Consider the following 140,350-nt stretch of genomic DNA (forward strand, 5'->3'; position numbering starts at 1 on the left):
GTGAACATTTTTGTGTTTCACTCCGTGGCAAAATTTGTTTAACCCTCGTGCTTTGAAACCCTCGAAAGTCTCGCAACGCTCAAGATTCCACTTTTCGAACCACTGGTTACGCTCGTGGTTCAATTTTGGAATCTTTCGCTTGCTTGCTTTCGAGCGGTTAAACAACAATGTTGTCCCCTTGTAAAAGAAATAGCTACATATTAAATAACCAGCTTCACCTATTCACTCGAATCGCAAGATTTTAATCTTAAAATTATCCACGGTACAAACTAAAAGTACATAAATGCTAAAAATGCATGTGCTTTGAAGTGCGCAGTCTTATTTAACAAGAGGTATTGCGGTTCACAACGTTCATAAAATACGCCTTTTTGATATTGACACAGCCATCATTTGCTATATTTCGCTATATAATATCGCCACATAAAACAGGTTTAGTTCAGTATGCAGCCTAATGATGAATTATAAACGTCTGTTACGTAGTTACAGCGAGCTGCAAAATTGCACGGACACATTATCAACATTATGAATGGAATTCATTTCATTTGGCCATGCGATTTTGCAGCTAGGGTACATATGACAAGAAATACCTAGATAATGAAGAATTACCAACGAAATTACCATAGAGAAATAAGTATGTTTAACAAAATAAATGAAACTGAAACTGAAACTAAGCATAGAGTGCTCACTCCATACGTTACCAAAACGACTATTATTATCGTATTCGACAAGTAGCGGAATTTATTATCAGAATGCCCGAAAGGAGGAGTTTCGCACCCCTCATACAACACTCGAATAGTGTACGTTAACGACGCATGACATAATTAGCATACTCAGTGCCTTATACCTAGGTACGTTCGTTTCCTATCGCTATCGACACATGGAGTGACATCAGAAACCACAACGATTTTACTGATTAAAATTTAATAACAATTTTTTATTGAGTATATGTTTCTCCAATATCTCCAGTGAACCTAACCTGACTATTGTCAGAATAAAGGTACTGAGTTAATGCCTTTTATCTCTTTCATGCAATACAAGCTGCTTGTATTGTAAGTACCTATATTTGCCAAAACGCATAAACTTGCTAACACGACATCGGCGCTTATTATAAAGCAGACCTTTGTTCGTATTTCCACTAATACTAAACCGTATAATTAATAAGAATAGTAAGATTTAATACATTCATGATAAAACAAAATTGTATAGGAATCACAAGCAGGAATGTGTATGGTTAAGTTAATTATAAATAAACATTTCTGTCAGCCTGCCATAAACAATTAACAGATTAAATCAAATCTTAAAAAATCAAGTTTCTAATCTCATATTGAACTGTCATGGCAACGAGCTTCAATCATACATTAAAGTTAGTTCACTTTACTCACACGAGAATAATGCGTTATATTGGCAAAGACCAACCTATACGTATATACCTAAATAAGTCTGATGTTTGTAATCCCATTTTAAACATTATTTCATGTACATTACACGAGGAAGTACTTAATTAATTCATATACGGGATCAAACAATAAAATCGACGATATAAACATTTATACAATACATTTTTATATTGGCAGCCCGCAACATATTTATCCTTAGATTGCTATCGGACACTGAGATACTAAAGGTTTAAATAACTAGGTCGCCGGGTACAAAGGATTATTATAAACAGTATATTGCCCTCCAAGCGACAGAAACTGTATAAAGCAAAACAAAGTGGCACACAAATACATACAATACAATAGGCATCTACTTACTACAATGGGTAGGTACACACCTAGTAAGTAATATGTAAAGTAAATCACAGATTCTCTTTTTCAAGAAGATCGTCAATGTACTGCAGAGATGCATTAAGTAGGTAGATTGTCAGGTAAACGCTGGCCTACCACTCCACAAGGCGCAGGGACACCTGTGCCTTTGGGGCCAGTAGGAAGTCAAACTGCACGTCCAGTTCTCCGTCGAACTCCACTCGCCATCGCTGAAGAATCTGCCAACCAAGAGATATCATAGTTCAGTTCAAGTTCAAGCCCCGCAATGAACCTACTGTAGATACAGGAAGTAGAATGCATACTTTCATTCTATTGATCTGCTGGTATACTGAACTTAAATTATATTCCAGCTGCGTGAAGAAAACGCATCTACACCAATTACAACGACAAAGTCCAGAAATATTCACCTACTTATGGGAATGAAGACGAATTCACTCAGTAGGTAACCAATTTTAGTTTTAGCAGTTTTGATCTTGCTTGACTTTGTGAAAGTCTTTGAACGCTAATTACGTAAACTTCAATTTTTACCTTATCTCAGCTCAAGCGAAACTCTTCACAGAGCATATCCCATAGCCACAGCCGAAAAGCGCAACAATCGCGCCAGCTTGAGTTTTTTACGTATGAATATTCAGCCACCGCTCAAGGATGTACCTACCTACTCGACAGAAGAGTACACCTAAATGTATGGAGAAGGTACCTACTTTGCCTGAACAAGTATGTATTTACCTTCGCTAGAAGCAAGTTGATCTCGAGTTCGACGAATCTCTTCCCGGGGCACATTCGGCGGCCACGGCCGAACGGCGCCACGAGCGCGGCGGCGTGCGGCTCGCGCACGGTTAACCACCGCTCGGGGAGGTACTCGGTTGCTCGCCAGAAGTTCTCTTCTCGACGGCAGGCCGCGCCAGTGTGTGCTAGCACGAATGTCTGGAAAATATAGTAGGTATTCCTTATCATTATGAGTAAAGTATTTCCGGCGAGCAGCATTGATAACTCCCCGCAGTGAAACGAGGCTGGTGCGAGAGCCAGTCCGGACAACAACCAACAGATTACTTCTACTCATCTCGTCACCAAAAAGACTTATCTGTTAATAACTCTGTATATATGTAAAACCTCACCCCAGCAGGTAACGTATGTCCATCTATGGTCATAGGCGCGTCAAGAAGCCTGGCCAGGAAAGGCGCGGTTGGCAGCAGCCTGAAGCTCTCGTTGACGGCCGCTCTCACGGAGGGCGCCGCCGACAACTGCTCCACGTGGAGGTCTCCGCAAGCTGGCAGCTCCGACCGGATCTTTTGCTGCCAGTCCGGACGGCTACTTAGCAGGTACAACAGGAAGACTAGACTGTTTGCCAACTGTAAATAATTAGATAAAAATATGAAATACCAAATCGCATGACGGCGCCCGGCGCATGGCAATATGAAATTGCAAAGATTTATAATATTGCTTGTATGAAAACAAGATGGAATAAATACATATATAATTGTAGGTATAAGAAGCAAGACATTGAGAGTTAGTTACGTGTAACTGTAAAGGGAAATCGTACGACGAACACTAAAATGAAAACAAACTTGAAATTCATAGAAGTGACTCCTTGTACCAAACTTGATTATGTTACTTAATAGTTTGTCTGGGTTACATAAATCCCTACTAATATTTTATTATACATATGAAAGTAATTCTGTCTGTTCGTTATGTTCCTTCACGCGTAGAAACCGCTAAACCTATATAGATGAAATTTGGTACGGAGATACTTTGAGACCCGGGAAGGACATAAGGACAGTTTTTATTGAATTGAAAGATCTGCATGCCGTTGCCGTTGTTAATGGCGAAGACGCGCCTGTGCTGCTTTGCTTCTTCCATCAGCTCTAACAATATCCGGCCAGATCAGAGTTCACTTTATACCGGAATGACTTACGGTCTCAATCCCGGCGGTGATGAAATCTATGACGGCGGCCTTCTTGTCGCGCATGTCAAGCGCGGGGTTGGACAGTATCTTGAGGAAGATCTCCTGCATGCCGTTGTCCTGCGCGGAGGCGCGCGTGCGCTGCTTCGCCTCCTCCATCAGGTCTGACACTATCCTGCCGGATCAAAGTTCACTGTTTATTAAATCTAATGATAACTAGTCAATGGTATCCACGTCATCATGGCCTCCGTTAAGCTAATACGCCATAGTTTCCATACTTTTTGATGGTTTAAAGTATGGACGTGCGCACTTTAATTTTCGTCCCCCATTTCGTTTCTTGGTATCCCCGAGTAACAGAGACATTCTGTCCTAATCAATCGACGACTTTTTATATGCTTTTTATCTATATTATATACGAAGGTTAAAGGTCAACATATATTAATTCGTTTGAAAGAGATCGCTTTAGAGCGATAAGACCGTGTTGTCTGCCTCTATCAGTTGTTTTTTCTAGAACTTCTATTTGAGGTGTGCAATAAAGCGTATTCCGTATATTCTATTATTTAAACATTTGTCATTTCAAATACAACAGTGACTCACGTGTGTATGGTTTCCTCGCTCCTAACGAATGTCCTGTAGAGACTGGTTGGTGCGAACTTCCATAACGGCGCCCCGTAGTACGAGTCCCGCTGAGCGCGGAAGTGAGCTTTCACCGCGGCAGCCAACGCGGACGCGCGGCCACACATCCAGCGCTCCAAGAAACCGAGCCGGGCACCAAGCATGAGACCGCAAACGGCTGGAAAATATTATATATGTCGCAGTCGGATCGTATAATCCGCCATATTACATTACGGCTAGCCGTTTTACAAAACAGGGGCGTTTTGAAATGCGGCGGTTCGACGATTAGCCGGATTGAATGCGGCTGAATGAAAATCCGCCGGAATGTATTCGGCGCCATACGTTCTTCAACACGGCTAGCCGTAATGTAATACAGCGAGTCATTAGCCGCCGCATTGACGGTTTTTAGTTCCCATTTTTAACACTCGTGGCGCTGCCTGACATAACAACAACAAACTATGAAAAACACTGGGGTGTCCATCAAATCTGGAGTTCGTCGGACTGTTTCTTTTCAAAAAATATTTCCTTCGCAACTTCGCGGGGCTCCTATTTCTGACCGGTTTGCCCTTCGGGCATCTGAAGCTACCTAACGAACCTAACCTACCTACCGCTTGCGGGGCTCCGTCTATTTAAGTTGTGAAGGAAATGTTTTGGAAAAGAAACACATGTAGTGCGGTGGGACCATGGTAAAAATAAATTAAATTGCAAACATTGTCAAACTCCGAAACGACCGAAAGAACTGGGGCCTTATTCGACATGCCAATTTTGACGTCGCATGTTGAAGTTCATTTGAATCTGAACTATCGTGGGTTGTCGAATAGGTAAAGATCATTATCTGTCAGTGAATCTCATGTAAACAAATCATTTCATCGCTAGACTTGATTGTCTATTGGTATGGCCGCCATGTTTGGATTTATGACATTTAAAAGGGGATTCTATGGCATAGAGTAAACTGCATTTCTATTTTCTATAGTTTTTTGATTCCTCTACTCGACGCAAGATGGAGTTAACAGTAAAATTTTGATCTTGGCGTTATAAAAATAAACCGCAAGAACATGACATGCAGTTGCGTTGGTGTAGATCTATCATGAAAACGAATATATGACAATTGTCCAGAATTAAAAAAAACTTGACAATAAACATACAGCAATACATATACCACTAAATGTCAAAAAGAAAACAGATTTATTATAATTACTAGGTAACAAATTATATATAAAGTTTAAATTTTAAACCAATCGTCGTGGTTCTTAGCAATGAACTTCTTGTAACTTGTGTGAAAAATATCATTTGATATTACACCAATTACTTTATGGTGAAGTAAAATATCATGAGTCATGAGGAAGACGGAGTAGCCAGTAGCCACAATAAGCTATATTTTTGTCCTCTGGGTTAGATGGCAGTGAAATAGGGAGAGATAGTGAAGAATGCGGCAAAATAAGCATTTATTGTGTTGTTAGTAGTTAGTAGACTAGTTTTTTTTTCTAAAAATGAAAATTGACGCAACAGCAAGCTCATAGCCCCCTATGAGCCAGTCTATTAGGTGCAGGCTTAAGGGCTAATCCCGGGGGAAGCGGAGCGTCGGCGACTAGCTGGTGCATCTGCTTATTAACCTCTTCTCACTTTTACCTCAGGTCCTTTGATTAATAAATTAAGGTAAAATTCGTAAGAACTAGTGCCTGTATCATATTCTAAATTGGACGCTATGCCTAATTAGTTGTTATAAATTAAATAAAATAATTATTTATTTAATTAAATTTATAACAACGCAACGTGGGGTTATTCATGATGAATTTTAATGGCTTATATAAGACAGCGGTCGGCCTTAGAAATTTGGATTTTGTCAGTTTGAATGAACAGCAAACTGGAGACATTGAGATTAATTTTAAACTTATTATTTTAGGTGTTCGTAAGAAATAAGGTATTGACAGACATTGACGGAAAATCGCGAAAACCCGGCCAGGTGCGTCGGACCACGCAAAACGGAGGAGGATTCCATACTTACTTCTTCTACCATGTATCCATATGCCAAAAAAGCCGAACAAAAATACCGTTTCTTCGCAGCACTAGATTTCAGTCCTTTTTTTAGAAAAGTAATATGTTTAGGTACATAATATATATATGTAAGTAATTTTGTTATGTGAAACTTATATGTTGTGTTACGAGACTTACGAGTAGGTAACTTTAAACTTTAACAGCCTAACAGATCCCAATAAGGCCTAGTTTACCCTCTGGGTTGGAAGGTCAGATGGCAGTTGCTTTCGGAAAAACTAGTGCCTACGTCAATCCTTGGGATTAATTGTCAAGAGAACAATAGGTTCTCATGATCCGTGGCAAAATCGAGATAACGCGAGGAAGAATAACTTTGTCACAAGAATATTTGGCCAAATATAAATCCTTATTTTAATACTCTCGTGTATTTGACCTACCTACTCGTATTGAGTCGTATTTTGCCACCTAGTAGCCTCGAATTGGTTGTTATATGTGGCTTTCCATAAATTAAGGGTCCTTATGCTTCAATAAGGACGTTTTCATGGGGTCCCGTTGTTTCCCATAAAGTTTTAAGTCATAATGTATTGTTTGTCATATTATCATTACTCATAAAACTGAAACCGTTAACATTTCAAGATTTTAGTTAGGTTATCCTATAGATAGGTTAGGTTAGGTTAGATTTGTTTTATGGCAATCCTGAAAAGTGACGCGTTTCTGAACTAAATGAATTATGACTAACGAAAATTCGAGCAAACAATACATTATGGCTTAAAACTATTTGGGAAACAATAGAGACCCCGTTTTCATCTGAAGTTGCAATAGAAATTGAAAAAGCCACATTTTTTCAAGCTTTTACTTAGTTTTATCTGTCCCGTTGGTTGTCTGTCTGTTCCAATGTGGTTCCAATCAAATCATGCAAATTAAATCCCAACAAAAACATAAATGTGAAATGAGAGCCAAGTTCAATATTGAGAATACGTGTCGTTGTTGACTCGCCGACAAAAGAATTGAGATCTATATGGGTGCCAAGTTCTGTGCTGTGTAGAAAATCCTGAAATTATAAAGGATTTGTCTTGGCTAGTTTCACCTAATATTCTACCTTGATGCAAAATATCAAGTTTCTAAGTCATCTAGAAGTGGGTTAGGTTTTTGGTCTATAAGTATTAATTATTTTTTTTCCATCGAAATATCAATAATTTCCAGTTTTCACATTTTTCCTTCTATATGCACCTAATAGTCTACCTTGCCAAATATCAAGTTTCTAAGTAATCTAGAAGTGGGTTAGGTTTTTGGTCTATAAGTATTAATTATTTTTTTTCCATCAAAATATCAATCATTTCCAATTTTCACATTTTTCCTTCTATGTACACCTAATAGTCTACCTTGATGCCAAATTTCAAGTTTCTAGGTCACCTGGAAGTGGGTTAGGTTTTTGATCTATATGTCAGTCAGTCACAAAAATGCCGGTTTTTAAACGTTAATTTATCAATTGTTTGAGCTATGTTTATGAAATAGTGTATTTTGAACAAGCTAAGGGACTTGAATACATGTGCCAAATTTCATGTGTGTAGGTTAAGTAGGTTTCAAGTTGTGAAGGGGTCAAAAGTAGCTCGAAATGGTTCGTGTAATATTACACACGGTTGCTGCGTCGCCAGTTCCTTTTTCTTTGAACTTGGCTGGACACGCTACCGCGTGTCTAGATTTGACCCACTTCTCGGGTGTTCAATGAAGCTGAAAATTTACATAAGTACATAATATGTAATATGGGTGACAATACAATATTTTTATGGTTACCATCGAGTTGATCTGATGGTGATGATACAGACAGTGGTCTTTTAAGTCTTTTTAACTTTGTGATAAAACAACGCCACTTAATTATATTTGAAAATATTTAAAGAAAAATACAGTCAGAAATTAGAAATATTGTTATCTAACCTCTCTATCACTCTTGCATATTCGAGCGATAAAGAGGCAAATAGCTGAGTTTCGATTTTAGCACTTCCCGATAGGGCCCTTTGTAAACAAACCGCCTTGATGTGTCTATATCAAATTATTAATTGTCTGTGAAAACTTGTTAAAAAAAGTTTAAAGCAAAGGCGTAGGCAAAGAGTAGTATAATATGTATATAGCTGGTCAACCAAATCTTGTCAGTAAAAAAAGGCACGAAATTCAAATCTTCCATGGGACGATATCCCTTCGCGCCTACATTTTTCAAAATTGCCGACTTTTTCTACTGTCAAGATCTGGTTGACCAAGTATACCTATATAGCGCTGGCGGTACACCGAGAAATTCAGTAAAATGCTGCAAATGATGTTAAAGGTATGAAAATCGGTACGATTGATCTTTAGAACATTTGAAACAATTTGACCCGAAGCACCAACATATAAAAAAAAAAACGAGAGGAGTTATGACGTCATCTTTTTTTGTAAGGAATAAAAAAATATTGTTTAAAAACCTATCGTGTTTGGTATTAAACGAAAGGGCTTTCTGAGCCGATTCCAAACATATATCACATCATTACATTTCAGTATTTTTTTTAAATTATAATATAAATAATTTTCAAAACATACCAATTAAGTTTGGGATTCTCCAGATACAATACGGTAAATTTTTTTTTGTAAAATATACCTCTAATCTTATACCTAATATCCTCATATCTAACCCTAATAAAGCAATTTTGAAATTATATACATTTAGGTTTTTTTTTATTTTTCAATTTTACATAGTGTGATCTATGAATCTCTCAATTAAATATTTAAAAAGAAAGCATAAAATTAATATATAACGGTTTTTTTCAGAAAGTCGCTTATATCTCGGAATCTATAAGTCGTAGTAAAAATTGTCTATGTAATAATTAAGAAAGAATTAACCGAAAAAACTCACCTTTAACGTCCCCCCTTTCCCGAGTTCTCCACCCCCCACTCATCTGAACTTTTTCTTACTTAAAGCTTAGATATTACCAAAGGAACATGTAATAGTATTTTATGCAACTGTTGTTTAAGAGAGGTCAAAAAAGGCGAGTGGCGTGAGTAACAATAACAACAAACAACAACCGAAAATTGTTAATAAAGACGCCACTAGTATTTTTTGACTCGGTTAAACAACGTTGCATACAATACTTTTTCTACGACCAAGCACTTACTTTGAAATGCAATGAAATAATAATAAAAATGGATGATGATGATTGTTTCATGTCCTAATGTGATAGGTTGTTCAGTGCGTGGGTTTCTTAAGGGGAACGAAAATTTCATTATTTTTGCGCTACGACGCACGGTTTAGGAGATACAGCCCTATAAATATTTTTCTTCCTCTTTTTCTTTTTTTTTCTTTTTTTGTGTTTTTTAAATCTTACTTAGGGGTTTCTTAAAGGGGAACGAAAATTTGATTATTTTTGCGCTACGACGCACGGTTTAGGAGATACAGCATTATAAAGTTTTTTTTGTTTTTTTAATCTCTTTTTTGTGTTTTTTTTTAAATATTAATTAGGGTTTCTTACAGAGGAATGAATATTTTAATATTTTTGCGCTACGACGCACGGTTTAGGAGATAAAACCCTATAAAAAAAAATTCTTTTTTTTTTTTTGTTTTTCGTGTTTTCTAAATATTACTTAGGGGTTTCAAAGGGGAACGAAAATTTGATTATTTTTGTGCTACGACGCACGGTTTAGGAGATACAGCCCTATAAAGATGAAAATAATCGTACCATTAACCAAAACATGTCTATGGTTTACTCATCTGTCAGAAATGACAATTAAAATTAGGTTGGAAACAATGTATTCCATACAATATTTTTTAAATGGTGATTACACGAAGTATCGTAAAAGTGCCAAAAAGATACTGCGTGTATGCACAAATATTTTTTTGGGGAATAGACTAAAGACTTGTGTTGATAACTATAAGTTAGGGGTTTAAAGGTGTGTGCACGACCCTTTAAATGACAAATAAAAGTACGGGAGTAGAAAAAGCAAGTTTCAATACTCTTATTTTACCCGAATGACATTATTACTCGTATTGAGTAATTCGGCAGGGCTATTATTACACTTTGTAAAATTGAAAAATTAAAAAAAAAAACCTAAATGTAAATAATTTCAAAATTGCTTTATTAGGGTTAGATATGAGGATATTAGGGATAATTTGAGGTATATTTTACAAAAAAAAAATTATGGTATTGTATCTGGAGAAGCCCAAACTTGGTATGTTTTGAAAACTATTTTTATTATAATTTAAACAAAATGACTGAAATGTAACTATGTGATATATTTTTAGCATTGGCTCAGAAAGCCCTTTCGTTTAATACCATACACGATAGGTTTCTAAACATTTTTTTTTATTTCATACAAAAAAACATGACGTCATAACTCCTCTCGTTTTTTTTTATTTGTTGGCGCTTCGGGTCAAATTGTTTCAAATGTCCTAAAGATCAATCGTACCGATTTTCAGACCTTTAACACCATTTGCAGCATTTTACTGATTTTCGCGGTGTACCGTCAGCGCTAGAAGTGGGCAGCAAAGAGTAGTATAATATATATATATATATATATATATATACTCTCCCGGCCGATTTCGACCACGGCGACTGTTTCAACTCCGCTGCTGAAGACAGGACAGTCGGCAGTCAACGTTTGTTCCTAATAAATATAACATTGATGAATCAAGGCGGTTTGTTTAAAGAGGGCCTGCCGCGAAACCAATTTCGTTATCTGCCACCATTAAATTTCGCTCGTATATGCAAGAGTGATAGAGAGGCAGATAACGAAATTTCCCCCACCCCCCTTTGGATGGTTCTTGTTTGAGTTATAATGTCACTGTATTGAGGACTCAACCTTTCCATTTTTAAAGTGTTTTTATATCGACATGACACTGGCTACTGTAGTAAATGCCAAAAAAGAAAAAAAAAACGCTGTCATAGTAACGAAAATAATAAACACGTCAATCGAAATAAACAACGTAATATCCAAGAAAAATTTGCAAAATAGTATATGATAAATATGTAAAACATCATTAATTATCGAATTAAGATTACATACAACTTTGTGTAAAAAAAATTGAGGCAATTATACAGCCCGATTATACGGGTTACATTTTGAAAAAGATGATTATCTTGGAAAGAAGAGTAAATATACATAGGTGAACATAATGGTGAACAAAGGTATAGTAAAATAGGTAGGGACATAATTCAGGGTTTGCTTGTCTGGTCCACGCATGCTGTACCTATCACGACCACGGCACGGCCGTCTCCTGCTAACTTTTCGCTATAATAGTAAAATCATAGGTCTAATACCTATGATTTTAATATTATAGCGAACAATATTTCATGTTCATGATCTCGAATTTAAGACTTTAGCTTAGATTTATGGCGTGCGGCCTAGCGCGCGTTGCCTCTATGAGGAGCTGTCAAAGCGCTTTATATCTGTATGCTTTTGATGATGCGGATCAGCATTCTTATCCAGCGGGGCAAGCGGCCAGCCTGCAGAAGGGCACCCTACCGCACTTGGTAGGTCACTACACTCACTACCAGGATTTAGGGCTAATAATTTATTTATAAGTTTTTAATACCTTTAAACGAGCAATTCTTGTATATTTATTTATTTATTTATATGTATAATATATTTCGGGGATCTCGGGAACGGCTCTAAACGGATTTAGATGAAATTTGCTATATGGAGGTTTACGGGGGCGCAAAATTGATCTAGCTAGGTTTTATCTCTGGGAAAACGCGCATTTTTGGGTTATTATATGTTTCATATATTTCATATTTCATATTTCTTTATTCATAAAATTACAAACTTTCCAGAGCAAAACTCGGTCTCCCAGACATTAAGTTTTTAATTTAAGTGTTTTTATCATGTTTCATATTTAAACTTACAGATGTGAATCACCAGCAGAGTTTTTGGAGAGGTGTGGTTTTCTTATTTCCTGTTACCAACCTGAAACACCATACCTACCTAAATATCAGAAAATAATAAAGTGAAGAAAATTAAATAAAGTTGAATGCTTAAAAACTTTAATGTTTTATTAAAATTAAACGAAAAAAAATGTGTAAACTGAAATAGATCAATTTTTTTATTTGTAGTTGAATAACATATATGTATTTAATCTCCTTTAATTAAAAATCATCTCTGAGTAGATACATATTAAACAATAGGTACTATTAGGTCTTGGTAGTAATGTTAGGTCTTATGACCTACTGTATTTGACTATATTACTTACCAAGACCGGAGCCTGACCTGTCAGTCGCCAACTATTTTGATGCTCTTTGTAGGTAGCATCAAAATAGTTGGTGACTGACAAAGTTACCAAGTTACTAAGGTAGTAGGTACCTATATAGTAGGTAGCAGTAGCGCAATATTTAGTCAAAATATTTTGACTAATTTAGATTATTTTTATGCCAAAAAAGTAATACAAGCTATTCATGTTCCACTTAGTAATAAAATACGGACTTTTCTGAATATGTGGTTTACGAAATGTGTTAAGGTACAACTTGTGGTTTATTAACGTGGTTTAGAAATAGGCAGCTTGAGTTGAGAGAGGTGATGAGTAAATTGTTTCATTTTTTTACAATTTTGAGCGTTTATAGGAGAATGTGTGGAGCAAGCATTATTTGACGTGTAGGTGTGGGTTCAACAAAAAGATCGCTTGTCAATAAGGCATTCTTGCTGTTAAAATTCAATTATTAATAGCCTTTATCGACCATCAGCAATGTAGTCCCTTTTTGATTGATGGAAATTGTCACGTAAGTTCCACTACTCGCCGCCGCATCGCCTACAGCGCATTCGTTGGTCTATCGCTCACAAGATGTCATTAATTCATGTAAACTTACGTACTGAAAAAAAAAAAGTTTTACTCTTTGCTATAAATTACCCTTTCGCACGTCAAAAACTCCAAGATGGTGCCGAAGGTCATAGAGAACCAAGTCTACCTTTGGAATCATTACTTGTCAAAATTTGACATTAGCAATCCACAGTTAGGTGACAACCAAACCAAACCATTATAAACCTTAAAGTAATAATAAAACAAAGTTGTTTTTTGTTAAATTATTGTTTGTACCAAATGAACTTCAGCACTTGATGAACTTCAAATGAACTTCAACAGTTGAATTTCAAATGACGCGAAATTTGACAGTTGCACATGTCGAATAGGGGCCCTGGTCACTCTACAATCTAAATAGTAGATACGATGCGGCTAAACGTAGGCCGCCTTATTGAAGAACGTATCGCAATGACAATCCGGCTAATCGTCGAACCGCCGCATTTCAAATCGCCCCTGTTTTGTAAAACGGCTAGCCGTAATGTAATACGGCGGATTATACAATCTGACTACGACATATACATATTGGTAATTATGCAGGCAGGATTATGGCATTCCGAAATAACTTGCTGCAAATAATACGAGGCTTACCAAGAAGAGTTTGTATGGTAGCCCCGTGTATTAATACGCACTCGGCACTGGATGACTCGTGGCCTCTCGTATGTCCCGCCCCTGTTCGGCCTATCTGAATTTAAATGTTGCCAAACTTAGAACTAGGTATGTATGTACCAATAGAATGATTTGTACGATTAATAATTCCAACTATAGGCGTCTTTATATATTTTCTAAAAGAAACAAGTACCTACCCACAGTTTGAAAGATGTTCTTTGCAATACACTTATTGACTCATCATCTTCCTCGCGTTGTCCCGGCATTTTGCCACGGCTCATGGGAGCCTGGGGTCCGCTTGGCAACAAATCCCAGTAAACTAAGCCCACGCCGCACTAGTTTTTACGAAAGCGACTGCCATCTGACCTTCCAACCCAGAGGGTAAACTAGGCCCGTTTTGGGATTAGTCCGGTTTCCTTGCAATGTTTTCCTTCACCGAAAAGCGACTGGTAAATATCAAATGATATTTTGTACATAAGTTCCGAAACACTCATTGACTACGAGCCAGGGTTCGAACCCGCGACCTCCGGATTGCAAGTCGCACGCTCTTACCGCTATGCCACCAGCAGCGCTTCAACTTCAATACACTTATTGACTAAACTTACATAAATTTCTATGGCTACGAGTACATCGCACTCCTAGTCTACCGCAAATGCAATATACAACTATACGGGCGCACGTTAAACTAATGCCATTCCTGTGCTATCTGACCCACTTTGCGGTCTTATCTTGAGAAACGTCATATTATGCTCGTCATTACAATGCAGCGGCTTTTCTACGCTGGGCCATTAGGTCTGGACTGACAACGTCATTGTCCGATAAAGCAAATGGGTTTCACTTTACTACGAAAGAAAATTGGAACGGAAGATTGCATCATTCATGCTGAAAGCCCGGAAGTTTCAGTGAATAATTCAGATTAAATATTATCCCAGTTAAATGTGCATAAATGCATTGAGAAGAGGGGGCTAACGCAAAATCGTAGGTTTATATTAAAACCTAACTAGTTTAACTACCTACCTAGAAAAGAAAACACGAAAACAAGTCTAATTTTAATTTATTTTCAGTTCTGTTAACTTGCGATGGTATGCATAGCAGTATAGCAGTAGGTATAATTTTAGTATAGAATAAAGTCTGTTCGGTTCGGAAAGAGAAGAGTCGTGGAATGTATGGGGCCCAATCCCAATAAATTCCACAACTCTTCCCTTTCCAAACAGACGCTAAAATAGCTAGTGATATTGCAGACTACATATCTGCCAGGTAAACTTTTAAACAGAAGTATACGTTCAGGGTTATTGAGGTAAAATAAAACAAATTTTCCGCCGTAAGTTTTGCGTGCCATATCATTCGTTCCTTTCTAATTTCCTGTGTCTTTACGCCCCCTCTTAACCCTTAAATGCATACCTAGTGTTGCCAAATGTCTACAAAGCATTAGACAGCTCACAGATTAAGGGTTAAACAAATTCTATTTGTTCCTGTATATTATTTCAATAGTAAAACTAATAAATTTTCCGAATTATTACATAAATTTACGCAGTATTTTAATGTATAAAAATTACATTTGTTTATAGACGAAATGTCGGAAAACTTGGAAAAACCTGGAAGTTGATGGTTTTTAGTATGTGATTTTGGGCAGATTTTTCGGGGTTTGTAATTATTTTATATTTACAAACTTTATCATAGGAACATCACAAATAGTGTACCTTTCTGATGGCAGTTAAGATTTTTCCTATACCCCTTACTAATAGCTTATATATATTTCCAAAAATATGATTTAGCCTATGCAACTTTAAACACTGATTTCGCAGTGAAAATCGATGATATATTTTTTTTTACTATTTTTCCTAGAAACGGCAAACAGTTATGTGATACATATATTAATTTCGGGCAAAAAGAAGAAATCATGCATTTAAGGGTTAAATCAACCGTAGGTTCTCTTATCGTAAGGGGCACAACGCACAGACATACACACCAATAATTAATTCAGTACAAGTATACAGTTTTGTTCAGATTTTCCGATATTTATATAACTGTAAACAGACATTCTTCACTTTTACGCAATAGTATTTTATGCAACCGTTGTTTAAGAGAGGTCAAAAAAGGCGAGTGGCGTGAGTATTTTCGGCTTCGTCTCAAATTGTTAATAAAGACGCCACGAGTATGTTTTGACTCAGTTAAACAACGTTGCATACAATACTTTTTCTACGACCAATAACTTTGAAATAAAATTGTAAATTTAAGAAATCTTTTTAATTCAAGAAGTAGCAAAAATGAAGTCTACGGGCGGGAAAAGAATGAATGAATGAATGAAATTTAAAAAAACATGTCTATGGTTCACTTATTTGTCAGAGATGACATTTAAAATAAAGTTGGCAACACTGTATTTCATTCAATATTTTTAAAGTGACCATTACACGAAGTATCGTAAAATCGCCAAAAAGATACTGCGTGTATGCACAAATTCTTTTTTGGGGAATAGACTAAAGACTTGTCTTGACAACTATAGCTGGTCAACCAAATCTTGTCAGTAAAAAAAGGCGCGAAATTCAAATTTTCTATGGGACGATATCCCTTCGCGCCTACATTTTTCAAATTTGCCGCCTTTTTCTACTGTCAAGATCTGGTTAACCAGGTATATAAGGTAGGGTTTTAAAGGTGTGTGCACGACCCTTTAAATGATAAATAAAAGTACGGGAGTAGAAAATAGTAGTTTATGCAACAGTGATATAATAAGGGTTCTTAAAATTCAAGGGTCGAAGTTACAAAACGAGACGTAGTCGAGTTTTGTAAAAAAAGACCCGAGAATTTTAAGAACCAATTATGAGCTGTTGCATACATTACTTTTTCTATGACAGCTGCAGCAAAAAAAAAAAAAAAAAAAAAAAAAAAAAAAAAAAAAAAAAGTTATTATTAAAAAAAAGAGTTATTATTAAAAAAAAAGAGTTATTATTTAAAAAAAAGAGTTATTATTAAAAAAAAAGAGTTTTTTATTTAAAAAAAATTGAGTTATTATTTAAAAAAAAAAAGAGTTATTATTTCAAAAAAATTGAGTTATTATTTAAAAAAAAAAAAGAGTTATTATTGTAAATGAAAACATACCTCTTTCAATCAAGATGATCGGAACTTGTATCTTTAAAAAAAATAAAGCAGTTGTATTATACTCATAAGATGACTGCTAGCAGTCATCTTATGAGCCTATAGACAAATCATTCAAATGACATTGCTTTAGATATCACTGTCAGTCATTTAATTGACACATTTAAGTGCTGGAGTAGAAAAAAAATATAAAGATACTTAAGTGTAATTGTGTTTAGAAAACATCGTTATTTTGTTTTAAAAAAATGTTAAGTAATTGGCAAATTCCTTATCTTAAAATTTCAAGCGGTAACTCATTACTAAATCTCGTTTGTCTGCATTTGTAGACTGTAATTAAAATCTCATAACAGTCATAACGTATTTGTAACCGAACTAGTGTGATAATGATAACGAACGCGGCCACGACCGACATGAAGATATCTAAATTGATCCTAAATCACCACAAAATACTGAAAGTAACTTCAATTCGGGAGTTTGGGATTTTGGGAAAACGTCAATTATTTAGTCCCTTTCTCCCGTCTACGTTAACCTTTTGTAATTGGCTTATGTTACGATTTATAATAGCGATAATTTATCCATAAATCAATTTTAATATTTATTGAAGCGCTTGTGGCCTAGCGTTAAGAGTGTGCAACTTGCAAACCGGAGGTCCCGGGTTCAAACCCCGGCTAGTACTTCGTACTCGTACCAATGAGTTTTTCGGAACTTATGTACGAAATATCGTTTGATATTCGAGTCGCTTTTCGGTGAAGGAAAACATCGTGAGTAAACCGAACTAATCCCATTAAGGCCTAGTTTACCATCTGGGTTGTAACGGTAGTCGCTTTCGTAAAAAGCTTTGCCAAGCTGACTTCAGGCTCCCAATGAGCTGTGGCAAAATGCCGGGACAAGGCGAGGAAGGTGAAGATGTATGAAAGTAGGCAGCATTTATAGCATGTATATTTTTATTGCTGTACTTATATTTTTTTATTAACCCAGGATGTTTTTTTTTCGAGATTAACAGTATATGAGATGTGCCTAATTTTTTACTGATTCTGGGAAAAATGGTAAATTGCATTCAGTATGATATCCTGAACACAAATACAGGATAGACCACAAAGGTGTTGGCAATTTGAAAATTGAATTAAAATAAACTACAAAACCTACAACATTTTTAAAATTCAAGTGAGTGAAACCATTGTCGTCTAAACAAACTAAACAGTTTAAAATATGTCTCACGAAAGTTTAATATCGAACATTTTTAATACTGCATACTTTTAAAAACAACATGTTATAAAATTTTATGACTTAAAATAATGTATTATTGCCCCCCCCCTGAGTTTCTTGGCACTCTTGAAGGCAAAGTCGCAAATTCTGTTTTTTTTTTTTTTTCGAAATATTCGCCTCGGGGATATTGACGATTTTCCGAAAAAAAATCCTCCAATCCAAATTTCAGGTAATCCTACAAAAAAAATCACACGGACGGAGATCGGGGCTGCGTGGTGGCAATATGTTATTATTCCTTTTGGAAATGAGATTAGATTAGTGATTAGAGCATCTGATTGACAAAATGAAGTAGGTTATTCGCATCATTTGGTTTTAATTCATAAACAAACTGAATCTTTTAAACCTTAAGATGTCGCAATGTTGAATTTTTTATTGTCCAAAGCCCAAGCTCTCTTTACGCGTTGATTGTTGCGGATTTTGCCGAACTGAACGTCGAACTTGCTCCACAATGTCGGCCATTCTCTCAAAGACTACAGTCTTTCGCTTGCATTATTGCTATTATGGCCGAGCCGGTTGTTTCAACCATTATGATCAATTTGCATATCACATTAGCACTTAGAACCTCACGCTAATCTCGTAAATGGTATTCCTGTCGATACACCCACCGTGCAGTGTAGTAATCACCGATTTAGGGTTTTGGTAAAAAGCTCATACACAAAATACAGGCTCCGCTCCTGTGTAAGTACTGCTCTATGCCGATTAAATTTCCACGAAACGCAACATAGACGTCCAGGAATCAGGGCTATAACCGCAAAAATCAAAGTTCGCAAATTGCGAGCATTTTTCTCTGTCACTCTAATTACGCCTTCATTGGAGTAAAAGAGAAAGATCCCCGCAATTTGCGAAAAACGGTTTTCGCGGTTAGCCCCTCAGTTTACTTCGTCGTCCCATAGAAATGTACCTACATCTATCTACCTCAGAAACTCCCATTTAGAGTACCTAGTATTATTAACACAGCGGTGGGTCCTGTCCTGATTAAGTGTATTCACAACCTAGACCTTGAATTCTGAATCAGGTAATCAGAACTTGTAGGTTATTATTATAAAGTCCTAATTCGGCGCCGGCGTTGCGACCAAGGTCGCTACGTGAGACCTTGTAAGGACGCAAGTAGAATCGCAAAACGAGGTATATAATATTTCTAATCCCTAAATAAAATAAAATAATCAACTCTCTGCCCATATGAACCACGCCAATACTGATTCTAACCTAACCGGTTGCCCAAACACATGGATAGTGAATCGTTCACTACTAAGTACTAGGTAATGCATAGTCCTCTCTTAGTCAACCATGCGTGTGCAGCTAGAAATCTACACAATAACGTATCGCTCGCGTCCGAGAAGACCGAAGTGAACCTTCCGAAAGAGTGTAAAATACACTGGTAAGTAGATACTCACATTCCAAGCCCATCCTGTTGGTGAGCTGGTCAAAGCCATTGACCGTGCCATCGACGTGCCTGCAAGCCTGCAGTAGCTCGAGGAAGTCGTCGCAGATGTGGTTCAGTTCCGGGATGAACCCCTGCATGGTGTGCGGGCTCGTCAGCTCCGCGGTCAGGTGGCGCCGCAGGTGGTACCACTTCTCTCCTTGCCTGAAATACGGTCATTTCGCTATCAAAGGTATACTTTTAATGTTTACTACTATCGAGAAGTTCTAAAGCCATGCTGCGCGACAGTAAATTATTATTGTAATGAAGGTTTAATATTTTTGTAAGTAAGTAAGTACCTAAAGGGGCCCACTGATTACCAGGGCCCTTATTCGACATGTACAACTGTCAGATTTCGCGTCATTTGAAATTCAACTGCTGAAGTTCATTTGAAGTTCATCAAGTGCTGAAGTTCATTTGGTACAAACAATAATTTAACAAAAAACAACTTTGTTTTATTATTACTTTAAGGTTTATAATGGTTTGGTTTGGTTGTCACCTAACTGTGGATTGCTAATGTCAAATTTTGACAAGTAATGATTCCAAAGGTAGACTTGGTTCTCTATGACCTTCGGCACCATCTTGGAGTTTTTGACGTGCGAAAGGGTAATTTATAGCAAAGAGTAAAACTTTTTTTTTTCAGTACGTAAGTTTACATGAATTAATGACATCTTGTGAGCGATAGACCAACGAATGCGCTGTAGGCGATGCGGCGGCGAGTAGTGGAACTTACGTGACAATTTCCATCAATCAAAAAGGGACTACATTGCTGATGGTCGATAAAGGCTATTAATAATTGAATTTTAACAGCAAGAATGCCTTATTGACAAGCGATCTTTTTGTTGAACCCACACCTACACGTCAAATAATGCTTGCTCCACACATTCTCCTACAAACGCTCAAAATTGTAAAAAAATGAAACTATTTACTCATCACCTCTCTCAACTCAAGCCGCCTATTTCTAAACCACGTTAATAAACCACAAGTTGTACCTTAAGAGCCAACAGGAGCTGAGATTTAAATATTTTAGGTAAATATACCCGTCTCGCTAACGGAAGCGGCACCTAAAACGAATGCGATAAGGACAAGGTGAAAAATCCTGCGTAAAAATCTCAAATATCGAGGTTTCGTACTCGACTGTTTCCTCCTCCAAAACTTAACCAATCGTAACCAAATTTGGAAATCATGATTATGAAATTATCTGTGTCGGACCGTTTTGCTTTTTTGGCTAATTGATATCAGTTTTGAATACCACGCCTCTCATTGCGGCATAGTCAATTAGGCCATTTTGGCCATTTTTGAAGGGCTCTAGCGCCTTAAAAAACAAAAATATCAAAAAAAGCAACACGGTCCGACACAGATATTGACAATATTAATCTGTGTTAAAAAAATCATTGCTCTAGCTTCAAAACCCACGAAGGAAACAGTCGAGTACGTTTGTATGGAGAAATGACCACTCCTGTTGGCTCTTAACACATTTCGTAAACCACATATTCAGAAAAGTCCGTATTTTATTACTAAGTGGAACATGAATAGCTTGTATTACTTTTTTGGCATAAAAATAATCTAAATTAGTCAAAATATTTTGACTAAATATTGCGCTACTGCTACCTACAAAGAGCATCAAAATAGTTGGTGACTGACAGGTCAGGCTCCGGTCTTGGTAAGTAATATAGTCAAATACAGTAGGTCATAAGACCTAACATTACTACCAAGACCTAAAAGTACCTATTGTTTAATATGTATCTACTCAGAGATGATTTTTAATTAAAGGAGATTAAATACATATATGTTATTCAACTACAAATAAAAAAATTAGATCTATTTCAGTTTACACATTTTTTTTCGTTTAATTTTAATAAAACATTAAAGTTTTTAAGCATTCAACTTTATTTAATTTTCTTCACTTTATTATTTTCTGATATTTAAGTAGGTATGGTGTTTCAGGTTGGTAACAGGAAATAAGAAAACCACACCTCTCCAAAAACTCTGCTGGTGATTCACATCTGTAAGTTTAAATATGAAACATGATAAAAACACTTAAATTAAAAACTTAATGTCTGGGAGACCGAGTTTTGCTCTGGAAACATATAATAACCCAAAAATGCGCGTTTTCCCAGAGATAAAACCTAGCTAGATCGATTTTGCGCCCCCGTAAACCTCCATATAGCAAATTTCATCTAAATCCGTTTAGAGCCGTTCCCGAGATCCCCGAAATATATATACATATAAATAAATAAATAAATATACAAGAATTGCTCGTTTAAAGGTATTAAAAACTTATAAATAAATTATTAGCCCTAAATCCTGGTAGTGAGTGTAGTGACCTACCAAGTGCGGTAGGGTGCCCTTCTGCAGGCTGGCCGCTTGCCCCGCTGGATAAGAATGCTGATCCGCATCATCAAAAGCATACAGATATAAAGCGCTTTGACAGCTCCTCATAGAGGCAACGCGCGCTAGGCCGCACGCCATAAATCTAAGCTAAAGTCTTAAATTCGAGATCATGAACATGAAATATTGTTCGCTATAATATTAAAATCATAGGTATTAGACCTATGATTTTACTATTATACCGAAAAGTTAGCAGGCGGCCGTGCCGTGGTCGTGATAGGTACAGCATGCGTGGACCAGACAAGCAAACCCTGAATTATGTCCCTACCTATTTTACTATACCTTTGTTCACCATTATGTTCACCTATGTATATTTACTCTTCTTTCCAAGATAATCATCTTTTTCAAGATGTAACCCGTATAATCGGGCTGTATAATTGCCTCAATTTTTTTACACAAAGTTGTATATAATCTTAATTCGATAATTAATGATGTTTTACATATTTATCATATACTATTTTGCAATTTTTTCTTGGATATTTGTACGTTGTTTATTTCGATTGACGATTACTATGACAGCGTTTTTTTTTCTTTTTTGGCATTTACTACAGTAGCCAGTGTCATGTCGATATAAAAACACTTTAAAATGGAAAGGTTGAGTCCTCAATACAGTGACATTATAACTCAAACAAGAACCATCCAAAGGGGGGTGGGGGGAAATTTCGTTATCTGCCTCTCTATCACTCTTGCATATACGAGCGAAATTTAATGGTGGCAGATAACGAAATTGGTATCGCGGCCAAACCGCCTTGATTCATCAATGTTATATTTATTAGGAACAAACGTTGACTGCCGACTGTCCTATATATTATACTACTCTTTGCTGCCCACTTCTAGCGCTGGCGGTACACCGCGAAAATCAGTAAAATGCTGCAAATGGTGTTAAAGGTCTGAAAATCGGTACGATTGATCTTTAGGACATTTGAAACAATTTGACCCGAAGCGCCAACAAATAAAAAAAACGAGAGGAGTTATGACGTCATGTTTTTTTGTATGAAATAAAAAAAAAATGTTTAGAAACCTATCGTGTATGGTATTAAACGAAAGGGCTTTCTGAGCCAATGCTAAAAATATATCACATAGTTACATTTCAGTCATTTTGTTTAAATTATAATAAAAATAGTTTTCAAAACATACCAAGTTTGGGCTTCTCCAGATACAATACCATAATTTTTTTTTGTAAAATATACCTCAAATTATCCCTAATATCCTCATATCTAACCCTAATAAAGCAATTTTGAAATTATTTACATTTGGGTTTTTTTTTTTAATTTTTCAATTTTACAAAGTGTAATAATAGCCCTGCCGAATTACTCAATACGAGTAATAATGTCATTCGGGTAAAATAAGAGTATTGAAACTTGCTTTTTTTACTCCCGTACTGTTATTTGTCATTTAAAGGGTCGTGCACACACCTTTAAACCCCTAACTTATAGTTATCAACACAAGTCTTTAGTCTATTCCCCAAAAAAATATTTGTGCATACACGCAGTATCTTTTTGGCACTTTTACGATACTTCGTGTAATCACCACTTAAAAAATATTGTATGGAATACATTGTTTCCAATCTAATTTTAATTGTCATTTCTGACAGATGAGTAAACCATATACATGTTTTGGTTAATGGTACGATTATGTTCATCTTTATAGGGCTGTATCTCCTAAACCGTGCGTCGTAGCACAAAAATAATCAAATTTTCGTTCCCCTTTGAAACTCCTAAGTAATATTTAGAAAACACGAAAAACAAAAAAAAATAAAGATTTTTTTTTATAGGGTTGTATCTTCTAAACCGTGCGTCGTAGCGCAAAAATATTAAAATGTTCATTCCTCTGTAAGAAACCCTAATTAATATTTAAAAACAAAACACAAAAAGAGATTAAAAAACACAAAAAAAAAACTTTATAATGCTGTATCTCCTAAACCGTGCGTCGTAGCGCAAAAATAATCAAATTTTCGTTCCCCTTTAAGAAACCCCTAAGTAAGATTTAAAAAACACAAAAAAAAGAAAAAAAAAAGAAAAGAGGAAGAAAAATATTTATAGGGCTGTATCTCCTAAACCGTGCGTCGTAGCGCAAAAATAATAAAATTTTCGTTCCCCTTAAGAATCCCACGCACTGAACAACCTATCACATTAGGACATGAAACAATCATCATCATCCATTTTTATTATTATTTCATTGCATTTCAAAGTAAGTGCTTGGTCGTAGAAAAAGTATTGTATGCAACGTTGTTTAACTGAGTCAAAAAATACTAGTGGCGTCTTTATTAACAATTTTCGGTTGTTGTTTGTTGTTATTGTTGCTCACGCCACTCGCCTTTTTTGACCTCTCTTAAACAACAGTTGCATAAAATACTATTACATGTTCCTTTGGTAATATCTAAGCTTTAAGTAAGAAAAAGTTCTGATGAGTGGGGGGTGGAGAACTCGGGAAAGGGGGGACGTTAAAGGTGAGTTTTTTCGGTTAATTCTTTCTTAATTATTACATAGACAATTTTTACTACGACTTATAGATTCCGAGATATAAGCGACTTTCTGAAAAAAACCGTTATATATTAATTTTATGCTTTCTTTTTAAATATTTAATTGAGAGATTCATAGATCACACTATGTAAAATTGAAAAATAAAAAAAAACCTAAATGTATATAATTTCAAAATTGCTTTATTAGGGTTAGATATGAGGATATTAGGTATAAGATTAGAGGTATATTTTACAAAAAAAAAATTACCGTATTGTATCTGGAGAAACCCAAACTTAATTGGTATGTTTTGAAAATTATTTATATTATAATTTAAAAAAAAATACTGAAATGTAATGATGTGATATATGTTTGGAATCGGCTCAGAAAGCCCTTTCGTTTAATACCAAACACGATAGGTTTTTAAACAATATTTTTTTATTCCTTACAAAAAAAGATGACGTCATAACTCCTCTCGTTTTTTTTTATTTGTTGGTGCTTCGGGTCAAATTGTTTCAAATGTTCTACAGATCAATCGTACCGATTTTCATACCTTTAACATCATTTGCAGCATTTTACTGAATTTCTCGGTGTACCGCCAGCGCTATATAGGTATACTTGGTCAACCAGATCTTGACAGTAGAAAAAGGCGGCAATTTTGAAAAATGTAGGCGCGAAGGGATATCGTCCCATGAAAGATTTGAATTTCGTGCCTTTTTTTACTGACATGATTTGGTTGACCAGCTATATACATATTATACTACTCTTTGCCTACGCCTTTGTTTTAAACTTTTTTTTAACAAGTTTTCACAGACAATTAATAATTTGACATAGACACATCAAGGCGGTTTGTTTACAAAGGGGCCTATCGGGAAGTGCGAAAATCGAAACTCAGCTATTTGCCTCTTTATCGCTCGAATATGCAAGAGTGATAGAGGTTAGATAACAAAATTTCTAATTTCTGACTGTATTTTTCTTTAAATATTTTCAAATATAGCGGGTCAACCAAATCTTGTCAGTAAATAGGAACCAAAAAAACTATACTCATCCTTTTCTTTTGGGTGCTAGTACTAGTGTAAGACAAAGATAGTATGAATCTCTCTGTCTATGTTTGAAATGGAACAGTCCTTTGACACACTATATAATTAAGTTGCGTTGTTTTATCACAAAGTTAAAAAGACTTAAAAGACCACTTGTCTGTATCATCACCATCAGATCAGCTCGATGGTAACCATAAAAATATTGTATTGTCACCCATATTACATATTATGTACTTATGTAAATTTTCAGCTTCATTGAACACCCGAGAAGTGGGTCAAATCTAGACACGCGGTAGCGTGTCCAGCCAAGTTCAAAGAAAAAGGAACTGGCGACGCAGCAACCGTGTGTAATATTACACGAACCATTTCGAGCTACTTTTGACCCCTTCACAACTTGAAACCTACTTAACCTACACACATGAAATTTGGCACATGTATTCAAGTCCCTTAGCTTGTTCAAAATACACTATTTCATAAACATAGCTCAAACTGTTATTGATAAATTAACCTTTAAAAACCGGCATTTTTGTGACTGACTGACATATAGATCAAAAACCTAACCCACTTCCAGGTGACCTAGAAACTTGAAATTTGGCATCAAGGTAGACTATTAGGTGTATATAGAAGGAAAAATGTGAAAATTGGAAATGATTGATATTTTGATGGAAAAAAAATAATAATTAATACTTATAGACCAAAAACCTAACCCACTTCTAGATCACTTAGAAACTTGATATTTGGCATCAAAGTAGACTATTAGGTGCATATAGAAGGAAAAATGTGAAAACTGGAAATTATTGATATTTCGATGGAAAAATAATAATTAATACTTATAGACCAAAAACCTAACCCACTTCTAGATGACTTAGAAACTTGATATTTGGCATCAAGGTAGACTATTAGGTGCATATAGAGGGAAAAATCTGAAAACTGGAAATTATTGATATATCGATGAAAAAAAAATACTTATAGACCAAAAACCTAACCCACTTCTAGATTACTTAGAAACTTGATATTTGGAATGAAAGTAGACTATAAGGCGTATACAAAAGAAAAAATGTGAAACTGAAACTTTTTGACAATTAACCGCGCGTTAGCGAGGGTCTCCTTTTCAGCTTAGGCAAACTGCTTTCATGATGAATACTATAGTAATTTCTGTACAAAAAGTAATGATATCCCAACAAAAACATAAATGTGAAATGAGAGCCAAGTTCAATATTGAGAATATGTGTCGTTGTTAACTCGCCGACAAAAGAATTGAGATCTATATGGGTGCCAAGTTCTGTGCTGTGTAGAAAATCCTGAAATTATAAAGGATTTGTCTTGGCTAGTTTTTACGTATAGACATATAGGTAATATATATTTTTCTGTTAGTTTTTCAAAAACTTGGTTTGTTGTTAAAAACTAGCCAAGACAAATCCTTTATAATTTCAGGATTTTCTACACATTTATGTTTTTGTTGGGATTTAATTTGCATGATTTGATTGGAACCACATTGGAACAGACAGACAACCAACGGGACAGATGAAACTAAGTAAAAGCTTGAAAAAATGTGGCTTTTTCAATTTCTATTGCAACTTCAGATGAAAACGGGGTTTCTATTGTTTCCCAGATAGTTTTAAGCCATAATGTATTGTTTGCTCGAATTTTCGTTAGTCATAATTCATTTGGTTCAGAAACGCGTCACTTTTCACGATTGCCATAAAACAAATCTAACCTAACCTAACCTATCTATAGGATAACCTAACTAAAATCTTGAAATGTTAACGGTTTCAGTTTTATGAGTAATGATAATATGACAAACAATACATTATGACTTAAAACTTTATGGGAAACAACGGGACCCCATGAAAACGTCCTTATTGAAGCATAAGGACCCTTAATTTATGGAAAGCCACATATAACAACCAATTCGAGGCTACTAGGTGGCAAAATACGACTCAATACGAGTAGGTAGGTCAAATACACGAGAGTAAGGATTTATATTTGGCCAAATATTCTTGTGACAAAGTTATTCTTCCTCGCGTTATCTCGATTTTGCCACGGATCATGAGAACCTATTGTTCGCTTGACAATTAATCTCAAGGATTGGCGTAGGCACTAGTTTTTCCGAAAGCAACTGCCATCTGACCTTCCAACCCAGAGGGTAAACTAGGCCTTATTGGGATCTGTTAGGCTGTTAAAGTTTAAAGTTACCTACTCGTAAGTCTCGTAACACAACATATAAGTTTCACATAACAGAATTACTTACATATATATATATATATATTATGTACCTAAACATATTACTTTTCTAAAAAAAGGACTGAAATCTAGTGCTGCGAAGAAACGGTATTTTTGTTCGGCTTTTTTGTTGCTATTTGGCATATCCATACATGGTAGAAGAAGTAAGTATGGAATCCTCCTCCGTTTTGCGTGGTCCGACGCACCTGGCTGGGTTTTCGCGATTTTCCGTCAATGTCTGTCAATACCTTATTTCTTACGAACACCTAAAATAATAAGTTTAAAATTAATCTCAATGTCTCCAGTTTGCTGTTCATTCAAACTGACAAAATCCAAATTTCTGAGGCAATATACGACCGCTGTCTTATATAAGCCATTAAAATTCGTCATGAATAACCCCACGTTGCGTTGTTATAAATTTAATTAAATAAATAATTATTGTATTTAATTTATAACAACTAATTAGGCATAGCGTCCAATTTAGAATATGACACAGGCACTAGTTCTTACGAATTTTACCTTAATTTATTAATCAAAGGACCTGAGGTAAAAGTGAGAAGAGGTTAATAAGCAGATGCACCAGCTAGTCGCCGACGCTCCGCTTCCCCCGGGATTAGCCCTTAAGCCTGCACCTAACAGACTGGCTCATAGGGGGCTATGAGCTTGCTGTTGCGTCAATTTTCATTTTTAGAAAAAAAACTAGTCTACTAACTACTAACAACACAATAAATGCTTATTTTGCCGCATTCTTCACTATCTCTCCCTATTTCACTGCCATCTAACCCAGAGGACAAAAATATAGCTTATTGTGGCTACTGGCTACTCCGTCTTCCTCATGACTCATGATATTTTACTTCACCATAAAGTAATTGGTGTAATATCAAATGATATTTTTCACACAAGTTACAAGAAGTTCATTGCTAAGAGCCGGGGTTAGGACCCACGACGATTGGTTTAAAATTTAAACTTTATATATAATTTGTTACCTTTATTATACTAAATCTGTTTTCTTTTTGACATTTAGTGGTATATGTATTGCTGTATGTTTATTGTCAAGTTTTTTTTAATTCTGGACATTTGTCATATATTCGTTTTCATGATAGATCTACACCAACGCAACTGCATGTCATGTTCTTGCGGTTTATTTTTATAACGCCAAGATCGAAATTTGACTGTTAACTCCATCTTGCGTCGAGTAGAGGAATCAAAAAACTATAGAAAATAGAAATGCAGTTTACTCTATGCCATAGAATCCCCTTTTAAATGTCATAAATCCAAACATGGCGGCCATACCAATAGACAACCAAGTCTAGCGATGAAATGATTTGTTTACATGAGATTCACTGACAGGTGACACACTTTACCTATTCGACAACCCATGATTGTTCAGATTCAAATGAACTTCAACATGCGACGTCAAAAGTGGCATGTCGAATAAGGCCCCTGTCCGCAGGACGATTTCGGCCTGTCAGTTGTTCGGAACTGTCAACTTTTTGTTCTAAGTGACAGGCCGATATCGTCCGGCGGACTGGTAATCAGTGGGCCCCTTAAGTATCGATCAAACCAAAAGGAGGACACAATTAAGGCACAACCAATATTGTGATTTTTTCTTCTTTTCTACCATTAAAATTTTAAATATTATTCTAGTTATGCTGAATTAATCGATTGTATATAAAATATTCACAATTTTGCACAAATGTGTCATTTCATCAATTCATCATACCTAAATTAATCATATTAGCTGTAGCATACAATCTTGCGTGATTTTAAGTGTTTTTATTAATGTTTTCATAAAAATTACGTACGATATAGGTAGGTACTCTTGCTTGTGACCTGTCGATTGGAACTAATTAAAACACGTTCCAGCTCATTTCTAGTTTGCAATGTACATTGTAACGTAATGGGTTTGGGCCACTTATGCTCTTCAGAAAAAGCTTAAATATGTACAGTAAGTAGGTCTCATCTCACATGAATTGCAGGGGACAGAACTAAACGATTCTAGTGATAACTTCCGCATACGAAATCAAACGGAAAGATTTTTTTTCGTATATTTTCATATATGTATGTAATATTAAAAAATATTTTAAAAATTTAAAAAAACCTTTATCAAAGAGCACCTAACCACCAATACATGTGATTACAAGAGACAGGAAACTGTATCTGCAAAGTTAATAAAAATATGTAGGTACTTGGCATGACAAACTTTTAACACGTTATTCTCTAGTAGGCAAGTATTAGATACGTGACCGGCTCTACAAAGGAGACGTCTAGACATTTGACGAGGAGCAAAATCGTTTTCCTTGTTACTTGGACGTGGCCGTTACTTTCAAGGCTTAATTAAGACGAAACAGGAGCTGAGATTGAAATATTTTAGGTAATTATACCCGTCTCGCTAACGGAAGCGGCTCCTAAAACTAGTGCGATAAGGACAAGGCAAAAATCCTGCGTAAAAATCTCAAAAATCGAGGTTTCGTACTCGACTGTTTCCTCCTCCAAAACTTAACCAATCGTAACCAAATTTGGACATCTAAATGATTATGAAATTATCTGTGTCGGACCGTTTTGCTTTTTTGGCTAATTGCTATCAGTTTTAAATACCACGCCTCTCATTGCGGCATAGTCAATTAGGCAATTTTGGCCATTTTTGAAGGGCTCTAGCGCCTTAAAAAACAAAAATATCAAAAAAAGCAAAACGGTCCGACACAGATATTGACAATATTAATCTGTGTTGAAAAAATCGTTGCTCTAGCTTCAAAACCCACGGAGGAAACAGTCGAGTACGTTTGTATGGACAAATGACCACTCCTGTTGGCTCTTAAGGTACATCAGCTCAGCAGAAAAAGTGGCTCTCTGATTTGACAAGGTGGCCAAAATAATCTGAACACGCTCTTATTTATTCTCTTGTCAATAAAATGCGCGTCGTAGATCGAGTTTTCGCCCCCGAATACCCCCATACCATATAGCAAATTTCATCGAAATCGGTAGAGCCGTTTCCGAGATCCCCTAAATATATAATTATATACAAGAATTGCTCGTAGGTATAAGATTACTTATTAGTGTGCTAACTAGCGCGAACTCCAGTGGCCTTCAACCGTTTGCGGAAATGGTTTAACGAATATGACAATAAAAAACATCATGTCTGCGTATCAAAGTGTATCGCAATAAAAGCCGATCCATTATAACTTATGACTTTTATGATCCAAAACTACACGTGCATAATAGTAGTTTATGCAACAGTGATATAATAAGGGTTCTTAAAATTCAAGGGTCGAAGTTACAAAACGAGACGTAGTCGAGTTTTGTAAAAAAAGAGCCGAGAATTTTAAGAACCAATTATGAGCTGTTGCATACATTACTTTTTCTATGACAGCTGCAGCAAAAAAAAAAAAAAGTCGAGTTTTGTAAAAAAAGACCCGAGAATTTTAAGAACCAATTATGAGCTGTTGCATACATTACTTTTTCTATGACAGCTGCAGCAAAAAAAAAAAAAAAAAAAAAAAAAAAGAGAGTTATTATTAAAAAAAGAGTTATTATTAAAAAAAAAGAGTTATTATTAAAAAAAAAGGGTTATTTTTTAAAAAAAATTGAGTTATTATTTCAAAAAAAAAAAGAGTTATTATTGTAAATGAAAACATACCTCTTTCAATCAAGATGATCGGAACTTGTATCTTTAAAAAAAATAAAGCAGTTGTATTATACTCATAAGATGACTGCTAGCAGTCATCTTATGAGCCTATAGACAAAGCATTCAAATGACATTGCTTTAGATATCACTGTCAGTCATTTAATTGACACATTTAAGTGCTGGAGTAGAAAAAAATATTGAAAAGAAAAAATATAGGTATATAAGTCTTATATGTATCCCATGAAAAACATTACATGTAAAAAGATGCAAGTCTCGCAACGCAATTCTTCAACTACAAAAAAGTTTTGAGATGTAAATGTGAAACCAAGTCGTTTATTTTAGTCAGTGCCAGGGGGTGTTAAAACCGTATCAATAAGATATATCTTTAATTTTTAATACATATAATGACTTGGCCATATAGTAGGTACCTTTTCAAATACTTACACATGGCTGTTTGTTGAGAAGGTCAATTAAATAAACAATCATCATTCTTGTACAATCGTTTAACAATTTTACCAAACATAAGTATTTCGAGAGCTATTGATAAATACCCAATAAAAATAACAGATTTGACAACAGGTGGGTTACACGAGTTCCATATAATATAAATATTCAAATATTGGTTGGATGACATCAATCCGCGAGTAATCACCCCGCCGCGACCAGTCAACTAGCCATACAAAAACAATTATAAAAAATACTTATGAAGTATTGTTGCTATTTTTAAACCGGACCTGTGACCGAACTGAGATATAATAAACACAGACGTACATTTTAAGATGAGCTATTTAATACTCGTATTAGGTCAAAAGTTCTTACATATACGTATGTAATGTGAAATGTGATATTGATACATTTTGCTTTCACAAAATAGTTATTTTCGATACAAGTGCGAAAAAGAGGAAATTCGAAACGAGTGGCGATAAATTAAAACACGACCGAAGGGAGTGTTTTAAATCGACACGAGTTGCGAATTACCTATTCGCACGTGTATCGAACAACGTTTTACAGTAGGTACATATGGCACTTTAAAGTTTCGACATACGCACGAAAAGTGCTATTTTACGCACTAGTGTAATAGTTATTTACAGTACATATGGTGCTCTTGTCGATTTAAAACACTTTCGAATTTCCTATTTTTCGCACTTGTATCGTAAATCGTATTACATATACTATTCCGATACTATGTAGCTTTTATTATAGACTGTAGTTTAGGAAGCCATCTAGTTGATCTGGTTATATTATTATAATATTATCTATGGCTACCTATAGCAACCACCCGCCTAGTGAGTTGTCTGGCATCTGAACAACAAGCGCCCACTAGGCGGGTTCCTGGCAGTTGGCAGTGAATGTGTTAATTTTCGAGTTATTCGGAAAACATTACATTCCCGTTTTGGAGCAAACCAATCACGTAAAAATGTGCTAATGCCACCTAATGCTACTTCCCACGGCACAAAAGCTTGTTTAACTGCGGCTTGTTGCGCTATTAATTACCTACTATTCCTTCCTACTAAAGACGGAAAGACCACTTACTCATTAACCAGTCCAGTGGAGGCGTATCTGTCAGGCCGGCTCCTGCGATAGACCTGGACGATCTCCGTCGGGGGCCGGTAGGGGCGGCGGGCGGGGGTCCGCAGCACAGCCTCCAGCGCCGACCGCTCGGCGATGGACACGAGGGCGGCGCCCCCGGGTGTGGTCTCCATGAACACCGGCCCGTAGCGCCTGAACATGTCTGCGTGCAAATATCTCTCACTGTGATAGCGAGGGGGCCTTGACGAAACTTAATAACGGTCAATTCTACGAGTATTCAAGAAAGGAGGTACCGGTAGTACTGGTTCAATGAGTATACTTAGTCATTCTTAATATCGAGAAGAAACCTATACCTACAATATAAGATATAGACTTGCATTGCAACTTTGCATACAACTAGAGGATATGCTTTGGCAAGTGTTTTTAAATAATTTATAGTAGGTATGTACATAGTAGTAATTTAGTTGTCAGAAAATAGGAATTGTATACAATGTAAAAACTCCAAAAAAGCTAGTGTTTTTATTACTTACTGAATCTTCCAACTTATCAAATTCGTTTGCAAATTAATTTTACGGGCTGAATGTATACATATATGAGACTGGTTGCCCGACGTCGTTATGTCTTTTCTGTGCCCTGTTTATCAAAAGCTTGTAACTTGTAATACAAGTTTTGACAGCTTTTGTTAGAAAAAGGGACTTCCACCTGTATTACAAGTTACAAGCTTTTGATAAACAGGGCACTGGTGTGTGAGTAAAATAAGTAACTTTTTACGCACAACAATAACAATTAAACTCACCTTCGTAAGCTTCATGTAGCTTATTCATCTTGTACCGGCTCCAGTAGAGCCAGCGCGTGCCGATGAGCGGCAGCGCCGGCGGGCCCGGCAGCCGCGGCCGGACCTCGCGCGTGGCCAGCGCCGTCGCGGCCGCCACCAGCGCGATCACCGCCAGCACCAGCGTTGGTACCCCGGACCAATCCAACAGTGGCGGGGAGGTGTTCTGCGGAATTATATTTCCTTTATTCGATGCGCTTCAGGCGTGCTGGCGTGCTATTTCAAATATCATCTCATAGGACAGAGTATATATCTGACACCGTAAGATTATGAACCCAATAGTGTGGTATCGGTGGATAGGTCTTTCAAAACGAAAGCCACTTTTTGATAAAGTTAATATTTTCGGAAATAATCGCTCCGAAAGAAATAAAATATGTGCCCGGGTCGGGCCCCCTCTAACTTTTGAACCATGGGTCCAAAAAATACGAAAAAAACCGTGAAACAATAGCTTAATAAATACTTATAATGAATACTATTATAGCGAACATGATCGATCCAGCCGTTTTTTGAGTTATTGCAAAATATCTTCTCTTAGCAAAAAGACATTCCATTAGTTCCTTATGCTTATGTACATGATACTTACTAATAGCCCCCGTTTGGCTTGTTCTGACAGAACGTAACTACGAAACCCTACTCTGAGCATGGCCCGACATGCTCTTGGTCGATTTTTTATTTAATTGCTTTTATGCAATAAATCAATATTCATTTTAAATTCAGTCAGCAGCAGAAGTTGCTAAGCGGGCCAGGTGTTCAAAATGATCTTGACGCGACTTTATTATTAAGAGAATAAGAGCGTGTCAAGGTAATTTTGAACACCTTGCCCGCTTAGCAACTTCTGCTGCTGACTGTACCTACCTAGTAATAGGTATTCGTGGTTTGTTTTCGTTCGGTTATCGAACATTATATATAATTAAAAATAAACAGTCGAATGTGAGCGGGTTCAGATCCCGGGTTAAACATTTGCTATCAGCGGTCAGCGACCCTCAGCGCGGACCGCTGTCGCAAGCGCAGCGCTCTTGACATTGGATTTGCGTAACGCGTTACGTTACGTAACGCACAACTAACGCCAACAACTACGCCTACGCATTTCGTATAGCCAGCCTACGAAACGACTGTTAACTATAATATAAATGTATTAAAATTAACAAAGGCAAGCGCCACCATTATTATGCGATGGTTCCAAATGTATGTCACCTCAATTGGCTAGACCCCCAGAACGTAACTCCTTAAACTACATGTACATATGGATTTTACGTTTGTCGATTGAGTCTTAAATAAGGTTTTTAAGGAACTATTTTGTTAGACTCTTATAGCCATCTATAAGAGTCTAACAAAATAGTTCCTTAAAAACCTTATTTAAGACTCAAGTACTCAGTAGGTATGGACCTACTTATAACAATTTTTGTATTTTCACCTACAAATTAGCATAAAATAAGTTGCATTTAAGCAGTGCTATTTGGTGTAATGGAACACCTCAAGTATTTATTTATTTTACATTTTATGAACTAATCTCAATATTAGTCAATATCTAACGCCAGGCGTGTCTCACTCCGCGATTTCGTCGCTTTGCTACAGGTAGCTAAAAGTACATCCGTTCGGCCCCAATTTTGGGGAAAGCCATAAGCCGCGCGTGGCGCTGTCGCCACCTAGCGGCCATATCTGTGCTGATCGTAACAGACGCGTTTTGTTAGAGAGTGAGTCTTCTGTAGTTAGTACTACAGTAGAGTCCGATTAGTACGACTTCGCATATAACAACCAACCGCTTATAGCGACGTAAGTATAGGTACTTGTTTGGTTTTAGTATGAGCTACTATGAAAGTACAACCGTTTATTACGACTCCGCTTATAACGACCGATCGCTTTTAACGACAGAAATTGACTCAAAATCCGTCCGTCACGTCCGGTTACAACGACGAGCGACGTAGTTTTTACAAATAAATAGTTGGTAAGAAGCTTACTCCGTCCCGCGCACCTAACTCCTCTCCCCCCTTTTGCCTATACGCAGCAAGATGATATAGTCATGTGACATTTCGTAATCTTGCAAACTAAATAAAACCCAATTCCCATTATTCAAGTGAGCTTAAACTTCACTTACATAATTAATATGTACAAGTTGGGTACAATGCAATATTTTGGTAGGTACCTTCGAGCTGATCTGATGATGGACACAGGAGATGGCCATAGGAACTGTGTGGTTAAACAACGTCAGCTGGATTAGATCCCAAGAAACACGACTTTTTATTTTACGGGATTCGAGTCATTTGCGAATGACGAGTGAGTTGACTACGCGTATCTTGAAAAGTGGCTTCTTCTAAACACACAAGTCTCTCCGTTTAACAGTGTTGTAATATACCTTTAAAATATCGCCTTTAACTTTAAATTTACTTAACAATCTAAACAATCATAAATATGATCCACGCGTATCGACATTTTTTAAGTTGATTAAAATAAAATAAAAGAAGCAATGAAAAAAAGCATAATGTTACAGAAAGTAAGGAAGTAAAAAATAAGAAGAAAGTAGTGCATAATTATTTTCCCTCGTATTTTCACGGAAACGTACGAACGTGTCTTGCTATCTCAATCAGTCTCGGTACAAAAAGTACTGAGGTTGATTGAAGTATCATGACAAATACGAACGTATCCGAGAAAATACGAAGGAAAAGAATTACTTATGAGAAATTCTTTTTGTGAAATTCTTATAGTGTTAAATTTAATCTGTATAATAATCCAATGTTATTATGGAATAATATTAACATCAATAAATTGCTCTGTTAATAATAAAAAAAAAAAAATAATAAAAAAATAGATTAAGATAATACCTAATTATGTACCTATGTAATTCCTAATTAAATTACTATTCATAAGTGCTTGTTGCTAGGCCCACATGAATAAAGTATATTTTGAATTGAATTGAATATGCACTAGGGTGATTCTTATTCTTATGCATTTTTTGTGTAACACGTAAGAATAGCATGTATTTCTGTGAAAATAAGTAAACTCTATATACTTAGCAATTTACCTCTAGTTTTAGGTCAACCTAAATGTATTGTCCTAAGAGGTTTAGAAACATATAAAAAAAAATTACAAGTGCGAAATGTCATTGACCGTGTAGTGTGACTTCCCCAGATTTTGTGATATTTGATTTTTTTTTTGAAAAAATATGAAGCGATATTGCAATAATTTTTATCAAATATAAAACACTAATCCTTGTTCTACAACACTGTTTAAAAATTGTATGGATTTATAACGATTTTATATAATTTTAAACAACATACATTTTGTGATTCGTTTTCGCGTCACCACCGCGCGTGGTAATATAAACATGCAGTACTCGGTAGAAAATTATCTTTACTACTGGCAGCCTTATTAAAGTTTTTTTAGAACAGCAACACTGTGTTGTTGTCAGGTTTACAAATGGCTGAAGAGAGAAGTTTTGTCGAAAATTATTTATTTGTGTTCATTTGAAAAAACGGTCAACCTTAACGCGTCACCGCCGTGTTAGAGTTTTAAAAGTAAGTTGCAGTTTCACGTTATTGTTTGTAACATAAGATATACCTCATACATTGCAGATTAAGCTAATTATTTAACATTTTCAAAATCAAAGGAAATGTTTATGTAATATCGAACATGTTCCAAATTATCACGACCGGGGCCTCAAAAATCTGTCACCGCCACGGACTTTTGAGTCCACGTTCGTGACATAGACACGTGGTCGTGTCCTTCTTAATTCGTTTGATTAATTTAGAGGCATATGCACTTTTCAGAAATGCATTTTTATTAGCTACAGATTATTTGCTATTGCCCGACTGCCAAAGCAAAAAAAATGTTTTTCGCTTGTATGTATGTATGATTTGTATTGAATTCTTTGTCACGCTCTACAGCCTTTATAGTTAGACGGATTTCAACGTCTGAGCTATCATTAGGTTTGTCGTAGTCATAGGAGTGACTTAGGCTATGTTAAAATAACTATATAAATCAAAATAGCCGAGTTGGCCACCAAAATGCCGAAATGTCACGACTGAGGGACACTTTGTCACAACCGTGTTTATGTACTCATTTTATTTACCTTTTCTGAGGGTATTAAGCTTGACCATATGAATCAAAAAATTGCTTTTTGTATGTACTTTTGATATATGTAATAATATGTGAAAAATAAAAACGTTTATGGAAAAAAAAAATTTTTGGACACAATTTAAGAATCACCCACTACGTACATCTTGTACATCGACTGAGCTACAACGAAGCATTGTTTAATACCTATAAAGCCAATACACTTCACATACAAATAGGATTATAACAACCTTAATTGTTTTCAGGTTAATCAGAACATTAAAACAATAATAGTTGTAGCTAACCGCTCGCAAATCTGCAGGCAATTTATTTTCTTAATTGGAATACAGCAATTATTCTCTGGCCCATATATTAGTAGGTCTAGGATTTAGATACGGAACATTTATAAACAAGCCTTGGCTGGGTCTTGTAACAAGACATAGGTATGTTAGACACAATTTCAGTTTTTTTAGACTCCTAGGTAATTACTAGATAACGAATGTTAGTAATGACTATATAAATATATAGGTAGGTATTATTAGAGATGGGCCGAATATGGACTTTGCCGAATACGAATATTCCGTCGGTTGGAAATAGGACCTTGAACTTTTAAACATAATATTTTTTTCAAACGTAGAGCTCGCGGGTAGAGTAGATCGACATTGATAACATGTGCTGCCTAAAACATGCCTCACAGGAACTTAGGGTTACGGTTAAACTCCAACAAATAGTCGGACACGCAACACGTGCGCAAATGATAAGATATGTAGTAGTCAAACATCTCCAGCGTCTATCTCGGTGCTCCAGTTTCAGTAAATGGTTCCTCAAGGACACGCGACCCTATCATACGAATTAATGCATCCAATTGAATGCACTCCGACCGCTGATAAACGCGTTAAACAAAGCAATAAGTTATGCTTCGAGCTTATTCATATCTATGTGGCCTTGTATAATGCATAGTGCAACTGTACAAACTTCAGCGCGGCGGCGGCGAAAATGCGCGTTGTTGTGGGTTGTTGATGGGCTTATATAAGTAATAATTTATTTAGCAGGCTCTGAAATCTGTTCAAGAGGTCAATCTGACTCATGAAATTGACAGAAGACGTTATTTATGTTGCCTGTTAACTACAAACGCGTTAACCCTATTTTGTGATTAAAACGTTTCGGTTAGGATAGACCGGGTTATCTTTGGTGAACATACTACCACTACCTATAGTGATAGTGATAATATTTATGGTCAATTTTATCGGGTTCCTGTTTGAACGTCGTTGTGGTCTAGGTCAAAAACCTCGTAAAAAAACAAGACTCACGTCAACTGCTCGGTTGAGACGTTCATTTAAATTCAACGTATTAATTGATAAAATATATCTCCAACATACCTACTAATTACAGAAAAAACATGTCTGTGAAGAAAACAGTGTAATTTAGATAAGTTTAGTAATGTTCTAGGGATGATACCACAGACAGAAACGTGTTTGAACTGTATAGGTATATTTTACAATTAAATGCATCATTTTTCAAAATAAAAAACATTATTAAAAACTAACCATAGTTTATTATTACTAACTATTATTTGCTCATTATAAGTACGAGTATACAGAGTGGCCCATATAGATCAGTCAGTATGGGAAAGTCTGAAACTATAAGACATACGAAGATCTGTTCTTAGGGACCATGTCATCGATTTTAATAACAAGAAAAACTGCATTCATACATTAAAAAAAAACCTGCTAAACAGCGAGTGATCCGTAATGATTTTCAGTTTAGTACCTAGGCAATCTGTAATAAAGGCTTATGGCTTGATGACTAGCGGAATGCGCAGCAAGCTCGAGTCTAGGACAGCAATTAACTTTCATATTTTTGGTGCGCGTCAGTAAGCGTTCATATTGCTCTTAACAAGACTCTTAACAAGCTTTGTGAGCAGCACCAAGACATACAAACTGCGTACCGTAAGAATTCCTAAGTCTTTGAAAAAATGTCTACATGAAACCCATGGAGGTATGCGAACCATTGTACGAACTGCTCTCTTTTGTATTATAAGAGCCCTGTTAATATTTACTGGTAGCTGTTTCCCCAGAGTTTTAATGCTATATGTTAGGTTAGATTCTATCAAAGCGTAATAGACTGTCTTGAGCTGGTCTATTCTCATGACCATCCTAAGACTCTCGACAACCTCCAGCTCAGGTTTCCAATTTAGATGGGAGTCAATGCGCACACCGAGACGTTTTATCTGGTCTACTACCTACATCTATGACAGCTCCATTCATTAACACCTCAAGTTTGTCTGTCTTCTTCGAATTATATTTCAATAATATTAATTTAGTCTTAACACGTAAATCTACCGTGTTAACTGTTACATACTTAAATAACTCTTATTGAAATCACTTATTTTTACGTCCAAGATAATACGACACCACTTATGTTATAAGGGTGGGTGGGTGAAAATGAAGAATTCAGAGTAGATATGGTAGGTACCATCAAGTGCAAAGTACTCTATATTATCATTAATCTCTAGAGTCGTTAAATACGAGAATCATGAAGGTGCCACCAAGATTTCGTCACGGTTTATTTACTGTCTGGGTAATGTTTTTGTAGTTTATTTTTATAAGTGTTTTATTTAAACTTCGATAAATAACAACCTTTGCAAACATTTGACATTGGATAAAAAGTTGTTGTTTGAGATCTGTTTTCTTTGTTTTCATGTATAGATACTAGGTACATTACATTACTTACCTGCTTGCTGCACATCTGCAAAGCAGGTTATTCTGCAGGTATTTTAGGCAGTAGAAACTGACCAGTGTTACGAGTATGGGAGTATGTCAAAAATGTTGTTAATTATAATAAAATTGTTGCGTCCCCATTTCGCTGTTGTTTCGTCAGTGATACTTTGTGCGTAAGGTCGGGTTCACGTAGTAGCTGAATTTCTTTCTACGGTCCTCCAGCCGTAAACCTGCCACAAACCCAAATACTCGTAGAGTTAGACCCAGCTAAGTTGACAGCGATTTTGGTAGCCCAGACTGCGAAAGTGTTATAATTTCATAGAAGTTTGTCGTTGTAAAATAATATTTGCACAGTCTGGGCTATGAAAATCGTTGCCAACATAGCATGGTCTATAACTCTAACCGTGTACTGTACGTAACACGATCGTGATCGTACTTTATTATACTGTGGTATGCATGGGCAATAGTTATTTGTACAACAAGAGATCAAAGTTTGATATTTCTTCGAGTGCTTATTTTGAGTCCCGTGCAAGCGAAAGATTCTATACTAGATCTAATTTAGAATCTTGAGCGTAGTAAGGGACTCAAAAGCGCACGAGATGTAAATAACTTTGATCTCGTGTAGTTCACAAAACTTTTCACCTCAGCAGTGAGAACATATTAGAGAACCCGAAAAATGTATTCCTTCTTCATCACTTATCTCTATTCACTCATGTTTTCTTAAGATATACCAACAATTAAGTTTTCACCTCAACAGCTCGAACAAGGGTAGCAAAGTACCCTTGTTCGAGCTGCTGAGGTGAAAAATAAATTAAGTCACACCTGCTCTGCGACCAAGTAGGGCGCAGCGGCATAAGAAAGAAGACAAAAAGTGGTAAAGGATTATGTCCCGCGAACACGCGACATCTGGTCCGCCACTTAATTCGGTTAGGCTAGCGTTCTGTCCTCTTATCCTATCGTACGGGTTTACTTCGTTTCTTTATTTATTCACATGCAATTAAGCATAATCCATGCCTATAGGTTATATTTAATATTTGGGGACTTTTTACATTTTTAAATTTATTTAAATCAATGATTGGCATAATTACAACTTGACTCGGCTTCGCTTCATCTTATCTTGAGATTTGGGATGTCAAGTCAGAAGACCCTTCTATAAAAGCTATTTAGCAGCTTGTGTACCTAGTTACCTACTCATATCATATCAGGGGAACTAGCTCCACCCAGATTATTGTCTGCCAATAAAGTCGTGCTTATATATATGTACTTCAATAAATATTCACTAATGAAACAACGACGGATCCCACGTTGCGTGAGCCAAGTTCGCTGATATTATGTTTTACTAAAAGACGCTTACCTCCCTAACGACATTTATAAGCATTATACCATATAATAATATGGCACCCGGTGGTGGCTTGGTAGCCATACCATAATTAATTTATTAATTAATAAAAAGCCTAATATGCTGCCTACCTACTTTAAATGTAGGAATGATACATGATTGCAATGATTAAATGAGTCTACTCGGTTGCATACCCAATTAACGCGCCAGTTTATTACTATTCACATTTCGATTTTATGTTCGCCATTTGTTTTTTTGTAGGAACAAAACCTTACCTAACACAATAATATACGCAATAACTATAGGTCCACATGTTCTCTGAAAAATCAATAGATCCTCAACTCAATCCATTCAGTAGCTTATTAATCCGAGTTATCCGAGGGACTAAATAATACTAATCACATATCTAACTCGGACGTGCATCAACACATCCCCTCATCCCGATGAATCCGGCTCTTAGACTCGTATGCTCCGCGCAGCCATCAGGTTAGTTAGGTAGGTACTTAGTGCCTGAAATGAGCGCCGTTAATCGCGACAACATAAATTTCTGTACCTATTGTCCAAAAAGTTGCATTCTCATTCTTAAGTAAGTGGGTAAGTTCATGCAAAAAACGTGCCACTAACTTAGCAAACATCGCTGTAAGTTTCAGTGCCATAGACCACCTCAACTATACCATCTAGACGGAGCACATAAGACAATCGAGGTCACCACGCATAAGCGCATAGTAGTACAAAATCTATGGGAGCGCGACCGCTTATTACAGGGGCGCCCAAAAAAAAATATTTAAAAAAATGTAGCTTTGGGGGTGTAGGTTACTAATACACCTTATGTAAAATAAAACATCGTTGTGCTGCTCAAATCGTAGCATTTTATAAGTAAAAATTGCACCTATGTACTGACCTCGTGATCTTTGTAAACGCTTCATAATGCGGAGTATTCAGATTCAACTTCTTAGTCGATATATTTGCCACACGAAACAGAAACAACCTATTACAAAGTATGACTATCAATACTGCTTCTTCATAAAGCACTCTTATATTAAGGGCGCTGTGACACTCTCGCGAGATCAATTTATTCTAACTTACGAAGCATGACATGCTAGAAGTAGAAAAGCTTGCGCAAACAACATGATCCTGTACTGTATCTCTTCCGCGTGTATCTGGGCCAGTTCACTCGGTTCACGCGATTCTAATTGATTGCACTCCTCATCGTTTGGACAGGATGGCAGGCTGGCAGCTCGCTGAAGACTGATATTATGTGTGTTAGCAACTTAGTATAATATACCTACAGGTAGCTGCGAAAGTGTTTATCAAAATGACGTAGGTAAATCGAAAATAAAATTAGTAACGATGATCGGACCACTTCTAAATTCGTAATATAAAGCGATATCCGCCTGACTGAAATTGTGGATGGCGACATTGGCGACTAAAAATAGGAAATACAATTTTTGTAGTACTTAAGTAAATAAAATACTCTTCACCAGGTTCTTTTAAACTTTAAACTATTGTATTTGTCTGAACTTTTAACCTTTTTCTGGTCCATATATAATTATTGTAAAAGCTCAAAAAACGTGTTTTAGATCAGTTTTCTTTATATACTGTGTCAAAGGTCTGTTTGATTTCAAACATAGACAGAGAGAATCATACTATCTTTGTCTAACACTAGTACTAGCACCCAAAAGAAAAGGATGAGTATAGTTTTTTTTGTTCCTATTTACTGACAAGTTTTGGTTGACCCAGTATAGTACGGCGGCCCGGGGGCCTCCAACACTAATCGATGTGACTGGACAGTATACTATACTACTGACGAGTGGTGTGGTTGTGTTCGGTAAAGTGTACTGAGTACGAAATAAGAACTCGTCACTTTCTAAGACTGTGGAGGGGATAACTGTGACGTCATAAAAATGGCGGCCCCGGGTTTCAAAGTTTAGATAATTACTCGGCAAGTTATTATCAGATTGTTAAAAATGAGGTGTGAAAGCTGATAAAGTTTAGAATAAAACATGCATTGTAACTAAAAGTGTAATTTCATTAATTATTTTTTTATTTACAAAAATCCGAAAACATAACATTTGTCTTCTTTTTGTAGCCCAAAAAACACAACGACAACGGCCACTTAGATGAAAATTGTGTCATATAAATCATTTAGGTATATTAATAAGCTATACGTTACTTCTTGAATTTTGTGAATCGGATAATAAATAAGCAAGCTACGATGATTTTACCGCGGGCGCGGCGTATCTCGCGGCGCGCGCTCGGGTACTAATGGGCGCGTCCGCGACTGAGGACCCTGTACTGTATAGTGTATGTAGATCAAAAACTACTTAACATTTTTAAACAAATGATATATCATATGTAAGATATTTAAATCTATCTATATACAGTGTGGAAAGATAAGTCGGGCCCTGGAGGGAAACTACCTTAAATCCATGCCTCATTTTATTTTTAATTAATGGCTCATTTTACTTAAAGGAGACATTCCTTTATATTAAAAAAAAAAAACAAAACTGCATTCAAAGTATTTTTCTTTTTTTCTTCGATTTGGCTTGCCTAAAAAAATCTTGAGTACTAAATATTACATTTTATGGATATTTTGTACGACAGACGAGTTTAAGACCTAATGTTTCTTGGAGAAATGTTATCATTAACATTAACTGTATCGACTAGTAGAATAAAATTGCGAGTTTTTATTTTTTTAAATTTTTAGTCGGTTCGAGTCCCGGGCGAGGCAAGCGAGTTTTAGAAAATCTTTGAATGCAGTTTTGTTTCTTTTTAAAAATAAAGGAATGTCTCCTTTAAGTAAAATGAGCCAGCTTAAGGAATTAAGGTAGTTTCCCTCCAGGGCCCGACTTATCTTTCCACACTGTAAATAAACGTGAAAGACCTGACTGACTGACTTAAATCAACGCACAGCCCAAACCGCTGGGATTAGAAAGTCTAAATTTGGCAAGTAGGTTCCTTATAAGGCCTAGGGGTCCACAAAGAAAGGATTTTTCAAAATTCATCCCCTAAAGGGGTGAAATGGGGGTCCAAAGTTTGTATGGGGAAACAAATTCTCCAGCGCGTGCGAAGCCGCGCGGGCAAAAGCTAGTAACCAATAGAACGTGGTTATAAACTGGTGATTGTCATCTAATTGTCATAGAATTAAACAAACAATAGAAATACAAAAAGTAGTCACTTAACTATAATTAGTAACAGGTATCGAAAATAATATATGAACCAAATTAATGTTATTATTTAAGCATAAAAAGCCAGGCAAGCGACATATCTATGACTTAGAGTACTGTTTGATAAGTTTTTAGGCGCTAGCAAAAATCATAATAATGTTTGTTTCTATTATTACCTACCTACTTGGCTAAAATTACTTGTATACAGGTCATTAAAACTCCACACTACAATGGTAATACGTAAAAAAACCTATCTACCTACCAATTCCCTACATGTACATATAACCACAACCATACCACAACTGGAGTAATGTTTGCGTTTCAGAGAGACAGAAGCAACGTTCTTACGTAGTCAAATTGTAAGATACGGCATTTTACAAATGGCGTCGTCATTTTACAAACGTGAAATATACAATTGCCGAAATCGACATTTAGTAAAATATCTTAGGACATGAACAGCACCGTTTGCAATTTACCGCGGCCTTTTGGTCGAATTAGTTCTTTAATTTACCACGCGTGGTGCTTCTCATCAAAATTATGAAAAACGCTGCCCAGGGTGTCCATTAAATCTGGAGTTCGTCGGACTTATTCTCGGAGCGGGGGGTGGGGAGGCTTATGGATCTGGGTGGCTTCGGCTTGCTGGTCGCCTTATTATGGCGACTAGCCTCAGTCGTTCGCCTCGCTCGTTCCCGCGCTCCGTCACAGCGGCCGAGGGCTGGTTTCCCTTCGCGCTTTCGATTTCGCAATTGCTCTCTGGGGAAAAGGCAGACAAGACTACGTGGAGAGTGGGGTGCTCTGATTCGGTTTTGGTGTGACCTTGTGATTTTGGTAGACGTGAGGATGGTGGTTTGCTATAAAAGTAAATATAAATTGATAAAATAACAAACCATGGTCACCCTCAGATAACCATCACGTTTACGTTGACACTTTTGAGCACATTAACAATTTGCCTTCGGCAATTTGTATAACGTTTCACGTTTGTAAAATGCCGAATCTTACAATTTGACTGCGACATATACCTATTTATGTAAGAACGTTTCTTCTGTAGAATATCTTTATTACTTATATTTAAGGCCTCTGTCCACTACACCGTATCATACCATGACCGTGCTGTAAACGTATCAGGCACAGAATGTAACGCGATACGGACTACTATGCCCACTACACCGTGTCCACGTTGTTTCATATCCGTACATAACGGGTTAAGTGACCGTAGTAACTGCGTATCATCCGCCTATAATCCCCGTAGCATCCGCGTTTCATGCCCTTAGTACCCGCGTTTTATTTGCGAGAGCCAGACTCATCAGAAAGAGCGAGCGAATGGTTATCATACTGGCAAGACCGAGCAACAGTTACGGCAACGCGTTTATAACGGGCTTAGAACGGTCACCATACGCGCGGTTATAACCCGTATACTCACCGTTTCGCCGCATGCACGCACCGTTCTGGCAACGACGTTGCATGCCATGCACGTAGCGTTTCAGCACCGGCAAAATATCATCGCCGACAATTTTGCACCAATTTATTGCACCATTTTTGAGAAAAGCACTATATATGACTCCGCCGGAAGACTTACTTATATATAGTTATGTACAACGCTTAATATTTACTTACCATCTAGTCGCTCAAATAACTCCTGTGATGACAAATCAAGTAACTTATTGCGTCAAAACGCCGTAAACTGTTTTGTCACATTTCTTAGATTAGCTACCTTTTCTTGCTTGGCATATAGAATATGTGCGGAAAGAGAAGAGTCGTGGAATGTATTGGGCCCCATACAATTCACGACTCTTCTATTTCTGCACAGACTCTAATACAACGAATCCAATCGACACTCATTCGTAAAAATAAACTTTTAAACAGTCTCAAACATCATTATGCCACATAAAAATCATAAAATTTAGGAGGAATACGATAAAACAAACGCAAACATTAAGTATTCAATTGTGGTTATACCGACATCTTGGGAATAGGTAAGTAGACAGGTTTTTTACGTATTACCAATGTAGTGTGGACTTTTTAGACCTGTGTACAAGTAATTTTAGCCAAGTAATAATAAAAACAAAGATTATTATGACACAAACACTAGATAACAATCACAAGTTTATAACCACGTTTTATAGGTTATTTAAATATCTTTCATATGATATATCATTTGTTTAAAAATATTAAGTAGTTTTTGATCTACCTACACTATACAGACAGCGTCCTTCCTCAGTCGCGCCCGGGCCCATTAGTAACCTAGCGCGCGCCGCGAGGTACGCCGCGCCCGTGGTAAAATCATCGTAGCTTGCTTATTTATTATCCGATTCACAAAATTCAAGAAGTAACGCATAGCTTATTAATGTACCTAAATGATTTATATGACACAATTTTCATCTAAGTGGCCGTTGTCATTGTGTTTTTTGGGTTACAATAATCTTTAATAGAAAAAAACCGACTTCTCTAACTACTAGCCTAACCCACTTAACGGTGCTTATACTTTATTTGGTAATATGTATACATTTTATGGTAATCATAGTGGTTGATTTAGTTTAGCTATCATAGTGGTTTTCCGGGTCAAGGTCTGGGTCCGAGTCCGAGTACGGGTCCGAGTCCGGAGTCCGGGGCCCAATCCAAGTCAAAATCGAAATTGAAAATCACAAAACGTGTACTATGCGTCGTTGAGGAGTTCTGTTCTGATCATCATCAGCAGTTCCACTTCATCAAATGCCACAGTTTTTAATGTAAATGCTTGATTTTCTGATGAGAATATATAAAATTCTATACGGATGCCTTTAAGATTTGAGAAGTTCCCCCGATTCCTCATGGATACCATGTTCAGGACTTGAGATTGGCATAAATGTGCCTAAAAACCTAACTTGCTTAACAAACATAACGAAAAGGACAAATCGCCAAATGCGAGCTATGCGTCGTTAAAGAGTTCCGTTATGATCATCATCAGCAGTTCCACTTCATCAAATGCGACAGTTTTTAATGAAAATGCTCGATTTTCTGATGAAAATACAAAAATCTCTATACGCATGCCTTTAAGATTGGAGGAGTTCCCTCGATTCCTCATGGATCCCATCATCAGCACTCGAGCTTGACAAAAATGTAGCTTAAAAACTTAACTTGCTTAACAAACATAACGAAGAGGACAAATTGTCAGACGTGTGCTATGCATCGTTGAAGAGTTCCGTTCTGATCATCATCAGCAGTTCCACTTCATCAAATGTCACTTTTTTGAATGTATATGCTTGATTTGTTGATAAAAATACAAAAATCACTATATGTGTGCCTTTAAGATTTGAGGAGTTCCCTCGATTCCTCATGGATCCCATCATCAGAACTGGGTTTTGACAAAAACGGGACCAATCTGTATGCATATATATACAATCAAAAAAATAATTTTCAAAATCGGTCCAGTAATGACGGAGATATGGAGTAACAAACATAAAAAAAAATAAAAAAAAACATACAACCGAATTGATAACCTCCTCCTTTTAGATTTGGAAGTCGGTTAAAAAGAAGACAAATGTTATGTTTTCAGATTTTTGTAAATAAAAAAATAATTAATGAAATTACAGTTTTAGTTACAATGCATGTTTTATTCTAAATTTTATCAGCTTTCATAGGACACCTCATTTTTAAAAATCTGATAATAACTTGCCGAGTAATTATCTAAACTTTGAAACCCGGGGCTGCCATCTTTATGACGTCACAGTTATCCCCTCCACAGTCTTAGAAAGTGACGAGTTCTTATTTCGTACTCAGTACACTTTACCGAACACAACCATACCACTCGTCAGTAGTATACTGTCCAGTCACATCGATTAGTGTTGGAGGCCCCCGGGCCGCCGTACTATTAATTGGTTGGCCACGGTAGGTCAAAAGCAAAAAATATATTAGGGTGTTGCTTTTCAAACGGCGCGACTCATGAAAAAGGTAGAAAAACACGTCCAGCGTTCGTTACATTTGACCGTGTATTTATATAGTACGAGGGGTGTTCAAAATATTCTCGGTATGAGAATGAAAACAAACAAGTACGAAAAGTTTGATATTTTTATTTTTCAATATTCTCTCCCCCTATGTTCATACACTTAAAAGATCGATCAATTATTTTTTTTAATCCTGCATAAAAATATTTTTTATCTTTCGTGTAAAAATGCTCCTCCACTGCCGCCTTCAATGCTTCATCGTCAGAAAATTTATTTCCACGCAGATCCTTTTTAAGATTGGGGAGCAAAAAGAAGTCGCTGGGGGCTAAGTCCGGACTATACGGTGGGTGAGTAACAGTTTTAAACCCACATTCAACAATAGCTGCCTTGGCAATATGAGCAGTATGGACGGGGGCGTTGTCATGCAGAAGCAGAATACCTTTGGTTAACTTTCCTCGCCTCTTTTCTTTAATTACATCCTTTAATTGACGTAGAATGTTAGCGTAGTACTGTCCTGTGATATTTACACCTTTTTCTTTATAATCGATCAGTAATACTCCTTCACAATCCCAAAATATCGTGGCCATGACCTTGCCAGCTGAAGGGATGACCTTGAACTTCTTGGGATGAGCTGAACCCTTAATGTGCCACTGAATGGACTCTTGTTTACTCTCTGGGTCATAATGATGAACCCAGGTTTCATCTCCAGTAACTATTCTTTGCAGCACCTCATCAGGATTTTCACCGCACAGGTCAATAAAATCGGAACAACAAGCTACACGCATGTCTTTTTGAAGCCGAGTCAGCATTCGCGGAACCCATCTTGCACTTACTTTTGACATATTAAGATGGTCATGGATAATATCATGTACGGTACCAATAGAGAGATTGGTTACTTGTGCTATAGATTTTACCTTCACTCGACCATCTTCCAATATAAGTTTTTCCACTTTATCAATATTTTCTTGTGAAGTAGCTACTACAGGCCGGCCAGGTCTAGGGTCGTCTTCAACACTCTCCCTTCCACGTTTAAACTCGCTTGTTCACTTTTGAATGGTAGATAAAGAAGGAGCAGACTCACGGTAAACACAATCCATTTCCTCTTTTATGGTTTTTTGATGTTTACCCTGTTTTGTCAAGAATTTTATCACGCATCGATGTTCTAATTTAGTTAACATTGTCAATTCCCACATGATGTTCATGTTTGTTCAGCAATTGCAGAAAAACAAAAGAACATCTCGGTTCGAATTATACTTTTTTTTAATGTCAATGAATAAACCTTAGCGGCCAGTAACGAAAGAAATTTTAGAAGAGGTTGTAAGATATCAATACCGAGAATATTTTGAACGCCCCTCGTATATGAATCAGGTCTTTATGCATCTATTTATTTTATAGTACGAGCTAGTAAGTATAATATGTAAGTATGTAGACGTAGCTCCCCTGCAGACTCGAAGCGAGGGCGGATTCGTTTTGCTTCCCGAAGGTCGCCCGGTCCGTCGTCTGGCGCATCAGATATGTGTCACTATAACACTACGCATACGGCCATACGTCTGCTAGCTTTCGCAACATCGTACATTTATTTGCATTTAGAAATAGTTTAAACTCTGCAAAACCATATGTCAATAAAAAAAATAAAAAACGTGTACTTAGAATAGCGCTACAATAGTAGATTGTTAACCAAGGGTTGAAAGGCACCCATTTCTGTCGAGGTAGTTTGGCGCTCAAACGCAGTGAGAGCGCCAATAGTCCGAGATGGAAATAGTGCCTTTCACCCGAGTTAAACACTCTACTTTTCATATCGAATGCGAGGAAACCAAACAAGACAAGGCAATTTCGCAAAATCAGTAATTGAACTATCTAATAGACCTACGACCATTAATTTTTTTCCTTAGGACTTACTTGCAATCGGAGACTTTACATGTGTGAAGATTAATAACTCCTAGCGAAAATCATTTAGATTGCAATATTTACGAAAACACACATTTTTTAACAAACTGCAGTAATTTTGGTTTACCCTTGAATTGCCGACAGACATTTCATCGAATGTTATTTCGAAGACAACGTTTCAAGTATTTTGATTTCATCGACAAGTCATTGCGTCGAAGAATCGATACTAGTTAATTTAAATCTGGGACTTTTAATTGGTACTTGAGTTATTTTGTATATAGTTTATATCGTGGTATTTCTTTACGGGTTTTCTTATTTCATTTTAAATTGCATTTAATTAAATTTATTATTTATTACGCATACTTAATATTATTTCAATTTGAAATATTTCATATTTATCCCATCAAAAACATTACATGTAAAAAGGTGCAAGTCTCGCAACGCTTTTACTACAAAAAAGTTTTGAGATGTAATGTGAAACCAAGTCGGTTATTTTAATCAGTGCCAGGGGGTGTTAAAACCGTATCAATAAGATATCTTTAATTTGTAATACGTATAAATCGTATAATGACTTGGCCATCGCACGGCTGCATAATGACAAAAGGATCATCGTCACCTATTAAAAATCATTCTAATTGAACATAACGCTAGCGCTAATTGCAGTTTGAGCATTAAACATATTTACGAGTACGGTACGAGTAAAGCATTATGTGCGATTGCCAAGTCATTATATGTATTACAAATTAAAGATATATTATTGATACGGTTTTAACACCCCCTGGCACTGATTAAAATAACCGACTTGGTTTCACATTACATCTCAAAACTTTTTTGTAGTAAAAGCGTTGCGAGACTTGCACCTTTTTACATGTAATGTTTTTGATGGGATCTCATCTCTTTTTGTAGGCAGTCCTTCTTTTCGGGTACTCATACCCATACTATGTATACACATATCATAACTAAACATATCTTCATTCATACTCACATCGTACATCGTAGTATACCTTTACTTTACGTACTATTTGTAGGAACTGCAACAGTAACTTTGTAATATCATATATTTATATGGGATTACAAACTTACTTATGCAGTTCTCAGATCTTTAAAACGTGACTGATATTGCAATATTTTTAGGTTTACCTTTTAAGTGGCCATTAAACCCTAACTGTGTACCAAATTTCAGCTCTCTGAGTTTATGGGAAGTACTAATTCTATTCTGATGATCATGAGTGAGTGAATGAGTGTCATAAATGCGAAACTTTGCTTTCGCTTAACTTCGGAACTAAATGACCTACAGACTTGAAATTTTGGATTTTAAGTATGTGATTATAGCTTACTGGATGACGAACATTTCTGCGTTCTGGTCTTATCCAGAGGTTCTCAAATAGGGGCCTGTAAATGCGGCGAAATGGTTCCAGTAAAGGATGGTACGGCAGTGTTTACTTCGCGCTCGACTTGGCGGGGGCACTGCCGTGCCCCCAGATTTAATATTTGTAATACTTTGAAAGCCGTTCGTTTCTGTATGCGGTCGCAGTTCTAACCTAACCTAAACCTACTTTGATAGCCGTTCGTTTCTTTGTGGGGTCGCAGTTCTAACCTAACCTAAACCTACTTTGAAAGCCGTTCGTTTCTGTGTGGGGTGGCAGTTCTAACCTAACCTAAACCTACTTTGATAGCCGTTCGTTTCTGTGTGAGGTCGCAGTTCTAACCTAACCTAAACCTACTTTGAAAGCCGTTCGTTTCTGTGTGGGTGAACTGTGAAGTTCTAACCTAACCTAACCTAAACCTACTTAGTTTTATTTGAAACGAATCAGCGGTCAAGTAATATTCATTGAATAGTATTTCTACGCAGTAAGAAAAATTGAAATAAATAGTATATGAAACAAAAAACGAAGCGCTGGTGGCCTAGCGGTAAGAGCGTACGACTTGCAATCCGGAGGTCGCGGGTACGAACCCCGGCTCGTGCCAATGAGTTTTTCGGAACTTATGTACGAAATATCATTTGATATTTACCAGTCGCTTTTCGGTGAAGGAAAACATCGTGAGGAAACCGGACTAATCCACATACGGGCCTAGTTTACCCTCTGGGTTGGAAGGTCAGATGGCAGTCGCTTTCGTAAAACTAGTGCCCACGCCAATTACTTACTGGGATTAGTTGCCAAGCGGACCCCAGGCTCCCATGAGCCGTAGCAAAATGCCGGGACAACGCGAGGGCATACAGTATATGAAACAAAATAACGCCAAACAATATTACGAGTACTAAAGTGTCGATGAATCGTTGTCGATGAAATAATATTCGATGAAAAGTTTGTCGGTACACCAAATTATGAGTTCACGAACTGTCAAATCGTATAGGTTTTCACGACAACACAAGCAAGCAGATCTTGTCAGTAAAAAAAGACGCGAAATTCAAATTTTCTATAGGACGATATCCCTCCGCGCGTACATTTTTCAAATTTGCCGCCTTTTTCTACTGACAAGATCTGCTTGACCAGCTATATGTATATAAGTTTCTGCCTTAGCTCATTTACGCAAGTGTAAGGTTTAAAAAAATTTATTTGGTGTAATTCGTCCTTTTGCTTCCCGCCTTATGAAAGGTACAATAGGGATGATGACACATGTTGAATTTTATAACAAAATCTAGTAAAATAGATAGCAAACGAGCAATTTATCACAATAATGTGGATATTAAAATAAAATATTGAAAAATTACAAAATTACAGGACCTGAAAGTTTCAAAATTTAAGTTTTTTTAACTTCCAAAAACGATAAAAGTAAGGATACCATTCGATTCCTTACATTTCATCCAAAAAAATATTGTATAGCAACTATATACATAAACGCAATATTTCACCGACAAAAACGCAATTTAGTTTAGTTTAATTTTTATGTAATAGTTTAGTTTAATTTTTATGTTTTAGGTATAGTTATAGTTCTAGTTTTTAATTAGTTAATTAAAGCATAGCCGCCTCGTCGTCGAACGGCGTACACCTGGGTCACAACGGAAGAACAGCGCTGGCTTTGCCAGCTACATGCTGAGTTGTAACCCTTTTATGGCATTTGCTCTTTATGTTATATAATATATACATTGTATATGTGTCAACAAGTTTTTGTCATCTGTGTTTGTCATAAATAATAGTAGTTTATGCAACAGTGATATAATAAGGGTTCTTAAAATTCAAGGGTCGAAGTTACAAAACGAGACGTAGTCGAGTTTTGTAAAAAAAGACCCGAGAATTTTAAGAACCAATTATGAGCTGTTGCATACATTACTTTTTCTATGACAGCTGCAGCAAAAAAAAAGAGTTATTATTAAAAAAAAAGAGTTATTATTTAAAAAAAATTGAGTTATTATTTAAAAAAAAAAAAGAGTTATTATTGTAAATGAAAACATACCTCTTTCAATCAAGATGATCGGAACTTGTATCTTTAAAAAAAATAAAGCAGTTGTATTATACTCATAAGATGACTGCTAGCAGTCATCTTATGAGCCTATAGACAAATCATTCAAATGACATTGCTTTAGATATCACTGTCAGTCATTTAATTGACACATTTAAGTGCTGGAGTAGAAAAATGTATTTTCTTTCTTTCTTTCAATTTTCTTGTTTTGTCCATACTACAAGATGGGCGATGACGTCACGGCCTCTGGCCGTTTTGTATAGGGCGTTTCGCGAGTGAAGTGCGACTGTCGGACTTTGACTATAGTATGGCTCTTCTCAGGTGAACTTTTCGCTTCGAACCTTAATCTTTCAAACAAAGGCCATTGTCTCTATTATCGCAAAGCCGCTAGCTCGAGCGTTAGCACGTGCCAGTACAACATTCATATTAAAAAACAACCGGTATCGTCATAGTATTAAGGTTCAAATTTAATGTCACTGATATTCTAGATATTACGTTTTGGTAGTGTAGGACGATAGACCGCCCCGAAGCGATACGGCACTCATATTATTTTGATACTTAGTGTGGTGTTAAAAATGAAATGTGGTTATTTATGATAAAGCGTTGTATATTTGTTATATAACAAAATCTAAGGTAACAATGTAAATTTAAGATTAATAAGTTTAACATAGGTATAATCAATATTTTTCCGTGTAGGTATATAAACAGTTATACGTACTTACTACTAGATAAAAAAAAATCAGATATAATAAATTTCTTGCAATCAAAATCCAGGGTCACGTAAGCAGGTCGTCAAGTTTTTAACAATATCAGGCAGAGTAATTATATAAATAACACGAAGCACACGGTTAGGATATTAAAAACCGACTAAAGCCTGATTTAGGGTCGCTAAATGATAAAATAATGTGCCCCAGCTACTCATGCACACGGATCTTGCACACCGCTCTTCTCATAAACCTATTGTATTTACCTATGCAAAACAATAGTGGTCAGGTCGCAAATCCTTATCAGTGTTTTTATTGTCACTATGCGTCGGCATCACATCATAGGTGCTAAATTCACAGTAGGTATCGTTATTTTAAAGATAAGAAAAAATAACAATTCTTGCAGAGCTGCACCTTTGTAAATTATTCCATTTACCACCGCAAGCTACTAATTTAAATAAAACAATATAATAAATATGTAACCACGTTTCATTTTTAACACCACACTAAGTATCAAAATAATATGAGTGCCGTATCGCTTCGGGGCGGTCTATCGTCCTACACTACCAAAACGTAATATCTAGAATATCAGTGACATTAAATTTGAACCTTAATACTATGACGATACCGGTTGTTTTTCAATATGAATGTTGTGCTGGCATGTGCTAACGCTCGAGCTAGCGGCTTTGCCATAATAGAGACAATGGCCTTTGTTTGAAAGATTAAGGTTCGAAGCGAAAAGTTCACCTGAGAAGAGCCATACTATATACAATTTCTGACTTTTGTGTTACCTTAATGCAATGGGTCCCATATTAGTTAAGGTTTTAAGTAACAAAAATAGGTCGAACCTTTTTTTGCTTGATTAAAGCATGAAACTTGGCACAGTTGTTCTTTATATCAAAATAAGTCGATTAAGATCGGTAGCCCGAGGGACCCCCCGCTTAAGCCCGAGAGAGGGGGGGGTCAAGTAGCGCCCCGCCCGGCTTCATTCTAAAAATTCTAACAGGCCCCGTTTAGCTAATAGGTCATATTTGGTATCAATTTCGGATAAATAAATAACGTAGAATTCATTTCTGGTATAAAAAATTGCAATTTGTTGAAAAAAAATTTAAAAAAACACAAAAAATCTAATTTTTCAAGTGTAATTTTTGTTTTTTATTTATTGTCAAAATTAAACTGCTTGGTTTTTCTACATACAAAAAATATGTCAATAAAGCCTATTTAATGCAGATTTTAAAAACATAACTTTTACTAACCTTTATGAAAAAGAAATTGCATTAAAAAAACATATATCGTCCCGCGCCGGTGAATATCTTGTTACCGACATAGGCATCGATATAGACAACATCCGAAGTACACACTCTGAAGACCGACTAAATGTGTTGTTTATTATTGTAGATCATATATTAAAGATAGAAAGGCGTACATAATATTTGATTAGAAAAAAAATGTGTCGTTCAGTGAAAAAAGGGACCTTGGAAAAATTTATCATAGAGCCTCTCTTTTGTATAGAAGCATAGTTAATTCCAACCACTCCATGGACTCCATGGTCCCTGTTCTCAATGAATAAGAAGTAAACTGTAAGTATTATTTAATCTACTTACTTATTACATTGTAGAATAATTTGCCAGTAACTGGCCGCTTTAATAACTAGCCGCTCTAAACTAAAAATGAATTCTATTCACCTATAAACAGAATTCATTTTAATATAAGGTTCCAAAAACTGGCCAGCTTTCAATAACTGGCCACTGGCTGGCCTAAAATGAATTTTTGGTTTTGGGTGGCCAGTTACTAAAAGTGGCCAGTTCTGGCGAATTACCCTACCACACTTTAATTTTGCGTCTTGTGTCGTAATACGGTTCCTTCCCCAGACACATAAATGCGTACATTTCATCATTCATGTAGTTGCATCGCGTTTTTTATTCCGGTTTGCATTTACTTCTGGTCAGTTTCAACCATATTCTGACCAAAGCAGGTGTCAGACCAGTGTCGAACCCATCGTCTGCTTCTTGCTTCCATTCCCAAGAAGTCTGACGGACTGAGCAAGTTTGACGACGAACTAACGTCTGAACCTAAACATCAACCCCTCGGTACACTGCGCGTAATAGGGCATTTATATGGCTCCCTTTTGTTAGAAGTAGGTATACATTATGGAATTTAATAATAAAATAACTTAGCAGTGACTTAATCTCATAGAACAGGTATAACATTATACAACTCTTCATTTCAATATCCCGGTGTAACTTGCCTTCTTCAATATTGCACTTATTACCGATCATATAATAACGTTTTAGTATTTTAGGGGAATGCTTTTAGCCACTGCTATTGCTCCATCTTGTAAGAGCTTGAATCCTTGTAGTGGTTTGGTTGAACTCTGAACAGATTCCATGCTTCGAATTCACTTTTTCTCCCCTTTCCACTGAATGCTCGAAACAGGGCTAAGACTTCCGCTCTTTTAGGGTAAATAAAAGATAGTTTACTTAGCTTATAGAATAGATAATTTTATTAGCTTAAAATATAATTCCCTGACCTGGATGCAATGGTGTGTCATGTGATATAATTGTGTTTTCCACTGTGTCAACGTGAGCCCACAATTCCTGTAGTTGGGGAAATATTCGTACGCATGAATCTAGTCTAGCTGCTATGACTACGTTCATGTCTACTGTGCGTATCAATACCTTGCAATGACTGTTTTACAGCATCTGCAACTAGGGCCATCATATTAAATGAATCGGACTTTTCATGGTTCTTGGAGTATTCGGAATCTCACGAGGAACATTACTTGTGACATGTTTCTCTACACAATTTCGCGATGGCATAAATAAGGACTTTTAACTCTTCGAAGTTTTGTCAACACAGTGTCTCAAAATGATTTACCTAGTGGTAAAGAAATGAGTTTCACTAAAAGATCAGTGGTTATAAGTGAAGCTTACCGTCATGGTAAATTAAACTCTAATTTATTTCTATCGGTCCCTGAAAAACCAGGAGTCGTACTCGTATTCCAAGCATTCTCTCGATCGACCTTGTAATACTGTAAGCTCAATAAGACTTGTGATGTGGGTACTACGTGATATATATCATATATATTTGATACATACACTCAAAACATCCATAGGTAATTCAGGAACAAGTATTCACGATAAACAAACAAATAAATGCCTTCTAGAATTTGAACCCGGGTTCCCCATTTAATATAAGGTGTATAAAAGTGAGATCTAAGCATGGACCCTTTTTAGCCTGGCCGATACAAGGATTCAAGCTCCTACAGGATGGAGCAATAGCAGTAAATAAATAGCATTCGCCAAAACTTTATTATACCTTTATATGATGATAGGTGAAATAACCTTGTAAAGCAAAGTACAGTGATACTTACAGATAAAGCCGTTGCTAAATAATTAAAAAATGCCCGAAATAATTCTTTACATGAATCGACTACTGAAATAGAAGCAGCCTTATCAGGATAGGATTATATGTTTGGGGTCAGACTTTAGTTCCTCTTTAAACTTGCTCAGTCCGTCTTCTTGGGAATGAAAGCAAGGAGCAGACGACTGTTTCCAAACTGTTCTGACAACCCTGCTGTGGCCAGAATATGGTTGAAACTGACATATATACGTGAATGACGAAATGTACCCATTCATGTGTCGGGGGAAGGAACTGTATTAATACACAAGACGCAAAATTTAAATGTGGTATAATGTAATAAGCAAGTATATTAAAGAATACTTACAGTTTACTTCTTATTAATTGAGAACAGGGACCATGGAGTCCATGGAGTGGTTGGCATTAACTAAATACGAGTATGCTTCTATACAAACACGAGGCTGGCTGTGATAATTTTTTTAAGGTCCCTTTTTCACTGAACGACACATTAAAAAAAATTGTACGCTTTTCTATCTTTATAATAGAATCTACAACAATAAACAATACATTTAATCGGTCTCCAGAGTGTGCACTTCGGATGTTGTCTATATCAATGCCGATGTCGGTAAAAAGATATTCACCGGCGCGAGACGATATAAGTTTTTTTTATGCAATTTCCTTTTAATAAAGGTTAGTAAAAGTTATGTTTTTAAAATCTGCATTAAATAGGCTTTATTGTCATATTTTTTGTATGTAGAAAAACTAAGCAGTTTAATTTTGACAATAAATATAAAACAAAAATTACACTTGAAAAATTAGATTTTTTGTGTTTTTTTTTTTTTTTTCAACAAATTGCAATTTTTTATACCAGAAATGAATTCTACGTTATTTATTTATCCGAAATTGATACCAAATATGACCTATTAGCTAAGCGGGGCCTGTTAGAATTTTTAGAATGAAGCCGGGCGGGGCGCTACTTGACGCCCCCCCCTCTCGGGCTTTTGCGGGGGGTCCCTCGGGCTACCGATCTTAATCGACTTATTTTGATATAAGGAACAACTGTGCCAAGTTTCATGCTTTAATCAAGCAAAAAAAGGTCATTTCACTTAACACCCTCACTATATAGACATTTGATCCTAAAAACAAACCCGATCGATTGATACCATAAAAAAAATTAGTCATGTAGCCTATTCAACGAAAGAAATCAAGAATAATTTGTTTTTAACAATTTACTTACATCATTTTTCATAAAAAAAGGATCAACGCGGGATTAGTAAAATTAAACAAATACCAATTGTTCCAGGCGAGGAAATAAAGAAACTATTTTTCCATTTTGTTTCCACCCAGTTGTTCGGGGGGGGGGGGGGGGTGTTAGACGGGGATGCAGAGGAGTACACCACTTTTCTGCGCTAGAGCATAAACGTATGACTTTCTGCGCACCTTTTAGAACAACAACGACCCACTTTCAGAGCATGGGATATGAAAATAAATATTGCTTACCTAATAGGTAGGTAACTATAGTAGGTCTAGTAGGTATATACCTACTAGACCTACTATAGTTATTTGTTTTAAACAGTTCGCTCGTGCTAATATATTGATACCCGAGCAAGCGAAAGATTCCAAAATTCGAATAATGGAATCTTGAGCGTTGCGAGGGTTTCAAAGCACGAGGGTTAAACAAAATTTGCCCCCGAGTGAAACACAATTTTTTTCACCACACCAAGCCGAAGAAAATATTAACTAAGTATAAGATATCAAACAAAATCAAATCCAAATGAATGTTATTAAATATTTATCATTCAAAATCATCATTTAAAAGTCAATTCTACCAGCAAACACAAGAAAACAACTCAAAATTTGCATTTCATTACTTTGCCTCACATGTGAATAAAATACAACTTTGCTATCCGTTTTTGAACAATCAAGAGAGCCTTTAACCAGTTGGTGTGGTGAAAAAACATTATCAAAACTTTAGTTCCCTACCGCATTTACGTGACACGGAAAAGCATAATTACCTATGGGCAATTTTGATAAGACCTCTAACTTTCATTTATTATTAGACTACACAAAAATCAACAATTCCAAATCAAAAGGAAAGCGATTTAGCTTCTTATCTTCGTTATTAGCATTAGAGAGAAATTCGCAGAAGTAGGTAAGCTTGTGGTTCCAAATCGGGCAATTTTTGCAGTAAAATGTTGAAGTAAATTATGTGAGTAATTGACCGTGCTACAGTAGATAATTCGCCTGATTAAAACTGCACGCTTACGGCTTAAATACTTCTGTGGAGAGAACTCCCATACTAAAAAAAAACGAAGCACTTATTATAAGCAAATGTTCCGCCTATCTATATATATAAAATTGAAAAACCAGAACGGGATAAAAAATGAGGGAAGAAGCGAGATGGCGCCTTACAAATTTCTAAAAAAGTTTTTGACACGTTTCTCGAATACGACGTACGTATGATAAGAAAAAACTGTTTAAATCTATTATCTAAATACGAGAATAGAACTAGAGCATAAAAACTATCGCTTTCGATGCGTATTTAATTTACAATAACCAAAAGAAATTTTCATAACAATCTTCATTTTACGATGATCGACCATTTTCGGCAACATTCGGTTGCTTTCGTTTCAGTGGTGCTACAGACAAAATTATTTGATGTGGTGCTACAGACATACCAAATATTTATGTTTGTCATGTTGGTATACAGTTATTGTGGTGTTTTCTTATACGAAATAAAATAAAAAGTGCTGTCAACCTCAACCTTAGTCTATGCCCATCCGAGTGACTTATGCCATATATGACTTATCAATCAAATTAGTATTGTATGATTATCGTGTTAATAATTTGTATTTATTTGTTTAAATTTCTTTTTGAGTTATATTATTCAGATTGACTTTCACGGCTTCGGCAAACATTGCCATTCGTCCGGGGAACGGGCTGCCGAGATGGGCCAAAATCAAAAATACAAAGTTGATAGCAAGTTAATATGAAGCCCATCAGTTCAAGGGATGGTGCCCGTAATAATGTGTGTATGATAATTATACTTTAATCATCATTAAAGTTTAATGACTTTACAGATATAAGTAAGCAATTCGAGAACTGTTTTCTCGCGTAATACGATACGACTCGACCAGGTAGGATTTTTTCTTCTTGCTGAACAGTCACCATCAGATATATCGGAACGGCCGAGGTATTCACAAATATCTGAACAATGTAAATTATAATGTAGTTCATGCTTAAGTGCATGCTCAGATATTTTGGAGCGACCTTGGTGGCTGCGATATATATCTAATGGCGACTACACATTCATGAAGCAAATGTACAGTCAGCATCAAATACATAGATGACTATATAGTAACGGCTAAAGTAGCCGAATATATCGTAATATAACGTTGTTGCCATAGAAATAAGGATGTGTTCCGTTATAGACCACTATAACGGAACACCACCAGATATATTTGGGCATTGGAGAGACCAAAGCGGCTAAGCTTCAGTGGCTCGGATACGAGAGAATGGGAGAGGATCGTGCCGTGAAGAGAGCGTACTTGGGACAACGAAATGGGAGACGCCCGATTGGACGTCCTATTAGGATCGCTGGAACGACGTAGTTGCTCAAACTCGGCCATGGCGACTGGCGAGAGCTATATCGCAAGACCGGGAAACATGGCGTGATCTGGCGTCGGACGCCAGGACTCATTTTGGGTCGTTGCGTCAACGTAGCCGTCGTAAGTAATGTCAATATCCAGACAGGGAAATGGGGACTACTTACGTTTGTATGAAAATGCGATTTATGGGCGGTGGTCGTACCTACATATATTCGTCTTAGGGCGGAAATTAATCTAATGAACGTTTTTGCAATTGGGCTTATAAAAATAAATAATAATTTTATGTTGAAACAAGTTTTAAATAAATACCTACGTAGATGAAAAAATACAATCTTGCCTTTTATCAAATCACATCATTTTTTGAGAAATTTGCGAATTAGTTCAAGAAATACCAATCGGTTACAAATAAGAAGTCCCTACCACAGTTATAAACCCTGGCAGGGTTCAATACATAATAATATCGGTATTTAATTAAACATAAGACAAACTCTTTATTTCATTTACACGAGCGGAGCTGCGGGCCCGTCTAGTATACAATAATTATACACATATCTATAAGTATCCAATAAATAAAAGTGTGTAAAAACTGAGATCTTGTCTAAAAACATGAATAATTACAAAAGAATTATGTTATACATAGTTTAAATTACAATATCAGCATCTTTAGCCCTAAGTTAGCCCCTTCAGACACGTCGCCCTCGCAGAACAATATATAACCTGCCGAAATAAAAAGACCGGCGACTCTCCAAATTGATATTAACTTAAGCCATTTTACTTAGCGGCAGTGGTGTGGTGAGACGAAGGTCCTAGCCCGGTTTGGCGATCCATTATCATACAAATGGGCTTTAACTCGCAGCTAGAGGGTTATCAACATAGACTCGAAAACAAGATGAAATCATAATTTCCGTTGAGATTCGATGACAGACTATCCGTTACCTACTTTGTATTAGGCTTGAGGAAATATTTCATTTTTTATTAGGACGTACTCGAATAATTTGAAGTTGCATAGGGCATACACATTGTAGATTAAGTACACGGGGTGAAGCTAAGTAAAACGTATCTTTATACATACCATACATTCGTATGTGTATCAAATCATTATGAAGGTCTAAATCTAGAGTGGTGACGTTGAAAATTGGAATAAGTACGAGTTAAACTCCATTACATTTCGTTAAACTGGTTTGATTTAATAGTATCTAAAAAAACTAAATAAATATCGCTAAGCTCTAGTAAGTCATCTTTTATTGAAGTTTCGTTAAGCAGTTATTTATCTAATAATAGGTACCAAGCTCGTTACCATGCGTGTTTACATCGCGTTCAATGATTTATCAAACAGCGATGCCAATAGTTCATCGTTACCTGCTAAAAATATTCATCATTACTTACATAAAAGAAGTACCTACCTAGCTAGTAGCTAGGTACCTCCACTTTTAGTTGTAAATTGAAGGGCAGTGATCGTGTAAGTAATCATTAGCAATCGTTCCTAATTACGTATATGGAACAAAAAATTAACCTTGAATCAGGCGGAGTTAGCGACCGTTTGCATTTTAATAAATCGCGAAGTGAACAGATGCTGAATATTCAACGACGCGGTCAGCTAGTCGCACGCACCGCACTGCATGACATCCACGACGTGAGATGCGTTGGGCAATGCTGCAAGCAAGCAAGCAAGCAGAGCTTAGCAGCACTGGCGCCGAGCCGCGATTACTCCACGGCAAACCAGTACTTAGTGTAGATACCTACCAGTAGTAGGTACTCCCGGCGTGGACTACTTATACATGTGTTTGATCACAAACAACATGTACTTACTCAGCCATTTGCCCTCACTATATCGAAACCACTCGACTTAGCCCTGCCTTTATTCCATCACGACACGAACATGTTTCACCTTATTAAATATAGGCTAATCCAGCTTTTTCTAATCAGGTATACAGTTTTTGCAAAGGTCAGAGCTAACAAACCGCACGCGCAGGAAGTAGTAAACTTTAAGTAAACACATCGACCGTAACACTCTGTTACGGTTGAATAGCCAAGTTTACTTAATTGTACGAATCAACATGAAAATTGCTACGGTTTCAATACCACGGAGTCATCATTTTTATTTCTGTTCGGCCAGCAAACCAGTTCATTCATAGTCCATATACCTACGCTATCGAATCTATTTCGAATGTCAATACTTAACGTTTTATAAAACGCAGACCTATTCGTATTTACTGGCATAATTATCATTTGTTTGAGTTGAGTGTATTTTTAAGGGATATCTGTGTAACTTCTACAGTATAACAGAAAAGATAGGTACGTAATTGTAAATGATGACTACAAAAACTTTATTTTATACTTTTCATCTCATGATTTCCCAAAACACTCAAGTTGATGGGTGTTGAGTTGTTTCCACGATGCCTATAAGAAATACTTCTGAATAATGTATATTCTCCACTTATTGCCATATTTCTTTCGTGACTTTAATTGGGTCTGTAAACACTGGGTTAATGATTTTATGAACGAACTTTTATAAATGGTAAAGCTCAAGGTCCCTCATAATAAATTTGCGGTTGAACGTTACCATGTTTCAAGATTTATATAGGTACTGAAATTTTTCTGCTGAAAGCTGGCGGTGCTCTATAAAAAAGCTCAACTGTCAACCTCAAGTAGGTACTACTACCTACCTAATAGTCCTGTATGTTATGTAACGAGACTATACTATTTTCCAATTAGCCGATTAAAACATAGGCTAGGTATGTAATAAATACACTTACCCAAAAGCTTTCCACATATTGAGAGAAAAAGTAACCTCCCGGAAGGGACATGGTGCCGGATAGGAGTTTACCGCAAGACTGACAGAAGGAACACGGCACAGTTTTTATTTCCAAACTTTTTGTTTACTAACATCACACAGGAATTCCTTTATCGTAAGCTCACGTGCGCGGTGCGGGACTGCGGAGCCCTGGCGCGCACACTGCCTCCTCGCTACCGACTGACACACGGCCAACACGTTGTGCCTCTATATACTTACTTCTTGCTTTGCCTGAACGCTTGATTTCACGCTCTATATCCACGAATTAATAACTATGGATCTTGGATATCGACCATCAAGTCTACCAGTATTCTACTAGGTACGCAATGTGTGAATATTTTATATAATCATGCACTTGGCCCGACTTTCTTCCTAAGCGCGCGGATATTGAAACAGGGGCCCAATGACCTATTTCACCCATTTAAAGTAACAATTGGTTTCGTATCGTCACATCTATTGCATGAATGTAAATGTAATTATAAAGTCCATAGGTATAAATGAATTAATGAATGTTAACCCTCGCTCGTGCCAAGCGAGGTGGCAGCTACAAGGGTGAACGTAACTTAATACAAGAGAGCGCCCGGGGAAACGCGACGCACCGTCTAGACTCGTCATCATTAAAATACTAATTCACAATAACATTAACATTCATTTATCGAACCACTAATTTGTTGATCTATGTAATTTTCAGTTGCATCATATTTCAAATTAGGTACGTATAGTATACAATACCTATCTAACTTCCTAATACCTACCTGCGATTATCAATGTCTCATCCATATAAATATGTAAGTACCTACCTGTATTATATTTTTTCTACTCTCGTACTTTTATTTCTCATTTAAAAGGTCGTACACACACCTTTAAACCCCTATGTTATAGTTGTCAAGACAAGTCTTTAGTCTATTCCCCAAAAAAGTATTTGTGCATACACGCAGTATCTTTTTGGTACTTTTACGATACATCGTGTAATCACCACTTAAAAAATATTGTATGAAATACATTGTTGCCAACCTAATTTTAATTGTCATCTCTGACAGATGAGTACTAAGTGCATTGCTGCGAATTTACAAACTATTCATTAGGTTCTATAGTAGAAACAATAAAATTGCTTCAGAAGTCAGAAACGCGCATGTGACACCCGTAATATAGCAAGATCCATAGACTACGAACACCACTTAGCGTTGGTTGTTAGTCTCCATAGGCTACTGTGGCCAAAATCGAGAAAAAAACTGTCCAAAATTGTAATTTAACTAAGAGCAAGTACCAAGGCCTCATGAGTTACAAGAAGGTGCCGCTGACCAACCGGCCGTGGGGCGCGGGGCGCGGTGGCCGGGTTTGGTTTGTTTACCTACATATATGTCCTATATGATTCCACTTGTTTAATAGTTATTTGTACAACAAGTGATCAAAGTTTGATATTTCTCCGAGTGCTTATTTTGAGTCCCGTGCAAGCGAAAGATTCTATAATAGATTCACGAGCGTAGCGAGTGAATCTAATTTAGAATCTTGAGCGTAGTAAGGGACTCATAAGCGCACGAGATGTAAATAACTTTGATCTCGTGTAGCACAACATTTTTCACCTCAGCGCAGTGAGAACATACCTATTAGACAACTTGAAAAATGTAATCCTTGTTCATCTCATCACTTAATACCTGCACTCATGTTTTCTTAAGATATACAAACAATTAAGTTTAATTACCGCAATGGAACACAAAAACAAAACGTAATAATAAATTCCATTAAAATAATATAGAAATAACAAACATTAACTGACACTTCAAACTTTTTTTTGTAAAAAAAATCTTTGTAAGATACGGTTCGAATTGCGGATACGTACTATTTGTCAACTATGGTAGAAATTCTTAAAAGTAAAATAATTAATTTTGCGTGATGATCTGTGTATTTTTTGAGTTCGTTATTTTAATTGTACAATAAAATACCTAAAATATAGTATTTTATCAGTTTTTATCAAATCTTAAACTTTATTTTTATTTATTAATTATTAAGAATTGATACTCGTACGTGGTTTGGAACGATGCGGTCTGAAGTTTTTCGGGGGTCTATTATAAACCGTGAATATACTGTTGAATGTCGTTTTAACTTTTTTTTGTCTGTTTCTTTTTGCTAACAGTGTGAAAGGGACAGAGATAATAGAACCCAAGTATTTCGAACTTTTATTAGACCCCGCATGTTGAAATGACATTTGACTATAAAGGTCACTTGAATGTCATTTTGTCTCACTCAGTGAGCAAAATCGCATTTTGCTCACTGTTTTTAAGAATCAAAGTACCCTTGTTCGAGCTGCTGAGGTGAAAAGTATTATTTTTGTTGATGGAAAAATATTTGTTAAATTTACAAATTTTATTCAAAGTAAGTGCTTGGTCGTAGAAAAAGTATTGTATGCAACGTTGTTTAACCGAGTCAAAAAATACTCGTGGCGTCTTTATTAACAATTTTCGGCTTCGCCTCAAATTGTTACTCACGCCACTCCCCTTTTTTGACCCCTCTTAAACAACGGTTGCATAAAATACTATTACCGAAGACTGCCCGAAAAAAACGAACAACGTATTTTCATGTAGGTACAGTCGCCAAATCATTAGATATATCGGAGAAGCCAAGGTGCTCACAAATATCTGAGCACGCCTCTATTGTCAAGGCGTACAAGGACCTTAAGGTTAGGTTAGGATAGGATGTGTGTCTTTTGCTATAATAGGTCGGTAGGTTTCTCATCACAAAAAACCGGCCAAGAGCATGTCGGGCCATGCCCAGAGTAGGATTTCGTATTATACTTACTCGTAGTTACCCATGCATCTGTCAAAATATACTTTTTGCAAAAACTCAAAAACGGCTTAACCAGGTTCGCTATGGTTTTCCTTGAAAGCCTTTTAAGCTTTACTTTCACGATTTTTTCATATTTTTTGGACCCATGGTTCAAAAGTTACAGAAGGGGGACCTTTATTTTTCTTTTAGAGCGTATATTTCCGAAAATATACGGTATAGGGTTGGAACGAAAAAAAACCCCCAGTTTTCGTGTATGGGAGCCACCCTACAATATTTTTTGTCTCACATTTTGCATAATGAGAGAGTGAGACGCAACACGGAAGAAAGAAAGAGCGCGCCGAGACGCAATGACATTAGACAAAGAAATTGGACAGGTGGAATGTGGAATACCTACCACACTTATAAAGTAGGTAGGTAAGTACTTTGTTCTCGAGATATTTAGTTAGTGATGTGACAGACGGACGGACAGACGGACAGAGTCGCACCATAAGGGTTCCTTTTGTACCTTTTTGGTACGGAAAATATGGATAAGTATCAATTATGTAAAAAAACAAGAAATCGCACGTTTTTAACCGACTTCAAAAAAAAAGGAGGTTCTCAGTTTGACCCGTATGTATGTATGTATGTATGTATGTTTGTTCGCGATTATCTCGCGTTTGGCTGAACCGATTTTGATGCGGTTTTCAGAAAAGTGTTTGTTACATTCTGGAGAAGGTTTTAGTATACATAGATCTGAGCTGATGCTGAACCCTGGCTGTACCTAGTGGAACTCAGGTTTGGTACAACATAGGCCCACGCTATTTTGGTCATCCGACATGCCTTGATGAGCACTTGGGTGAGCAGTACCCAAGATAGAGCTGATGCTGAACCCTGGATGTACCTCGTGGAACTCAGGTTTGGTGCAACATACGCACACGCTGTTTTGGTCATCCGACATCCCTTGATGAGCACTTGGGTGAGCAGTACCCAAGATAGAGCTGATGCTGAACCCTGGCTGTACCTAGTGGAACTTAGGTTTGGTGCAACATAGGCCCAAGCTATTTTGGTCATCCGTCACATCTTGATGAGCACTTGGGTGAGCAGTACCCAAGATAGAGCTGATGCCGAACCCTGGCTGTACCTAGTGGAACTCAGGTTTGGTGCAACATAGGCCCACGCTATTTTGGTCATCCGTCATATCTTGATGAGCACTTGGGAGAGCAGTACCCAAGATAGAGCTGATGCTGAACCCTGGCTGTACCTAGTGGAACTCAAGTTTGGTGCAACATGGGCACACGATGCTTTGGTCATCCGACGCGCCTTGATGAGCACTTGGGAGAGCGGTACCTAAGATAGAGCTGATGCTAAACCCTGGCTGTACCTAGTGGAACTCAAGTTTGGAGCAACATGGACACACGCTGTTTGGGTCGTCCGATGCGCCTTGATGAGCACTTGGGAGAGAAGTACCCAAGATAGAGCTGATGCTGAACCCTGGCTGTACCTAGTGGAACTCAAGTTTGGTGCAACATAGGCACACATTGTTTTGGTTAACCGACTTGTCGTCGTGTGCCTATGTTGCAGAGTTCCACTAGGTGGGTCAATCAACTTTCTTCTAACCACATTTAAAAAAAGGAGGTTCTCAGTTTGACCCATATGTATGTATGTATGTATGTTTGTTCGTGATTATCTCGCTTTTGGCTGAACCGATTTTGATGCGGTTTTCAGAAAAGTGTTTGGTACATTCTGGAGAAGGTTTTAGTCTACAGTACATGGATGGTTTGAAAAACCAATTGGACCCGGTATGTGGCGATGCAATCGGTATACTTACCATCAAAGTTGCAGAAACTGATTTAGATAAAATAGTGGGAGTGGGAGTGGGAGTCGGACTCGGACTGGGAATGGGAGTGGAAGTGGGACTGGGACTGGAAATGGAAGTGGCAGTGGAAATGGGAGTGGCAGTGGAAATGGGAGCAATATACATACAAATGGTTTAGCACCGGAACGTCATATTATGTTTTGTCGCGTTTAACATCGAGTTAGGCCATCACCAACATTAGTAGGTAGTTCCCAAAACTAAATAGAGAGCCTAACAAACTAGTATTTTAGCCCAAAACCTAAAGTAAACGAAGTACCTATCACTAAAAAGTAAAAAATAAAATAAAATAAATAAAAATAGAACAAAAATTAAAAATAAACAAAAATAAAACCAAAATAAAATATCTTAATATATCTTTTTTTAAAAAAGGGAACCGCCTTCAAAAAACCAACCCACTGAAAAGTACAGAATAATTTTTATACGGCACCCCTTTACGTGTCCAGTCCCTATCCCGTCGTAAAGCCAAAAAGTAATTAATACCTAATAATAAGAAAATTAATAATCATCCGGGTAATTACTTAGTTTTTGAAGTCGGTGCCAAACCAAAATTTTTGAGAACCGATATTTTAGACAACGAAGAACGCTGCACTTACTTGCATTATAAAGACATACTTAGTTTACTCATTAATTTAGTTCTTGTAGGTTCTACGTACTCGTATTTTTTTCTAATTGGTAGTAAAGACTGTTTTTGTTGGTTTGGCACCGCCTTCAAAAACTAAGTAATTACCCGGATGATTATTAATTTTCTTATTATTAGGTATTAATTACTTTTTGGCTTTACGACGGGATAGGGACTGGACACGTAAAGGGGTGCCGTATAAAAATTATTTTGTACTTTTCAGTGGGTTGGTTTTTTGAAGGCGGTTCCCTTTTTTTAAAAAAGATATATTAAGATATTTTATTTTGGTTTTATTTTTGTTTATTTTTAATTTTTGTTCTATTTTTATTTTTAACATCCTCAAATAGAACTAAGAGTCTGGGTATCATATCAACGTTATATTTAGGTACCTACCTACCTACTTTCCAAAAGCAGCCGCTTGCTTGTTCAAATTCATTATCAGTATAATTACTTACGACTAAAAGGGCGAGACGCTTTGTCTGTGATGCAGACTCATTCATCGATCCGACTCGCACACGAATATTGTAAATTTTGAATGACCGCCTCGTTTAGGTACTGTGTTGATCATCATCTTCCTCGCGTTGTCCCGGCATTTTTGCCACGGCTCATGAGAGCCTGGAGTCCGCTTGGCAACTAATCCCAGGAATTGGCCATCTGACCTTCAAAACCAGGGTATACTAGGCCTTATTGGGATTAGTCCGGTTTCCACACGATGTTTTCCTTCACCGAAAAGCGACTGCTAAAATATCACATGATATTTCGTACATAAGCTCCAAAAAACTCATTGGTACGAACCGGGGTTTGAACCCGCGACCTCCGGATTGCAAGTCGCACGCTCTTATCACTAGGCCACCAGTGCTTATAGGTACTGTGTTGATATTATGTCTAATTTATTCTATGGTCTAATAAGTAGGTACCGTAGAGTTTCGTATCTTCGCCTGCGCTACCTATTTTCGCCTAGTTTGACATAAGTGCAATTAACAAAATGTTTCTAATGTAAGCCTTACGTAAAACTGTTAAATACAGTAGAGTCCGATTAGTACGACTTCGCATGCCGTGCGTGCTGGAGCCCCCGGGCCTCAGTCGCTCTGACGGGAAGAGACCGGATGGGTTAACTTTGGTTCCCTGGGAGAAAGGGAAATGTTTAGTGTGGGACGCAACGTGTGTCAGCACTTTCGCGGCGTCGCATATTGGCCGTACCGTGAGATCGGCGGGGGCAGCAGCCGAGTGGGCTGCAGTTCGCAAGCGGGAGAAATATGAGGTCCTGGCGAACTATTTATTTGTCCCGCTTGCAGTGGAAACCACAGGGTGCTGGTGTGTTGAGGCCAAGGCCTTTTTGGGGGAGGTGGGGAGACGCATGCGGGAGAGGGGTTTGGATCCTCGCTCTGGGTTCTTCCTGATGCAAAGGTTATCCATCGCAGTTCAACGTGGCAACGCAGCGAGCGTGATGGGCACTTTTGCATTGGGGGGGGTCGCGGAGCGATTTTATCGGCTAGTTTAATTTAGTTCAAGTGTAATTTGTGTTAAATTTTTTAAGTTTTCTTATTTCTTTGTATAATATTATAATAATCTGTTTACTTTTTGACGATTGATGATGATATTATGAATCTAATACGATCTTTTATAGTCTTCGCATATAACAACCAACCACTTATAGCGACGTAAGTATAGGCACTTGTTTGGTTTTAGTATGAGCTACTATGAAAGTACAACCGTTTATTACGACTCCGCTTATAACGACCGATCGCTTTTAACGACGGAAATTGACTCAAAATCCGTCCGTCAAGTCCGGTTACAACGACGAGCGACGTAGTTTTTAGGGCCCGGCCACATGTCAGCGTTGCGGCGCCGCCGCCGCCGCGCGGCGCGGCACCGCAGAAATCTGCGGCACCGCAAACCGCTCTGCGGCGACGCCCGCCGCAACGCAAAATTTTGCGGTGCCGCGCTGCGGCGCCGCAAAGCGGTGCGCGGCGCCGCGCGCGGTGCCGCAAAGCGGTGAATTTCGCCGCGCGCGGTGCCGCCGAGCGGCGTGCAGCGCCGCAGATTTCTGCGGTGCCGCCGAGCGGCGTGCAGCGCCGCAGATTTCTGCGGTGCCGCGCCGGTATTTTCTTTTGAAATGATTTGCATCTTCATTTATTATACGAAGATATGGGTTCACCCAAAATTTTCTTTCCAATTGTTTTTTTATTTCTGCGACTTCTTAATAGCGCTGGCAGTACACCGAGAAATTCAGTAAAATGCAAATGATGTTAAAGGTATGAAAATCGGTACGATTGATATTTAGGACATTTGAAACAATTTGACCCGAAGCACCATTAAATAAAAAAAACTAGATGAGTTATCTTTTTTTTGTATGGAATTAAAAAAAAACTGTTTTGAAACCTATCGTGTGTGGTATTAAACGAAAGGGCTTTCTGAGCCGATTCCAAAAATATCATATCATTACATTTCAGCCATTTTTTTTAATTATAATAAAAATAATTTTCAAAACATACCAAGTTTGGGCTTCTCCAGGTACAATACCGTTCAATATTTTTTTGTAAAATATACCTCAAATTATACCTAATATCCTCATATCTAACCCTAAGAAAGCAATTTTGAAAATAATTACATGAAGTTTTTTTTTAAATTTTTCAATTTTACAAAGTGTGATCTATGAATCTCTCAATTAAATATTTAAATAGAAAGCATAGTTTTTCCAGAAAGTCGCTTATATCTCGGAATCTATAAGTCGTAGTAAAAATTATCTATGTAAGATTTAACTGAAAAAACTCACCTTTAACCCCCCCCCCCCCCTTTCCCCGAGTTCTCCACCCCCCACTCATGAGAACTTTTTCTTACTTAAAGCTTAGATATTACCAAAGGAACATGTAAACCAAGTTTCAATACTCTTATTTTACCCGAATGACATTATGAGTAATTCGGCAGGGGTATTATTACACTTTGTAAAATTGAAATAGTATTTTATGCAACCGTTGTTTAAGAGGGGTCAAAAAAGGCGAGTGGCGTGAGTAACAATTTGAGGCGAAGCCGAAAATTGTTAATAAAGACGCCAGGAGTATTTTTTGACTCCGTTAAACAACGTTGCATACAATACTTTTTCTACGACCAAGCACTTACTTTGAAAAAAAATGTAAATTTGACAAATATTTTTCATTCAACAAAAATAATACTTTAAACAAGTGGAATCATATAGGACATATATGTAGGTAAACAAACCAAAAGTATACAGCTAAGATACGCGACCCGGCCACCGCGTCCCGCGCCCCACAGCCGTATGGTCAGCGACACCTTCTAGCTAGTAACTCATGAGGCCCTGGTACTTGCTCTTAGTTAAATTACAATTTTGGATAGTTTTTTTCTCGATTTTGGCCACAGTAGCCTATGGAGACTAACAAGCAACGCTAAGCGGTGTTCGTAGTCTATGGATCTTGCTATATTACGGGTGTCACATGCGCGTTCTGACTTCTGAAGGATTTTTATTGTTTCTACTATAGAACCTAATGAATATTTTGTAAATTGGCAGCAATGCACTTAGTACTCATCTGTACCAAAAAGATACTGCGTGTATGCACAAATACTTTTTTGGGGAATAGACTAAAGACTTGTCTTGACAACTATAACATAGGGGTTTAAAGGTGTGTGTACGACCTTTTAAATGACAAATAAAGGTACGGGAGTAGAAAAAATTAAAACAAATATACTAAATGTAAATATTTTCAAAATTGCTTTATTAGAATTAGATATTTATTTATTTATTTAATCTTTATTGCACAAATGAAAATACAAACGTACAAAAGGCGGACTTAATGCTAAAATGCATTCTCTACCAGTCAACCTTCGGGCAAATCAGATAACTTATAGGCGGTGCAATATCATGTTATAATTACAAAACAAAGTAGGTAAGGTACCTACTTTTACACAACTATAGGTGAACCAGGATCTATTGAGGGTGCGCCATGTTGCGGAATTTCACTGGAACTAATTTTTTCATACTACACTGAATTGTCACCCTATACATGAGAATAACAGCGCCCTCTTGCCAATTATCATATATTACTGGTCAGGCTATAAACAAATACAATGAATATAAATAATAAATAGATATGGATATGAGGATATTAGGTATAATTTGAGGTATATTTAACAAAAAAAAATTAACGGTATTGTATCTGGAGAAACACAAACTTGGTATGTTTTGAAAAATATTTTTATTATAATTAAAAAAAAAATGACTCAAATGTAATGACGTGATATATTTTTGGAATCAGCTCAGAAAGCCCTTTCGTTTAATACTACACACGATAGGTTTCTTAACATTTTTTTTTAAATTTCATACAAAAAAAAGATGACGTCATAACTCCTCTGGTTTTTTTTAATTTGTTGGTGCTTCGAGTCAAATTGTTTCAAATGTCCTAAAGATCAATCGTACCGATTTTCATACCTTTAACACCATTTGCAGCGTTTTTTGGCGAACCGCTATCGCTATAACAACAGCAAGAGCAGAAGACGTGTGAAGGGATCCATGTCTGATTAAACAACTGGTAGTCGAATTTTATTCTTTACTATGCAGCGGGGCATCGCACGCGGCACCGCACGCCGCTTGGCGGCACCGCGCGCGGCGAAACTCACCGCTTTGCGGCACCGCAAAATTTTGCGTTGCGGCGGGCGTCGCCGCAGAGCGGTTTGCGGTGCCGCAGATTTCTGCACCGCTGACATGTGGCCGGGCCCTTACAAATAAATAGTTGGTAAGAAGCTTACTCCATCCCGCGCACCTAACTCCCCTCCCCCTTTTGCCTATACGCAGCAAGATGAAATAGTCATGTGACTTTTCGTAATCTTGCAAACTAAATAAAACCCAATTCCCATTATTCAATTGAGCTAAAACTTCACATACATAATTATGTACATAAGTTGGATACAATGCAATATTTTGGTAGGTACCTTCAAGATGATATATGGACACAGGGAGGGCCATAGGAACTGTGTGATAAAACAACATCAGCTGGATTAGATCCCCAAGAATTACGACTTTTTATTTTACGGGATTCGAGTAATTTGCGGATGACGAGTGAGTTGACTACGCGTACCTTGAAAAGTGGCTTCTTCTAAACACACAAGTCTCTCCATTTAAGACAAAGTGTTGTAATACTAACGTAAATAAATATTTTAAAGGAAATGTTTTTTTTTCTTTGATTATCGCATAAGTATTAATAAATACAAAATGACGTAATTATTTTGATTAAAAAAATATATTAAAATTGGCATTTCGTTTTGTACGACGTCCGGTTAGTACGACGTAATATCAGCGGTCCCTTGGGCGTCGTTATAACCGGACTCTACTGTACAAAGTATTTTTACGGGTGTCAACATTCTTCGAACAATCTGCGGCTAACTTCACACAGTTGACCTTTAGTGAGGTTTTCTCGTGACACCGACCACACGTTTTTTTGAACCAGTGTTTTAACTTCAGTTTTAAACGGTGTTACGGACCCGGTAATGATAAACTTTTTACATGATTATATCCTATAACTATTTATTTTTCATATGAAACTATTATTTAATGGCTAGCTTACGTTTAGAAGTCACAATTGGATAAAACATTGGTGAGGGTACTTTGCGTCCGTCTTGTTGCCAAATTTCGCCTACCCCTAGGGTTGTCAATTTTTTTTACCACATTTATTGATGGATGACATTACTTGTTTCCAAATTTAAATATTTTCTTATGTTTGGTTATTTTAGTTTACGCTATATGCAAATGTTTATTCTACTCTTACCGATGTTGAGTAGGTACCAAATAGGTATTTTTATATCTCACTTTGTGTAAATAAGGTTGATTTTATGTCAATTACGATAATAACAACAATTTTGCAACAATTATACAATTTTGTTAATTTTTTTTTTTACTTATAAACCATTACTGCCCTTTATTTGGCATGTTGGTTAATTTTAGGCAGCCCTAGCTTCATTATAGAAAATGTATGAAAACAACTTCAGACTGTTACCAAACTTCGCCTACTACCCCGTTTTTTAAAAATATGCCTAGTCTGTTGTAGTTAAGGTTCTTACTTTCTTAGTATATTAGCACATTCCAGGGAGATACAACTTAACATGTGTAAGTCACAGAAAAGTAAGTATTAGCGGCAAGGCATGCCATAGGCGAAGATTGGGAAAAATACCCAAACATCGCCTATTGCCTTTGGGGCCATTTATTACCAACTTAACCAATGAAATTTTAAGTTTTAGTGGTGTATACTGATAGTTGGGAGACTTGGGAGTAGGTCTTTGAGTATACAGGGTGCTTCCTGTAACAGGAGCAATAAATTAAACCAAAGGCTGTACTCCTCAAACTGACCAACATTTGTTCAGCAACTTTTAAAAATTATGAATCCTTTAGACTTCCTCTTTTTCATACAAAATAAATATTGCCATCAATGTACTTTGACATCAGTGTGTTTGACGTTGCTTGTCACGCTTTAAACATAACAAAATTTGCAATACATTGCGTCTTAGAATAAACTTTAAAGTGTAATAAAAATCAAAACATCAGTTATTTTGAAAAGTTGCTGAACAAATGTTGGTCAGTTTGAGGAGTACAGCCTACGGTTTAATTTATTGCTCCTGTTACAGGAAGCACCCTGTATAGCCTAAGGAGATGTGATAACGTAAACTGTTCGAACAAATTTTTTCGCCACTTTAAGCGGGGGGCGAGGTAAACACCTACAGCACACCACCAAAAGATAAGTAACTAACTAACAACAGACACAGATTTTGCTGTTGCGACAAACGCACACTACAAAAAAATTCAACACCAAAAATTACAGGCACACAGACAGAGTTTTCACATAACTATGCAGCATACATACGAACATGATAGTGATGGCTCACATCTGAAGAATGAGTCATATCAGTTTGGTGAATGAACTGAATTGTCTTATACTATTTATTTATTATAAAATTGTAAAAGTAAAAATTCTGTACATTGAAGATATTAGGTAGCCAATAAAATGATTGTTTGTATGTATGGCTGGCTGTATTTATGTGTGTCTTAGCTCGCACGCACAGCTAAACTGTGGAATGAACTGTCGCCCGCGGGTTTTCCGGGCTGATACATAGGTAAAGATATCGTCCTAATTTCGCGCCTTTTTTTACTGACATTATTTGCTTGATCAGCTATATAAACAAACTGCAGTGATTGAATGAATGAATGATTCATTCAATCATTCAAATGTTGAGTCGCTTTTTTGACTTTGTCTCATCCCTTAAGACCTTGGAGGATACAACTAAACGGAGTAGCCATTAACAGGCTTTCCCCTCTGTCGAAAATAGGCGGCCAACGGTCATACACAATGTATGGACTGACGTTTATCTGACATGGCTATTTTTACGTTACGCATACATTTGACGTTCCCCTCCCCCGCAAAAATCGGCAGACTGTTTTGTACAGAAAATTACAGACATGGCGTCTCCGTTTGATTATATCCTCCAAGCTTAAGACCGATTCGTCCCCGTACCACTGTATTCATGTTTACATTTTTCTGTCGTTTATGTATCGCAACGGTTTTTTCTTTAAATGGAGATTGTACTTCAATATACATTTAATAGTTAGTATAAATACTTATTTACGATAGGAAACGCGATCTTGTTGCGAATTTGAGCTATCAAATCGCCTTTTACACGATAATATTGCACAAGTCACCATTTTTTAAGAGAAACGTCTCGCGACACGGAACGATGCAAAATGGCGGTGAAGCGACTTCAAGTAGTTTTATATAACCTGTTTGAACAGTTGACCAATGTACTTTGCCGGAGGAGGTCGCCCGTGTATCACATCTCCTTAGGCTATATACTCAAAGCATAGAAAATTTGAATTTCGCGCCTTTTTCTACTGACAAGATTTGCTTGACCATCTATACTTTATATTTCATCGTGTCCACGGTAACGACACGATTCTATTGTGACGACACAATAAAGGCTTCGACACACAGGCGCGTCTTCCGGGCGGCGCGTGAGCGGGGCGCGCCGCTTTTATACTTGGTCAACCAGATCTTGACAGTAGAAAAAGGCGGCAAATTTGAAAAATGTAGGCGCGAAGGGATATCGTCCCATAGAATATTTGAATTTCGCGCCTTTTTTTACTGACAAGATTTGGTTGACCAGCTATACATATAAAACGTTCACGCCCGCTCACGCGCTGCCCGGAAAACGCGCCTGTGTGACAAAGCCTTAATGCATAGCCCCCTCCACACTCCTGCGCGAATCGCGGCGCGAAGCCGCGAACGCGAGTGTGAAGCCGCGAACGCGAGTGTGGAGGGCCTTTGGTCCAGATGAACGAATAAAAAAAGCACAATTTGACACTGTCAGTGTCAAAACCAAAACTTCATATTTTATTCGTCGTCGTAGTCTCAGGGGAACTCATCTATTTCTGATACATTTACTGCCTAATTATTACAATAGATAGTATTATTATTCGAGAAGTCGTGCCATTGTGGCTTAATTATGGCGTTCAAGAAAGTATCGCATGTGTTGTTTGATTTAGATGGACTGCTAATAGGTAAGAGGTTAATGACATCCTAAATATTTAAATGATCAATAATCTTCTCTTAAAGTTTCTTTAAAATGTTAAAATATTGCACTTTTCTGCTTTAGATTCTGAAATTTTGTACACGCAAGCATTTACCACTATTTGCGCTAAATTTGGCAAAGAATTCACGTGGGAACTGAAGTCGAGCCTGCTGGGCTTCCAAGGCCACGAATGTGCGGAGAAAATAATTACAAATCTTGAGCTACCACTTACTGTACAAGAGTTCATGAAATTATGTCAAAAGGAATATGAGGTACTGTTCCCCAAAGTCCAACTCATGCCAGGTAAAATTTAATAGAAAATCAAATATCTTTTAGCATGCATTATTGTACATGCACTTTTAATTGTGAAGTATGCAAGTATTATTTAAGATTTATAAGTTTCATAACATATTTATTTGTTCATTTTGTAGTTTGTGATAGCTTTAACCCATTAGCACTGTATACTGTACCTGCTTGGGTAAAGCCAAGTCTTTCCTATAAGAAAAAAAAAGCGGCCAAGTGCGAGTCGGACTCGCCCATGAAGGGTTCCGTATTTAGGGGATTTATGACGTATTCAAAAAAAAACTACTTACTAGATCTCGTTCAAACCAATTTTTGGTGGAAGTTTGCATGGTAATGTACATCATATATTTTTTTTAGTTTTATCATTCTCTTATTTTAGAAGTTACAGGGGGGGGGACACATTTTACCACTTTGGAAGTGTCTCTCGCGCAAACTATTCAGTTTAGAAAAAAAATTATATTAGAAACCTCAATATCATTTTTGAAGACCTATCCATAGATACCCCACACGTATGGGTTTATTGAAAAAAAATTTTTTGAGTTTTAGTTCTAAGTATGGGGAACCCCAAAAATTTATTGTTTTTTTTTCTATTTTTGTGTACAAATCTTAATGCGGTTCACAGAATACATCTACCTACCAAGTTTCAACAGTATAGTTCTTATAGTTTCGGAATAAAGTGGCTGTGACATACGGACGGACAGACAGACGGACAGACAGACAGACAGACATGACGAATCCATAAGCGTTCCGTTTTTTTCCATTTGGCTACGGAACCCTAAAAAGCTGTTGTACAAGTATCTTTTGCACTTAAATTATAACAAGTTAATATGCTTAGTACAGCCAAGTGCAGAAGTTGCTAAGCGGGCGAGTTGTTAAAAATTACCTTGACACACTCTCGATTTAAACAGCACAGAGTATTATGTATCAATTTTTAAATACCTATAAGTTAATCACTCTGTTCTACATTCTAAAAATAGATTCCCATTTATTACAATAAGACTTCTAATTTTACCTTTAAATGATTTTAGGTGCACAGAGACTAGTAGAGCACTTACACTCCAAGGGTATTCCTATAGCACTAGCTACTAGCTCTGCTCAAGACAGTGTGGACATGAAAATGAGGAACTTCCAGGAGTTTGTAGGTCTGTTTCACCACCTCACCATGGGCTCAACGGACCCTGAAGTTACCAAGGGCAAGCCGGACCCAGCCATTTTCTTAGTGTGTGCCTCCAGGTTTCCTGATAAACCTAAACCTGAAGATGTAGGTTAATTAATTTAATTTATTTTCTAACCGCAGAATTGCTTAAAAAAGCCAAAGCTAATAAAGTAGGTATACTTATAAAGGTGATTGTTTCCAGTGTCTTGTATTTGAAGATGCAGTTAATGGAGTAAAGGCTGCAAATGCAGCAAATATGCAAGTGGTAGCAGTACCTGACCCTCGCATAGATCCCGCCTTACTAAATACTGCCACTTTAGTCTTGAATTCATTAGAAGAATTTAAGCCAGAGCTATTTGGTCTTCCAGCTTTTGATTAAGAGCTTTAAAAAGGTGAGATAGTTGAAATATTTTTGTTGCTTAAAATGTTCTGTTGTACTTGTTTTGATAGATGGTTGTTAAACTAATAGATTTTATTTATAAATGTGTAGCACAACATTAAGGTTGGCATCATTGTTACTGAACCAATTAATTCTACTACTGTAAGTGTCCAGAGTATTTATTAAGAAATCATGCTAACTCATCTAGTCAAACAATATTAGTATTACAAATACACAGTAAGTACTTGAATACTGTCATATCATAATATACAGGGTGCCATTTGAGTCGTGATCAGTAATATGTTTTTCTAACTCCATAAACAACAAGCAATTTATGCCCCTACTCTTACTAAAATCAGACAAGATTTTTTTTATTTTTTGTCATTTATTTTACTTTTATAAGTGGATTTAGGATATTACAACAGCTTATTAAGATATTTAAATTAGTAAATTGAATCGGAACTGTCATTGACATCAATTTTGTCATTTGTCCCAGTTAGAAATAAAATTTACTTAATTTTTCATTTGAAATATCTTACAAAGCTGTTTAAATACCACATTGCTACTTGTAAAAGTAAAATAAATGACAAAAAATTAACAACAAAATAAAATTAATCTTGTCTGATTTTAGTAAGGGTAGGGCATTAAATTGCTCGTTGTTTATGGAGTTAGAAATAGTACATTATTGCAGAGGCCGGGAAAGGGCAATTCGTGGATGAGTTTCGATGTGGATGAGCTACGCGTCGTCCGACAAAGAAGACGAATCCACGAATTGCTATTCCTGCCGAGGCATATATAGTGCTTTTCTCCAAATCATGCGAGGAAATAAAGTAAAATAATAACTATTTAAGCATCGAGCATCACTCAAATCGAAACTTCACATCAAAAACGTCAAAAACAATTTCCCTCTTTAATTTATTTTTAAAAGTTAAAGGCACATACTTATTCTGCCATTCAGTACCATTCAATATTCGTCCATTGAAAATATAGTTGGTCAAACCAAATTGTCAGTAAATAAGAACAAAAAAAACTATACTCATCCTTTTCTTTCGGGTTCTAGTACTGGTGTAAGACAAAGATAGAAACTATAATTGTGCAATATAAGCTTTATGAACACGGATGAGATCCTTAAAAAAAATATAAAAATAATCTTTGATTTTATTAAGCAGTATTCGCACGATCATACACGAGCACAATGGTCTTGTAAGAACGAGACATGTAAGGTCGTTTTTATTACTATCTCACTCTATCCTATAGCTTGAAATGATAGCTGATCGCGGGTCGTGTAGACGCGGCCCGCGGCTATAATAATTGGCTGTTTGCGTTTTTTATTTAAAAAAAGTAAAAAACACTACAGTAATAAGTTATTACTGTAGTGTTTTTTTACTTCCCGTCCGCTAGAACAGGACAGCGATAGTTTTATTTTTTTAAATTAGAGTTTGTCAATAAAGAAGTACTTCCGGTACTATTTTTGCTGCAATAAGGTGAACATTTCCGAGCATATTGGAGAAAAACATATTACTGATCACGACTCAAATGGCACCCTGTAGAACTAAAAGTGTGTTATGTTATTATATTAGTAATATTTTTTTTTTTTTACTTGAACAATGCTTTAAGAACTTCATATATTTTTTACATATTTTACATCCTTATCGTATTAGTAAACATGATTAGATGTACAAAAGTATACTTTATTGAAATAAACTGCAATTCAGTTTTTGTGAGCATGCCTAGTTTTATTTCAATCTAATTTCTCCTTTCATTGAAAACACCTGTTACCAACCAATAAACTGTTTTTTATAGTTAGTACTTGTAACAGATGGGATGTTTATTTTCAGCCTTTAACAGCCTTTTTTAGGGTTCCGTACCCAAGGAGTAAAAAACGGCACCCTATTACTAAGACTTCGCCGTCCGTCCGTCCGTCCGTTCGTTCGTCCGTCTGTCACCAGGCTGTATCTCATGAACCGCGTCAACAGTTGAAATTTTCACAAATGATGTATCTCTGTTGCCGTTATAACAACAAATACTAAAAATAAAATAAAATGAATATTTAAGGGGGGCTACCATACAACAAACACGATTTTTTTGCTCTATTTTTTGTTGATGGTGCGAAACCCTCCGTGCGCGAGTCCGACTCGCACTTGGCCGGTTTTTAATTTTCAATATTGCCAAAGAGATTGTAGTGGTAACTTATACAATATTTTTCTATATGTTACCATTGAGGTATACAAGAGACGACATCTCGAACAAATTTTTTCCGCACCTCAGAGAAGTGCATGCACTTCTTTGCTTTTAGTACGTCACCGACCATTGACGAGATGCCACACATGTACAGAAAATTAAAAAAAAATTTAAAATTGTAAATGCCTTCGTGCGTGTTAAAAAGTTGCAACAATAGCACAAGAAAATATAATAAAAGGGATGTAATAACATTTCACCGGTAAGCAATGGAATACTGTTGATTTACTATTATTTAGTTTTCAAAGTAAATGTTTGGTCGTAGAAAAAGTATTGTATGCAACGTTGTTTAACTGAGTCAAAAAATACTCGTGGCGTCATTATTAGGGATGTACCGAGAGTACCGACTAGTCGGGAAAGCCGACTATCCGGCCACATTTGTAGTCGGCGATTAGTCGGCAAAAAAGGGCGATTAGTCGGCAAAAAAGGCCGATTAGTCGGCGACTGGTCGGCAAAAAAGGCCGATTAGTCGGCGACTAGTCGGCAAAAAAGGCCGATTAGTCGGCCTATTATTAATTACAGAAAACAGGACATAAATAAAATAAAATAAAAAGCCAATATTAATCAAATGTATATGCCCATTTTACTCAAATAGGCATTTAGGGTAAAAAGTGAGCTTGTGTTCAAATTAAATTCATGTATAGGTAATTGTGTGGGTGTATCGTAGCAGTAGCACAGAACACCTTTCAGTTGATATTGAAAGCGGGACGACGCAAGGAGCAAAAAAGTGTTTTTCTAATGCATCCAAAGTTGAATAAAGCTACTACAGTTGCCATACGAATCTAATCTTTATCGGAAACTGACGATTATGAACTTGGCCAACTAGCCGACTAATCGGCCATCCGAGCGCCGATTAGTCGGCTAGTCGGCCAAAACCATAGTCATACATCACTAGTCTTTAGTAACAATTTTCGGCTTCGCGTGCATGCATGCACTTCTCTGAGGTGCGGAAACATTTTGTTCGAGATGTCGTCTCTTGTTATATACCTCAATGTCTGTTACTAGTGGTACCTAAAGTCTATTTTTTTATTCGGTAGACTAAAATGACATTTCATAGTATGAACATCATGTGTCATTTCATACTATGAAATGTCATTTTAGTCTACCGAATAAAAAAATAGACTTAAACTACTGGGAAGAAATATCAGCTATTACCAGTACAGTCAGCAGCAGAAGTTGCTAAGCGCGCGAGGTGTCAAAATTACTTGACACGCTCTTATTCTCGAAAAAATAGAGTCTCGTCAAGATCTTTTTGAAAACCTCGCCCGCTTAGCAACTTCTGCTGCTGACTGTACTAGCCCTGGTCTGTTTGTACAGGTGTAGGTAGGTGAAGGTACTAGCCATTGTATGGTGGCAAACTAAATAGTTCAGGTATGAAGTCCTCCACGGAGTCCAGCGTAAGGGTGGCGCCAGCCTCTCTGGCCAGCGCTCGATCTAACCGCGGGTCGGGCACCATCACCACCTGCATGCCGGCCGCGCGCGCTGCTCTCACGCCGTTGAGAGAGTCCTCAAACACTAGGCACTGAAAAAACGTTACACTGATATAGATATACAGAATGAGAACACTTCTTACACGAGCTAAAGTAATGTGAACCTTATGCCAGATGAGTAAGTAATAAAACTGATCTGATTTGTGTTTTTTAAGTACACACACAAGTCACACATAATTAGAAAAAGTGACAAAGCCCGGACGGTGGCGAAGACCGGACTCTAACCGGTATCGTCTTGGGTCGTCCCATTCGTTTTTCGTCAAGTTCTTAAATTAGTCCTATTCTGCTTTCGTCACGCATTCTACATTGAAAGCCACCGACGATTGTGACGAAAGCAGAATAGGACTAATTTAAGAACTTGACGAAAAACGAATGGGACGACCCAAGACGATACCCTCTAACCGGCTTCAGCTATCACGCCTAACGCCATGAAACTCTAGGCCACCTTCTCCCTCGCTATATCGTAATCCCGTAAGGAATACTTATAGGATGTGCAATGCTAATTTGTGATAAGTTGATAAAGTAGGTACATTAACAGAATTTTCTGTATTGTAAAACAAAGTGTGATGAAGATTTACCTTTTCTGGTTCAGGCTTATTAGGAAACCTATTTGCTGCCACTAAAAATATATCTGGATGTGGTTTGCCCAACTTGACTTGGGGATCGGACGAACCCCATGTTTTGTACGTCAGCAAATCAAAGAAAGCATGATGCTTTTGCGTTTTTAGATCGTATGTTTCTTTGCTACTGCTTGTAGCCAATCCAATGGGAATTTTATTTTTGTGTAAATGACGAATGAGTTTTTCGACTCCTGTAAGTAGATGAAAAGTTAATCCAACCAAAACATTACATGTAAAAAAACGGAAGTCTGGCAACGCTGTTCTTCTACTGAAAAAAGGTTTTGAGATGTAGGTACCTAATGTGAAACCAAGGCGGTTATTATAGTCTGGCCTATAACCGCCAAAATCGAAGTTCGCAAATTGCGGGCATCTTTCTCTGTTACTCTAATTACGCTTTCATTGGAGTAAAAGAGAAAGATCCCCGCAATTTGCGAATTTCGGCTTCGCGATAGGCCATCTGTGCCCGGGGGTGTTAAATATACTCGTAGTCTCGTACCTACTCATACCTAATTCCATGTTTATATCCGGTATGCTCATTTGTTATGCCAATGGTTATGGCGCCATCGCTCGGAAAGATTGCACCATACCTTTGACCTAAGGTCGCGTAGATGGCGTTAATTTCAAAGAATAAGGATCGAAGTCAAATAGCGTTTTAACAGTTTTAATCTTCTGTCGAAAGATAGCAGAAAATTTACTGTGGCTACATAATTTACCATGACAGTAACTCTCTATACACTCTATTCTCTTTGCCAGCATAAGTGAAGACCGTCTATTTGATATAGTGTTTATAGAGATAGTCGAAACTTTATGATAGTTGTAACGACCTAAGGACATAGTTTCTGTATGGCAATTGGCAAGGCATGCGGTTTTGTTTGGAGGTTGTCAGTCTTTTATTTCAATTTATATACTTACAAGCCTTTGTCAATTGCAAACGGTGGCAAAAAATATTCCTTACCACATCGGTGGCAAACAAGCATACGGCCCGCCTGATGGTAAGCAGTCACCGTAGCCTATGGACGCCTGCAACTCCAGAGGTCACATGCGCGTTGCCGACCTTTTAAAAACCTGTACACTCCTTTTTCTTATCACAACACTTTCAAATTTTTACTATTGCCGACAAAAATGTAGTGGTAAATTGTTAACTCATGGTTTCTTACCAGGCATTATCTTACAGACAGGGAACAGCTCACTAAAGATAGCCCGTGTCTCGTCCAAGAACTCTTCTACCGTTAGTGGTAAGTCAAGCCCCTGAATAATGGACGCTGCAAACTCCCTGCTCTGTTGGCCCATTATCTGGCACTTCAGCTCAAATGTGAACGTTTTTCCATACCGAGACGCAACTTTTTCAAACCCTATTGTGTATAATTCTTCTGTGTCTGTAAAAATAAAAATATTGCTTTAATTAAAAATTATTACAAAATGCGGTGGTGGCCGAGTGGATATGACGCCCGACTTTCAATCCGGAGGTCGCGGGTTCAAATCCTGGCTCGTACCAATGAGTTTTTCGGAACTTATGTACGAAATATCATTTGATATTTACCACTAGCTTTTCGGTGAAGGAAAACATCGTGAGGAAACCTGCATACATCTGCGAAGAAATTCAAAGGTGTATGTGAAGTCCCCAATCCGCATTGGGCTAGCGTGGGGACTATAGCCCAAGCCCTGTCGCGCATGAGAGGAGGCCTGTGCCCAGCAGTGGGACGTATAAAGGCTGAATTATTATTATATATTACAAATTTCAATACATTATGTCAAATATAAAAAGAACCATAATCGAATATTTTAAAGGTTTTGTACTGTAGTATATTATGTACTTTTTTCTACTCCAGCACTTAAATGTGTCAATTAAATGACTGACAGTGATATCTAAAGCAATGTCATTTGAATGATTTGTCTATAGGCTCATAAGATGACTGCTAGCAGTCATCTTATGAGTATAATACAACTGCTTTATTTTTTTTAAAGATACAAGTTCCGATCATCTTGATTGAAAGAGGTATGTTTTCATTTACAATAATAACTCTTTTTTTTAAATAATAACTCAATTTTTTTTAAATAATAACTCTTTTTTTTAATAATAACTCTTTTTTTTTTTTTCTTTTTTTTTTTTTTTTTTTGCTGCAGCTGTCATAGAAAAAGTAATGTATGCAACAGCTCATAATTGGTTCTTAAAATTCTCGGGTCTTTTTTTACAAAACTCGACTACGTCTCGTTTTGTAACTTCGACCCTTGAATTTTAAGAACCCTTATTATATCACTGTTGCATAAACTACTATATTGTAGGTATATTATGTTGATACTGCTCGTCTCTTCTCACGTTGTTCACTCTCGACACTGATACATTCTTGACTAAATCATCTAGATTCATTACAAATATAAAAATTGCTAGAGCTGATATATGTAGAAATCGCAATTGCCAACAAATGTATGTAATAAAAAGTAAAAGTAAAGCAAAACTGAGTATTTGTAAAATTAGTGATTTGAAATATGTAGGTGTACTAACAATCAACTTACTTAATATAAGTCCATCCATGTCAAATAAAACATGGCTCACAGGTTGACACATACTTTATTCAGAATATAAATATCTACATATACACTTTGGTAGTATGATCTTCGAGCAACACCAACTTCCAAAGTATGATAGTATCACAAGAACCTTTGTGCTAATTTAACTGATTGTATAATTATGTATCTTAAATTAATTTTAGATAAGTAGTGTTATAGTGTAAACATCCACTGAAGTAGATAAGCCTACCATGATAGATCACTTATATTACTGAATCATTATGTTGTAGCTATCTATAATTACATAACAGCCTAAGGCCTACAACACACTCTTGTATTACAAATATATATTTTTTTAATTTTCCTAAATTTAGATCTAAAACATTAATTGGTAAAAGGTGGTAAGCCAAAGAATTCAGGCTTGAATTCTTCCATGCTGTTTAATACAAGGGTGGCTTCTTTGGTATAACTTCTGTCAAGTTTGACATCTGGCACCATAACTACTTGCATCCCAGCTGCTCGGGCTGCCTTGACACCATTAATAGCATCCTCAAAGACTAAGCACTGAAAAGAAAAGACATGTTTTGAATTAACACATAAGGGTCCACTATCCAAAGCCTTACTGTAATTGTAAAAAAGGCAAATGAACAAGCTTATTTACTTGTAATATTTTCAGAAATACATGTTTTGCTTATATTTTACCATACCTGCTCTGGAGCCGGCTTATCAGGGAACCTTGATGCTGCTACAAGAAAGATGTCTGGAAATGGTTTGCCTTTCTTAACTTCTGGATCTGATGAGCCAAATGTTTTGTAGGGAAACAGTGAGAACAGTTGCTGGTGTCGCTTGTTGGTTTTCAGTTCATAGCTTTCTATACTCGAACTTGTTGCCAATCCAATTGGGATATTGTTGTTATGTAAATGCTCAATTAACCTTCTTACACCTAAAAATATTCTAATTAAGTTGAGATAATATAAGCTTCAAATTATTTTAGCATGTAGGTATTCAGACAAATATGAAATTAGTTTACCTGGTAAAACCTCAGTATCCGGAAACAAATCAGCAAATTCCTTTTTACTTGCTTCTATAAATTCATCCCGAGTCATTGGCAAATCTAATCCTTTAATTATCATATCAGCAGTTTCGTACATTTTTGAACCCATCAGGCTTATTTTCAATTCGTAGCTGTAATTTTTACCAAACTTTGACACAATATTCTGAAACGCGACTGTGTATAAATCCTCAGTATCTGAAAACAAGATATAGTGTAATTTACGCTGTAAAAGAAAAAAAAGAAATGGTGTAAGGGTAATCCACAGGGTAAAAACATCAGTTAGATAAAAGAAAAATATTCCAAACTTACTAAGTATAAGTCCATCCATGTCAAAAAGAACATGTGTTACCGGAGTATATTCACCCATATTAATTATCAAATAACAATCAAATCTTCGTCAAATAAATTGTTTTGTACCATACGAAAATAAATTTTCAAACTTGAAATATGTTTTGCGCTAATAAAAAAAAATAGACTAGGTTATTTATGCCGAGTACACACCGACGACACATACAATAGATTGATTCACAAACTACTATATCAAAGAGTATTAAATCACTACGTTTTAAGAGTCGGCACTCTCGAACAAGCCTTAAACCGAATTAAGAACGTACATTGTGCCAACACACCAAATACATGTCAATACTGCCATCACAAAAAAAACAACGCTAGGGCTCGACACTTCCGGTACCTACTGTTTATCGATATCGATAAATGTGCGATACGTGCTGTTGTATTGTACTACTGTAAAAGTAAATATTGAGAATCAGGTGGATCAATAAAATAAATGCAAAACATAAAAATAATTTTATTTTACATAATAAAGATAAGATACAGATAGTTTTATATTTACGAAGGCATATTACAATACGCTTATGAACGTAACTAAAGCTACAATCTACTTTTAGAGCACTCCTGCAAACACTGAGTCTTGCCTGTGAAGGCTGTGAACTCCAACTTCCCACAAAGGGAAAAGCTGTCAGGCTTATTTACATTCACTTGTAGATATTCAGAGGTTGGAGTTTCATTCAGCCTTTGTATAGGTAAATATTCCAAATCCTCATTACCTGTTACCTTTACCCATATTATAGTCGATATCTGAAATAAAGGGATTATCGATAAGTTGTTCGCACACTATTCGTGTCTTAGGTTACCTAGTTTTTTACAAGAAGAATCTATTCACAGACTACTCCAAACTAATTAAATTAGTATCTGGTAACGACTCAAAATGAAAATATCGCACAAAAACATCAGTTTACCGACCTGTTCGAATCAAGGGGAAATCTTGCCAAAAATATATCAGAAGTAAGTTTCCTTACACGCCTGACCCCACAAACTTCACATTTTCTTAAAGATTTGCCCCCCATTTAAATAAAAGCTAAAGTTATTTAGTCTAAACACAAAAATAAACACGTAACATAAACGCTTTCACGACAATTTAGAATGACGGTAGACGTTTTACCGATCATACCAACCTAAAGAAAAGTAGGTATAATACGTCTATGTTTTAAAGCAAGTATGGTATGTGCTACCAAAATGCAACAGCAGTCATTTTAATTCGATAAGATTATTTACTATGCCTCAACGTTGGTAACAAGTACGTTCCTAAGTTATCATAGTATGGGGTGTCGATGGGCTGTACTATATAAGACCAGCCCATCGACACCCCATACTATGATAACTTAGGAACGTACTTGTTACCAACGTTGAGGCATACGTCTATGTTTTAAAGCAAGTATGGTATGTGCTACCAAAATGCAACAGCAGTCATTTTAATTCGATAAGATTATTTACTATGCCTCAACGTTGGTAACAAGTACGTTCCTAAGTTATCATAGTATGGGGTGTCGATGGGCTGTACTATATAAGACCAGCCCATCGACACCCCATACTATGATAACTTAGGAACGTACTTGTTACCAACGTTGAGGCATAGTAAATAATCTTATCGAATTAAAATGACTGCTGTTGCATTTTGGTAACACATACCATACTTGCTTTCAAACATAGACGTATTATACCTACTTTTCTTTAGGTTGGTATGATCGGTAAAACGTCTACCGTCATTCTAAATTGTCGTGAAAGCGGTTATGTTACGTGTTTATTTTTGTGTTTAGACCAAATAACTTTAGCTTTTAGTTAAATGGGGGGCAAATCTTTAAGAAAATGTGAAGTTTGTGGGGTCAGGCGTGTAAGGAAACTTACTTCTGATATATTTTTAGCAAGATTTCCCCTTGATTCAAACAGGTCGGTAAACTGATGTTTTTGTGCGATATTTTCATTTTGAGTCGTTACCAGATACTAGTTTAATTAGTTTGGAGTAGTTTTTATCGTTTACAATCCTTGATTAAAACGAAAACATTCTGTGAATAGATTCTTCTTGTAAAAAACTAGGCAACCTAAGACACGAATAGTGTGCGAACAACTTATCGATAATCCCTTTATTTCAGATATCGACTATGGGTAAAGGTAACAGGTAATGAGGATTTGGAATATTTACCTATACAAAGGCTGAATGAAACTCCAACCTCTGAATATCTACAAGTGAATGAGCCTGACAGCTTTTTCCCTTTGTGGGAAGTTGGAGTTCACAGCCTTCACAGGCAAGACTCAGTGTTTGCAGGAGTGCTCTAAAAGTACATTGTAGCTTTAGTTACGTTCATAAGCGTATTGTAATATGCCTACGTAAATATAAAACTATTTGTATCTTATCTTTATTATGTAAAATAAAATTATTTTTATATTTTGCATTTATTTTATTAATCCACCTGATTTTCAATATTTACTTTTACAGTAGTACAGTACAACAGCACGTATCGCACATTTATCGATATCGATAAACAGTAGGTACCGGAAGTGTCGAGCCCTAGCGTTGTTTTTTTTGTGTTGGCAGTATTGACATGTATTTGGTGTGTTGGCACAATGTACGTTCTTAATTCGGTTTAAGGCTTGTTCGAGAGTGCCGACTCTTAAAACGTAGTGATTTAATACTCTTTGTATAAGACTAGATACTACGTACGTTGATTCAATCAAAGAGAATATAATCAATAATTGCTACTGACAAGATTTGCTTGATGCACTATAGTATATATAATTATAGCTGGTCAACCAAATCTTGTCAGTAAAAAAAGGCGCGAAATTCAAATTTTCTATGGGACGATATCAGTGAACGAACGCGAGTGTGGAGGGGGCTATACAAACACGAAGCAGAGCGCCTACCGCGAACCACGTTCGACCTGTTGCCTCTCTGTCGCACTTGTAAATTCGTACGTAAGTGTGACACGTCGAACGTGGTTCGCGGTAGGCCCTCTGAAGCCAAGTATTTGACATTAAACCATAGACAAGTGTTGTTGTTTTAATATGTTGTTGTCAACAAACGACTTGCGATGCGACGTCAACGGTTGCTACGCGAAGGTTATAAATCTAAAAACATTGGATAATTTGTTCACATACGACGGAAACCAATTCAGTATTACATTGATATAAAATTAGTTTTATGAGTTCCTATATATTTTCGCGGTTCATTACATCATGGAAGGACCGGGTATGAGTCTGTTCCAAGGGGCCGCCAGCATTCACATTAACAACAGTGCTCAGGACAGGCTTGAGGAACAGGAGGAGATCGAAGACCAGAAACGGCGGAATGAGGAGGTAATTGAATTATTGTTACTTGAAAAAAAAACAAAGGCAAGAGCAATGGTTTTGTGTTAGCTCATTAGTTTACAATATATTTATCTTTTCATTTATAATATGTTTTTCTATATTTACAGTTGAAACATAAACTAGCAAATGCTTTTGACGATCTTCAAGATGATGACGAAGCGAGTTCAGTGAATAGCAGTGGGAACTTTACCTTGGATGCTCAAACTAATGGAGGAAATGGTAAGACATAATTATTTTTTGTCTTCTAGAAGACCAGTATTCAAACCTCGAATATTTTTTTTATGTATATTATCAGTAGTATTCAGAATTAGATAAACTGGAGTTTGCAAATGTGTATTTAATTAGATAACTATGTTATAGTTTGAATCCTATACTTTTTATGATTGGTTATACACTTAACCATGTTAGGTTAGAACACTTAGAACCCAATCCAATAATGTAAACAAGTTATCAATGTATGTACTTTTGTATAAGTAGTAGTTGCATCATTAAATTTTGTATCTTACCTACAGGACATCCTAATCATCCTAGGACTGGCTTGCCTCCCAGTTATGTGGATTCCCTTAACCACCTTAAAGAACTGCAGCACACTAGGGACTCTCCTAATATCCATGAAACCCCAAAAAATAGGCACACTCCAGTTCAACACCATGAAGACCCAGTGAAACTGCAGTTTAGCCCCTATGGGGCAGGTGATGGGCAAAACCATTATTACCAACAGGAATACATGGGTTAGTCAATAATTTTAGCAGGTATTTTGTGCAGGCTTAAGGGGCTGTCAACACCCAATATCCTTGCATACACATGCTATGTACCTAGATTTATTTGAAATATCTGGGAGACCGAGCTTTGCTCGGAAAACGTATAAAATCTCGAAAATTTGCGTTTTCCCAGAGATAAAACCTAGCTAGATCGAGTTTTCGCCCCCGAAAACCCCAATATACCAAATTTCATCGAAATCGTTAGAGCCGTTTCCGAGATCCCCGAAATATATATATATATATATATATATATATAAATAAATAAATAAATATGCAAGAATTGCTCGTTTAAAGGTATTAGATAGATAGATATACACATTAAAAGGAAAATATATAAATAAAAAATAATAAATGACAATAGACCGAATCATCAGTTTGGCATATGTTTTCAGGACATTTGAATGGAATAAACAATATTGATGCAAAACAAGAATACATGAATAATGAGAAACTTAAGGTGATGTATGAGGTATGTATTTGCAAATTAGAAATTTAAATGTCAATCAAACAAAACAACACTACCACAGACTGATTACTAATTATCATTGTCAGATGCGTGAAAAAGAATGTCAACAGTTAGCAGCACAGATGGAAAAACTTGATACAGAAATTGACAGTCTACGTGCCAGACTTGCAGCCGCCGTCAATGATAGGGACAAGTCAGAGCTGTCACTGCAAGAAGCACACCATTTACTGGGTAACTTGCATTCTACTTAGAACTGAAAATAGACTAGTATTTAGTCAGACATTCTGATTTTTTTTTAATATACTGGCATCACTACCATATTATCAGTAAAATGTAGATCGCCTGGCTACTAGATATTTCTTAGGCTCTATAGGTACTAAGTTTCTAGCTAGGTAGATATTAGGTGGGTCCACACAAAACGAGCCTCCTTGCAGAACAGCTCATTCTGTGTGGACCGGCCTGATGAATACTCTAATTATGATTTATATCATGAAAGCTGGTTTGTAATGCATATTGGTGCATAAGCTTAAGAATGCTCAAGCAGCAGTCTAGTCACGACGCACATAAGTATGATCTAACTGCTTTCTCTCTCATCAGCAAGACTGTTGTAAACAAATTTTGAATTAACAGCTTCCAGTAAACACAAAATGATAGAACTAGAACAACAAGTGGTGAGCCTCACGGAGAAGCTGGTGCTAGGCGAGCAGGAGAAGGAGCAAATGAAGATGGAACTGCGCGCTGCCAACGTCAGCCTGCAGGAAGTGCAACAACGGTTGCACACTTTCCAGGTAAAGTACTTTGCACCTTTGTGGCCTTGATATAAGATTCATTTCGCCATTTTTGTAAGTGCAACAAAAGTTCTTCTTGCGTAGGATGCATGTTAAACCGTCGCCCATTAAAGATGGTTGCTGGTAGTTTTTTATTGTATTAGCTCACATCTTTAGTGCACTGCATTAAACTTGTACGTCCACAATAGCATATGGCTTAACATTATAATGGTAACTTTCAAGTCATTGGAATATTTTGTTTGTTTGTAGGTTGCTCACACACACGACACTGATGCACTGTTTAGAGAACAGCAGGACAGGTAAGTACGTGGCAGAAAGTATTTAGTACCAAGCCAGAAAAATGTAATCTCGCATCACCTACCTATAGGAACGGATTTACCAATATGGACGCCTCGCACCGCCATTTTTCCCCTAGTCCCTAATAATGAGAATTAAATAAGAATAAAAGGTAGGCCCACTAGAAAAGTGATTTGTTTAACTGTTTTTTCCAGACATAGAGAGGAAGTCGATAGACTGCACGCAGATTTAACAAAGGCTAAAAGCAGATTGGAAGAGAAAGTAAGTTGTTTGATTAAATTTACTTGAACCTCGTTCTTGTAATTTTGATATTAATTATAAGTATGGTTTTTAGGCAAGTGAAATAAAAATACTCGAAAAGCGGTGCTTAGAAAAAGACCAAGAGAAAGAGGAACTGTTGATTGACAAAGGGGCGACTATCAATAGATTAGCGAGTGAACTAGAGGCGGCGCAAAGTCGACTGGTGAACGGTGAGAGTGCGCGGTTGAAGGAGAAGGTAGCGCAGTTGTCCAGTGAGAGGAACGCTGCCAGGGAACAAGTCAAGGAATTAGGGGTAAGTGCCACCATTTAATATAAGTCGTGTCAGACAATACTTATGGAGGAGATAAATGGAGCAAAGTTGTAACACTCTGGCACCCTAGAGGGCATAAAAGAAACAGAGGCAGGCAATTTAAAAGATGGTCCGATGAAATAGAAGACATGGCTGGAGGCACAAAAACAAAAACATGGACCAGATTAGTTCATAATAAGGAAGAGTGGAGAAGATTGGGCGAGGCCTTTGCCCGAAGGCACACAGAATCAGTTACCGTAGTAGATTAAGGATAACTGTAGATATAATTAAAAAAAATGTATTCTGAAATAAGGCTATAAATAAATAAATAAATAAGTTGTCAGTGACCAACTACCTATTCATTCATTAAGCTAAGCAGTAAAGCAGGCTCCCCTGAAGAGTTTCGCTTGTATAATTATTAGACCATCAATTGACTTATTTTACGTCTCCTCTTGTGGTTAGGCTGCAATAAATGCTATGTTGTCTAGCTGACTAGTGGTACGCCCACACCCAATCCCACTTTTCCCCTCCCCAAAACCTAAAATGGTTATTAAAAAGAATTTCTTGACGGTGAACCATCGAAAAATTCACGACTTCTCATATTCTTTTTCTTCGAAGCCTGCATTATTCTGCAGAAGGTACCGCCGCGCCGGGCAAGGCTGCTTTAGGTACTCCTTAATAAGGTGAAAAATGTATACTTGTCTTTGACGTGTGCTACCCAGTGCAGCGTGTGTAGATACGACATCGTATAAATGTTTAATTTCAGTCTAAATTGGAGGTGACGGCACACGAGCTGGTACTCTGCCGGAATAAGCTGGCCGCCAGCCACAAGGAGTACGAGAGTTGGCGCACCGCGCTACATCAGATCCTCGTCGACTCACTCCCAGAAAATACATATCTAGGTAGGTATGCTGCACACAAGTTTGACGAAACACTGCTTTACTTTGGATTTGTCTGTTTTATTATAATATTGTCTTTCGGTCTGTTTATCTTATAGGAAATGAAATTTTATACTCCCATATTAGTTTTCGACTGCACAGACATTTAATATTTATTGCAAATTTACCAATAAATTAGTGTAATGATAGAGATAAAATGTGACCAGAGGAACTAGCCAACTAAAACAAACTTTTAGTTTCGGCTACATGGAATAGTCTGGATGAATAGAACAGCTGAATGCAATGTTTAAAAGCTTTTATTTTGTAATCTTTTTTAAAAGTAGGAACGATAAGAGTTAGGTACTGATTATCATAATGTGCCTGTTTTGTTATTTTATAGGTGAACCCCCGTCGCCTGGTAAATTATCGACACTAAGAGATGCTCTAAGTAGATATAAACAACAGATTCACAAGGTTGCGGCGTTACAAGAAGAAATTGCTAAAAGGTGAGCAAAGTGTAAATTATTTATAATGGCTAACAATACTTGAATCATTAGATATTAGAATTTTACCGAAGTCTATTGCGCTTTATGTTTAAATGGGTTATTCCCACTAGTTACCACCAAGTTGTTTCCAGTGGTAACTACTGGGATTTTTTTCCCACCGTTTACCACTGGTAACTACTGGGAAAAATTATTCCCAGTAGTTACCACCAACTCGGTTTAGTGGTAACTACTGGGAATTTTTATTCCCAGTAGTTACCACCAAAACTTTGTTAAAGTTAAATACTAATAAATACAGTATAAATAGTATAGTATAAATATAGAGTGATTTAATAAATAATTGTTAGTCGATTAGTGTTTTAGTAAACTGCCTTAAAAGTGACCTAACATATTGAAACAGTTTAACCAGTACTAGTACAAAAACTATAATATATGTAAGAATAAATTTAATAATCCGTTTACATTTTTTTTCAAGTGATTTTATTAGGTAATTAAAAATCATTTTATTAATTCATAAAAAATCATACTCTTATATCATCTTATCATACTCGTATTTATACTCTTACTATTTATACTGTTTTTATTAGTATTTAACTCTAACAAAATTTTGGTGAAAAATAAAAATTCCCAGTAGTTACCACTAAACCGAGTTGGTGGTAACTACTGGGAATAATTTTTCCCAGTAGTTACCAGTGGTAAAAGGTGGGAAAAAAATTCCCAGTAGTTACCACTGGTAACAACTTGGTGGTAACCAGTGGGAATAACCCGTTTAAATCAAATTATTAGATAAGTTTATTATTTACCCATTTAAATCTTAAAGGGACAAAAAACTGGAACAGTACCGAAAGCAAGAATCCGATATGCGAGCCAAAATAGAGGAGCAGAAAGGCATCGAGTTGCAGCTCGGCTCGCGCGTGGCCGTGCTGCAGAGCCAGCTCGAGTCGCTCGGCACCGGCGACGACAGGCTCAGCGAGCGCCTGCAGGCCGAGCTCGACCACGTGCGCGCGCAGCTCAGAGATGTAAGTTGGAGCCATAGACTAGGAATCCTCTAGACGGAGTTGAGAGCAATTATTTCATGAAACCGATGCTGCCAAAAATACTGGGGTGCGGGGGGACGAGGTGAGCGAATCCCGTGCCGTGATTGGTCCGTTCAAAGACACGGACCAATCACGGCTCGGGATTGACTCAAAGATGGAGTAAAACTACCGTATAAGTGGCAGAGGGGGTAGCGTTACTATGCTCAGTCTAGAGGATGTCTTGTCTGTGGTTGGAGCAGTCGCTTGGCATAAGAGCACGGCCACGTACACCACTCCAGAGATGGGGGCATCGAACACTCAATAAGTACCGCTGCTCTGCAGATTTTAGGCAAATTGACATAGGCCGCTCATGTAGTTCTTTTCGTTCCGAACCGCCGTTTTAACACATTCATTGCCACCCAGCCAAACAAGACATCCGCACCAGGCCACAACAATTTCGTCATATAAAGCTGTAGTACCACGATCCTGACTATCAGGCCGTCCGGCCTGGGAACGGAGTCATAAAATACCCGATAGTCGGGTTTTCGGCACTGAATGTGTTAACTGCAGGTGTAACAACTTTTTAGGGTTCCGTACCCAAAGGGTAAAAACGGGACCCTATTACTAAGACTCCGCTGTCCGTCCGTCCGTCCGTCCGTCTGTCACCAGGCTGTATCTCACGAACCGTGATAGCTAGACAGTTGAAATTTTCACAAATGATGTATTTCTGTTGCCGCTATAACAACAAATACTAAAAACAGAATAAAATAAAGATTTAAGTGGGGCTCCCGTACAACAAACGTGATTTTTGACCGAAGTTAAGCAACGTCGGGCGGGGTTAGTACTTGGATGGGTGACCGTTTTTTTGCTTGTTTTGATCTATTTTTTGTTGATGGTGCGGAACCCTCCGTGCGCGAGTCCGACTCGCACTTGGCCGGTTTTTGTTAACTACAAAGCGAGGTACGCACTTGGTTAAACATGTTGTAATGTTCCCCAGATGGAGCTGAAGTACACGGAGCTCGAGCTAGAGTACGACAAGGCGAAGGAGTCCCGCGGCGGGCGCGCGTCGCTGGCCGCCGCCGCGCACGCCGACCTGCTGCGCGAGCTGGAGCGCTGCTCCGCGCAGCTGCGCGCCGCCCTCAGCGACAACACGGAGCTCAAGACTCTCTACCTGCAGGTACCTGTCATCTTCCTAGCGTTTTCTCACTTGGGGCGCCTAGGGCTTGCTCGCAACTAGGGCATGCTCCCGGGAATTCCCGGTTCTCATATTCTCAATTTTATAGTGTTGAAAGAACCGGTACTGAAGACCCGGTACCGGTACTTCCCGGTTCTCATCAGTTTGCGTATTTATTCCCATTTCAATAGTAGTTATCTTTTAGTAGTTAGCAGTTTAGTTTTAGGATATTATATTCGAATATTCTTCTAGTAAGTTGGTATCTTCTTCTAGCGTATCTGTGCCGTCATAGTGCTGAGTGCGTCAACTACGGCCGTGTGGCTCGTACACCTTAAAGCCCAGGCGGAGGCAAAGTGTGCCGGTTAATTTCGTAAAATAGGTTGGAACGCTAATAAAGTGTTATTTTTTTTTATAAAATAAGTTATTTATGAATATTTATGCAATTATTTATATGAAAATAAGTCATAAACGCTAACACAAACAATTTCTTAAAAATAATCATAAGATTCCTAGAGAACCGGGAAGAACCGGGAATCCCGGTTCCGGCTATACCCAGAACCGGGAAATTAAATTCCTGGTACCGGGACCGGTACTGCATGCTCTACTCGCAACCTAATACCAAGAATGAGCCTCGCAAATTGTTTAGAATTAAACCAAGCTATGTTGGCAGCGATTTTGATAGCCCAGACTGTGCAGGTGTTATTCTAAACGCCAAACTTCTATAAAATGATGACGTTTAAATAACACTTGTACAGGCAGGGCTATCAAGTTTGCTGCCAACTTATCTTGGTCTAACTCTATTTTTTAACCTAGTTGGTACAGCAGCAGCACTAGTTTTTGCGAAAGCGACTCTTATCGGACCTTCCATTCCAATCTAGAGGGGAAATCGGGCCTTATTAAGATTTTCTCCTCACAATGTTAATATCCTTAGCCGCCCATACGTCAAACCTTGCCAAGCAAAATGAAATTTTATTTTGTCAGCACAAGGTTCAAATTAGAATGGAACAGGAGACCTTTTTATAGGTCTCTGGGCGGCTAGAGGATATATCACTATAAAGTACAATCAATTAAAATAATATAATTTAACATTGTCTACCAGGCTTGTAGTACGCGAGATAGCGCATCAAGAGAGCTAAAAGACGTCCAATCTAGAATACAACAAGAGCGGGATCTATACAAGTCCCAAGAGAAGGAATACGTGGAGAGGATAGAGAAGGAACGGCAGCAGCTGGAGAAGCTGACCGCGGAGCTCACCGGCTCCAGGGACGAGCTGGAGCGCGCCAACAGGAGGATCTCCGAGCTGCAGAAGGAGTTCACCGACAAACAGAAGGAGTTCACCGACAAACTCAACAAATATCTTGAAGGTATGTTATGTTACACTGGTTTTTGTAAATAGTGCAAAAGGTCTGCCATGCACACACGCACATGTGCGTCCACCGTCATACAAGTTTGTTCCTAGGCCACGCCCCCTGGCAGTGAATGCGTTAATTTTGGTATTTTACGCGATATTCTGGTCGTTAAGTAACCAATTACAATAGAATAATAGACATGAGTAAAGTCTATTTTTTTATTCGGTAGACTGAAATGACAGTTAATAGTATGGAATGACATTTCATGTTCATACTATTAACTGTCATTTCAGTCTACCGAATAAAAAAATAGACTTTAGATCTTTATAATTATTGAATTGTTGAAAGAGTCAGTTCTGAAACTGACACTTATAGTTGGTCAAACCAATTTTTCAGTCAGTAACAACGAGGAAAACTATATTCATCCTTTTCTTTCGGGTGCTAGCAAAGAGAATTAAATCACGGTGCTACAGCACAGTACAGTACTATACTAGTGTAAGACAAAGATAGTATGATTCTCTCTATATTTGAAATGAGACAGTCCTTTGACAAACTATAATTAATATTTTTTATTTATTTTCCAGATGAAAAAAGTGCAATGCGAAAAGAAATGGAACCTTGTGCGCAATGTGAGAAAAATTTAATGCAAATTCGGCAGCTGAATGAGCAGCTTAGCAAATGCAGTGTTAAATTAGGTATGTGATGTGTCCTCCTACCTAGTATACCGACCAGCAATCTAACATGTTACATAACGTGATCACAAACGCTGTCTGCTTTAATGCCGTTGGTTCCATCATTAGCGGCTATGCGGCTCAAGCTTACTTTCCTACCTGAACCCTAATTGGTTTCAAGCACTTCAAGCCCCTCCCAAACCAATATCCTGAATCAGCCCCTCTCAAAACAAAATCCTGGATCTACCACTGAATCCCATATAGACATGTGATGTGAACAGGATCACAGGACCATACAAAATACAACATATGTACCTCTTGATCGTTTAGCAATCAAATACAGAAGTATTTATTTTGTAGCCACCCAAGAGAGCAACGAAGCTCTGATGCAGGAGTTAAAAGGCAAGGCGGAGTTCTTCCAGCAGTACATTCTCGAGCGGTTCAACAAGCTGCGCGACCAGCGCTCCGTCGCCACCAACACCGACCCCTCCGACCACCCCATCGAGCACATGGTGCAGACCTGCGACGACGCCATTGCGACCAAGGTATACAATTTTAAGAAAACTCAACTTTGCGTAGGGCGTTTTCTAAAATAAATATTGAAAACCCGATTCTCCCAGATCCTGGTGTTTTTGGGTTCTTTCAACTCAGAATCACTAGCATATTCAATCTTGATGATAAAAAAAAATTGTCCCAAAATTTTGTATGAAAGTTGTACATTCCACTACGTCACGTTACATACAAGTGAAAAATTTTCTCATACTAAAAACGTGACGTAATGGAATGGACATTTTGGGACATCTTTTTTTAATGGTAGGATGGAGAGTGCTGTCGATTCTGAGTAGAATGAGCCCAAGAATGTCCAGATTTGAAAGAATCGGGTTTTCGATATTTATTTTAGAAAAAGCCCGTTACGACGATGGAAAATGAAATTTTATTAGAGCTATTCGTTTTTAAGTAACATGTACATTATTTTTCATATTTACAGACTGCTCTCATGATGAAAGAAAAAGCCATACGAGATCAAATAGCAGAAAAATTCACGTTGGAGATGAAAACCGCGGAAATGAACTGCGCGCGGCGGCTGAAAGAAATGGAGAATGAACAAATAGCCACCGTCACCAAACTGAAGGAGCTGTTAGAGCGGAAAATGCAGGAAGTGGAGACCCTCAAACAGTTCATACTGACAGAGAGAGACAAGGTGTCGCAGATACTCGAGTCGAAAGAGAACGAGATATCCGTGTTGATCAAGGAACATAATGCGATACAAGCAGAGTGTGAAAAAACTAGGGATATACTCAACGAGTGGAAGATCAAGGCCGAGAAATACGAGAAAAAGATACAGCGGTTAGATTTACTTAAACAAGAAAAGGAGGAGTTGGAACACAGTCACAGTTCTTGTGAAAAGGAATTGAGAAATGTGAAAAGTAAAATAAATAGTTTACAAAGGAAAGTAGCTACTTCGGAACAGAGTTACGAAAGCTTGCAGGCAGAGCACCGGACCTTGTTAGAGAAGTACAAAAATGCTAAAAAAGCTATAATGACACATAAGGTATGTCATACATATTATATTAGATGAGCGTTTTCCAAAAAAAAAATGTACATTTCATTCATGTCTTCAAAATACTGACTTCTTGGGCTCATTTTGATGATGAAATGTGTCCCAAGATTTCCTTTCCAGATCGTCACATTTTTGCATGAATATTTTTTTTATTTATATGAACGTGACGCACTGGAAAAATATTTTTACATACAATACTTTTGGGACACATTTTTTCATGTATGAGGCGTGAATGTACAAATGATTCTGAGTAAAATTAGCCCAAGAAGTCAATATTTTGAAGACATGAATACAATGTACATTTTTTTTGGAAAACGCTCAGATGTCAATCGCAAAATAAAACATAATATATGAAGTGTAAAATTTTAAAAAGACTCCAATTTCTCATTTAATTTTAAATATGCTTATTTATGTATCGGAAATGTACACTAGTAACGAAACGAATATTTTTGCAGGAATATATATCTAAAAAAGACGCCCATATTAATAACGAATTTAACAGAATTCAAGATGAGTACAGAAAAATCTTCTTGAAAATGCAGAGTCAGATAACCTATCTTTCCAACTGTCGGGTACAGGAGGAAAAAACAAATGGAAGACCCGCTACGCCCACGAATCACTATGAGGTAATTATATATTACGCTCTTCTTTTTTTTTAAGAAAATAACCCAATTACATTTTTATTTCCTTTTTGTTCAAACTTTTGATTAAGTATTATAAAAATAGGAGCGAAAATCAAATTAACATTAGGAAGCATTAGGAAGGAATGTAGGAACTACATTTAACCATGGTATCTGAAGCTACTACATAAACTAATTACAGGACTACATTATAGACCTTATCCTATTGTAAGTACAAAGTTTCAGAGCAATCTAACTCGTTTTAAAATGAGAGCCTAACTACGTTTGTATGGAGAACCGAGCTTGCTGGGGTTTGCCGCAAGCGCGTAAAAATGTATGTCCTAAATTTTCAGATTGCAGAAAAAATAAATAAGCTGACCAAGGAGTTTGCAGAGCTCACTCAGTCTACAGCTGCGATGACCAGTAACTATGCGGATGTCAACAAATGAGACTCATTGTGAAAGGTATTATTACGAATCATATTCAGTTCCGACCATTTAAAGATAATGCTAAAATTTATTGCAGTGTTTGCGATAGATTTTTCGGTGAATTAATTGTAACGTTCGTGTTTGGACTTAAACTTACAAGTTATTGTTTAATTGGATGGATTTCATGTTTCCGGAAAAACTTTAAAATGATTCTTATACTGTATACGTTAAGCATAGACTAGGAATCCTCTAGACTGAGTTTAGAGCAATTATTTCATGAAACCGATGCTGCCAAAACACGGGGGTGCGGGGGACGAGGTGAGCGAATCCCGTGCCGTGATTGGTCCGTTCAAAGACACGGACCAATCACGGCACGGGATTGACTCGAAGATAGAGTAAAACTACCGTATAAGTGGCAGAGGAGGTTGCGCTACTATGCTGTCTAGAGGATGTCTTGTCTGTGACGTTAAGGTACCTACTACAATATGGGACAAAAACACCTAACAGGAGTTGACACTGAAATTTGATTACAACTCGCATAGCTACCGAAACAAAAGACAGCGGGAGATCAGATAAACATATAGCCGGTCAAACCACCTTGTCAGTAGAATAAGGCGCGAAATTAAAATTTTCTATGGGCCGATAACCTTTCGCGCCTACATTTTTTTTTAATTTGCTGGTTTTTTCTACTGACGGAAATGGCTTGACAGACTTTATATGGCCTCTCAACTAATGTTGCCAGTGTATCAGTGTCACTTAATCTAAGGCATTTTTTTCTATAATTCTTGAATTACTACGTTTTATATACATGTATGTATGTACGTACAAAGAGTTAAACCATTTAAAAAATGCGCGTTCGTCCCAGTGCACCTACATTCACATCCAAAGTTATGTTACAGACGCAACGCACACAATAACGGCAAACGTAACGTACCCATGAGTTACTTAGTAACTTATCCGTCCGACTTGTTTGTGTTTGGACAAACAGCCTTTTCTCGATAAGACTTGTTGTCCGACTAGCTTATGCTAGTTATTTCGAAGTCTTGAATGTATAAAGATATTTTTTATGACAATATCTGGCTCTGTTAGAAACAGAAACTGCATGGAGTCAAGCTTCACTTGACAAGTTCAAGCGCATGTTTTTAATATATATGGCAATCGACCTAAATGTGTGCCTTGTGATTTAGGTCTTTAACCCTTTGACCGCCAAAGACGTCAACTGACGTGCTCCGTTACTGTGTAATTTCAACCTTCGTGCATTCCGATAAGGCGCAACAATGGCGCGTTGTGTAGCGGCGTTTAAGGATTAAAATAATGATCACAGACTGAAAATCGAAATCACAAATGAAAAATAATGAGTTGTAGGAAGCAAGTGCCGCCGAGTGGACTCGAACCATCAGGATAAACGCGCCTAGCGCAGGTGGCGCTACAATCTTTGAAGGTCCTCACTGACAGGTTAGCTTTTGTGACTTCGTGTTCAAGGTTTGAATTTTAAAAATATACCAATTTCTTGTATATAGAGTTATTTGTTTGTAAATTGATTTATAGTTTGAATATATTTTGAGAATTTAATTCATAACATACAATTATCTAATCTATAAAAATATCAATAGCGGAATACCTACACGACCCACCTATGTGGGTCATGTACTATTACTGCGAGAGTAAAGACGAAAATAATGTTGGTTGAAACTTAAAACCTATTTCAAGCCCTCTCTGAAGTGAGCGAGAGCCAGTTTTCCCCCATTAATAACTATATAATCTGTCTACATTATATTCATTACTGTGACTTTTATGAGAAACTTGAATGTACGTGGGTCATACTGAAAGTTTCTGGATTCTGATATATGAGAAAACTTATTTTTTCTAAGTAGCCAGTCCTGTAATTTTCAGTATGACCTAAGTATTAGGTATGATGTATATTTGTATAATTTAACAAAAGTAACTGAAAAACCATCGTCAACATTTTTAACCAACTATTAGTGAACCTTATTGCATAGCTATAAGGTCCACCATTGGTTAGTTAAGAGTGTTACGTTAAAACATGGACTGATAAACTTATCTAACTAGATGTGATTAAAAAAGTAATATTCCATGCAAGTAATCCTGTGATAGTCAACGCTAAGTACAATGTAAATATACCTACTTATTAACGTATTAGTATTAATGAAGTGCCAAATCACTCAACATTCCTTTGGATTCCACGCTCACTATGTTTACATGCCTTTATCGTAGATACTGCCTATTAGCAGAGTAAAATAATAATGATGATGACATGACGTTCCTTTTTTTCAATAAGTTTTATTAATTATCGCTCAAAAACTGTTGTATTAATAATGACTTGTTTTAATTAGTATTAGGTATTTTATGATGAATTGTTTCTATTATGTGTTAAAGGTACCTACCTACTCTTGAATAAAAATGATACTTTAATATATTTTTATTTTATTTCTTCGTGTAATAATTAGACGGGACAAAAGGCATTTTAGCAACAAGACATTGGACATCCTTTCCTCTAATATTAACCAACAGTTTAGTGCCGGCTTTCTTCAAAGATTCCGCCACGTAGCCCATCGCCACGTTCCCTCCGAGCGAAGGGCTCGGGCACCCGCTGGTCACTTTTCCGACCACGTCCAGAGTATCCGGATTCTTGAGGATAGCATCTTTTCTTGCCGGAGCTCCAGATTCCATACGCACGCCGACTCTCCGCTTTTCGACCCCCTGTTTAATCTGTCGTAAGATTACGTCAGCTCCAGGAAAGTTCGCTTCACCTCTCCTTCGCTTAGATATGAGCCATGTTAAATTGGCTTCCACTGGAGTAACAGTCTCGTCGATATCGTTTCCGTATAAACACAACCCTGCTTCCAACCGGAGCGAGTCCCGCACTCCCAGGCCCGCCAATTTGATGTCATTTGATTGGAGTAAGGCTTCTGTGACGTGATCTGCCTTGTCGGCCGGGATTGACACTTCCACGCCGTCTTCACCGGTGTAGCCGCAGCGCGTGATGCGGCAGCCGCGCACTCCAGCCACGGAGCCCGAGCGGGACGTCATGAATATTAGGTCGGCCAGAGAGACGTCTGTAAGCGGCTGAAGCAAAGAAGCGGCCTTCGGGCCTTGTACGGCGATCAAAGCCCTATCACTGACATCTAAAAATTCAACGTGTATGTCTTTACCTTGTTGTTTAAATATTTTAGACGAGTTTAACATATGTTGCTTATCGACTTCTAGCCGCCCAGCATTTGACACTATATACAGTGTTTCATCGTTCACTTTGGTAACAATCAAATCGTCAATGATGCCCCCTTTTTCTGTCAAAAAGACTGTTAGAGCGCTTGATCCATTAGCCATTCCTTTCAGGTCCACTGGGCAGAGCGATTCGAACCATGATATACAATCTTTCCCACGCACATTCGTCTGTAGCATGTGGGATACATCAAAAATTGAGGCATTTTTACGTGTAAATAAATGGGAGGCCGTAACGCTCAAGTCTGCGTACTGTACCGGCAGCAAAAATCCAACAAAGTTCACTAACTTGCCGCCGTACCGAGTGTGTAAGTCATACAGTGGTGTTTTCACAGCCTTCTGATGTCCGTCACTGTATGCGCGCACTAATTGAAACAGTGGTGTGATCTTAACATTGGAATGTTTACAAGTAAAAGCGCAAAATCGGCTCAGAGACCCCATTTTCACAGCTACACAGAGTATTCGATGACTGTACTAAACTGTGGCCTCGTGAACACTGCAGTTTGTAGTTACCTCTATCAGTGTCCCGTAATGATGGGTCAAGGGTCACCAAACAAAATAGGCGCTGATAACTTAGCTTGTGCGTGGAGACTATAAAGTTGCATAAGCTTATTGTATTGTATTATGTAGTCTTTGTACCCATATTAAGCTCTAAAAACGTATTTAATATTAGGCTAGGTAGCTAGAGTACCACCAACCTATTTAGCGTAGGTAATGGTATGGTATTAATATACCTAATATTTTCGTGAATTCAGTACTTTTGTGGTCATAATCTTATATTTCTTATATAATTTTGTACTAAGCAGAGACGTCTGCAAGTGATATTACAATTTTTTAAATCCGGTCAGTCTTATAAAGAAGACTGGCAACCTCGATACAACGCCGCAAGAATCGTCAATGTTATAGGTAGATGATATTAAATATTATTTTTAAATTTTAGTTATATGCGTATGGAAACTGCCACCTATTTATACGAGGGCTGCTTCGGCTCTACTCGTGCGATTACAATATTATTTACGTATACCATGATGAGGGATATTTCAATGCTAATTATGGCCATGACAACATTTTAAACTAAGTGAATAGTTTGTTTTTATTATGTGTATATTTTTTATTGAAACAAAGCTGTGTATTTGGCACACGGTGTTGTTTGGAGGTAACAAAGACAATAATGCCGAAAACCAGGGTACATTCTCGCCTCTACCTGTCGCCTAGTAGGTCGCAGTCTGCGACGGTTAGCCAGCACGTGCTCCTCTGGATACTCCTCTAAGGAGCGAAATATGTCGACCAGTTATCGACTAAAAAAACGTGGGTCACTCACTAGGTTTTTCTTAATTTTGATTCATCACATTGTGTTCATTGTGTCCCTCACACATGAGCACATGTGTAACAACTGTACATGGTGTCACTTTCAGGGTCTACTTGTCCTGTTATTCAAACCAGGTTTTTATCTTAGTTTTTAAAACAATCTGCAAAAAGGTTGATTGTAGAAGTACAAAGGAAACACAAAGGTATTATTTATACAACAATTTAATAACTACTGTGTTATTCAATAGAACTTGCTAACTATGTAAACAAACCGCCATACTAAAATTGACACTGAATGTCAAATTACTAGCAACTTTTGTTTACATAGTTCGCAAGTTCTATTGAATGACACTTTAAAGTTTCTACTTCAACATTTTCACATACTCTTCGTGAGTCAGCATTTCATTTTTGTTTGCTTCAGAAACAGCAATACTTGACAAAATAATGGCAATAAATCCATCAGAATCTGGGAACTCTTTCAACAGTTTTGGATTTTTCACTAATTCCTCATTAATTTCAACAAGAGTCCCTTTCATACAGGACAACACATCAAAACTCGGGCCATTGTCAAACTCAACTTTACACACCACAGACTTTGGATGCAACACTTGGCCACCCTTCTTACCTTTTCCTTTCACGGTGTTAGTTAATCGGTCAATATTACCAATAGTAAAGTTTAACTTATAATCTCCATCTGTCTTGAAGAAGAAGTGGCTAGGAGCTAGTGTTATCAAAGTTATCCTGTTAGAATGGAACATTATCATGATATCATTATTTTCAATACCATTTACATTGAGGACATACCTTTTAGTGAAGTATCTCTCAGTGAAAGATTGGTAGGTGGATAAATCAGGGATATTATCTAAGATACTGTACTCCATTATAATACCTAACAAATACTTTATGCTGGCTAACAATATGGAGTTCTAATTACTGTGCTTGACTTGCTTTTGCTCTTTGGGAGTTTAGTATTCTAGCTTGAATTTCCGCATGCCGTTTTCTTGACTCGTCTAAATTAGCTTTCTGACGCCGAAGACGCTCTTGCTTCAAACACTTTCTCATATCACTGTCATAGTCGTTGCAGTAGCCCGTAAACTTGAGGAATGGATGCTAGAAACAGTAAGGTTATGTTTTCATTTTTAATATTTCTCAGAGTAAACTACTTAGTTCAAAATACGCAACAAAATCATACAAAAAACATAAGTTAAAGCAACAAGTGACCAACGACTTACAAAAATATAACAGGTAAAACAAGTAACACACTTCTCGGTTACTAAAAAACGAGAAATTACAATAATATCTTATCTACCTCTGAGTGGCAGTCCATTAACTTTTTTATCAAAACATTACACTCGTCAGTATGTAAATGGGGTGACAAATCTGTATGCATAACTAAGATATTATTAAACGCTAATACAAATAGTATTCAATGAAGAAAAAGATAACTCCTAATCGCGAGTGCGGGGAGAGTCGATTGACTTGACTGACTTGAACTTGAAACTGACATAAATATGACATTGACATTTTTACTTCTTAAAACCGTAACAGACTACCGAACTTAGATTCATGACCGAACTGCACCGCGACTTTGGTGCGTTATACGCGAATTAGACTCTCGCGCGAGCCACGAGACGAGCCGCGAGCCGCGCCACGAGACGCGAGTCCACCGCTTACACTCGCGTTCGGCTTGTCATTCGGTTATAAACCTTATGCTGTGCCGTTAGTGTTTAAATTATATTAGCTCGACGAGCTTGCGAGCCACGAGACGAGCCGCGAGCCCACCGCTTACACTCGCGTCTCGTGGCGCGGCTCGCGGCTCGTCTCGTAGCTCGCACGAGAGTCTAATCTGCCTATTATAAGTGTGCTAACAGACTATCGCACCGCATCGCGACCTTGGTGCGTCGCACCCATAAGTGAGAGCGAGAAGCAGATATCTCTTTCTCGCTCTTATCGGTGCGACGCTCCAAGGTCACGGTGTGGTGCGATAGTCTGTTACCACTTTAAGCATTGACGTATAATATCTAAGGACGGGCTAATGGGGCACTAAACATCGTACTAGTTCAGCGGTGCTACCCACGAATTCCAGCCAATCGTGCAGTCTAACGCGACTAGTTGCGACCAATAGCGCGCGTAATGCGAATTCGTCAACCAATCGCGCGCGTGATGCGAACTCATCAACCAATCGCGTTGTAGCGATTTCACACCGCTGTACTGGCCTCTGTCATGCCTCATTATTATTGCCCGTAAAGCCAGTCCCTAGATATCTATGTCAATGACTTTAATTTTAAGTACGTAGAGTCCAGACGAGCTGATTGCGAGCTTGAGACAGATCAAATCGGTCGATTTGCCCAGCTCGTCTGAGGGCCTACCGCGAACCACGTTCGACGTGTTACCTCCCTGTCACACTTACGTACGAATTTACAAGTGCGACAGAGAGGCAACACGTCGAACGTGGTTCGCGGTAGGCGCTCTGGATATAGCTTAATACGTATGGGTGGAATACCATACTGATATAGGTACATACTACAGTATTCTGCATGGACGCTTGCGCTAAAGACGAGCTGTGAAAATCGATTCTGGGTAAATACTTATTTATGGTGAATTTTGCTATACGCCCACAGATGGTCTGTGTATTCGCCACATCCCATAATAGGAACCCCCGAAACCACCGATATGCGCCGAAAGTCCCGAAACTATAGCCCCCTCCACACTCGTGTGCGAATCGCGGCGCGGGGCTTATGATTTTAAGGCTCCTCTACACGATGGGCCAGCGCCGGCCACTCCAAGGGACGCAGCCATGCGGTAGAATGAGATAGCAATATCACTTGCTCCCTCTAACGCATAAATGCGTCCCTTGGAGTGGCCGGCGCTGGGCCAACGTATAGAGGAGCCATTAACTTGACCCCTAGACCACGAAGAAATATTGACTGACAAAGAAAAACAAAGATGGGTGTCGTTTAAAAATAGGAGCGAGGTCGAACAAGTGAAGGCCAGGACATGAACATCAGAAACATGTCATACATGTACAAGTAGATGCGTGGGAGAGGCAGACCGGACTTCTGAATGTAAAGTTATTTCCAGCCATTTATTAAGGTTATTGGAGTTGGGAGTTTTAAGTTTACTACAATACCTACCTACATGTACACCAAAACTAGTGCTCACGCCAATTACTGGGATTAGTTGCCAAGCGGACCCCAGGCTCCCATGAGCCGTGGCAAAATGCCGGGACAACGCGAGGAAGAAGAGAGACAATACCTACCCACATAAATTTTATACATATTATGTAGTACTTATACTTAGGGACTTAGGGACCTAGGAAATAATTAAAACATAAACAACGGTTTTTATGACATTTTTATTATTTTTTTCCTTACATAGTCACATTGTGATTCATTAAATAACTATCAAAGAAATAATCAGGCGATAACAAAAATGATACACGATTAGTCCTCTAAGGATTGTAGGAATTCACTTCAAATAGGTAATAAATAACAATACCTATCTCTCTAACAAACTTTAATATAATGACTAGATTAATTTAATAGTTTTGCGACTCGTTCCTAACAAGTGTTAATTAGGACTTTGGAAATTGTCTTGTAAAGTGTTATCAGCTATAAAATAAACCCCCGTAACTAGCTAGACAGAATCAGTAGGGGAATACGCGAGTCTAAGAAAAACATCTGACCACTGAGACACGTTGCATAATCAACCATTCGATCATCTATATGTATGTAAATAAATATATCATTATTAAGTGTTGATTATCATATGTTGCAGCAAGAGAAGTGTTCAGATATTTTAAGAAGCCTTTTCACGCAGGTAGGTAAATTGGACCCGTTCACAAGATGTCGGTACCAACTGGGAATTTTCAAGCTGAATAGCTAAACGCACGAAGAAACTCGCAATAGAAAAGTTACACGACACAATACCTCATCCATTTCATAAAAAGGAAGAAGCGATTGTTCAAGTTCAGAATAAGCAAAATATAAATAAGTTAAGAAACAGAAATGCCATTAAAAAAACGAATTATCCTGATGTCCGATCAATAAAGAAATGCAAAATGTGCCCAAAATAAATGTCCAATTTAAATATCTATAATAAAAAGCAGGTTAGGACGGCGCGGTGCGCGGATTTCGTTCGTTCGGGACGGTATCAACTCTTGGGCATGCCCTGGGGCGTGGAGGTCTCCACCATCTTTTTGTATTTGCCGACGATCTCTGGGAGGTCGTACGCGATGGCCACGTCGAGCTTGTTGATGGGGCAGCCGCGGAAGTACGTGCAGGTCGCCGACAGTTGCTGGAACTCGTACAGCGGGTTCAGACGGAAGAAGTCTCGGTATGTCTCAGGGTCCGGCAAGTCGTATCTGTGAATATAATGTTTTTCTTTCGATACTCAGGTTAATACGTAACTGACTCATAAGGAAATTGGAACACCGCCTAAGCAGATGATGATGATGCACCAAAGTAATCATCAAATATGTGTTTATAAAAGTGTCAATCAATCAATATCAATCAATATCATTTAAGAATAATTATAGTCACAGGATGTTCTTGTAGAAAATTGTACAGTATTCTATCGTAATTAAACGATGCGCAAATTTTATAGTACCTAACGACCTAGTTCACACAAACCTGGAAATGTTGGTGAGTGTGCTGAGACCCTCGTAGATGTGGTAGTTCTGTGGATTTTCAATGATAGCGTCGGCAATAAGCTTCTTGTTTCCGAATATCGTCTTGTGGTTGTAATATGTTGTTAAGTAGCAGTCGACCATCTTAGCGTGATTTCGCACCCGAACCTAAAAATAAAAGTTAAATAAGATATAGCAATTTCATGTTTATTTGGTCTCTGGTTAACGGCGCGGTGCATGGATTTCGTTCGTTCGGGACGGTATCAATTCTTGGGCATGCCCTGGGGCGTGAAGGTCTCCACTACTTTCGGGGTTTTACTAAATTAATGTGAGCTAATTTGATGTCTGTCGACAGAGATGCCCAATAGTTACCTACACCGATAATATATGTTTAAACTTACGGCAAATCTCCTCGCGCTGGAGATCTTGTTTTCAACGCGTTTGTCGATGGCTTGCCGCAGGTCTCGCAGGAGCTCGCGTTCCTGCGCCTGCAGCAGCCTGACGGGCGCCCCCGCCTCGAACGGCATCGACCACAGAGATACCGTATACATCACTGGAGGTTGAGCGGAGCTCATAAGGGGAGAGATGTTCCAAATTAATGCGCTCTGGACACGCATTAATTCCTCGGGCTTCACGGTATCCGCCTTGTTCAGCACGATGCGAGTCTTAAACAAACAGAATCATAGCAAGCATAATTTTCTTAAAACATGTGCTTCACTTCACTGTTATTATGTCCTGACGTGGTATTATGTCCTAACCTAACCTAACGTAGAGTGCTGGGTTTAGCTTCTGAAAATCCGGCACAAAGAAAATAAAGAAATACTGGAAGCCTTATCTTTGTCTATATATCTAGTCTTTTCTTTGCCTTTGCTCTCGGATTTGGTAAAGCGGAACTGCTAATGAAGACCACAATAAAATAATTGCACTTTTAACCTGTTCAGTGAGGTCGGCTTTGATTAAAGATTATTTCCTATTATAAATAATATATTTTATATAACACCTTGTTTTGTGGTAGCAGTTGTGACTTTATTTGCAAAAAATAGATTTAAATAGAAAAATAGGAGGAGAAGTAGTTAATTTTTACTTTACCTGGGATTCCCTGCCCTTCAACTGGTCAAGGATGGCTTCTGTTTCTGGACCAACGTCAAGCTTAGAAGGATCATACACGAGGAAGATAATGTCAGCCCGATCAATGAACCACTGGCAAGCGTCGTTGAAGGGGAATACGCGAGAAACTTGTTTCCTGACTTCCAGGATACCGGGGATCTCTACGATGTTCACCTGAAAATTAATCAACATTTATTAAAAATAAAATATAAATTGATTAATAGTAGGTACTTGTACCAATTATTAGGATTAGGTTGCGAGCGGACCTCAGAGTCCCGAAGTGAGCCGTGAAAATATGCCAGGACAACACTCTCTAGAAGCTGATTTCAAAATAATGTATCGAATGTTGGGAAAAATTTTAAAACATATTTTACCTTCTCCAATATTTTGCTGGGATGTTTGAGTCCTCTTAGACGCTCTTCTAGACCCTGACCGAACTTTTGAAGTCCCGAGAAAGTCCAGTCAGCGGCAAGCTGAGTGCCATCGAGTACTTCTGGATCCTTTCCGTGCATCAGAATATTAAAGTATGCAGGAGATGGCTCGGCACCTACCAAAGATGAATATTTACTCGTAAATGTCTTAAAGTCCAGGGGAAAAGTGTAAGTAAGAGTTCAACCCCTATACTTATAGTGTAAAATTCATTCGATAGCCTGACGAGCGTTCGCGTTAATGCGTCAGTATGTCTATTTGTATGGGATTTTGATCAGCGCACCAAGCAGGACGTTTTGGAAACTCAAAATCCCATACAAAAAACGCAAACGCGTACGTCACGTCACGCTATCGAATTAAATTTACACTAACTAGGGGTACCGTGAGCGTTTTATTTGTGCTAAATGGTTTAATATTAGGTATTTATCTATATCGGTGTGGCCTTTGGGATCGCATCTCATAACTTGTTGTTTCCCTTATGTTTCAGTTAAGAAAGTAAGAAAGCAATTTATGAAATCTTTAAGAGGATACACTGCGGCCGCTTCTCCATACAAACATAGTCCTCATTTTCCTCTATGCATATTACCTACTTAACATTAGGAGCAAAAAACAGATTTCAAAAAAAAATTAAATGCTCCTAACACTTATAATATGTACCTAATTAAAGATTCCAAAAAATAAATCATAGTTGTGGTTGATATTCAACAAACTGTGTCAAAATATTTTTAATAAAGTCCGTCAACCAAATCTTGTCAGTAGTAAAAGGCGGCAAATTTGAAAAATCGCGGGTTAGCAACACTGTGTTCGAATAATTCCAAAATGCGTGTCATCTGTGTTTTATCTGTGGAATGTGGATCGTGAATCGTGAATGATAGCCGTCACCTTATTTGTTTTCATTTGGTTTTCATTCTGAATCGTTTCTGTTTCAAGAGATATTTCTGCTGTCACCATTAAATACCAATACATTAAATAAGAATAAGCAAAGCTAAGGGGCCTACAATGTACAATCATGCTCGTTGATGGTAAACATTACTAAAAATTGAGGTTATGACAAGTACATACTGGAAGTACTCTTTCGAACTTTTAAGATTATGTTCAGTTTTTTTGTTTTAGGGTTAAAAGGCATAAATAAAATTAAAACGTATGCCTAAATCTATCCAAACAAGATCATAAATTGTGTCCTGGAAACCGTCCATAGGCCCACATGTCTAATATTTTCAGCAATCAGTTGTGACTATTTACAAAGATGCAATAGAATACTACAGAGTATTATGCTTGGTTGAAGTGACCCGGTAACATTGGTAACTTCATTATATTTTTTCAATTAATGACCTGAATTATAGTGTAAGCTAAAGTGACCCTTATCTTATTTACCTTTAAATTAAATAAACACCCAAATATCAGTTGTTTTATTTTTAATATGTAATCCTATTGTACAATATATACCAATCAAAAAAATTACACAGGTATGTCATATTCATCCAGAAGAGTACACTAATTTTCATTAACAAGTGGCATATTATATTGTAAATAACAAATATATGCACTATCTAATTATCTGCATTTTGATATGATTTTATTTTAGTAAACTTTAGAAGACATAGATATAGGGAACAAAGAGAATATAAGCACTACGATAGGGAGTTGTTTTTTGATATCTTCAAATTTGTTCATCATTTTGATTAACATTGTTTTAACATCGCTTTTAAATTGTCCGTTCATGTTTCAAATTTTTTCAATAAACCGCGAGTGACAATTTGAATTGACGTACGCAGGGCGCGCTCAGCGGAAAAAAAAATATTTTGGTTCGATGTACATTGCTGCTTTTCTTAGCGCAATAGTGCTCTTTGAGTGTTGCCCTACTTTAGTTTGCTTTACATTGCTACTGACAAGATTTGGTTGACGGACTATAATGTTAATATCCCGAGAGAAAAATGAAGACTACGTTTGCATGAAAAGGCGATTTCGCGCGGCCGCGGTGTATCCTCATAATCAATAGCTTACCTGTTCTCAGAGACCACTCGGTAAATTCGAGCCCCGTCAAGTAGTTCAAAATGCTAGATTTTCCACCACTCCACGGTCCCATAAATAAAACGAGTGGCTTTGAAAAGATTTCTGGGTCACCAAAATGTCTGTTGCTCAAATCTCTGTACTTGTAAAGAGTTTCTAATGGTTTAATGGAATTTTCGTACAATCTTTTAATATCTCTGAGCACAATTTCAGCAGATTTCTCTATGGTCAATTCAGCTTCACTTGCTTCTTCGTCTAATCTGAGTATTTGGGCAATGTGATCTCGAGACCTTAAATTCTCGGGAATTTCAGAAACCTGAAATAAATAAAGAATTGTAACAATGTCCGCGAATTGGCGATTGTGCCGTAAAGTTTTACTTAAATAATGAATATCTCCACTTCACGTAACTTTATTTAAACTGCCTTAATTCAAAACTGCAAGTACTCACATTTAGCAACTCTTCCTCAGCTGCTTCTTCTTCTGATTCTCCTTCGGATGATTCTTCATCTGTCGAATCCTTTCCATCATCATCTGCTTGTTCAGTCTCTTCCGATGCTTTGTCTCCTTCTTCCGATTCTTCACCTTCCACTGATTTTCTACCTTCATCTGACCCCTTCTCATCTTCAGCTTCATCCTCTTCGCCCGACTTGTCATCAACTTCAGCTGTTTCTTCTCCGGACTTATCATCGTCATCGTCCTGTTCTTCCGCTGAATCATCTTGATTCTCTCCTGACTTTTCATCTTCTTGGGAAGCATCTTCTTCTTTCGTATCACCATGTTCAGCGGATTCATCTTTGTCCTCAGCTGTAGTATCTTCCCTAGATGTATTTTCTTTAGAGTCGTCACTTTCTTCTACGTGTTCTTCAGATGCGTCTGCAGCTTCATCAGATTTGTTGTCTTCATCGTCATCATCTGATGTTTTTTCTTCGGAATCGCCTTCAGAGTCCTTTTCTGATTCTTGAGTTTCTTTGCTATCAGCGTCATCGCCTTCCCCACCGTCTTCCTGGCTGTCGGTTTGAGGTTGTTCGGACTCGTCCTTGTCTTCGCCGCTTTCTGTAAATAGAATAGGTACTATTGTCCATTTGGTACACATGAATTCACATGATGCAAATAAATAAATTATTTTAAGTTTTTTCAAATATGTACACTTAGTTATCTGATAATCTCTTTAGCAAATCAGTTTGTTTGTCTTGTATATTTTAAACGACTTTTCAAGATGATGTTTTCATTGAATTTTTATTGTTTGTACCAATAAATAATAAATAGATTTGATGTATTCATATGATTCCGTTTCCATTATATATTTTATGGTGTCGAAACCCCAGACCCCAAAGGTGACAATGTTCTTAAAGATGACTTTCTTAAGGGTGTGTTTATTACAAAAAGCCCCAAACTAAGCAAAGCTTTTACTATGGGTGCTAGGCGGCGATATACTAGATCTGTGTAAGATCTCCCCTAATATTAATTTATGTATTTATTTTTAATTAAATTTAATTACCTGCTTCAGCTGATGCTTCTCCATCTTCTTTGCTGTCTCCTTCTTTGCTGTCCTGCGCAGCGCCTTCTGCGCTCTCGGCGTCCACTTCCTCTACCGTCGCTTCCTCCTCTTTCGATTCGTTGTCGTTGGCTCTACCTTCCACTTCTATCGAAGCATGAGCAACGTATGGCTCGTCAGCTACTTCAACCGATGGTCCATCTTCCTTGCTGTCCGCATCTGCAGCGTCCTCACTATCTTCCGCTGAATCTGCTTCTTTCGTTTCGATGTCTATACTTACTTCACTAGAGTCGTGTTTTTCTGAGGAATCTGAAATTGGTAAAAATTGGGTCAGGTTGGTAGGAGCAAGGACGCCTTTGGAAAATACACAAAAGTGCCTCCTAACAAAATAACACACTTGACTGTTTGCTTCTTTTGCTGACTTGAGTGCTTGCGAATTATTATCTTCTTGCATTGATGCTTAGGAATGATCAATAAAAAGATAGTACCTATACCTATACTGCCTATATATTCACATTTCCCCATTTGGCTTGGATCACGCCGAAGAGCCTCGATTAATCCTTACCTAGATTATTGTCCTACTTGTATTGATTAGTAGAGAAGGTGTAGGTACTTGATGTTCCATGGCAAAATGTTACCATTACTTAATTTAACATTATTATAATAGTCGGTTTTCCCGAGGGTCTACGATATGGGGTTCTTCAAAAAAGGAGTGTACAGGTTTTTAAAAAAAGGTCGGCAACGCGCATGTAACACCTCTGGAGTTGCAGGCGTCCATAGGCTACGGTGACTGCTTACCATCAGGCGGCCCGTATGTTTGTTTGCCACCTATGTGGTATAAAAAAAAGTCGCATTACTGGATGGTAGTCTTAACACTGTACGTTAGTAAGATATATGTCTCATCGTGCGTATAAATATACAAGTGGCTAAAATTAGACGACCCTGCTTCAAGATATTTTGGAGGACAATGATGAAGAAAAGTCTCATTTCTTGTATTTATTTCGCCAGCTGGCATCCATAGTTTATCCTTTTAAATTATGACGTGATCATATAATGGGATAAAACTTGACACATATCAAATAACGTCATACAATTGCTCATGAAGTATGATTTTGCAATTTTGCAACAGTAAGCATAACTTTTAACATTATATAATACTTTCTCATGCTAAACTCTTATTTTAATCCCAACACATTTTTGCTGAAATATATTTAGTAGCCAGCATTTTGTAAACACCGATAGTGATTTAATCCGTTTGACGATATGTGATTGTTTATTCGTCAAATGTCCGTTTCGTTCCGTCCGTTGAAATTTACGATGGGTGTGAAGTAAAAGTCGCTATTAAATCTGACCTCGATGAAACCAGAGCAATCTCGGAATGACTTTTGGTTTTACAGATTTGCTCTTCCTCAGAGTTTCAGTGTTGGAGATTCTATTTTAATTACGTAGAGTGGCAGAGACTGAGCGACATCACCGATATTTAATGCCGCTCAATAATAGATGCTACTAGGCCAACTGTGCTATTTTTTTATTTCATAGACGTGTTCAATTTTCGTTAATTATTAACATTTATAAACATATCATCGTTAAAGTTTCCGAGAATATAACTTTTGAGGATTTGTAGCTAACAACTAAATTCACCACAATGCAATGCTTTGTTACGTTAATTTAAATGTTATTAAACCATATCTGAGTGATCCAGGGCTACGTAACCATGTGACAACAAAAAGTTGATTAACACTTACTTACCTACCTGCCGGCCTAGACAAAGTGACAATCTCTACCGCTTCGACAACGAAACGCTTTGTGTCTCTCCATCACTCTTTCATATAAGTGCGACAGTGACAGTTGCGTTTCGATCGCTACCGTAAGCGATTGGCATGTTGGCTACGCAGTCTGGTTTCTTAGAAGTATATGATAGTGTCTGATCAAAACGGCGGCACTTTGTTATGGAAATTAGTGGTAAAATATTTCTCACCTGTATCTGTTTCGCTTTCGAGCTCTTTAAGAGCTTTCTCAATGTAAGGTCGGCACTGTGACTCTGACGGCACGTCATCAGCTGAAAGCAGTCCAATTTTTTCAATGAGCTCTCGTGGACAGGATCAAAACGTTACCTACTCTATAGCTTAAGTGAAACTTGTTAGCAGGTACAAAGGTAATAGCCGCGGACGAACAGACGGATAGACAAACAGACGGACATGGTAAAACTATAAATATTCCTTAGGTTAGGGAAAAATAAATAAATCAACGGGAAACGAGATTATTAAAAGAGTTGCATTGTGTTAGAGAACACAGGAAGGCAAACATTTTGAGCATTTCATCAACTAAATTTATTGTACATAAGTAGCAGTTAATTGTACTGATATGATTTTATTACCTAAATGTGAAAATTCCTCGTCTTTTATTATTTAAGATGCTACGTTACGTTATTTAGAATAAGTACATAAATTCTTACAATTGAGGGTTTCGATCAGTACAGTAAAATTGTAGATTTTTGCACCCACATTTATTAGCGGGGTCGATTTCCGTTTCAGACAGGCGATTATTTAAAATTATTTGAATGCAGATCGTATTGTTTTAAAAATAAAAATGAAATCTTCTTTCAGTAAAATTTCCTATCTACAGTATTTAAAGTACTTCCCCAACCACTTGACCAACCGATTTTTTAATGAAATTTAGTATTGTATGTTGTTATGTATGATGTTTTTATACTAGTTTGGCAGTTGATCCTACAGCTAAGTATATGGTTTTTTCACGTGGAAGGATTTTTTTACAATTTCTTTGTCTAATAATAAATAATAGGTTATGGGCTAATAATAAATAATAGGTTATGGGCCCAGAACGCTTTCACTGAGCAAAAGTGAGTACGCGGTATATCGCGAGACCTGCCAAGGGGCACTAATAGCAAGATGAATACCAATAAAGTTACAGCTTGTAAATATAAAACGTGTAAATTGCGGTTACTAAGTTACTATTAGCTATTTAATAGTATTTTATGCAACCGTTGTTTAAGAGAGGTCAAAAAAGGCGAGTGGCGTGAGGAACAATTTCAGGCGAAGCCGAAAATTGTTAATAAAGACGCCACGAGCCACGAGTATTTTTTGACTCAGTTAAACAACGTTGCATATATACAATACTTTTTCTTTCTTTCTCGGATTCTGAAAAATGTTACAGCTTTGAGTGACGTGAGTTACTTATATTTTTTTTCACCTCAGCAGCTCGAACAAGGGTACTTTGATTCTTAAAAACAGTGAGCAAAATGCGATTTTGCTCACTGAGTGAGACAAAATGACATTCAAGTGACCTTTATAGTCAAATGTCATTTCAACATGTGGGGTCTAATAAAAGTTCGAAATACTTGGGTTCTATTATCTCTATTTCACACTGTTAGCAAAAAGAAACAGACAAAAAAAAGTTAAAACGACATTCAACGGTATATTCACGGTTTATAATAGGGAGTATTACTGCAATTTTTTGCCGCCAGAGTGCAGCATTAGTGACTTAAGTATACCATAGAGTAACTTATACATACTGTACCTTACACTGTTTTTTGACAAGTTTTCACAGACAATCAAATATGACATTGATACATCAAGGCGGTTTGCTTACAAAGGGCCTACCGGGAAACGCGAAATCGAAACTCGGCTATCTGCCTCTTTATCGCTCGAATATGCAAGAGTGATAGAGATGTTAGATAACAAAATGTCGACTCTCTCGTTTGCTGGCCCGCTTTTTATGGCCCGGCAGCTTGAATATGTCATGCTCGCTTAAAAGTCTTTGCTTACGGTGGCGTTGTTGATCGGGTCGCCACTTTCCCGAATGAAGGTTGAGAGAGGCTATGGCTGAGATACGCGTCATACTCGTGAACGGGTGCTGTTTGTGGAGACTGGTCTATTTAAGCTAACACGAGCTGTTATATTTAGTATCTTTATTTTTGAGTATTTAATAATTACATGGACACACCTCATTCGGTTCTCGTATGCTATTTTATTTTTACTATCATTTTCTTTAATTTAATGAATGTTTTAATTAGGTATACAGGATTTTGACTCTTGGAGACCCTATACATCTCTAAGGATAATTTGATTAACTACTATATATTGTAATCTTTTAGTTATGATGACACTTAGAGACATTTACATCTCTAAATAATTTTAGATTATAGATTTTGTATCTTTGTGTTTTTTTTTTCAATACTATTGTTATTGCGTTTTTTGTAATTCGACATTTAGAGGCTTTATACATCTCTATGTTAGTTTGATTTGATATTTACGGCTTAGTTGTATTTTATAATTATTGATGTGTTTTTTTTTTGCTGTATGTAAATTCCATATTGACGTGTAAAAGTGCCCTTGTGGCCTATTTGCTGAATAAATGTTGATATTTGATATTTGCGGTAGACCCTTAGATTGTTTACTTGTTGTTGATGTGGCGCCCCCTACGCAGACTTTCGCGTAATATTCCCTATATGTTCCCTATAGACCCCCGAAAAACTTCAGACCGCATCGTTCCAAACCACGTACGAGTATGAATTCTTAATAATTAATTAATAAAAATAAAGTTTAAGATTTGATAAAAACTGATAAAATACTATATTTTAGGTATTTTATTGTACAATTAAAATAATGAACTCAAAAAATACACAGATCATCACGCAAAATTAATTATTTTACTTTTAAGAATTTCTACCATAGTTGACAAATAGTACGTATCCGCAATTCGGACCGTATCTTACAAAGATTTTTTTACAAAAAAAAGTTCTCGATTGAAGTGTCCGTTAATGTTTGTTATTTCTATATTATTTTACTGGAATTTATTATTACGTTTTGTTTTTGTGTTCCATTGCGGTAATTAAACTTAATTGTTTGTATTTCTTAAGAAAACATGAGTGCAGATATCAAGTGATGAAGAAGGATTACAATTTTCAAGTTGTCTAATAGGTATGTTCTCACTGCTCAGGTGAAAAATGTTGAGTACTACACGAGATCAAAGTTATTTACATCTCGTGCGCTTTTGAGTCCCTTACTACGCTCAAGATTCTAAATTAGATATTATAGAATCTTTCGCTTGCACGGGACTCAAAATAAGCACTCGAAGAAATATCAAACTTTGATCATTTGTTGTACAAATAACTATTTTAGTTATGTCACTCATACTCACTTATGTCACTGGGGGGGTGGAAAATTCGCTTGAATACTTCAACGAAGGGCGCCAAAACCCGATTTCGCTCTACCCTGATCAAGGGCTCGGGCCGGCACTGTTGTCACTAAATCATACGAACCAAGTAGTTTTAAATGGGTTTTACATTGAAAATACTGACGTGTATAAATTATTTTTATGTGTACTTATGTTTAAAAATATTTATTTTGATTAATTTAATAGCCGTTCAAATTATTTTTTACACAATTTTCAATTATGGCTGAATCCGGATGGGTCTGTGCCTTCGAATCCTAACCTGCCAAATGAAGTTGCCAGTTCTGGATCTGTTAAGATGTCTGTAAGTAACCTTATAGGTCCGGAACCATACGTGGGGCTCTCACAGGGAACCATCACAACGGCTATTAAAGACCATACCAAGACCAAACATCAGAAAGAATGGGACAGTCTGACGGGTCTAAAGACTCTAAAGCATGCAAAGCCTTTATGCGAGGATTAGACTCCGGCTGGAGCAAAAAGCTTTGGAAACTTAGCAAAAGACAACTCCAAATCATAACGGGGGTGTTTACTGGCCATTACGGGGTCAAAGGAATTTTCTGGCCAAGATGGGACACTGACAACACCGATTGTCGTATGTGTGGCGAAGAGGAAGAGACAGTGAAACACTTAATGTGTGAATGTCACGCCCTCGCCAGACAAAGAATGAAGGATTTTGGAGCAGGATATCTGGAACCAAAGGACTTCAAAACGCTACCCATGAGCTCCATCATCCGACACATGGATATAGTGGGAAAAGCTCTTGAGTAGTTAACGGATCTTCTCTAGGGGGTAATTGCACATTGCACATGAGATCCCTATGGGTCGAAGTGTATCCGCAAGGGCCCCCGACCCCGAAAACGATAAGATATAAGATAACCTGCCAAAACAAGACAATATGGCGGATGAATATGTTTGAAATGTCACCGTATTTAAGAATTTATTCGCTTATAATTTAGTTTTTTCTTCGCAAGTGTTATGAAAAACATTGTGTGTAACTTTGGGAGTCAAAATATTGTTACTCGAGTCTTTAATTCACTCTAGCCTGCGGCTGTCGTGAATATATATAGACTCTCGTACAATATTTCACTTACCCCCCACGTTGCCCAATGTACTATAACACGTTAATGGTTAATGCATTGTTGATCAATAGCCCATATAGTTACATATCAACAGGGCACGGAACGAATTCACTGTCATAATAATCAAAATTGTAAACAAAGCATTACAGTAGGTAATGTTAAAAAGACCTTTAACCGATTGCAAAAAGAAGGTAAATACTTCAGAAATGTATTAACCTAATTAAACCCCACAAACCAAGCCCAGGAGCTACTAAACAGCATGTCATTACATTATTATGTAGATTAGGTACCTACTCCAGTGTCCATATCAACCAGTTTGACAAATGTTTTTTCACCTCAGCAGCTCGCAAATCGCATTTTGCTCACTGTTTTTAAGTAGCAAAGTACCCTTGTTCGAGCTGCTGAGGTGAAAATTTAATTGTTGGTATATCTTAAGAAAACATGAGTGAATAGAGGTAAGTGATGAAGAAGGAATACATTTTTCGGGTTCTCTAATATGTTCTCACTGCTGAGGTGAAAAATGTTGTGTACTACACGAGATCAAAGTTATTTACATCTCGTGCGCTTTTGAGTTCCTTACTACGCTCAAGATTCTAAATTAGATTCACTCGCTGCGCTCGTTAATCTATTATAGAATCTTTCGCTTGCACGGGACTCAAAATAAGCACTCGAAGAAATATCAAACTTTGATCTTTTGTTGTACAAATAACTATTGGTTAAGTTTACCCGAAGAGTAATAGTTTACCTTAGAGTGTTAGACCACCCAAAAGGTTGAAGTATTTTTTTGGATTTTAACTTTAGGTAAACTAATTTCTTAGTGACCTACAATAAAAATAAATAAATATTATAAGGAAATTTTACTCAGATCAACCTATATAAATAGTCACAGTAAGCTAGCTCAATATGGCTTGTGTTATGGGTTGGTACCTACTAGACGACGATATATGTATGTATATTACATAGTTATGTAACATATAAATACTTATATACCTACATAGAAAACATCCACAACTGAGGAACAAATATTTGTGATAAACACACAAATAAATAGCCTTACCAGGATTTGAACCCGGGACTTCCTGCTTCGTACGAGTAAGAAGGGTTACTAATAACGACTAGGCTAGGAGGCCGTTTTAGTAATACATAGGTACCTAATTATTATTATATAAAATATTTTTCACCACACCAACTGGTAAAGGCTCTCTCGATTGTTGGAAAACGGATATCAAAGTTGCATTCTATATTCATACCTATAGGTAGGTACCATTGATTCAAAATTGACTCCCATTTTTAGGGTTCTGTAGTCAGCTAGGAACCCTTATATAGTTTCACGATATCCGTCTGTCGGTCCGAGGCTTTGCTACGTGATCGTTAATGCTAGAAAGCTGGAGTAGGGGTAGGTACTACCTACACCTACGTCTACCTCCCCTACACCTAAAGCAGGCGTGGCTTACTCCGCGATTTCGTCGCTTTGCTACAGGTAGCTAAAAGTACATCCGTTCCGCCCCAATTTTGGGGAAAGCCATAAGCCGCGCGTGGCGCTGTCGCCACCTAGCGGCCATATCTGTGCTGATCGTAACAGACGCGTTTTGTTAGAGAGTGAGTCTTCTGTACTTAGTACAATACTAATAATTTATTCTGTGCCTAAAGTGGGGCTTTTTTTTGTTTGACCTTTGAACCCTATAGTATGGGGTATCGTTATTCCGTCGTTGGATAGGTCTTTCAAAACGAATAGTTTTCATAAACAATTTATTGATAAAGTAGGTCAATATTTTCGGAAATAATCGCTCCGAAAGAAAAAAAATATCTAAGGACCAAATTAGGACGCCGTTAACCCGGAAGTAGGTCAGTAATAATTAAAGTTGGTGACCATACAGGCGTACCTAGACTATGAAATTTAGTCATGATTTACGGCTTCGCCATACAGGCGCGTTTTCCGGGCGGTGCGTGAGCGTTTTATACGTAAAAGCAGCGCGCCCCGCTCACGCCCAGCCCGGAAAACGCGCCTGTGTGACGAAGCCTTTATATAGCTATTTTTTTATCTGACCGTTAATGCTTATACTTTCATGCTAACTAAATTAAATGTAGGTATATCTATCTTTTAGTTAGATAGTTGATCTAACTAATGACTACATAACAATTTAGGTAGGTACCTACACGGTACCTACTACTATTGACAGTTTGAGGTCATCCAATTTTCTCTGTCTCATTTTTATATCGTCGTCACAATCCTATCGCTTTTCACAAGATGGCGACGTACAACGACAAATCCCTGTATTTCTATTTGCGTAGCTATGCGAGATGGCAACTGGTGACGTCTTTTCTCGCGAAACTCCATGCATTTAAGCGTCGGCAAATACAGTTAGGCAAGCTCATGATCAAACCGTGTTACTGGGTTAGCAATTATGTCACAAAAAGCACGTCTAAGGTTATTGCCAGAAATAGATCAAATGGGAGAGCTTTTTACATAATTTCAGCGCAAGTTGATCTGAAAATAGCAACGGGTAGTGACGCAGAGCGCGAGCGCAGCGGTGCTCCCACTCGCGGCGGCGGCTACGAGCGCCGACTCACCTCTCGCTGCCGCGGCCAGCGCCGACACGGCGAACAGTATGCACAACATAAACCTCCATAACTGCCTTTTGGTCCACATTTTGTACAGTTCCAGCCCTGCTAAGTCGGGCTATCAGTCATTTGCACTCACACACGCGCACCCGAACCACCGATCTATGGACGAGAATATTCCTACATCTACACTAAAAGAAAGATATCACTGATGCGGCTCGGCTTATATTCCAGGAGGAATGCAAGTCGAGTTAATTCGGTTCCATTAAATCGCGGTTCAAACGAGCGTCCCGATCGGGATCGTTATGGCCCGATCGAGGTCACAAAGTTGGCTTCTGTTAACCGCGATTTAATAGTTCCGACGGTGTCGATATAGAAGTATGTTAGGTACGCGACACTGCATGTAAAGACGAACGTACTCTATTTCCGGAGACAGCACAGCATCGCTGGTCGGAGGGGTACTGGCGCGCGCGCACTCGCTCCCCGCGGCGGAGCTTTCGGCGATATTCAGTCCGGTGCCGCTGCCAATTGCCGCCGCGCCGTCGCGGCTAGGCGCCACGCGCACAGGACGTATCCACCTACGAGGAGCAAGGCATAACCGAGAGTCCGAGACCGATCTCACGCTCCGGCAAGTCCGACACCATTAGCCAGCGCCACCAGCTCGAGCCTGTCTTCTACCCTCATATAGAAATGAAGTTAATTGGAAATAAACCAATTAATAGATAATATTCAGTTCAGAGTTATTTGTTTTAAAAGGAGGCAACGTTGTTGTTGTTGTTTAACCCCTAAGTGGAATCTTGAGCGTTGCGAGGGTTTCAAGGCACGAGGGTTAACCGTTTCGTTGCCTGTTCCATTTTTGCTGTGGCTGTGGTGGCGAACAATTATTTCATGACACGACAGGCATAGAATATGATGGCACGCCAATCGTGTCATACGTCATACGCCACACGGTTTAAAAACATTGATGAGACGCCCGTCGTGCCATCAAAGAGGAGTAGGTATAATATATAGGACACGTGCCATCCGCACCGAATCGGTTAAACTTTGTTACACAGTGAAAGGCCAAATACTAAAATCCAAATTAACACTATTTGATCAAATAGGTAATATTATAGGGTAAGCTATATCCCTAGGGAGTTATAGATTTTTTTTCACAATCCATTACTTCCGCGGGAACAATATACCTATAGACCTTTATCGCTCGAATATGCAAGAGGGATAAAGAGACAGATAATAAAATTTCGATTTTCGATGTCCGCGGTAGACGCTCAGAATTCGGTGACCCTGTTTCTAAATCAAGAGGTACACGCTATCAGAATGTGTACTCGCCCCTCTCTTGATGAGGCAACTCGGTATCCGGGGAATCCCAGAGTTATACCACCTATTACTAGAAAATTACTGCCTACCTCGACATCGTTCTGTTCTCCTCGACTGCTTCCGAGCTACGATCAATGCTTCAAGACCTCAGCAATGCAAGCCTCGAGGTTGGACTTCGGATGAACATGTCGAAGACCAAGCTGATGACAAATATCAGCACCCCACGTAGGATTGAGATAAACGGAGAACCGGTTGCATATGTCCAGGAGTATATCTACTTGGGCCAACTAGTTTCCTTCCAGGCGCGACAAGAGAAGGAAGTCGAAAGACGGACTGAAAACGCCTGGAGGAGCTATTGGTCCATGAAACATCTGATGAAAGGCGATCTGCCCCTGTCACTTAAGCGGAGACTCATGGACATGTGCATACTTCCAATTCTCACCTACGGTGCACAAACTTGGTCTTTGACGGCGTGTCAGAGGTCCAAACTAGGGGTTTGCCAGCGAGCTATGGAGCGCAGCATATTAGGTGTGACATTAATGGATCGTATCCGGAACACCACGCTGCGCTCCAGAACAAAAGTGGTCGACGTAGCTCGGAAAGCGGCCAAGCTAAAGTGGGACTGGGCTGGTCATGTCTGCCGAATGCCGAGTGAGCTGTGGGCCAAGATCGCCACAGAGTGGCAGCCCAGCTCAAAACGAGGAGTTGGCAAACCACGTCGGCGATGGCGAGACGAGCTAGACTCCTTTTTAAAGGAATGGCCAGAGACTGTACAGGATCGGGAAGACTGGAAAAAGTGGGGGGAGGCCTTTGCCCAGCAGTGGGACATTACAGGCTCCTAATAATAATAATAATACTGCCTACCGTTAATAAACGAAATGAAGCGTAGCATAGAATCGATCTGAGATACGAGGTGTATTCAAAATATTCTCGGTATGAGAATGAAAACAAACAAGTACGAAAAGTTTGATATTTTTATTTTTCAATATACTCCCCCCCTATGTTCATACACTTAAAAGATCGATCAATTATTTTTTTTAATCCTGCATAAAAATATTTTTTATCTTTGGTGTAAAAATGCTCCTCCACTGCCGCCTTCAATGCTTCATCATCGGAAAATTTATTTCCACGCAGATCCTTTTTAAGATTGGGGAACAAAAAGAAGTCGCTGGGGGCTAAGTCCGGACTATACGGTGGGTGAGTAACAGTTTCAAACCCACATTCAACAATAGCTGCCTTGGCAATATGAGCAGTATGGACGGGGGCGTTGTCATGCAGAAGCATAACACCTTTGGTTAACTTTCCTCGCCTCTTTTCTTTGATTGCATCCTTTAATTGACGTAGAATGTTAGCGTAGTACTGTCCTGTGATATTTACACCTTTTTCTTTATAATCGATCAGTAATACTCCTTCACAATCCCAAAATATCGTGGCCATGACCTTGCCAGCTGAAGGGATGACCTTGAACTTCTTGGGATGAGCTGAACCCTTAATGTGCCACTGCATGGACTCTTGTTTACTCTCTGGGTCATAATGATGAACCCAGGTTTCATCTCCAGTAACTATTCTTTGCAGCACCTCATCAGGATTTTCACCGCACAGGTCAATAAAATCGGAACAACAAGCTACACGCATGTCTTTTTGAAGCCGAGTCAGCATTCGCGGAACCCATCTTGCACTTACTTTTGACATATTAAGATGGTCATGGATAATATCATGTACGGTACCAATAGAGAGATTGGTTACTTGTGCTATAGATTTTACCTTCACTCGACCATCTTCCAATATAAGTTTTTCCACTTTATCAATATTTTCTTGTGAAGTAGCTACTACAGGCCGGCCAGGTCTAGGGTCGTCTTCAACACTCTCCCTTCCACGTTTAAACTCGCTTGACCACTTTTGAATGGTAGATAAAGAAGGAGCAGACTCACGGTAAACACAATCCATTTCCTCTTTTATGGTTTTTTGATTTTTACCCTGTTTTGTCAAGAATTTTATCACGCATCGATGTTCTAATTTAGTTAACATTGTCAATTCCCACATGATGTTCATGTTTGTTCAGCAATTGCAGAAAAACAAAAGAACATCTCGGTTCGAATTATACTTTTTTTTAATGTCAATGAATAAACCTTAGCGGCCAGTAACGAAAGAAATTTTAGAAGAGGTTGTAAGATATCAATACCGAGAATATTTTGAACGCCCCTCGTATACCTGTAGTCATGAATGTACCCGTCTATTTAGCATTTGAATTGATTAATCCCACCCGTTACAGCAGGATAGTATAGGACAAGAGTTGGCCCGCGGCGCTGCGTCGCACCACGCGCTCAGATATCTCAACCTGTCAAACCGAAAATTACTGCCCTCCGTATATTTGCACCTCGTTGCACTGACACGACCTTACAAAACGAACGTTACGTAAATAGTTTGCATGTCGATCTATTTTCAGCGTACTGTTAACGCACTGCTATGTAGATACCTGCAGCAAACTTGTGCGATAGAGATATCTTACACTATATCTACATAGGTACATCTTTTATCTGACTTGTTTGCTTGTCGTGCAGTGTGTAACTATTCCAGTAAATTGTCTCGTCTTGTCTGCTCTGCTTCAACGATTTCGACGAAATATAATATATATACCTATGTTTACCTCTGTGATTAGACGTTTATCAGTGGCGTAGCCTGAACCAATCTAGCCGTGGGCGAAAACTACATCTGCGAGCCCCTTTTAAATTTGTTTTCCCAAGGCTTGCAAGGCTTGTTGGCTTTGCGAGGCCCCCCTAAGTGCAAGGCCCCATTCGCTCACGCCTAGCTACGCCACTGACAGTTATCACACTGGTTTGTAGCTGATTTAATTGATGGAATTAACCACATTGACCTTAGCTATTTCTGTCCAACCTAACTATTTGTAAGGGTTGTAAAACTATCTTTATACTTGTGTAGACTTAGGGCCAGTTGCACCAACCACATTTGACGGACTGATCAACATCACTCGTCAGAGAAAATTCCCATACAATAATGTTTAATGAATGATTTAACGGTGACAGACGGTTTGGTGCAACGGACCCTTAGTGATCATAAAAGAGGCCATCCAAATCATAAAATAAAAACTAGTCTTAAAAGTAAACTTTAATATTATCCTTAGGTAATCTTAAATTATGATTTATGTCCAACCAGTTTACAGATCTATAATAGATTTTGATCTACTTTAATCTATCATAGATGTCTTAAGATCAGATAGTTAAGTAATTCCTAAATGTTCTGTATTTAACAAGCTTTTATTAGGTCGACCTGTATGTATTTTATCTTATGATAGTTATGATGAAGACAAAATAGTCTATGAATATGATAATGTTGATAATGCATAGATTAAAGTAAAAAATATTGATTCCTTCATATTTAAAAAACAACTGTGTTACATGAATGAAACTCTATTATCAAAAGCACATGACAACTTCTGCTGCTGACTGTACTTCTATGTTTTGTGAACACAATATCAAAAATGTGAAAACTTTGAATATTATGTACCAGAATTACTGTTATATAAGACTTAAACTAAATCTTAATTATAAAAGTAGTTTCACAAAAGCTCTTTTTCAAGAATGATTCAAAAGTCATGATAAATATTGCATGAGCTAATGATCAATGATGATCAGTTCGTCAATGCTCCAGTCTTCATAGGAATGGTCAGGGAGGTATCTTCGGATGATAATGGGTATTTTCCGTTGCTTGAGTTCCTTCATGGCTATCTGCAGGGGGTCGGTTTCACCTTCCAGCTCCACCATCACAGGGGCACACATGGCTATTTGAAGTGCTCTAGTACCTGAAATAATTAATTACGTACATAAGGATCATGTGGACAATAGAAAATGTAAGGAAATTATGAAAATTTGCTCTTAACAATCAGTGTTGCCTATTTGATATGATAGAGACCCTGCCTACTAAGTCTATGGTTGTGTGTTTAAATACTTGTATGGGCATTTATTTGTATGATAGGCTTAAGTTGTATCATAAATATTGTAATTAAGGTTACACAAGCCTTCGCTTCGAGTAACCGTATGTGTTGACTTGGGTTACAATTTCACTGTCCTTAATTATGTGGCATGGCCCCCATCATAGCTATAGGTTAATAAATATGAAAATTACTCGAAAAAACCTTGCTGTCAGTTTTCTTTTATAAATCTCGGAGGTTAATAGTAGGTACAAGGATATTATAAGTATTATAACAAACACAATTATGGAGTTATATATTCGCTAGGTGCACGACTGGTGCTGCCCTCATTTTGGCAGACTTTCTACGTTAAATCTTATGGAGTAAAATTAGTTCAAGCGGCTGCCGCTACTACTAATGGCGGACATTCCATAAGATTACCTGTGTTTGTGACGATCAGCGCCACTTCCCCCTTCACCGACTTCGCACCTTGCCAATACCAAAACATAACCTCACCTAAGACTCTAGCTCGTTCGTATTTTGTCATATATCGGGTGGTAATTCTTTTAGATTTCTCGACTCCCCCTCCAGCCTGGCCGGGAGCTAGACACTGCACGTTGTAGCCCTCCTCCTCTTGCTCTTCGGTTTCTTCGATGTTGTCATCTTCTTCGGCGATATCATCGTAGTCTGCCCCCGCGTCATCAGCTTCATATTCCTCATCAGCCATGGCGTGTTAAGTTCCCTTTAAAGATTCACAATGAAAACTAAACATGCACCTTGTATTGTTAAATTCAATTATATTGTCAAACGAATATGGTACGGACCGAGATCAACGCTCACTGTGATTAGTGATAGTGTATGACTTTGGCTTTGGTTTGGTTACATGCGGTGCATTTTGGGTCCATTGACATTGACAGTGACAGATGAACAGATAAGTAGTTGCTGTTCCAGTCATTGCTAAAATCACGAAAGCTTAGTTATAGTTTTGTCAAAGGACTGTCTCATTTCAAACATAGACAGACAGAATCATACTATCTTTGTCTGAGTATAGTTTTCCTGGTTCCTACTGACTGACAAATTGGTTTGACCAACTATATTGACTAAATTATTATTACCATTTGAAATTTATAGGAAAAAAATAAGGATTATTCAGCTGATTTTGATGAATTAACACTTATTTTACACAACTATATTCAATTTTATACGTTATACTGGATCAACCAAATCTTGTCAGTAGTAAAAGGCGGCAAATTTGAAAAATCGCGGGTTAGCAACACTGTGTTCGAATAATTCCAAAATCGCGTGTCATCTGTGTGTTATCTGTGGAATGTGGATCGTGAATGACAGCCATCATCTTATTGTTTACATTCTGAATCGTTTCTATTTCAAGAGAAATTTCTGCTGTCACCATTAAATACCAAGATTATGCATGACCTCAAGCAAAGTTAAGGTGCCTACAATGTACAATCATGCTCGTTGACGGTAAATATTACTAAAATTTGAGGTTATGATAATTCATTCGAACTGACGTATGAAGGGCGGAAAAATAAACACGTTATGGTTCGATGTACATTGCTGCTTTTCTTAGCGCAATTCTGCTCATTGGGTGTTACATGGTGTTACCCTACTTTAATTTGCAGTACATTGCTACTGACAAGATTTGCTTGACGCACTATATGAATAATTCTAATAAATGAACGCATTCTTAATTTGTCTATGAATCCCTCTATTCTCTTTGGTCCATTGGACGCTGTTCCTTTTCCGGTTCTGCATCAAAGCTGTAACCATGCCGGTGTGTATTTAATTAAATTTATTCGTTTAAATTAAACAATGATACAGTTTTGTGATTTAGTTTTGCGCTCATTTAGGTTCTGTAAACGTTAACAAGTTCTGTCATAGTGACCTATCTTTCTATATAAAATAAAATTACGTCGAAAAAGCGTGCTACACATGGCCTTTCTGACATGTCACTTGGATATCTAATGTAAACCTATTGATGTTAACCGCGTGAAAGAAATGTGGAAGATTAGTAACGATCGTAGTTTATTTCAGTTGTGATTGAAACGATAGGTGTGATCAATAGTATCGGACGGGAGTGATGTGTGATAACTAACCTCATCCTAAACGGTTTCAGCTCGCAGTGGACCTATTGCACCCAACTCCCGCCTCGGAGAGAAGGAAGCATAAATTGAAGAGGCTGGTGCCCCATCCTAACTCGTATTTTATGGATGTGAAATGCCCCGGCTGCTACAAAATCACGACGGTATTCAGTCACGCGCAAAGGGTGGTCGTCTGCGCCGGTTGCTCGACGATCCTCTGTCAGCCCACTGGAGGTCGTGCCAGACTAACTGAAGGTAATGTCGCATTTTTCATTATCCAGATTCATGTAAGGTTAAAATAAAAGTGCATTCATTGTATTGATTAGGATCAAAACAATAGATATGAAAGGTGAGACATGTTGATTTCACAACATTGTGAAAAATGTAATATTCGTTAGTTGTCAACTTTCTCTTTTATTTGATAACATGTATCTTTTATTTACATGCCTTTGCAAATAAACTTGACAGGTTTATTGGGTCATGGTCATGGACAGATGGAGCCATGTAGCATGCCATAGTGCCGACAATTACAAATTGAATTTGAGTCTTTATTATGAGGATATGGAAGTAACTTTATTTTGATAAATGACAAGAACTTTGGCAGAGGCGAAAGAATAGGTATCCCCTGCTGCTGTAGCCTGCTGCTGTGTGCCTGCTGGTGTAGGTAGGTGTCTCCTGCATGAATGCTCTAAGCACCATCATAATGAATTTCTTTAATCATATACTTCGTTTTTTTTAGCATTAGAAATAAGGTAAACAATCTTGATGTGTCTTTTAATTGAAAAACACATTTTATAAATAAGTTACGCTAAATATGTAACAATTATTAATCTAATACGATCTTTTATAGTCTTCTGCTTTCATAAGTAATAGTTATTGATTTTTAAAAAGTTTTTTTCAATTAAAAGACATGTCAAAATCGCTTACCTTCTTTCAAGTTCTTTCTAATGCTAAAAAAACGAACTGTACTCACTCAACTTTACTGATCTTGGTTGCGGGGAGGAGGCACCCAATTATAAAATAAAATTAAATAAAAGCCTTTTATTTGTGATCCCTTTGAACAGTTTTAACCATGTTATAACAGTCTACTAAAATAATATTATTTTGGGATCCCCTCTTGGGTGAAGGCCTCCTCCAGCTTTTGCCACCTATCTCGGTCTTGGGCCACATGTGGCCACCCCATGCCAGCAATTTTCTTTATATCATCCACCCAGCGCTTGAGCGGGTGTCCTGCGTGTCTATCCCCACTCCCCGGTCCTCTCCACTCTGTCACTCGTTTCGCCCATCTCGAGCTATCGTAGCGTGCAATGTGTCCTGCCCATCTCCACTTCATTTTCTTGACAAACTGTAATGCATCAATTACTTTCGTTCTTTCTCGAATGTTCTTATTTTTGATCTTATCTTTCCTCTTGATGTTGAGTAGGCTTCTCTCCATCGCTCTTTGACAAACCGAAATTTTTTGAGCATTTTTTTTTTTTTAGTTAGACTCCACGTCTGGCAGGCGTATGTCAATGTTGGTAGGATGCATGAGTCCATAAGTTTCTTTTTAAGTGGTATTGGCATTTTTGATTTGAACAAATGTTTTAGTGACCAGTAGCGTTTCCAACTCGATGTTATGCGCCTCTCTATTTCTGCTGTATCTGTATCCAAGAATGATATTAGTTTGCCCAAGTATATGTATTCTTTTACATATTCGATTTTTCTTCCTTTTAATTCTATCTTCTTTTCCTTGTAGTTAGTCATGAGCTTGGTTTTCTCAAAGTTAATTTCCAGTCCCACTGATTCGCTGCTCTGATGTAGGCACTGTAGCATATTTGCAAGTTCTTCTGCGTTGTTGGAAAATAATACAATGTCGTCAGCAAATCTTAAGTGGTTTAAATATTTAGAGCCTATTTTAATACCTTTATTCTTCCATCCAATATTTTGTAATATAAGTTCCAGAACTGCAATAAATATTTTTGGGGACAGTGGGTCTCCTTGCCGGACGCCTCTCGCTATTTGAAAGTATGGCCCTAATTTATCCAGCTTTACTCGACTTTTACTAGTTGTCATAAATATTAGTTACTAATTTTATATATTTCTCCTCAATGTTATGATATTCTAATGCAGCTTTAATTGATTCATGGGAGATAGAGTCAAATGCTTTCTGGTAATCGACAAATGCCAAGTACAGCGGAGAGTTGAATTCTTTGTACTTCTCAATTAGTTGGCTCAGTACTTGTATGTGATCCATTGTGGAGTAGCCTGGTCTAAATCCTGCTTGCTCCACTGGTTGTATTTTATCTATTTTTGGGCCTATTCTTGTCAGTAAGCATTGAGAAAACAGTTTGTAGAGGCTTGACATGAGACTTATTGGTCTATAATTAGATACATCACATGGGTCTCCTTTTTTATATATTAGAGTTATTTCTGACTCAGTCCATTGTGAAGGTACCGTCTCTTCTCTAAGTATGTCATTAAAAAGTTGTGTTATGTGCTTGATTAGTCTGTCTTTGCCTACCTGTATAGCTTCATTAATGATAGAGTCCGGTCCTGGGCTTTTGTTTTTATTTAGGTTTTTTATTGCAGTGTCCACTTCTCTTGTTGTAAATTTCTCTGGAACGCTCTCTGACATATATATTCTGTGTGGCTGTATGTAATGGTCTTCATTTGTAGTTCTCTTCGTGTATAATTCCTTATAGAAGTCAGTAGCAACTAAGACTAGTTCATACCTATTTTCAATGACTCTTTGAGTAGAGCTTTTAAGTTTTGGTATCCATTTTTTGTTCCCTGGAGAGGCTCTTTTTATTCATCCGGTTGTCACAATGCAGTTTTCATACTTCCTGAGCTTAAAAGCTGTATATTCTTCTTTAATGCGTGCTTTGACTGTTTTGTATAGTATGTTTAAGTCTCTTTTTTCTTCCTTTGTCTTATTTACTTTTTCTTGTATCTTGTGTCTTTTAGCTATTAGAGCCATGGTATCTGGCAACAGCTTAAACTTTACTTTTTTGTTTAACATCTTTGTTTCCATTAAACTCTCAGTAATAACTTTTTCTAGGGCATTGTAAGTGTACTGTGTGGCCAAATTATCATCTTTAATGTATTTTTTTAATTTACTGTCCAGTAGTTTACAATATTCTGTTTGCTCTTTTTCTGTGATCAGATTTGATTTAGATGATGTAAATTTCTTTCTACTTTTTGATTTGATTTTCATTTCTAGGGTTCCACGTAATAGCCTATAATAGCCGTAATAGGCACCCAATTGTACAACTTTAATTTATTTGAATACTCCTGCAATCATGGTGCTCTAGGTTGGCTCTGTTATCTGATTAAATAAGCCTCCTCGGTCTGATAATTTTAGTCTCTAAATTATGGCATGGATATGGCATAATCCTCTTGGAATATCTTTTATTATGCAGCTAAATCCTATGCCACAGCAAGCATGTTATACCTAGGCCATATACTCGACGAGTGGCATGGGAAGTAGCAAGGGAAGTGGGCAGGGATGTAGCCCCTCACGACATCCCCGACATTAACCCCTCATTTCCCAGGACCTCTCAAATCCATACAATTCTGACTCATATTGGAGCCACTGGGAACTGAGAGGTTAATCATAGAGAAATATAGTAAGACAAGAGTGCTCACTCCATACATCAGTTCAGACTATTAATTTCAGTGCCTCCATCTAGCATCGAGTAGCGGAACTATCAGTACTGCTACTTGACAATAGATGTAGCACCGACCGGAAAGTCTTATCTCAACAGCATAAGACTTTCCGGTCGGTCCTACATCTATTGTCAAGTAGCAGTACTGATAGTTCCGCTACTCGATGCTAGATGCTAATAGTCTTTTTGGTACTAAAACTGATGTATGGAGTGAGCACTCTATGTATTTTTTTCTCTATGGTATTAATGTACAACCTTAAATTGGAACTAGGGTCAAAAGTTATATAAAATGCTAAAGTTAACCTGGTTCTTTGAAATATATGTGTGATGACACTGATGACAGTATTGCATAATAATAATACTTGATTCTTTTTAAAGATTGCATTTGATTGTGCAATATGCGAAAATTTTAAGAGACATTAACGCATTCACTACCAGGAACCCTGGTGGTGGGCACTCGTAAACTTTGCTCAGATGCCGGGGCGGGTTGTTTTATACGCAGCTATAGACAACCGGTTTCTGGGGTAGTGCGCCGTTTTGAATGTGTTAAGGTTAATAAATATGTACCATACTAGATTGTCCTAACTACTAGATCTTGTTTTTGTTTTGTTGCAGGATGTTCGTTTAGGAGAAAACAACACTGAGAAGCCTGGAGAGAGCCCTAATTTAAGATTTGCATTTTATTTCCAGTTGTATGAAGGAGTGATATTTTACAAATTCATTAAAATGGATTCGTTGAAGCATTACAAATAAAGGCTTTTTCAAAGGGACTTGGTGTTTCAATCAAAAGTAAACACTGCCTGCATGTCAGTTCAGTACCTAGAATTAGGAAGGATGAACAGGTAATTAGGTGGTTAAGGTTATTGGCATAAAAAGTCAAAATTTACTCACTTAAGTGCTTGCTGGAAAGCATTCTGCGTATGAAGAAACTATTTGAAAAAAATTATCATGGCATACAAATTAAGGTGGAAACTATTTATATGAATTACTATCTTATTTTACTTATTCGAATTAAAGAACATTAGAATTAAAAATTAAATAAATTAGTACCTAGACCTACCTATAAATACTGTATAAAAAACCTATAAAGGGCCCAATCATAAAAGAAATGCCCCATCCAACACCAGGCATGGTTCGGCCTGTGGCATGGACCCCATTAAGGTCAATTGAGACAACTTTTCTAGCTTTGTACTTTTCAAATAGCTTGAGTATGGTATCATCTCCTTACAATTTATCTATCTAATCTAATACCTTTAAACGAGCAATTCTTGTTTATTTATTTATTTATATATATATATATATTTCGGGGATCTCGGAAACGGCTCTAACGATTTCGATGAAATTTACTATATAGGGGGTTTTTAGGGGCGAAAAATCGATCTAGCTAGGTCTTATCTCTGGAAAAACGCGCATTTTTGAGTTTTTATATTTTTTCCGAGCAAACATCAGTCTCCCAGATATTTACCTTAAAACGCAATATCGCAAATTTTTATTGAGATGACAGCTGACACTGTACCCAATCTATTTGAAAAATATCACACTGATGCTTTGTATTAGTGTAAGCAGTCTTACAAAAATTAACAGTGCCAATGAGTTTTTCCATTAAATCCAAATCGTTTTAGTAATTAATTTGAAGATGTAAGTATCATATCACATTTCCCAATCTAATAAATCAGATTATTTAGTAAATCGGTACATAGTAAATTGAAATCCAAGTCGAGCAAATAAAGAGGCACGGCCGTACCATCCTTTTCTCGAAGCGATTCAGGCCATTTTCGACGTCCTGTAATTTTGTGCTGGCTGAAGCTAGAACCCTGAATTTTCAGTAATAATTATATAGGGCTTAACATGCTTAAGATATATTCTCAAAAACATTCAATTTGAACTAGTAGTTTAAGAATTATTGTACGTCAAAGTTCCTTATTTTCGACACTGACACACTCACTCACTCACCTACGATCATCATAATTCTAAAGTACTTCTAGTATACCCACAAGCTTCAAATTTTAAACGTAAGTAGTTTTCAGCTTTTCAAGCCATAGAAAACCTAAAAATATTGCAATATCAGTCACGTTTTAAAGATCTAAGAATTGCATAAGTAAGTTTGTAATCCCATATAAATATATGCTATTACAAAGTTACTGTTGCAGTTCCTACAAATAGTAGGTAAAGGTACACTACGATGTAATGTGAGTATGAATGAAGATGTGTTTCTTTATGATATGTGTATACATAGTATGGGTATGAGTACCCGAAAAGAAGGACTGCCTACAAAAAGAGATGAGATCCCATCAAAAACATTAACATGTAAAAAGGTGCAAGTCTCGCAACGCTTCTACTACAAAAAAGTTTTGAGATGTACCTAATGTGAAACCAAGTCGGTTATTTTAATCAGTGCCAGGGGGTATTAAAACTGTATCAAATATATATCTTTAATTTGTAATACATATAATGACTTGGCAATCGCACATAATGCTTTACTCGTACCTTACTCGTAAATATGTGTAATGCTCGAACTGCAATTAGCGCTAGCGTTATGTTCAATTAGAAATATTTTTAATAGGTGACGATGATCCTTAATGTCATTAAGCAGCCTTGCGATGGCCAAGTCATTATACGTATTACAAATTAAAGATATATATTTTCACCTCAGCAGCTCGAACAAGGGTACTTTGATTCTTAAAAACAGTGAGCAAAATGCGATTTTGCTCACTGAGTGAGACAAAATGACATTCAAGTGACCTTTATAGTCAAATGTCATTTCAACATGCGGGGTCTAATAAAAGTTCGAAATACTTGGGTTCTATTATCTCTGTCCCTTTCACACTGTTAGCAAAAAGAAACAGACAAAAAAAAGTTAAAACGACATTCAACAGTATATTCACGGTTTATAATAGACCCCTGAAAAACTTCAAACCGCATCGTTCCAAACCACGTACGAGTATGAATTTTTAATAATTAATAAATAAAAATAAAGTTTAAGATTTGATAAAAACTGATAAAATACTATATTTTAGGTATTTTATTGTACAATTAAAATAACGAACTCAAAAAATACACAGATCATCACGCAAAATTAATTATTTTACTTTTAAGAATTTCTACCATAGTTGACAAATAGTACGTATCCGCAATTCGGACCGTATCTTACAAAGATTTTTTTTACAAAAAAAAGTGTCAGTTAATGTTTGTTATTCTATATTATTTTACTGGAATTTATTATTACGTTTTGTTTTTGTGTTCCATTGCGGTAATTAAACTTAATTGTTTGTATATCTTAAGAAAACATGAGTGCAGGTATTAAGTGATGAAGAAGGATTACATTTTTCAAGTTGTCTAATAGGTATGTTCTCACTGCGCTGAGGTGAAAAATGTTGTGTACTACACGAGATCAAAGTTATTTACATCTCGTGCGCTTTTGAGTCCCTTACTACGCTCAAGATTCTAAATTAGATTCACTCGCTACGCTCGTGAATCTATTATAGAATC

At 37.4% G+C, this 140,350-nt stretch overlaps 11 protein-coding genes across 13 annotated transcripts; 3 read left to right on the forward strand and 8 right to left on the reverse strand.

The window, feature by feature from the left end:
* Positions 1–1,593: 1,593 nt before the first annotated feature.
* LOC134663278 (ecdysone 20-monooxygenase) lies at positions 1,594–64,832 on the reverse strand. Of its 2 annotated transcripts, XM_063519694.1 has the most exons (9): positions 64,483–64,832; positions 33,534–33,735; positions 32,741–32,939; positions 19,444–19,634; positions 4,264–4,459; positions 3,679–3,841; positions 2,882–3,115; positions 2,493–2,690; positions 1,594–1,984 (listed from the first exon to the last, which is right to left on the reverse strand). In XM_063519694.1, the coding sequence occupies exons 1-9, from the start codon at positions 64,531–64,533 to the stop codon at positions 1,880–1,882; spliced, it is 1,539 nt and encodes a 512-aa protein (XP_063375764.1). In that variant the 5' UTR covers positions 64,534–64,832; the 3' UTR covers positions 1,594–1,879. The 2 variants fall into 2 exon arrangements, with proteins under 2 accessions (XP_063375764.1, XP_063357496.1); XM_063501426.1 differs by lacking the exon at positions 64,483–64,832 and having other exon boundaries at positions 32,741–32,929; positions 33,534–33,657.
* A 13,350-nt stretch (positions 64,833–78,182) lies between these two features.
* LOC134647399 (pseudouridine-5'-phosphatase-like) lies at positions 78,183–80,394 on the forward strand. The gene is made up of 4 exons (XM_063501751.1): positions 78,183–78,332; positions 78,428–78,646; positions 79,675–79,907; positions 80,005–80,394. Exons 1-4 carry the CDS (start codon positions 78,278–78,280, stop codon positions 80,179–80,181), a joined length of 684 nt encoding a protein of 227 aa, XP_063357821.1. The 5' UTR covers positions 78,183–78,277; the 3' UTR covers positions 80,182–80,394.
* Positions 80,395–83,749: 3,355 nt separating this feature from the next.
* LOC134652824 (pseudouridine-5'-phosphatase-like) lies at positions 83,750–87,129 on the reverse strand. The gene is made up of 4 exons (XM_063508007.1): positions 87,044–87,129; positions 85,687–85,905; positions 84,488–84,720; positions 83,750–83,941 (listed from the first exon to the last, which is right to left on the reverse strand). Exons 1-4 carry the CDS (start codon positions 87,093–87,095, stop codon positions 83,756–83,758), a joined length of 690 nt encoding a protein of 229 aa, XP_063364077.1. The 5' UTR covers positions 87,096–87,129; the 3' UTR covers positions 83,750–83,755.
* A 149-nt stretch (positions 87,130–87,278) lies between these two features.
* On the reverse strand, positions 87,279–88,548 carry LOC134652833 (pseudouridine-5'-phosphatase-like). The gene is made up of 4 exons (XM_063508021.1): positions 88,401–88,548; positions 88,068–88,286; positions 87,745–87,980; positions 87,279–87,601 (listed from the first exon to the last, which is right to left on the reverse strand). The coding sequence occupies exons 1-4, from the start codon at positions 88,456–88,458 to the stop codon at positions 87,422–87,424; spliced, it is 693 nt and encodes a 230-aa protein (XP_063364091.1). The 5' UTR covers positions 88,459–88,548; the 3' UTR covers positions 87,279–87,421.
* Positions 88,549–91,467: 2,919 nt separating this feature from the next.
* On the forward strand, positions 91,468–102,908 carry LOC134662726 (myosin-9). Of its 2 annotated transcripts, XM_063518999.1 has the most exons (19): positions 91,468–91,742; positions 91,862–91,973; positions 92,267–92,485; positions 92,908–92,984; positions 93,068–93,212; positions 93,612–93,769; positions 94,019–94,068; positions 94,261–94,327; positions 94,401–94,619; positions 95,383–95,518; positions 95,895–96,000; positions 96,818–97,016; positions 98,011–98,190; positions 99,287–99,551; positions 100,121–100,231; positions 100,568–100,752; positions 101,196–101,759; positions 102,224–102,394; positions 102,742–102,908. In XM_063518999.1, the coding sequence occupies exons 1-19, from the start codon at positions 91,623–91,625 to the stop codon at positions 102,835–102,837; spliced, it is 3,180 nt and encodes a 1,059-aa protein (XP_063375069.1). In that variant the 5' UTR covers positions 91,468–91,622; the 3' UTR covers positions 102,838–102,908. The 2 variants fall into 2 exon arrangements, with proteins under 2 accessions (XP_063375069.1, XP_063375076.1); XM_063519006.1 differs by lacking the exon at positions 98,011–98,190 and having other exon boundaries at positions 102,742–102,907.
* A 2,336-nt stretch (positions 102,909–105,244) lies between these two features.
* Positions 105,245–106,561, reverse strand: LOC134662741 (aminomethyltransferase, mitochondrial). Its single transcript, XM_063519016.1, has one exon. It carries the CDS (start codon positions 106,498–106,500, stop codon positions 105,262–105,264), a length of 1,239 nt encoding a protein of 412 aa, XP_063375086.1. The 5' UTR covers positions 106,501–106,561; the 3' UTR covers positions 105,245–105,261.
* Positions 106,562–107,725: 1,164 nt separating this feature from the next.
* On the reverse strand, positions 107,726–108,248 carry LOC134647503 (protein Abitram). Its single transcript, XM_063501856.1, has one exon. It carries the CDS (start codon positions 108,246–108,248, stop codon positions 107,730–107,732), a length of 519 nt encoding a protein of 172 aa, XP_063357926.1. The 3' UTR covers positions 107,726–107,729.
* A 49-nt stretch (positions 108,249–108,297) lies between these two features.
* On the reverse strand, positions 108,298–108,808 carry LOC134647693 (COX assembly mitochondrial protein 2 homolog). Its single transcript, XM_063502051.1, has 2 exons — positions 108,677–108,808; positions 108,298–108,477 (listed from the first exon to the last, which is right to left on the reverse strand). The coding sequence occupies exons 1-2, from the start codon at positions 108,755–108,757 to the stop codon at positions 108,298–108,300; spliced, it is 261 nt and encodes an 86-aa protein (XP_063358121.1). The 5' UTR covers positions 108,758–108,808.
* A 1,896-nt stretch (positions 108,809–110,704) lies between these two features.
* Positions 110,705–126,410, reverse strand: LOC134647671 (sarcalumenin). Its single transcript, XM_063502029.1, has 11 exons — positions 126,293–126,410; positions 125,883–126,064; positions 119,015–119,095; positions 117,040–117,345; positions 115,990–116,594; positions 115,535–115,856; positions 113,476–113,648; positions 113,084–113,275; positions 112,396–112,659; positions 111,999–112,162; positions 110,705–111,730 (listed from the first exon to the last, which is right to left on the reverse strand). Exons 2-11 carry the CDS (start codon positions 125,959–125,961, stop codon positions 111,520–111,522), a joined length of 2,397 nt encoding a protein of 798 aa, XP_063358099.1. The 5' UTR covers positions 125,962–126,064; positions 126,293–126,410; the 3' UTR covers positions 110,705–111,519.
* A 4,384-nt stretch (positions 126,411–130,794) lies between these two features.
* On the reverse strand, positions 130,795–131,933 carry LOC134652839 (DNA-directed RNA polymerases I, II, and III subunit RPABC2). Its single transcript, XM_063508032.1, has 2 exons — positions 131,635–131,933; positions 130,795–131,010 (listed from the first exon to the last, which is right to left on the reverse strand). Exons 1-2 carry the CDS (start codon positions 131,843–131,845, stop codon positions 130,823–130,825), a joined length of 399 nt encoding a protein of 132 aa, XP_063364102.1. The 5' UTR covers positions 131,846–131,933; the 3' UTR covers positions 130,795–130,822.
* An 860-nt stretch (positions 131,934–132,793) lies between these two features.
* On the forward strand, positions 132,794–137,631 carry LOC134662746 (small ribosomal subunit protein eS27). Its single transcript, XM_063519027.1, has 3 exons — positions 132,794–132,910; positions 133,253–133,472; positions 137,477–137,631. Exons 1-3 carry the CDS (start codon positions 132,905–132,907, stop codon positions 137,503–137,505), a joined length of 255 nt encoding a protein of 84 aa, XP_063375097.1. The 5' UTR covers positions 132,794–132,904; the 3' UTR covers positions 137,506–137,631.
* The last annotated feature ends 2,719 nt before the right edge of the window (positions 137,632–140,350 follow it).

The sequence above is a fragment of the Cydia amplana genome, chromosome 1, assembly GCF_948474715.1.
Source record: "Cydia amplana chromosome 1, ilCydAmpl1.1, whole genome shotgun sequence".
Taxonomy (NCBI): Eukaryota; Metazoa; Arthropoda; class Insecta; order Lepidoptera; family Tortricidae; genus Cydia; species Cydia amplana.

Excerpts from the sequence above, each read along its gene's own strand:
- LOC134663278 (XM_063519694.1), bottom strand. The coding sequence starts at position 64,533 with ATGTCCCTTCCGGGAGGTTACTTTTTCTCTCAATATGTGGAAAGCTTT. Across the intron at positions 19,635-32,740 it reads TCCACTGGACTGGTTAATGA|GCAAGGAGAGAAGTGGTACC; the intron begins GTAAGTGGTCTT and ends ACCGTATTTCAG. Across the intron at positions 3,842-4,263 it reads AGCGAGGAAACCATACACAC|GATAGTGTCAGACCTGATGG; the intron begins GTGAGTCACTGT and ends TTGATCCGGCAG.
- LOC134647503 (XM_063501856.1), bottom strand. The coding sequence starts at position 108,248 with ATGGAGTACAGTATCTTAGATAATATCCCTGATTTATCCACCTACCAA.
- LOC134652824 (XM_063508007.1), bottom strand. The coding sequence starts at position 87,095 with ATGTGTCAACCTGTGAGCCATGTTTTATTTGACATGGATGGACTTATA. Across the intron at positions 85,906-87,043 it reads CATGGATGGACTTATATTAA|ACACAGAAGAATTATACACA; the intron begins GTAAGTTGATTG and ends TTATTTTTACAG. Across the intron at positions 84,721-85,686 it reads TGTCTGTAAGATAATGCCTG|GAGTCGAAAAACTCATTCGT; the intron begins GTAAGAAACCAT and ends ATCTACTTACAG.
- LOC134662746 (XM_063519027.1), top strand. Across the intron at positions 133,473-137,476 it reads TCGTGCCAGACTAACTGAAG|GATGTTCGTTTAGGAGAAAA; the intron begins GTAATGTCGCAT and ends GTTTTGTTGCAG.
- LOC134647671 (XM_063502029.1), bottom strand. The coding sequence starts at position 125,961 with ATGTGGACCAAAAGGCAGTTATGGAGGTTTATGTTGTGCATACTGTTC. Across the intron at positions 119,096-125,882 it reads GCTGGCCGCGGCAGCGAGAG|CTGATGACGTGCCGTCAGAG; the intron begins GTGAGTCGGCGC and ends GACTGCTTTCAG. Across the intron at positions 112,163-112,395 it reads CCAGCGCGAGGAGATTTGCC|GTTCGGGTGCGAAATCACGC; the intron begins GTAAGTTTAAAC and ends TTTTATTTTTAG.
- LOC134662741 (XM_063519016.1), bottom strand. The coding sequence starts at position 106,500 with ATGGGGTCTCTGAGCCGATTTTGCGCTTTTACTTGTAAACATTCCAAT.
- LOC134652833 (XM_063508021.1), bottom strand. The coding sequence starts at position 88,458 with ATGGGTGAATATACTCCGGTAACACATGTTCTTTTTGACATGGATGGA. Across the intron at positions 87,981-88,067 it reads GGATACTGAGGTTTTACCAG|GTGTAAGAAGGTTAATTGAG; the intron begins GTAAACTAATTT and ends GAATATTTTTAG. Across the intron at positions 87,602-87,744 it reads ATAAGCCGGCTCCAGAGCAG|TGCTTAGTCTTTGAGGATGC; the intron begins GTATGGTAAAAT and ends TTTTCTTTTCAG.
- LOC134652839 (XM_063508032.1), bottom strand. The coding sequence starts at position 131,845 with ATGGCTGATGAGGAATATGAAGCTGATGACGCGGGGGCAGACTACGAT. Across the intron at positions 131,011-131,634 it reads CGAACGAGCTAGAGTCTTAG|GTACTAGAGCACTTCAAATA; the intron begins GTGAGGTTATGT and ends TAATTATTTCAG.
- LOC134647399 (XM_063501751.1), top strand. The coding sequence starts at position 78,278 with ATGGCGTTCAAGAAAGTATCGCATGTGTTGTTTGATTTAGATGGACTG. Across the intron at positions 78,333-78,427 it reads TTTAGATGGACTGCTAATAG|ATTCTGAAATTTTGTACACG; the intron begins GTAAGAGGTTAA and ends TTTCTGCTTTAG. Across the intron at positions 79,908-80,004 it reads ATAAACCTAAACCTGAAGAT|TGTCTTGTATTTGAAGATGC; the intron begins GTAGGTTAATTA and ends GATTGTTTCCAG.
- LOC134647693 (XM_063502051.1), bottom strand. The coding sequence starts at position 108,757 with ATGCATACAGATTTGTCACCCCATTTACATACTGACGAGTGTAATGTT. Across the intron at positions 108,478-108,676 it reads TAATGGACTGCCACTCAGAG|CATCCATTCCTCAAGTTTAC; the intron begins GTAGATAAGATA and ends TACTGTTTCTAG.
- LOC134662726 (XM_063518999.1), top strand. The coding sequence starts at position 91,623 with ATGGAAGGACCGGGTATGAGTCTGTTCCAAGGGGCCGCCAGCATTCAC. Across the intron at positions 92,486-92,907 it reads TTACCAACAGGAATACATGG|GACATTTGAATGGAATAAAC; the intron begins GTTAGTCAATAA and ends ATATGTTTTCAG. Across the intron at positions 98,191-99,286 it reads TCAAGACTCTCTACCTGCAG|GCTTGTAGTACGCGAGATAG; the intron begins GTACCTGTCATC and ends ATTGTCTACCAG.